The sequence below is a fragment of the Sus scrofa genome, chromosome 3, assembly GCF_000003025.6.
Source record: "Sus scrofa isolate TJ Tabasco breed Duroc chromosome 3, Sscrofa11.1, whole genome shotgun sequence".
In the NCBI taxonomy this organism is placed as follows: domain Eukaryota; kingdom Metazoa; phylum Chordata; class Mammalia; order Artiodactyla; family Suidae; genus Sus; species Sus scrofa.
This window is the reverse complement of record NC_010445.4, coordinates 72,553,701-72,697,879: the sequence shown is the minus strand read 5'-3', so window position 1 is coordinate 72,697,879 and position 144,179 is coordinate 72,553,701. Positions and strand designations below refer to the sequence as shown.

General features: G+C 41.1%; 3 protein-coding genes across 4 annotated transcripts; all 3 read left to right on the top strand.

The window, feature by feature from the left end:
* On the top strand, positions 43,289-74,569 carry ANXA4 (annexin A4; the record flags this gene model as incomplete). Its single annotated transcript, NM_001167639.1, is given in 12 exon segments — positions 43,289-43,377; positions 48,845-48,939; positions 52,403-52,516; positions 53,695-53,785; positions 55,709-55,788; positions 57,789-57,845; positions 64,287-64,380; positions 68,714-68,809; positions 69,599-69,657; positions 70,782-70,867; positions 70,870-70,903; positions 74,510-74,569. Coding segments are annotated over 12 exon segments (955 nt in total), but the record flags the coding sequence as incomplete, so codon positions are not given.
* GMCL1 (germ cell-less, spermatogenesis associated 1) lies at positions 78,184-127,454 on the top strand. Its single transcript, XM_021088403.1, has 15 exons — positions 78,184-78,702; positions 85,602-85,725; positions 87,152-87,248; positions 88,771-88,868; positions 91,410-91,522; positions 92,459-92,524; positions 95,663-95,747; positions 98,415-98,505; positions 103,049-103,058; positions 104,970-105,097; positions 107,949-108,018; positions 113,118-113,193; positions 117,275-117,420; positions 119,485-119,572; positions 125,308-127,454. Exons 1-15 carry the CDS (start codon positions 78,443-78,445, stop codon positions 125,434-125,436), a joined length of 1,581 nt encoding a protein of 526 aa, XP_020944062.1. The 5' UTR covers positions 78,184-78,442; the 3' UTR covers positions 125,437-127,454.
* Positions 131,857-141,753, top strand: SNRNP27 (small nuclear ribonucleoprotein U4/U6.U5 subunit 27). Of its 2 annotated transcripts, XR_302386.3 has the most exons (7): positions 131,857-131,979; positions 132,922-133,042; positions 134,763-134,875; positions 135,959-136,038; positions 140,142-140,206; positions 141,345-141,513; positions 141,596-141,752. XR_302386.3 is itself a non-coding variant. In XM_003481192.4 (6 exons), exons 1-6 carry the CDS (start codon positions 131,946-131,948, stop codon positions 141,397-141,399), a joined length of 468 nt encoding a protein of 155 aa, XP_003481240.1. In that variant the 5' UTR covers positions 131,857-131,945; the 3' UTR covers positions 141,400-141,753. The 2 variants fall into 2 exon arrangements, 1 of the variants encoding a protein (XP_003481240.1); XM_003481192.4 differs by having other exon boundaries at positions 141,345-141,753.

Sequence of the window (144,179 nt, the reverse complement as noted above, 5' to 3'; positions counted from 1 at the left end):
AGATATTCCATATTATTGACTATATTCCCCACACTGTACATTTCATTCTTGTGACTCATCTATTTATAACTGCAAGTTTGTACCTGGTAATCTCCCTCATCTATTTCTCTCCTTCCCCACCCACCTCCCCTCAGGCAACCACCTATATCTTTGTAAATACATTTTCTGTATATATGGCCCTGTTTCTTTTGCTTATGTTTGTTCATTTGTTTTTTCTTTAAGATTCCAATTATAAGTGAAATCATATAGCATTTGTCTTTCTCTGATTTATTTCACTTAACATGGTATCTCTAGGTCCATCTGTGTTATCACAAATGACGAGGTTTCATTATTTTCTGTGGTTGAGCAATATACATATATATATATATATATATATATATCTTATTTTTCCTCTCATCTGCTGAAGGGTTTTTGGGTGGTTTGGGTTGCTCCATATCTTAGCCACTGTAAATAATGCTGTAATGAATATGGTAGGGGTGCATATATCTTTTCTTATTAATGTTTTTGTTTTCTTTGGATAAATATATCCAGAAGTGGAATCACTGAATTATATGATAGATCTATTTTTTAATGATTTGAGGAATCTCCCTACTGCTTTCCATATTAGCTGCACCACTTTACATACCCGCCAACAGTGCAGTACATGAGGGTTCCCTCTTCTCCACATCCTCACCAATGCTCGTTATTTGTTGTCTTTTTGAAAATAGCCCTTCTGACCTGTGTGAGGCCAAGTAACTTCTGTTGCCGCCAAAACAATAAAAGGAACAGAAGAATTGCCCAGCTAAGCCCTTTCCAAATTCAGACCTATAAAATCATGAGATAAAATAAAATGGTCATTTTTATAAGTTACCAAGTTCTGGGGTAGCTTGTCAGGCAACCTTAGATAAGTTCCTGGGCCAGGTATCAAACCCATGCCACAGTAGCAACCCAAGCCACTGCAGTGACAGCACCAGGTCCTTGACCTGCTTCACCGCAAGAGAATTCCCAGAACATCCTGACTACACCAGCTAGGCCCCATTCCAGAGATCTTCTTCTTTTTTTTTCCCTCCAGAGAGTGTATTTCTGATTTTCCACCCAACTGGCAGGGGGCAGTGGCAGCTGTGCAGTGCTGGGAAGGAGATGGAGGAGACTGGCTGCTTCCTGTATAGACCAACAAAAAATCCACCTGTTTCTAGTTTTAATTATATATTCACTTTCAGAAACACCTAGTGCAGCAATACCTGTGTATCCTGGACAATTCTGCGATATCACCTTGCTTCTTGACTTTCCCTACTCCTGGCTTAGGAGTCAGTTTTCTCAGGTCTGCCAAGTCACTCATCACCTATCTGCTTTCCACTTTCCAAATGTGGTTATTTTTCCTCTCTTATTCCCTTGTTCTTGTGCGATTAAAAAATATATATATATATGTATATACACACACTATTGCTTTTGTCGGATATAAGAGGGAGCTGAGGTGAAGGCATGTGTTCATTCTGCTTTCTTAAAAGGCTCCTTTGAGTCTTTAATTTCAACAATTGTATTAATTTTTAAAATACTCATAGATCAGGTTCCCTAGAAGCAAAGCCTGAGATGGGGATTCTTGTGCAAGTGCCTTAGGGAGGGGTTTTCTCAGGAGAACCCAAGTGAGTGAAGCAGGATAGCGCAGAGGAAGTAGCAAAGTACAGACATGGTTTCTGGTGAATTTTATTTATTTATTTGTTTGTTTGTTTATTGTCTTTTTAGGGCCGCAGTCGCAGCATATGGAGGTTCCCAGGCTAGGGGTTGAATTGGAGCTGTAGCCGTCGGCTAACACCACAGCCACAGCAATGTCAGATCTGAGCCGTGTCTGCGACCAACACCACAGCTCACAGCAATGCCAGGTCCTTAAGGCCGGGGATCGAAACTGTCCTCATGGATCCTAGTCAGTCTCATTTCCGCTAAGCCATGATGGGAACTCCATTTCTGCTGAATTTTAACCTCAGCCTAAACCCATGGGAGCTCTGGAATATGAAGAGTATCATAGATTTATTCTTGGTCTTTTGTACCCCTGTAAAGTTAGGGTTGACTGTGGCTTACCAACCTAGTGTGAGGGCAGTTATGGGAAGAAAGGGAGCTGGGTGCACCCATCTAGTAACGGCAGGGTGCATCTGCTCCATTTCCAGTGTTGTTTTTATTTTATTTTATTACACATATATATTTTGGCATGCTGGAAGTTCCTGGGCCAGGGATCAAACCCATGCCACAGTTGTAACCAGAGCCACAGCAGTGACAATGCCAGATCCTTCATCAGCTGAGCTACAAGGGAACTCCTATTTTATTTATTTTTTAAAGACTACCATAGTCTTTCTAATTCCTCTGAGGAAACGAATTATTCTTACTGCATTCTTTTCGCACTGTCTTCTTTTGTTCCCTCCATGTTAGATCATAAACTAAGCTCAGAAACTTAAAATTATCAAGCAGAGAAAAGGCAGAACCAGGTGTAGAATCCAAATCAGCCCGATCCTCAAACCCATGCTCTTAACCACATTAAACCACCTGCTTTAGCTGCAATTTTTTTTTTTTTTTTTTTTTGGTCGTTTTAGGGCCTTACCCACGGCATATGGAGGTTCCCAGGCTAGGGGTCCAATCAGAGCTGCAGCTGCTGGCCTACGCCAGAGCCACAGCCACACCAGATCTGAGAGAAGTCTGCAACCTACACCATAGCTTACAGCAACCCCGGATTGGATCCTTAACCTACTGAGCAAGGCCTGGGATGGAACCTGCGTCCTCACGGATGCTAGTCAGATTCCTTTCTGCTGAGCCACGACGGGGAACTCCCACCTTTAGCTGCATCTTAATAAAATTATTTAATATTACCTCTCCAGCTCTAAGGGTACTCGCACTTGCATTTGGATATAAAACGCATTCCCCAAAGCTGTTAGATGAAATCAGAATTCGCCTGTAGACTCAATGGGATTATTACGCAAGCATTCACTGAGTACTTGCCATGTGGCAGAACAGTCGTGGATGTCGGTCCGAAGACCACCTAGACCCTGTCAGTGCCTTCAAGAGCTTTAAGGGGCTTGGATGGGGGAAGCCGGTAGGAAGATATAAAGGCTGCCTTACAAGGGGAGAGCTAAGCTTCAAGGCCACACCCCAGAGCTACTGGCCAGTAGCGACCCCGGATAATTAATTTAGAGGTGAAGAGAGAGATGAAGGACCGCTCGAAACCCAAGATTTCCCTAGGGAGTGGGAATTCGGCTTTTCTTAAGGGAGACATGAAACTCCTGGGAACTTTGGAGGATTTAATGTTTCAAGGTCAAGAGTGAAACGAAATGCGCCCTTCTGATTTCATTTTCCACTTTTAAGGCCACAAGCACGGCGTGAAGAAGAACGGAGTCCGGGGAAGGAGGCTTTGACTCCCGCCGCGGCGTGAGCACGGCGAGTGCGCGGCCTTCCGAGGTGTGGTGGCGCCAGGGCACCGGACACCAGAGTTCGACCGCTCGGCCTCGCGGGGACCGGGGAGGGTCGGGCAGGCTGGGATCCAGGCGGAGGACTAGGTGGGGGCAGCCCCCTACCCCTGGCGTCCCCTGCAGCCGTCCCAGGCCCCGGCTCCAGGTGCGCTTCGCCCGCGGAGGGTTTTCCGGTCCTGGCAGAGGGACAACCAGGAACTCTGGCTCAGTCTCCACCCCGAAGCGGGGCGGGCCTGGCCCGCCTGGAATAAGACCCGCTGCCCGGCCCCGCCAGGGTGTGTTCTCCGTGGCCGCAGAGAACGAGCGCCGTCTCGGTTCGGCTTGAGGGGTAAGGGGGGTCCTGGGCCGGGGGTCCCGGGCTCGGGAAGGGGCGCGGCAGTCCCGGAGCGCCTGGCGGGGGTGGCCAGTCGGGCGCCAAGCCAGGGAGGGGGTGCCCGCCGCTGGCCTGCGGGCGGGGCTCGGGCGGCCCTGGGTGGAGCGGGCTGGGGCTCGCTCCAGGTGAGCAAGAGGAAGGCAAACACCGTCCTTATCCACGGGCACCTTCCAGAAGGACCTCCAGAGCAGTTTAGGCAGCTCAAGATATACACCGGTCAGAGACCATCGCAGTTTATTGAGTTTATGTGCCAAGCATTGTGCTGGGTTTAGGCATTGCAAAGAAAGGATTAAGTAATACTCCTTGGAGCTGTTTCAGTCCAACACCCGCTTCTATTTTTTGCTCATTTTAAGAAACTTACGGAGTCCCCGTTGTGGCTCAGCGGAAACGAACCCAACGAGTATCCATGAGGACACGGGTTCGATCCAAGGCTTCGCTCAGTGGGTTTGGAATCTGGCGTTGTCTCGAGCTGTGGTACATGTAGGTCGCAGTCGCTCCTCGGATCTGGTGTGGCTGTGGCTGTGGCTGTGGCTTAGGCCAGCAGCTGTAGCTCCAATTAGACCCCCTAACCTGGAAACTCACATATGCTGCAAGTGTGGCCCTTAAAAAAAGAGAAAGAAAAGAAATTTACTCCTTTTCCTAGTTTCTTACCCTTTTCTCCTCGTGTATCTAATGGCCCTCAGCACAGTGCCTGACACATGGGAATCTGTTTTATTATGAGATCTGTGACACAGCCTCACTCTTTTAATTATGGCTTTGACCAGCCGGAGACCTTGGGACCAAAGAGGTTATTGCTTTTCAGCAATGTACCCAACGTTAAGTGCTTCCCAAGTTGATGCAAGTCTTGGAGCTGTTAGGCTCTGGAGTAACCCACAGCTTGCCTAAAAAGTGGGCATCTGCTCTCTTCGGCTGACAGTGAAATGACTGGGGTCCCCCTCTAAATGATCCATCTCATTGCCCATCAGTTCTAGGAACCCCCCCCCCCCAATCCTCCTTGCATAGCCAAGCCCTAGCTCTTTAGTTGCCAGGGAATTCTCAGGTGACAGAGGTGGACACAAGCAAGAAGCAGAGGACAAGGACAGAATAAGGAAATGGGTAACCATGGCCACCCCGGGCCTGCCCAGGACCCGCCCAGGACCAGCTGACTTCCCAGAGCCCTTTCCGGTCAAGGCCAGATCCTTCAGGTTCAGCTTACCTCAGATTTCTATTGCTTTGGGGCCACACACATACACACACACGCGCGCGCGTGCGTGCTTGCATATACACACAATTATTGAATCAAGGTGCCTATGAATTTCCCTCCTTGATATTCTCATCTTTGGTTAGGGATAATTTTTCTTTGAAAGTAATTTAGAGAGTAACATTCACAGTCAAGTCAGAGCACACCCGTCCTCAGCATCTGAAAGATGAACAGCCTCCATGTCATCCCCACAGTCCTGGTTGCAGCCCATTTCTTTGCTTATGTCTAGATGCTCAGTTGTTTGTCCAGTCTTGCTCATCTGCTTGTAGACTTAAGGTTGCTCTTCTCCAAGGGAGATGGAGGTGAGTGGCAGGCACTGGGATAGCAGATGGTGTGCCGGAGAAGCTTCAGAATAAACAAGAGGGGGGATTTTCTTTGAGTTTTATCCAGGTATTTGAGGATAGGCATTCCCACTCTGGTGCAAGTGGATCAGAAGCATCTCTACAGCACCAGGACGCAGGTTTGATCCCCAACATGACACAGTGGGTTAAAGGATCCGGCATTGCCACAACTTCAGCTTGGATCTGATCTCTGGCCTGGAAACTCCATATGGCATGGGGTGCCCAAAAAAGGGGAAAAAAGCCAGAACCAACAAAAACATATTTGAGGATAGAAACTCTTTATATATATATATATTCTGTAGTAAATATATATGTGTATATATATATATTTGTGTGTGTGTGTGTGTGTAGTAAAATTCAAAATTTAAGAGTTCCCGTTGTGCCTCAGCGGTAATGAATCCAGTTAGTATCCATGGGGATGTGGGTTCAATCCCTAGCTCAGTGGTTAATGAATCAGACTAGGAACCACGAGGTTTCGTGTTTGATCCCTGTCCTCCCTTGGTGGGTTGAGGATCTGGTATCACCCTGAGCTGTGGTGTAGGTCACAGATGAGGCTCAGATCTTGCATTGCTGTGGCTGTGGCGTAGGCCGGCAGCTGCAGCTCTTATTTGACCTGTAGCCTGGGAACTTCTGTATGCCTTGGGTGTGGCCCTAAAAATACACCCAAAAAAAATTTTAGAGACCCTTTTCTTTTCTTTCTTTCTTTCTTTCTTTCTTTTTTTTTTTTTTAGGGCTGCACCCGAGGCACATGGAAGTTCCCAGGCTAGGGGTCAAATTGGAGCAGCAGCTGCTGGCCTACGCCACAGCCACAGCAATGCAAGATCTGAGCCTCATCTGTGACCTACACCACAGCTCAGGGTGACACCAGATCCTTAACCCACTGAGGGAGGCCAGGGATCAAACCTGCATCCTCATGGATACTAGTTGGGTTAGTTACCGCTGAGCCACAATGGGAACTCCTAGATAGTCTTTTCATGTAAAACAGTAAACTTCCAAAATTTTTGCTTGCACTTTGGGCTGTAGTTTGACTCAAACCTAACCCTTGAGAGTTTGCTTTCACTGCAATTAGGGCTACTTATGGGGGCAGTTTTATGGATACTGAACTCTCATCCCTGAGGGGATAATGAATAACAGTCATCCTAGTTTTCTCATTTAATCTTTATTTCAACTTGAGGTGGGGTTATTAACCTTGTTTTACAGATGAGGAGCTTGAGGCTCCAAGTGGTGATCCTTGGTCATGGTCAGACCCCTTGAAAAGAGATTTAAATTCAGCTGCCTGATACTAAAGCCTGTTCCACAGTCCTTCCTGCCCGGCTGTGGCTCTGTCAGTGTTGGTTCATAGTGATGTGGGATTTGCATTTGTGGCTTCCTGGCTTATTAAGTAAATCTTGACCAATCTTTTTCCTTTTCCTTTTCCCTTTTCAGTTTTTTTTCTGGTCACACCAACATGTGAACTGTGGCCGGAAGTACTGGGTCTGTTTCTACTAGACAGGGTAGATTGCAGTTGTGTGGGGATACAGGTTAATGGCCCTCCATTCTGGAGGGGCTTGGTGAGTGGACAAGGGAACCACCTCATCCTCTGTGGCCCTGGGCATAGCTGGGCAGGAGCTTTTTGGGTATCAGGTTCTGGTTGAATTTAAGGAAGTGGCTTCTGAAACCCATAGGCTAGGTGGCTTTGGAGTTGGCGAGAACTCTGTCCAGAGACATCTGTGCAGAGATTCCACAGCCCCTTCTGATGGAGCTGGGAAGGGAAGAAGGTTAAACTGAAATGATTTCTAAGCCCATAGTTTCCAAACCTTCAGTACATCCTTCCAGAAGCTTGCGCAGCACAGAGTCTTGCCCCCCTCCCCAAAATTCTGATCCAGTATGACAGGGTGGGATCTAGCCACCTGCCTATTGTTGGTTTTCTTGGGAGTAGCTCATTAGCATTCAGTTATGTTTGAACTGGACTGAGAGCTTTGCTATGGGAACCTGAACCACCACCTTTGAAGAATTTGTTTTAAAAGTTCAAGATGTTTGAGGTCAGTAAATTGCCATTCTGTTTATTGGTCCGGACTGCTAGAGGTAGAACCTGTATTGAACATTTTATCCACAATCAGCAGCAGGAATAAATTGCAGGGAAAGGCCGGACTGTAAGTTTCTCTGAAGAAGACCTTAACCCCCACCCCCACCCCCTGTCAACATCCTTAATCCTTTAAGGCCTGGGTATAGCACAGCATGAGCAGCCTGACTTGAGACAGAGCAGGAGGTCCCAAGAGTGGACTTTTGTCAAGTTATCAGAAAGATCTCCCTGCCCATCACGGTGGATGCAGTCCTCTGGGTTAAGACACTCACACCCCATCCCCCCAGTGGCAAATGGGAACAAATTCTCCTGATTGATGTGTAGCGGGTACTGGCTGCCCTGGAGGAGGAGGTCCCTTATAGATGCAAGCCCCCAGCACCTGCCCTCTCTCTCCTCCAGGGGGCTCCGGAAGGCACTTGCTGGATCCTGCTTAGCTTCAGCTTCTGTTGTTGCTGCTTTGTGATGCTGTACAAGGATCTGCTGACTCTCTGGTTCTCATCCTCTTTAGAGTCCCAGACCCTTTTGGGAGTCTGACTAAAACCACGGATCTCTCTCCAGAAGAATAAACACATTTGACATTTTTCCATACAGTTTCTAATCCCAACCATGGAAACCTGGCAAGTACACAGACATTGTGTTAAGAATTACCCCGAAATTTCGCAACGTGTCTCAACATTTAAAAATCCATTTACCTTTGTTCCGTCCATTTGAATTTTAGGAATTTTATCCTAAAGTTGTACTTGGACATGTGTGTGTGGAGACCTGTGTACAAGGATGTATACACTGCAGCATTGTTTATAGCACCAAAAGATTAGAGACGACCTAAGTATCTATCGGTAACATACTGGCTAAGTTATGGGACATTTATTCAGTGCAACACAATGCAGCTGTTAAAAAGTGGTACAGGGAGTTCCCTTCATGGCTCAGTGGTTAACAAACCTGACTAGGAACCATGAGGTTGTGGGTTCGATCCCTGGCCTTGCTCAGTGGGTTGGGGATCCGGCATTGCCATGAGCTGTGGTGTAGGTTGCAGACGCGGCTCGGATCCCGCATTGCTGTGGCTCTGGTGAAGGCTGGCGTCTACAGCTCCGATTCCACCCCTAGCCTGGGAACCTCCATATGCTGTGGCAGCGGCCCAAGAAATAGCAAAAAGACCAAAAAAAAAAAAAAAAAAGTGGTTCAGGTTAATAGGAACAGATGTAGAATGATGTTGAAGATATAGATATATTTTTTAAAAAGCAAAATACAACTTAATGTAAACATAGACATGTTAGATATGCCAACATTTCTGTATATAAGAATGGTGGAGGTTATTTATATTTTTATATACTTGTTAATGAATAAATACTTCTGAGAGGCAACACAGGGAAAATGTTAAGAGTGGTTGCCACTGTAATAGGGAGAGGTGGAATTCTTACAGACTTATCACCGTATGCTTTTTGGTACTACCTGAATTTTTTTTTTAATCATATTCATGTATCATCAGTTTTTTTAAATAGAGAGTTACAGATAGCACCTGCCCATTTCAATTGTTTGTGAAGAGGGAGAATTAAACAGACTTGAAGAATGTGTACTTATCAAATTTTCTAGCCTTAAGATTAATAGATGGTCATATACTTTCTTATTTGTATACAAAGAGCTAAGATGCAGTTGTGCTTTGATTTCTAATGAGTCGAAGTTGCAGTCACTCATTCTTATCATGTAGTTCATTTGGTTATACATTAGCTTGTTGCAAAAATAGTGGAAGTTGTCCAGGGAAAAGTACTATATTTAAATGGTCTGATGGTTCCAACGTGTCTTTAGCTGCAAAAGCAGAGAGAAGAGATAGAGGGGATAAGTCATGGCCTGTAGACTAGATAGACTTGCTGGGGCGGGGCCCTTTGTCAGAGAAAGTCCTGGCAGTGATATCACTGGGGGGCCTGGCCTTGACTTTGGAGCCCAGACCTCGTTCTTTAGCCAGACGGTGGTTCAGTCTGTGAGGTCTCTGCCTCTCTGTATGCTGGAATCTCTGTGCCACCAGTATTCATGTATAATGTTCCCCACGTATTTCCTAGGAGCCTGACCCTGTGCCAAACATCTGGCATGTTATTTATTTATTTATTTTCTTTTTCCTGCCTCTCCCACAGCATATGGAAGTTCATGGGCCAGGGATTGAAGCTGAGCCAAAGCTGCGACCTATGCCACAGCTGCAGCAATGCTGGATCTGTAACCCACTGCACTGGGCCAGAGATCAAACTAGTGCCTCCTCAGAGACGAGCTGGATCAATCCAGTGTGCCACAGTGGGAACTCCTGGCATGTTATTTTTTATTATTTATTTATTTATTTTATGTTTTAAAAATGTTTGTTACCCACATTAGGCAGGTACAACAAACATCGTCTCCATTATACAGATGTGGAAACTGAGGCACAAAGGGATTGAGTAATTTCCTTGATGTCACATACTAGCAAGTGATATAGCCAGGATTTGAACTTGGCAGTCTGATTCTGTATCCTGTGCTCTAGTACTTTGTTATACTGTATAATGGGTTAAAAATGGGGAATCAGCCTGAAAAGGCAGGGCTGGGAGATGAAACTGATGGTGGGGGTTGGACTTTTTCAGAGGTGAAGAGGTAGAGTCTATGTGTAAACCACTTGTTGAAGATGGACTTGTTGTTGACCTGGGTCATCCTAAGTACGCAGGGGATCCCAGCTGTTAGGTGGAGAAAGGAGAGCAGATGTTGAACCAGGATGATGAGCTGTGTCAAGATGCTGGTGGTGCATCCCCATGGGAGCAAGACTTGGGGCAGCATCTAAGGACAGGAGAGGCAGCTCAGCACCTCGGGAAAGGGTCTTCGGGTGGTAGGCAGGATGTCAGTGGCCTCTGCCAAATGGAAAAAGAGTCCTTCATTTATTATACAATATGACCGATGCTAGAGTCAAGGATAAAATACTCAGACCCCATCCTTAGGGAGAAATACAGGCAAATGAACAATTTAGAAATCATTGGACTGCATGATTAATGTTTTGATATGCTGCCCAGATTGCCATAGAACTTTGGAGGTGTACCTGGGTCCATCATAGGTGGTCAAAGAAGGCTTCCTGGTGTGGGGGTGGGGGGCAGCCATCCTGGAGCTGGGATACAAGAGGCTTATGCACAGGCATGGGGATGAGAAAGCAAGACCAGGCGCACTGGAGGAGTGGCATGTCGGGCCAAAGCAGGACTAGTCCCAGAGGGCAGAGTCGGAGGGCCCTCAGAAATTAAGGTCTGAGGCCTGTGGGAGACAGGACCAATTACTGGGGGTCAGATCCTAGAGAGTCTAGGAACCCCTTAGTTTGAACTGCTGGCCTAGGTTATACCGTTTTCTTTTGCATCTGCTCTAATGCTTAGCACAGTAATACAATAAATGTTTTGTGTGTGCGTGTGTATGAAATTTTATTTTTATTTTTTACAAAATAAAATACATATATTTAAATACAATTACATTTACACATTTACAATTAAATTTACATATATTTAAATATAATTACATTTACATTATATCATGGATCTTAAGAGATTAAGTGACTCCCTCTGGAGAAGTAGAATGGAAAATATGCTGAGACAAATAGGAAATTTATGCTATACTTTATCCCATTTTGTATGGCTTTCATCTTTACTATTTAGTATTATCTATTACATTTCAATTTTTCTTTAAAAATTAGCATTATATTAAAATTGTGTATATTATGCAACTAAAATTTATAAAGAAGGAAGCCTTATATACCATTAAATATTTTACATAGCATAATAAAAAGAATAACTTAGCTGGTAAGAATAACAAAAATAATATACCCTCTGAAGATAAGTAAAATATAAAATGCATAAATTGGTTAAAAAACAGTGTAACTATATAAATATGTCCTCACAATTTGTTACATCTTATTGATTCTTCAATATAGGCATTACACCATTCTAGGTGATATATGATAAACAAGACATTAAAACCTTACATTGTACCATGGAGAGAAATGGTTATTAATAATACAGTTGTAGAACTGTATTATTTAATTGTACAGTTGCATTATTTAATTATAATTATCATAAATTCTTTGATAGAGGGGAAATCAGAATCAGTTCTAAGAAGACTTCAGCATTCCAAGAATGATGTCAAATGACCCCCTTCATGGTGGATTATGCACTTATTTACTATGAGATATATTTCTTCTCCAGAGATTCCTTGTTTGTGTATCAATTGTAGATTTTTGGTTTGTAGCTATTCTGAAGTTTTGATATACGAGTCTATATGTATATGAGATTGCTTTAAGTTGTTGTTCTCTTAATTGCAAGTTCATCTCCAGTATCCTGCATTTGTACCCACCTCTTCTCATGATTTCTGATTTTGGTGGTATAATTGTGCGGGGATGATTTCCTATCTTTACTGTATGTATACCTTTACTGGTGGGCCTTGTCATTTGTGGGATTTTTGTTTCCTGTTGCTGTCTTTTCTTTTCTGCCTAGAGAAGTTCGTTTAGTATTTGTTGTAAGGCTGGTTTAGTGTTGCTGAATTCTCTTAGCTTTTGCTTATCTGTGAAGGTTTCAATTTCTCCTTCAGATCTGAATGAGAGCCTTGCTGGGTAGATGAATCTTGGTTGGAGGTTTTTTCCCTTTCATCACATTAAGTATATCATGCCACTCCCTTCTGGCCTGCAGAGTTTCTGCTGAAAAATTTGCTGATAACCTTATTGGGGTTCCTTTGTATGTTACTTGTTTCTTTTCCCTAGCTGCTTTCAAGATTTTCCTCTTTATCTTTAATTTTGGTCAGTTTGATTAATATGTGTCTCAGTGTATTCCTCCTTGGATTTATTTTACATGGTACTTGTTGTGCTTCCTGGATTTGAGTGAGTGGATCCTTTCCCATGTAAGGGAAGTTTTTGGCTATTATCTCTTGGAATATTTTTTCTGTCCCCTTCTCTCTCTCTTCTCCTTCTGGTACCCCTATAATACGGATGTTGGTGCGTTTTATGTTGTCCCAGAGTTCTCTGAGACTCTCTTCATTTCTTTTCAATCTTCTTTCTTTTCTGTTCTGCATCCGTAATTTCCACTAATCTGCCCTCCACCTCGCTTATTCGTTCTTCTGCCTCCTGTATTCTGCTGTTAGCTGCTTCTAGTGATTTTTTTATTTCAGTTATTGTATTTTGCATCTCTTCTTGTTTAAGTTTTATGTCTTGTATCTCTTTGGTCAGTGTTTCCTATAAGTTATCCATCTTTGCCTCCAGTTTATTTCCAATGTCTTGCATCATCTTCAGCATCAACAATCTAAAGTCTTTTTCCTGGAGGCTAAGAATCTCCTCATCACTTAGCTTATTTGCTGGGATTTTTCCTTTCTCCCTCATCTGAGTTATAGTTCTCTGTCTTTTCATTTTTATAGGTTTTTGGTGTGGTGACCTTTTTACAGATAATAGGGTTGTAGCCTCTCTTACTTCTGGTGCCTGCCCCCCTTGTGGCTGAGGTCACTATGGGGGCTTGCTGTTGGCTTCCTGATGGGAGGGACTGATGCCTGCCCACTGGTAGGTGGAGCTGATTCTAATCCCTCTGGTGGGTGGGGCTTAGTCTCTAGATGGGGTTAGAGGCAGCTGTGTGCCTGAGGGGTCTTTAGGTAGCCTGTTTACTGAGGGGCGGGGCTGTGATCCCACCTGGATTGTTGTTTGCCCTGGGGCTTCTCAGCACTGACTGATGGGTGGGGCCAGATTTTCCCAAAATGGCCCCCTCCAGAGAAAGGCAGCTGCTGAATATTCCTGAGAGCTTTGCCTCCAATGTCCTTCCCTCACAACAAGCCACATTTCCCTGTTTTCCCAGGATGTCCTCCAAGAACTGCAGTTAGGTTTGACCCAGATTCCTATGGAGACCTTGCTCTGGCCTGGGATCCAGTGCATATGAAAGTCCGTGCGTGCCTTTTAAGAATGGGGTGTCCGTTTCCCCCAGTCCCGTGGAGCTCCTGCGCACAAGCCCCACTGGCCTTCAATGCCAGATGCTCCAGGAGCTCTCTCTCCCAGTGCCAGGTCCCCGCACGTGAGGGTTTGATGTGGGGCTCAGAACTCTCACTCCTGTAGGTGAGTCTCTGTGAACCAGTTAGTTTTCAGTCTGTGGAGCTTTCTACCCGGGAGGTATGGGGTTGTTTATATCATGAAATCACCTCTCCTACCTCTTGATGTGGCCTCCTATTTTTCTTCTGGAGTAGGGTATCTTTTTTAAGGTTTCTGGTCCATTTGGGTGGAGATTGCTCAGCTTTTAGTTGTGAATTTTGTTGTTTTTAGGAGAGAAGTTGAGCTCCAGTCCTTCTATTCCGCCATCTTAATCCTCTCTCCCTACAATAAATGTTTTTAAATGAAAAGGAAGATCTGGGTACCAGGAAGGAAATCAAGGCAGAAATGCAGCCTTGGAGAAACAAGATGCTCTGCTGCCCTGCTTCCCTGTCTAGTATCCCCCAAATCTGTATTTCTAAATACTGGCCATGTGACTTTTGTGCACATTAAAGTTTGAAAACTTGGAATTCCCATCGTGGCTCAGTGGGTTAAGAACCTGACTAGTATCCATGAGGGTGAGGGTTCAATCTGTGGCCTCACTCGGTGGGTTAAGGATCCGGCGTTGCCGCAAGCTGCAGCATAGGTTACCGATGTGGCTTGGATCTGGTGTTGCTGTGGCTGTGGCATAGGCCAGCAGCTACAGCTCCTATTTGACCCCTAGCCCAGGGAACTTCCATATGCCGTAGTTGCAGCCCTAAAGAGATAAAAAAAAAAAAAAAATTACATTTGAGAACTTGTCCCAGATAGTATGCTAGGGGCTTTACCCTCTGTACTAATTAGGATCCCTTTGAAGCCTGTAGCTCCAGACAGTGAGTCTGACATCATCCAAGGCCCGAGGAGAGGAGGAAGTGGGTAGTCTGCCTCTGTCTTTTTAGCCTGGAGGGCACTCTTTCTCCAAGCCTCTTGGCAGCTCACCTTTATTTCTCACTGGCCAGAAGTGAATCACCTAGCCACTCTTAGACCATCGTGGCAGTCGGAATGGGTTTTCCTTGGACTGGTCATTATTTCTTCCTGGAGGCGTCCCACCTTCCTGGTTTACCAGACTCAATCCCTCTGAACATTCTCTGAATGAGGAAGGAGGGTATATCGAGGATTAGCCTTATTGCTAGTCCTGGCAGAAATCCTGCACAACAGTCACTACTATCTCAGTTCTATGTCAGAGGAAACTGGCTCTTATAGGTGGGGTTAAATCTTGGAGCAGGGACTGGAATGCTGCCCTGGTTCTGGATTCCAGCCTCCTCCCTCCAGCCCTGAATGCCTTTCTTTACAGCCTCCACCAACCCTGACGTGTGGGAAGAGACATGAATTTGGAGTTTCACAGATCTTGTAAATGAACAGATCAGGCCTACCAGGAGGAGTGCGTGTGGATGGTTCTGAGAACTCTGCTGTTTAAATACTTTTTGGCAAACATATTTCCTGCTTCACATTGATGCATAGTTATAGATGTTAATGTTATCATATAATTTCTCCCATTTTTCCCCTCTTTTTTTTTTTTCCTTTTTTGCCACCCTGAAGCTTATGGAGTTCCCAGGCCAGGTATCAGATCTGAGCCGTAGTTGCAGCAATGCCAGATCCTTAACCTACTGTGCTGGGCCAGGAATCAAACCTGCATCCCAGCGGTACTCCAGAGACACCACCAGGAACTCCCATTACTTTATTCTTTTTTTTTGCATTTTAGGGCTGCATCTGTGGCATATGGAGGTTCCCAGGCTAGAGGTCTAATTGGAGCTGTAGCTGCTGGCCTATACCACAGCCACAGCAACGCATGATCCAAGCTGCAGCTGTGACCTGCACCACAGCTTCTGGCAGTGCCAGTTCCTGAACCCACTGAGCGAGGCCAGGGATCAGACCCACAACCTCATGTTTCCTAGTCGGATTCGTTTCTGCTGCACCATGACAGGAACTCCCAGGTTCCTGGTTGATGGTGACATTCTTAGCCAGGGAACCAGCCTTTCACAACCACTGGGTGAACTTCTTTTAGGTTGAAATACTGGTCTGATTTTTGGAAAGATAATCATAGTGGGATTTTCATCATGCACACGACACCTTCTACTTTTTTCAGGTTCTTTTTGCTCCCTATTAGACTGCCTTATGAGCTCCCAACCAAGACGGTGCTTTGGGTGGATTCCCTGGGTTTTCTGTACTTGGGTGAACCTGGGAACGGCTTGTTCCTTGGAAGTAAGATGATGGTGTGACATCCACGTACCCTCCCTCTAGGCCAAGCGTGGTTGTTGGGGCACTAAAGATGGCCTTAAATATTAGTCTTAAAATTCTGCTTTCACCTTAAGGAGTGAGTTTCTAATATATGCTCAAACATAGAGGAACTTTGAAAGCATTATGCCAAGTGAAACAATCCAGACACAAAAGGATTAATGATAGAGACAGGAAGTAGCATGATGGTTGGCAGGGGCTGGGATGAGGGGGAAACAATTGAGTTATTATTTAATGGCTGCAGGGTTTCTGCTGGGATGATGGAAAAGTTCTGGGAATGGATAGTGGTGATGGTTTCATGACATTGTGAATGTAGTTAATGCCACTGACTTGTACACTTGAAAACAGTTTAAATGGTAGGTGGTGTTGTGTCTATTTTACCACAATTAAAAAAATAAAATCCTGGAGTTCCCTTCATGGCTCACCAGTTAATGAACCTGACTAGGATCCTTGAGGATGCGGGTTCTATCCCTGTCCTCACTCAGTGGGTTAAGGATCTGGCGTTGCCGTGAGCTGTGGAGTAGGTCACAGACATGACTTGGATCCCTCATGGCTGTGGCTGTGGCATAGGCTGGCAGCTATAGCTCTTGATTCAACCCCTAGCCTGAGAACCTCCATATGCCGCAGGTGCAGCCCTAAAAAGCAAAAAAGAAAAAGAAAATTAAATGAATGTGAAAATAAATATATTAAAGTAGAATTATTTATAAATGTTATATTTAATGGATGGAACTAGAGACTCTCATACTAGGTGAAGTCAGAAAGAGAAAGACAAATACCATATGATTTCACTTATATCTGGAGTCTAATATATGGCACAAAGGAACATTTCCACAGAAAAACTCATGGACTTGGAGAACAGACTTGTGGTTGCCAAGGGGGAGGGGGAGGGAGTGGGATGGGCTGGGAGTCTGGGGTTAATAGATGCAAACTGTTGCACGGGAATGGATAAGCAGTGAGTTCCTGCTGTATAGCACTGGGAACTGTATCTAGTCACTTGTGAAGGAGCATGAAGGAGGATAATGTGAGAAAAGAATGTATATGTGTATGTGGGACTGGATCACCTTGCTGTACAGTAGAAAATTGATAGAACATTGTAAACCAACTATAATGGAAAAAATAAAAATCATAAAAAATCCAAGATACTGGAAAAAAATAAGTTATATCTAAAACAACCCATCACTTTCTAATTATTTTGCTAGTTTTTACTATTATATACGCTTTTGAAGTTTTTTTGTCTCTTATGTCTGTGGTGGAAATATTGTGTAATGGTGTACTCCTGGCTACTTATTCTGAACTCTAAGTTCAGTGACACCACATAAGTAACTTGAATTGGTCATATTGGAAATATTTACACCAAAGAAATGGCTACAGATCAGAGTTTCTTCTCCTTGGAGAGCCGGCTGTTAAGTTCATGAACACACCTCTCTGGTCTTATCATGTCTTTTTGGGCAAGGTTGGGATAAGTTAGTAGGAATAAAGCACCAGCCACTGGGAATCTTCTGGCCAAACATCCTTGAACTGAATTCTAGTGCTTCCCAAATAGCCATGTCATTGGGTGTTTTCCCTGCACCTAAAAAAGCGGTTGTGGCTTAGTGGGTGGGAAAGAGTCATATAGTAAGCAAGTTCCTTAAATCTCCTGGGCAAGAGTTTCTCTCTACTGGAACATGAAAGCAGTGGGAGAAAAGCTGGGAGAAATAAAATATAGTGATTATTCTAGCAATGGGAAAGAGAGACTTAAAAAAAAAGTATTATGGGCATTTTCCAACATATCCCCTAAGTGGGAGAAAAGTAAGATGAACCCCATGTACCTATTGATCACCCAGCTCAACAGTTACCAGCATTTCACCAAAAAAAGAGACTTTTCTAACTAAAGTAGTAAGAGGAAGGGGTACAAAGATAAAGATGGATAAGTATCATTTAAAATTTTTCTCCCAAAAACATTCTTCTGAAACGTCACAGTCAATAACTGAAAAGCCATACCCTCCCAGAAAATTTTAGATCAATAAAGGCCACCACCATCCTCACGTCCAGCTTCTTTGGCGTCTGGATGTGCTTGGGGAGTATAGCCTGGGTAAGGAATGGCACTGACTCTGTGATAGCCAGTCCAGGATTTTTGACACCCCAGTGCATTTTCCTAGGTTGTCTACAGCATCCCCACCTGTGAGGTCCCCAAGTCGGGGTCAGGAACCTCATGCACCTTTGACTTCTCTCTCCACCAGATTTGTTTTCATAAACACAGTCCTTGGTCATCACCCTCTAGCTCAAAAGACCCTCATGGCTCATCTCTGCCTAGAAGATAAAGTCAACACCTATATGGTTCTAAGGCTAAATAAATAAGTAAATAAAATAACATTTTTCTCCCAAGTTTTGACTACACTAAACAGAGACTATGAAATTGGAAAAATACATAATAATACATTCTAGATATAAAATTTTATAAATATATGCATAATTTCTAGAAATAATGTTAGTAAAGCACCAAGATCCCAAAGATGGGCAAAAAATGCAGACAGTTCACAAAGAAGGATACAAGTAGCCAAAGAAAATTTCAGTGTTTCCACTACTTATCAAGAAACCAAGTTAACCAATAATGAGTTTCAATATTACACCTAATGTTAAATTATAAATAAGTACCTAACGAATAAAGCAAGCAAACAAGCTTATGGTTTGCTGGGACTTGGATCTCCTTGTAAATCTGGAGGACAACTGGAAATACTCATGATTATCAGATATCACAAAGAATAGGTCAAAAAAGAACAAAGTACGTACAAAGCTCATTATAAAGATTACAGTCATGTTAGAAAAGCCTGAACAAGCAATAGTAGGGACATTGAAAAAATTATATCAATATGATGGAAGAATATGAATTAAGTAAAAGTAAATATGATGATTATGTGGAATATGGAGAATCAAGAGGAAAGAATAAAACACAAAATGATATACATACTGTGATCACACCTGTGCTAAAGGATTGGAACGAACAGAAAGTGAAAGTAGATGTTAAGTTTATAGTGCTTTAAAATGGCCTTTTCGGTGCTTAAAGTTGATTTAATAATTTATAAAACAAAATGGAAGGGAGAAATAGAGGTGATTGCTAAAGTCCTTGTAGTCTCTAAAAGTCTGTGAAAGTTGATCTTTTACATTTGTAGGAAAGATCCGTAATTTTCAGCAATGCAATGGAAAGTTCAACTTCTACCCACATTCTTACTGGGTTTGGGAAACAAATGTATCAAATCATGCAGGCAACTTAAATAACAGCTGGAGGGAAAGAGATGCTAATAATGACAAAATCAGTGCTAATTTTCCAGGGTCCATGCTTCATTATTACAACTACAAAATCCTGAGATTGCTGAAACAGAAATACAACCAAATAATCAATTTTCTGCCATGTACATTCATTATCTTTAATATAATAAATAGAGGTTATTTTTAAAAAGCTAATCAGGGAGTTCTTGCTGTGGTACAGCAAGTTAAGGATCCAGTGTTGTTGCTGAGGCAGCATGGGTTCGACCCTTGGCTCAGTGAAGTGGGTTAAGGATCTGGTGGTGTTGAAGCTGTGGCATAGGTCATAGCTGCAGCTCTCATTTAAATCCCTGGCCTGGAACTTCCATATGCCTCAGATGCAGCTGAAAAAAAAAAAAAAAAAAAAAAAGCTAACCACCAGTATTTATTTATTTTCTGTTTTATCGTTCATGTGATCTCTTGAGGTGTTCTTTGTTTTTTTGTTTTTTTGTTTTTGTCTTTTTAGGGCCACACCCTCAGCATATGGAAGTTTCCAGGCTAGGGGTCTAATCGGAGCTATAGCTGCCGGCCTACACCACAGCCAGAGCAACACCAGATCCGAGCTGTGTCTGTGACGTCCACCACAGCTCACGGCAACACTGGGTCCTTAACCCACTGAGCGAGGCCAGGGATCAAACCCACAACCTCATGGTTCCTAGTTGGATTCTTTTCCGCTGCGCCATGATGGGAACTCCCTCTTGAGGTGTTAATATTAAATTTTTTATGATCTCTGTCTTTTAGAAGGATTCCTGCTGGAGAATTCTATTTTTATGGGGAAAAAGTTAGTTGAAACCAAACAGTAGTGAAACAAATATTATTTAGATATGTTTTGGTAAGCCATCTTAAATATACATGAATGTTTTAAAAAATCAAATCTCTTGCCATTTGGGAGGGAGGAAAGGGTGATCATAGAAAATTAATCTTGGTCTTGATGTTCTGAATACAGAACACTTAAGCCAAAATCTTTAGTCTCAAAGGATTTCTTGATATTATTATGCTAATCATTTTATCCTCCAATTTAGAATGCTGTATGTCTGCCAAATATTGATGATGCCTGATGGTTCCCTGAAAGTTTCTTCTGAATAATTAAGTGGATTATTTTCAAGGATAAGCTTTGCCTTTCAACATTCTGAAGGTTTTGTTCTTTTGTCGTAGGCTAATAATGTGTTTTTCTTTCTTTTTTTAACAAACGGGGAAATCAAGGCACCAAGAAGATAAATTATTTTTTGGTGAGGTTTAAAAAAGATGTTCTGAGAAAGTCATTCACATAAAGTGTTTAGGACAGTGTTTGACACACAATAAAATAAGTGCTCAACAATAGCTGTAATAATTATTATTAATCAAGGTATTATTAATCTAGTAGCCACATTTTTAAGAGTAAAAAAGAGACAGGTGAAATTAGCTTTAAAAGTTAATTAATAGCGATTATCTTACCCAATAGATCCAAACTATTATCATTTCAACATGTAGTCTATATAAGAAATGATCAAAGAGACATTTTACTGTATTCCGTTCATATAAAGTCTTAACAAACTGGTGTGTATTTTACACTAATAAAATGTCAGAATTCAGATGCTGAAGTTTCATCAGAAATATTTGATCTGTAATTAGATTGAATAAAATGTAGTTTTCATGTAGATTCACATACCCCAATTATTTCAAAGACACTTAAAAGTTTTCCAGTATCTGAATTGAGGACCAAAAAGCCGTTTTCCTTTAACGTTTGCATCCACAATGAAAAAACTGGTTCATCTTTTTTAGAAAGATTGATATGACTTTAAAATGAAAAGCATGTCACTTTTGAAACTGCTTCTGTCCAAGTTAATTCACTAACTCATGCCAGTTGATTCTCTTTCCTTACTATGCCAGTCATAATGCTTCTGCCTCTCCCCCCATTTTCATATCAGTAAGCTGCCTTCATTTAAAAATGTTAAATTCAAAAAATTCTAAACATTTAAATTAAAAAAATTTAAAGCTATTTTTCCACACTAAAAAATGTTATACTTAAAATATTTACATTTCATTACAAATTATAATTTATATAGATATCACTAATTCATGCTGTCTGTAAGACATATTCAGATAAACACACTAAAAATGTTGCATCGATGCATAGATAATATCAAAGTGAATAATCTGTTGCCACCAACTGGATTGACGTGGTGATTAGGTGTGAAAACTAGAAGAGATGGCAATGTGCCTGACACGCACACTGCACGGTGCAGTGGTTAAAGGGAAACGTGGCCCCACCAAAACATTGCAGTTGTGTGTTATGGAAAAATACTTGATACTGCTTCAATTTTAAATGTAATGAAAATTAAGACAATTTACAGTTGTTTTCTCTATCACACTAGCTCCATTTCAGTTGCTCAGTAACCACATGGGGCTTGTAGCTACTGCACTGCACAACTCAGGTATAGGTGGTCTATCAAAAGACAGGGTGTACAGAACCCCTTAGTCCCATCCTGGGCACCTTTTTGTGTTGGCATCAGCTTTAAGCAGGAGAGCAAGTTGTTTGTACAGTGCTTGGTCCAATCCCAGTTTCTAGCTGGTTTTCTGTTTCTCTCTGCCTCTCTGGGTTGGCATCTTTTCCTCCTTGGCTCTCTGCATGCATTTCTGCCAGGGTTCTTCCCATTGGTCACCTTTCCCTGCATCTACTCTGCATCTACTCTACTCTGCCACCACCACGGTGTCCACCTCAGCAACTTTTGGCTGGTTTGCCGGTGAGTAGGCTCAGTAATGGGTCCACCTTGCAGCTCACCGACTCGGATGGGTGGACTGGAGTAGGGTTTTCCAAATGGATCCCTACATCAGAGAGAGCTGATGGAGACACAGAACCCATTTTCACACAGTCTTTCTCTGTCTCTGTCTCTCTCACTCTCTCTCTCCCCCCTTCTCCCCGCCTCCTTCTCCCCATCTGCCTTAAGTTTCAGTTCCTCTCAGCTTCTCTTGTGTCAGTCCTAGTCCTTTGGGTTTTGTCACAAGTTTCCTCCATCGCCTGCCCGTGCCTTCATGAGGTTTTTAATGAAAAAATTGGGAGAGGCTGCATCAGAAACGGCAAGTTCCCAATGTGAATCAGACACCCACTATGGAAGAATTTTAACAGTTCTATTTTTGTATTCTTTGGCCAGAGTGGGCTTGAACTCTGGAAAGATTTGGAAATAGAACCCTGCCCTTGCCCACAAAGGGAGTGGCTGATCCGGGGTGGGCGGGGGGAGGAATTGCCCAGAGAGCTAGAACTTGCATATTTGCAGGGCACGGGCCACACCAGAAGAAAAATGTGACTTTTAAGCAAGCAGTGCTTATTCTCTGCTCACTTCCAAATCTCCACATTCTAAGCAGTGTAAATCTATGAAGGAACCTCGGCTGCTTTTCCCTGTTCATCTGGGAGGAGAGTTTTCTCCCCTCATGGCAAACAGAAGCGGTGGTGGTGTTAAGGAAAGGACTGGGCTGCATAGTATCTGTTTTCCTTCCTGCAGGTAAATGAAACCCAGCAGGACAAGAGGAGGCCTGGCCACAATGGGATTTCCCTCTGCTTCTCCCTCCCCTCCTGTACTTTAATTTCTCATTCAGGTCCCATCTGTTTCTTCCCTTCCTCTTCTCAAGGGTTTTGTAAGGAAAGATGGAGTGGATTTCAGTTTCTCTGGGAAAGATTCTAAGACCAAAACCAGATGTTAGATTCAGAGTTATTTTTTCTGATGAGGTACTTCCTTTGTTTACCCCTAAGTCTTCTGATAGCAGAGACAAGAAAGGAGATTGAGAGTACTGGTCAATGGAGTTCCCATCTTGGCTCAGCAGTTAATGAATCTAACTAGTATCCATGAAGACTGCAGGTTCGATCCCTGGCCTTGCTCAGTGGGTTAAGGATCTGGCATTGCTGTGAGCTGTGGTGTAGGCTGCAGACACAGCTCGGATCCCGTGTTGCTGTGGCTGTGGTGTAGACCACCAGCTACAGCTCCGATTGGACTACTAGCCCAAACCTCCATATGCCACAGGTGTGCTCCTTAAAAAAAAAAAGAGAGAGAGAATATTGGTCAACCTTGGAATTTGGGTCTCAAGACATGGCAGCCTGTAGTTTGTGATTCATAAGGAGCAGGTGGGGTGATCCCAGTGCAGATGGACATACAGAAGCTCTGGTGGTAGAAGAGACAAGAACTGGAGATCAACACCAGTAGCTTGTGGTCAGCTGGTTGGGGTTCCTGTATTAGAGTCTTCCTTATGTGGCATAGTTTACTTATGGTGTTTCTGAAGGACGGGCATGGAAATCAGTGAACTTTCATGTTTCCCTGAGGGCCTTTGATTCTAAAGTAACTCTGAAAAATGGAGTTCTGGTTGTGGCTCAGTGGGTAATGAACCCGACTAGTTTGGTATCCATGAGGACGTGGTTTTGATCCCTGAACTCGGTTAAGGATCCAGCATTGCCATGAGCTGTAGTGTAGGTCACAGACCTGTCTCGGATCTGGCATTGCTGTGGCTGTGGCATAGGCCAGCAGCTTCAGCTCCCATTCAACCCCTAGCCTGGGAATCTCTATATGCCGTGGGTGCCATCCTAAAAAAACTAAATAAATAAAGTGAGTAACTATGAAAACAGACCAGGAAAAACAGTGTCAACAAAGCTTAACTACGCTGGACAGACTTTCTTTTTGAATAGTTGTTATAACTGGAGGAGACATGATTTTACCCACAATGCTGTGCAAAAGCTACCTAGATTTTTAAATTCCATTGAGTTGGATTTTGCCTTTGAGTGGGCTTTGCTAAATCAAGGGTAACAGCACCAGGCTTCTCCTGAGAGGCCACCATCGGCCCACAAAGCTGTGTATGTGTATTATCTTAAGCATGTACTTTTGGCTATAGATACATTTATTATCTTATTGAGGTATAATCTATATACAGTAAAACACACAGATCTTAAGTGGTTAGTTTGATTAGGTTTTTTTTTTTAAAGGAGTTTACTTTTAAAAAATTATTTTATAAATTGTGGTAAAATACATGTAAGATAAAATGTATCATCTTAACTATCTTCAAGGGTTCAGTTCAGTAGCATTAAGTACATTTGCCGTGTTTTGCAGCCCTCCCCACTGTCCATCCACAGAAGCCTTTTCATCTTGCCAAGCTAAAACTTGGTACACTACGCTCTGACTCCTTATTCTCCCCTCCCCCCACCCCCTGGCACTGCCCTTCTACCCTCTGCTTTATGAGTTTGTCTACTCTAAGTACCTAATATAAGTGGAATTTTTCTGTCTTGATCTTTTTGTGTCTGGCTTATCTCACTTAGCGTAATGTCCTTAAGGTCCATCCGTGCTGTGGCATGTGTCGAATTTCCTTTCTTTTTAAGGCTCATATTCTGTCGCATCTTTGTACCACATTTGGTTCATCCATTCATCTGTCAGTTGACACAGGTTGTTTCCATGAGCACTTGTGACTAATGCTGCTGTGAACTTGACTATGCAAATATCTCTTTTGAGTCCCTGCTTTCAAACTTTTTTTTTTTTTGGTCTTTTTAGGGCCGCACCTGCAGTTTATGGAATTTGCCAGGCCAGGGGTCCAATCGGAGCTGCAGCCACCAGCCTATACCAGGGCCACAGCAACACAGGATCTGAGCCACGTCTGCAACCTACACCACAGCCAACGGCAACACCAGATCCCTAACCCACTTAGCAAGGCCAGGGATGGAACCCGAAACCTCATGTTTCCCAGTCGGATTCATTTCTGCTGTGCCACTGTGGGAACTCCTCCATCATTTTGAAACAATTTGTGCACACATACTCTGAGAAGTATGTATACCTAGAATATATACCCAGAGGTGGAATTGCTGAATCATGTAGTAATTATTCTATTTTTAACTTTTTGAGGACCCACCATGCTGTTTTCCATAGTGGCTGTACTTTCTTACACTCCTACCAGCAGTACATAAGCCTGCCAGTTTCTCCACATCTTCACCAACACTAACTTTCTGTTTGGTTTTGTCTTAATAGTAGCAAGATTAATTCAATGAGTTTTGACAAATGTATGTAGCTAGGAACCACTGCCCTAGTCAAGATAAGGAATATTTCTATCACCCCCTAAATTTCCTTCCCTCGTGCTCCCTCATAGGGCTATTCCCTCCACTGCCCCCTCCCCACCCCCCATCCCTGGCCCTAGGTGATCACTTTTGTGCTTTCTAGCACTCTACATTAGCTACCCCCCCAGGTTTTCATAAAAATTTCTTTCTTTTTTTTTTTTTTTTTTTTTGGTCTTTTTGCCATTTCTTGGGCCGCTCTCGCGGCATATGCAGGTTCCCAGGCTAGGGGTCTAATTGGAGCTGTAGCTGCCGGCCTACACCAGGGCCACAGCCACTTGGGATCCGAGCCGCGTCTGCAGCCTACACCACAGCTCACAGTAACGCCGGATCCTTAACCCACTGAGCAAAGCCAGGGGTCGAACCCGTAATCTCATGGTTCCTAGTTGGATTCGTTAACCACTGAACCATGACAGGATCTCCTAAATTTCAAATAAATAATTTGTTTGGCTTCTTTCATTCAGAGTAATATTTTTGAGATTGGTCTATGTTACCACTGTATCCATAGTTGGCTGAATAGTATTCCATTGCATGAATATTCTACAATTTGTTTATTCATTTATCTGTTGATGGATATTTCAACAGTTGTTTTCAGTTTGGAGCAGTTGTGAATAAGGCTCATGTAAACATTCCTGCCCAAGTTTTTTTGTGGATATGGATTTTCACTTATCTTGGATAAATAAGAGATGGCATTGCTGAGTCAAAGAGTAGATTCATGTTTAACCTTATTAGAAACTGCCAAATGGTTTGCTAAAGTCCATAATTTTTGCGTTGCTCTACATCTTCTCTAACATTTTATGGTGTCTTTTTTTTTTTTTTTTAATCCATTTTGGGAGCTGTAAAATACTATCTAATTGTGGCTTTAATTTTAATCTTCCCCATGGGAAGAGGGCCCTTCCTGTAGACCAGGCCTGCTGGAAGCCCAAGGAGCCAGGGCCGTTAACATAGTCCTCTGGCACAGGAGCAGCCGGTTCGGTTAAAGTCAGTAGGCATTTCTTATAGACCTACTAGGTACAAGGCCCTGCTAAGAATTAACAGCAGGAAAGTGGGGGCTCAGGATGGAAGTCTGGTGAGCAGATTCCAGGAAAGGTGCTGTCTTAGAATTCAGACAGGGAGTTCCCATCGTGGCTCAGTGGTAACGAAACTGACTAGTATCCATGATGATGCGGGTTTGATCCCTGGCCTTGCTCAGTGAGTTAAAGGATCCGGCGTTACTGTGAGCTGTGTTGTAGGTCGCAGATGAGGCTTGGATCCTGCATTGCTGGGGCTGTGGTGTAGGCCGGCAGCTATAGCTTTGTTTTGACCCCTAGCTTGGGAACTTCTGTATGCTGCAGGTGTGGCCCTACAGAGAAGAGAAAAAAAAAAAAAAAGAATTCTGATAACTCTGAGACCATGATGATGTCAGAGAACATATACATAGACACCACTGACGCGGTGGCCAGAAGACCCTTAAGGGAAAGCTGGTTTGACATGTTGGTAAATGTGAAAGCCTGAACCCAGTACACCACAGATGTTTTTTCTTTTTTCTTTTTAGGGAGATCAAAAGAAGAGCTGTGTTTTCAGTCCGGAGGGGCACTGCCTCTAATCGTGTAAGTAAACTGCCATCTGGGGCTTGAGAAAACATGTCATAGCTGCGCCAAACCCATGTTAGACTTTGAATGAAAGCCCATGCTGTTCGCAGTTCATAACATAAGCTGGAAGAGCTATTTCTAGCATTCCTTCTTTCCCTTCCTACTGCTGTACACTGGGTCGTCTGTATATCGCTGGCATTAGGATACGCATAACCAAATGGGGTCTTTATTTCCAGCCTTTGACACTGGATTCAGTCTACCCCGAGGCATGATGTTCGGGGCACTTTTATTGTGGTTGGAATCCCTGCACTGAGTACAGGATGCAGGGCCCTGTCGTGGGGGAAGGAGCATAGAATGTTCCTAGATGGAATCCTTATGTTCTCTCAGCTGGAGATGGCATGACTCTGGCCATGTGGCAGTTCCAAGAGACACTGCCACAGAGCCGTGTTGCTTTGTACTCCCACTGGAAAGGCGGCATGGCGTGAGGAAGTTAGAAATGTGCTGTCTGGAGTTCCTGTTGTGGCTCATCGGTAATGAACCTGACTAGTATCCATGAGGACGTGGGTTTGATCCCTGGCCTCACTCAGTGGGTTAAGGATCAGGCATTGTCATGAGCTGTGATGTAGGTTGCAGACTTGGATCAGATCTGGCATTGCTGTGGCTGTGGCGTAGGCCGGCAGTTGTAGCTCCAATTCGACCCCTAGCCTGGGAACTTCCATATGCCTTGGGTGGGGCCCTAAAAAGACAAAAAAGAAAAAAAAAAAGAAAAGAAAGAAATGTGCCTTCTTCAGATAGCCAAGAGCCTGTTTTCAACACTTTGGATTGGGGGCCGTCTGCCGGTCAAATTGTGGTCCAGTTTCTACCAGATGAGTCTGGAAGAGGACTTAGCTGGTAACAAAAATGCTATTTTTGTCATTTTGTTTAGCATCCAGCTTGTGAAAGACATGAAAAACAAAAAACATTTAGCTCAGCAAAAGATGGGACAGTTTAAAGTTTTGATCCCATGATTTCTGTAAAAGCTTCTAACATTGACACTTGCCTTCTTGCATAATTATACACGAGTGTACACATGCGTGCACTTAGCATGGTGTGTGTAAAGTTCTCTAGAGTCACGGCTGTGGCTGAAAACATATTCCTACCACCTACTGTGTAAGTGACTTTGGGCATCATGCCTAACTTCTCTAAAATCACACCCATTCCCTGGAGAATGAGAAGGCGGAATGATACAGTGTTGATAAAGCACCTAGGCTGTCAATACAACTAAAGTGTCAATACATATTTATTTCAAAACAAAGTCCCTTTAGCTCTGGCACACATAACGAGGAGTACAAGGCCAGCTTTTCTGATGCTGAGCCTTGAGCAGAGCCTGTTCTATGGAGGTGCAGCCCTTTGACCAGAGGGAAGAGACTAAAGGCTGGAGAGGAGCCTTCAGAAAGGTTGTAGAGGAGTTTCTGCTGTGGTGCAGTGGGCTAATGATCCGGTTTGTCTCTGTGGCATTGCCAGTTGCTCGAAGTGGGTTAAGGATCCAGCCTGGCTGCAGCTGTGGCTAGGTCACAGATGTGGTTTAGATTTGATCCCAGGCTTGGAAACTTCCATATGCCACGGATGTGGCAGAAAAAGGAAAAAATAAAAAACTAAAAGAATGTTATCTTAATAAAAAATAGGAAACATGGAGTTCCCATCATGGCTTAGCAGGTAACGAATCTGACTAGTATCCATGAGGATGCAGGTTCCATCCCTGGCCTTGCTCAGAGGGTTAAGGATCCGGCATTGTCGTGAGCTTTGCTGTAGTTCACAGATGCAGCTTGGATCCTGCATTGCTTTGGCTGTGGCGTAGGCCAGTGGCTACAGCTCCGATGTGACCCCTAGCCTGGGAACCTCCGTATGCCGCAGGTGCGGCTTTAAAAAGCAAAAACGAAAAGAAAAAAAAGAAACAAAGAAAGAAAAGTTGTAGAGTCTTGCAATGAGAAGGAAGTTCAGCGCAGTTATTGCCAACCACTTCCAGGATCTTCTTTTGATAGGCTACTCCTGAACAGAGGGGACACTGTGGGTGATATTTCTCCAAGAAGGGAATTGGGGTGGAAATGAAGGTGTGCCTTTTAGCACCTAGAATGGTACCTGGCCTGGGGCAGGCATTCGGATAATATTTGTTGAATGAATGGGCATGAAATGTCAGCAAAAGGATCCTATCAGTCCCATGATGGAGAGCAATATCAGCATTACCTAATGCCTCAATGTCTTGTTCTTCGGTCACTAGCCCAGGAGGAGAGCAATCCAAACAGTTGGTCTGCAATTAAAAGGCAGAAGGGCGTTCTCATCGTGGCTCAGCAGTAACAAACCATGAGGTTGGGGGTTCTGTCTCGGGCCTCGCTTAGTGGGTTAAGGATCTGGCTTTGCCGTGAGCTGTGGTGTAGGTCACAGACTCGGCTCGGATCTGATGTTGCTCTGCTCTGGCTTCCATATGCCTTGGGTGTGGCCCTAAAAAGCAAAACAAACCAAAACCAAACAAAACAAAAAAAGAAGAATTTAAAAACACCACCAACCAAAAACCAGCCAACTGGAATTCCAGAGGTCTCCAGTCCACAGTTGGCACTCAGAGCCACTCAGACAACAAAAGAAAATCACTTAGGAAAGTCTGCAGCATTATACTACACAGGCTGCATACAGCACCCAGAGAAACATTGATAAAATTTGTTAGAATATGCTTTGATTTGTGCCCCAGTAGGAGCTTGTGCCTTGGTAAGCTGAGGTGTTATGTGTAGTAGAGAGACATCTGGCAAAGCATTAAACTAAGAGTGCAGGGTCCAGCCAGCTCTCCCAACAATTGAGAAGGCCACCTAATTGCTCTTTTTATTTTTCTAATCTTATCTCATAAGGCAATATAGAACTCACCTTAGCCAGCTTTCATCATTATCTCATCAAGTTGGTTTGTAAAGTGAAGATAACATCATGACTCCAAAGTTTATTGGGCAGCTTAAGATTGTGTAGAGGGGTATTTAATCAGTGTTCCTTGCCTCCTCCTTCCTGCCTTTTGGACCAAGGTGTGGTTCAAGTAGAGGGAAAATTTTCATTGACTTTGGCATGACATGGGAGTGGTAGAGGAGGAGAGGGGATGTTTTAAATTATACGTAAAATGTGTTTTTAACAATTTGTGGATTGATTGATGTTTGTATTACTGTTCCCAGTGCTCTGAATAAGTGGCTAAGATTTGGAGAAAAGACTGTTACTTGCCAGGTGATGGGTTGGAATAGATTCTTCCCTAAGATTGCCTGGCAAATGGGTTTCCAACTTTGCATTCATTTAGCCTACACACTTTGCATTTGGGGCGGGGCACACCCAATGGCCTGTGGAAGTTCCCAGGCCAGGGATCAAACCCATGCCACAGCAGAGATGGCACTGGATCCTTAACCTGCTGAGCCACCAGGGAACTCCAACACACTCCAACACACTAAATGTTTGAGAATGTTGATTTCTCCTAACTCAAGCCCCATCCCAGCAACAAAATTTCCTTTACCTTTAGAAGATCTCAGTTCTAAGGAAAAAGAGTTGCATTCATGTTCTTATTTCATAGAGTCTTGACAGATTTTAGTGCTTGGGTGGGGCCAAGTCACACTCTCCACAAATCCACAGGCTAAAAGTTTAAATTTGTCATCTTGTGGGATGTAAACTGAAACCAGTTACCAAAGAAAAATGGCAAATGACTCACTCACATGATCTTCCAGAGAAGAGAGGGATTCGGTAAGAGTGTGTCACAAGGACAGCAGATCCCTTCACAGTGAAGCTTGGGGTTGCCTGTCCTGGGCTGTGGGTCGGGGTTATGAATCTGAACGGAGGCCACCAAGTTATATTAGGGTCTCAAGGAGAGCATCTGGTCCTGGGGTGAATTCGTCATGGTGCCACACCCAGCAGGAGCAGAGAAATTGTATTTATTAACACACCAAGGACAAGTTCAGCTCTCAGGATGCATTGATACTTATATGCCCATCACACATATGTACTCATGTGCATGCTCACACTGTTAATTTATTTATTGACATTGAAAAATAGAACTGTTACTTAGATAAAAATTCTCTTACTCCAGTAATGTGTAGACGGATCCACATGGGAAGCCAAACTCCAGTCCAGAGGTTGCTTGGCAACCATGGAATCAGAAACAAAGGGTTTTAGGTGGATGAAACCCATCTTCACAGTGGGGAAGTATCTGACGCCTAGACCATTGATCCTGGGGCCAAGCCACTCTTTCTTGAGGCCAGGGTTTTCATAAACATTTCAAAGTAAGCCTCTCTCGTGGTTTGGGATTGAGCTTGAATTGCTGATGGACGCAATTTTTCTTTTAATAGGCTAATACCTTTCAGCAAACTGGCTTCATCTCTAGGGGAGCCATTCTTTTTCCATGAGATGAGTTTGCATATCTTTGTTTTGATGATTATTTGCTGATTTGACTAGTCAATCTAATTTGCCTGCTTTCTAAATTCCAGGTCAGTGGGGAGGAGGGCACCGCGTGCTGCCTGTGTGGCTTACCGAAATATTACCTGGACAGGTCATGGCCTTGTTCACATACCTACAGTCTGGCAGAAGGACATAAGAAACTTTAGGCTTGAATTGGCACCTAGCTCGCCAGTTCCTGGCAGTGATGTAATAGGGCATTTGTGGGATAGTGTAATAATTATCCTTCTGAACATCCTACAGGAAAACAATAGGAATGTGTTCCGACATATCTAATTTTTCTTTAGGAATTCATTGTAAATTATTCCTGAAAATGTATGTAATCTACCTAAAATAGGTTGAACTTATTTGCAACTTATTATTCTCTTATGTAACTGCCCTTGGGATAAGTCTCTTATGATTATTAGTTCCCAGCTTTCTTTCAGTTGCCGTAAAACTATGTCCTAAAATGTTCAGGAATCCTAACCTGAGCCCTAGTTGAGGAGCCCCGCTGTCATGAAGAACGGGCCGTTTCCCACTCACATACGGCATCACCTGTAGGGTTTTTAAAGTCATCCCCAACGTATGGTCCCATCAGTCTTCATCTTTCCATCTTGAGGAGTCCTGATGCTTTTAAGGTCATCTGAGCCACGTTCCCCAAACTGAGTGTGTCTGCATTTTACAGATGGAAAAACGGAGGCACGATTACTAATTATTTGTCCCCCCTGTGAGCAGCAAAGGAGCTTGTAAAACCCCAACACAAAGTCTGAGTCACTGGGAGCTTGGTCATATGGTTCAGTTTATTGGCTTGTAGGCCAGCCTTCAGAGAGAAAGGACAAATGAGTCCCCGGGGGCTGAGGCAGAAAAGGTTCCTGTGAAGAATCCTTGGCTCTGCAGGCTGATGGACATGGGGGCGGGCTTTTCCAGATGGAGTTTCGGGAATAGCACCTTTCATCCTTTGGTGGCTGATCATTCTGTGCAGTTGAGAAGAGGCCTGTAGCCGTTCTGTACTGGGGAAGGGGAGGGTTCAATTCCTTCTTCCCTTCTTGCCAAGTGTTATTGAGGAGCTAGCAAGCATTTGTGTGGGTTCACTTTATACATATTATCTGATACCTAATGGAGGAATCAAAGGATGCCATTTTCTGCATTCATTTCTGAAGTCCATTTACAAACTCCATTGCCACTAGTAAATAATAAATATACAACAGCTGTCTCTATATAAATGGACTTACTCTGTGTGCTGTCCAAGTTTTAAAATAAATTGGCCAAAAACACCCTGTGTTCAAGTGTAATACAGTTTTTTCTTTAGTAAAATGTTTCTAGGTCAGTGACTCTTGGTATTTCCAGAAGGCTTTGCTCAAGCCATCTCTGAACTCTGAATTCGATAAAATGTTCATGTGTCATGAAATATTATTCTTTTGATTTTTCGATCAACTGTTGAGAATGTAAAAAGCCATTCTTAGCTCGTAGGCCATAGAAAAATAGAATTGGGCTCGTAAGCTGAAAGTACAAGCCCCTGTCCTGTGTACCATTCTCCTGTTATATTTTTATCTGACTGGTATCTGAATTATCTTATGTCTTCATTTGTTTGTTCGGCGTCTGTCTTTGCTGGTACACTGTGAGATTCTTGCCGGCAGGTACTTTGATTCTCTGCATTATTTCTAGTAACTAAGACAGTGCCTGGAATATAGAGGTGCTATATGAGTATTGAGTGGCTGAATGAATAAATCCATATTGTCGAGAAGCCATTAAATCCAATGAAGTCTTCCTTACAGATCTCTTGTATATGTGTATCCTATTCCAGGGGCCATCTCTGCTTCGAGCTTTGCTTTTATTTTAGTACAGATCTTTGTTTCCATACTAGAACTTCAAGCCTTTCTGACCCCTTGATTAGCGTCCGGTGTACCTCTAGTAGACTCTAGTCGGCTAGACTCTGGTCAACTAGACGCTGCTCTACCCTATAGTATCATAACTTGCTAAAGTATATCTTGTCTATTACATCATTTATCTGCAAAACCCCACTTTTCATATTTTCCCATCACCTACAGTAGGAAGTCACACTCCTCAGGTGGACATACATGGCCCTCCGTAACCAGTTCCCCACTGCTTTTCCAACCTTATCTCTGAGCCTTCCCTGGAAGGAGCCCTCTGCTCCAGCAGCCTCATCACCTCATTGTCCCTGAAGCCACTGCTCATTTCCACCTCTGTACCCTTGCTCGCATCGTGCCCCAGAGCCAGTTGACAGTCCCCTTAGGAAGGGTTTGGCCCCGCAGTTATATAGAGCGAAATCTGCAGTGAGTGCGGGGAGCAAGGAACAGTGGAGCTGAGCCTCAGAGAGTGGGAACCAAAGAATGAATGTGGCCAAACATGACTTGGTGATTAAAGTGGGGCAAGAAGAATGAAGTTATTCCAGGGGAATGGAGTAAAAGGGTTGCTTTGTAGGATTCTCTAGGCCAGTGCTTTTCAAACCACTGTGCAGACCGCTATTTGGGGAATCTTGTTGAAATGAAGATTCCGGGAATGGGTCTGGGGTGGGGGCCTGCGATTCTGCGTTTTAAGAAGCTCCCCAGTGATGCCCATGCTTCTGGTTCCAGGATGCTTTTTTGAGTATCAAGGATCTAACAAAACACCTAGGAAAGGAGCCTTTTCCGTAGGACCTGGGTAGGGAAACAGGAAGCCAGTGAGTGGGTCTGCCCCTCAGAGGCCTGCTTGCATTCGAAACGGTTGAATACATGTGTGATGACTCAGGTCTTCTTGAACAAGGAGGGGACGCTGTAGAGAACTAAGAGCAAAGCTGAGCATGTAAGGCTGCAGCTTGAAGGGAAAAAGCACATTTTTAAGCCCTGAGATGGTGGCAGTGAAAGTGGCCTTTGGGAAATGAAAAGTCTAATCTTGTTTGCATCATATACAGATGCACACGCGTGTGCACACATACACACTCAGAGCAAGGCTGGAGTGCAATACTTTTCCCTGATGCAGTTGGATTATCTTTTACAAGAGGCACCTCGTATGATCTGCTCGAGCTTCCAGTTCAGAGTCTGGGTTTGGCTTGAGTACAAGCAATGCACCTCACCCTAGTTAGGTGAGAGGAGTCATTTCTGTAATGTGTTATCTCCAAGCAGAAGAGCAAGTAGGATAGTGTTTTGCTGGTGTAGTAAATGTGCCTGTTCAAACAGTTTCTCTTTAATGATTAGCCTGGCCTTTGTCTCTTTGGCTAATCAATAGCAGACCTTTTGATGAAATGGGTGTTATTTTCCCGTGGCTTAACTTTGTGGAAACTGTAAGTTATCCTGATTAATGATTTTAATGACACTGCTCTCATCACAGTAATTTCCGCTCTGCTTTTGTCACAGAGGAACTTCTCCTTGGTTCACTGAACTCTGATCCCGACCTAGAGCCATAGCCATGGTAAGTTGGGAAGTGCCTCGCCCTCACTGGTGCCAGTCACAGATAGGTACCAGATGTGTACTCAGGGGGTGTTGGCTTAGGGGGGAGGAGGAAATGGAGAGGCAGTTTCAATCTTTTTTTTTTTTAATGGCCACACCTGTGGCATATGGCAGTTCCTAGGCTAGGGCTCTAATTGGAGCTGCAGTTGTGGCCTATGCTGCAGCTTGTGGCAGTGCTGGATCCTTAACCTACTGAGGGAGGCCAGGAATCAAACCTGCATCCTCAGAGAGACTGTGTCAGGTTTTTAACTCACTGAGCAACAACGGAAACTCAGCTCCATTTTTCTTTTCTTTCTTTCTTTCTTTTTTTTTTTTTTTTTTTTTTTTTTTTTGCTTTTTAGAGCCACACCTGCAGCATATGGAGGTTCCCAGGCTAGGGGTCGAATCGGAGCTGTAGCTGCCGGCCTACGCCAGAGCCTCAGCAACACAGGATCCGAGCCACGTCTGTGACCTACACCACAGCTCATGGCAACACCAGATCGTTAACCCACTGAGCAAGGCCAGGGGTAGAACCTGCATCCTTGTGGATACTAGTTGGGCTACAACAGGAACTTCCCAGATTCTTTTTTGTAATACACTGTTTTAACTTCTTTCAGGGATGGTAAGTAACCTGACCCTGAAAATGAATTCAAAGAGAGACTTCTTTGAATCCTTCTAACATCCTATGATACAGAAACAAGTTAGTTTTCTCTCTGCAAAAGCACTATATATTCATTGTACAAACTGTAGGCAAATAAAAAAGGAAAGACTCAAAATCCTGCAGCCTCTCCCACCAGGAGATGATCGCTGTTCACATTTTAGTGTAACCCCATCATTGCAGGCTTATCAAGGAGAGTGTTTCTAAGCTTATCATCTGCCTCCTGCTTTTGGCTGAGACTGGGCTCCGCAGAGCTTGGATATCTGATCTTGGGGACAGGCAGAGAATTAGGTCCCTTTGGGAGTTCCATAAAGTTCCTGCTGATGTGGAAGCTGAGCCTTTTAGCTGCAAGCATGGCTCTACCTGAGGCTGGCCACCTGCTCTCTTCCTACCCCAGTAAGGTTTCTCAATAGGCAGGTAATGCTGATCCCTGGTCTTCTTGGAAGGAATAATGACAGTAGAATCTTATACCTGGAGAGGAACTAGACATTCCGCCAACTGCAGATGCCTTCCTCTAGGAAGATGGATGTGTGAACTATCCTGAATAAATTGTAATATACTCTTAACATTTTTTTTTTTTTGTCTTTTTGTTTTTTGAGGGCTGCATCCATGGCATATGGAGGTTCCCAGGCTAGGGGTCTAATCAGAGCTGTAGCTGCCAACCTACGCCAGAGCCACAGCAACGCGGGATCCAAACTGCATCTGCAACCTACACCACAGCTCATGGCAATGCTGGATCCTTAACTCACTGAGCGAGGCCAGAGATCGACCCGCAACCTCATGGCTCCTAGTCGGATTCGGAACTCCTTAACATTTTTTCTGTCATTAAACATTCTAGAATTTTCTTCATCATCCCTGAGAGTCAAAGGTTTATTCAGGTCTGCCCCAAATATTTTATGCTTTCATTAAAAATCCATGTGTTCTCAGCATTCCTTGGCAGCCTAGCGGGTTAAAGATCCAGCATTGTCCTTGCTGGGGCTTGGGTCACTGCTGAGGTATAGGTTCAATCCCTGGCCTAGGAACTTCCTCAAGCCTCGAGTGTGGCCCCCCCAAAAAAATCCATTTATTCTTGATTGATTCTCCTTCAACACGTAGAACATTTATTCATAAATGTGTACAGCACCAGACATCTGGGGCCTCAGAATTAATGGGACGCTCTTGCTGTCCTTAACAAGCTCACAGCTTTTCTACACGTAAAGACTGCATCCAAGTGACCCTTCAGTGAGCTTTCCACTGAGGAAAATTGCCTCAGTTGCTCTCATCTTTCCTCTTAGAACCTGTTTTTCCACTATGCTTGTCATTTATAGGACAGATAAAGGACATTTTTAAAGGAAACAATATAATCACAATATTGTTCCTGATTATTTCCATCACTTTATTTTAGACTCCTTGAATGATAGTGGTTTTGAAATGGTAGTAATAAGAACATAAGGAAGAGTTAATGTATTCTCTCTGATTTCTGTTACCCTAACACATGTTTATGTTACATCTGTTATTGTACACACTGTATTTTGTGCCATCCATCCATGTTGCTGTGTCACTTTGTTCTTCCGCTCCTTTGTATTACTAAATGTTTCATTGTATTGTATTCCAATCTTTGGATATTTGTCATCTTCATTATTATTTTAATCACTGAAAAGCATTTTATTGATTGTGATTTAACACCGACTTCAAGCTGGTTTTTAAAATTGTTCTTTCCTGCATCCTCTCTGTTCTCTTTGCCTGCTGCCACAAGGAGCCTTCCTGGGGTGGGATCCCCTGCCTTTCCCGAAACAGATAATGATACATTATGCCCTGGAATTTAATCAATATGGATACTTCAGAGCTAACAGGAACAAATTTCCCATGCTTATCTTGTTCCTGGAGAAATGAGTCACTAGGAAAGAATGCTAATAGATAAGCTGATCTATCTTTGCAAATTCCTATCAGTTCATCTTGTTAGATATTAATTTTAGTCCTCTAAGAGTGTCCCTCAGCAATGAAAGTTTACTTTAGGAGTACCCATCGTGACTCAGTGGTTAATGAATCCTCCTGGGAACCATGAGGTTGTGGATTGGATCCCTGGCCTCGCTCAGTGGGTTAAGGATCCGGCCTTGCCATGAGCTATGGTGTAGGTTGCAGACAAGGCTTGGATCCTGAGTTGCTGTGACTGTGGCATAGGCCGACGGCTACAGCTCTGATTAGACCCCTAGCCTGGGAAACTCCATATGCTGCAGGTGCGGCCCTGGAAAAAGACAAAAAAAAAAAAAGAAAAAAAAAAAGAAAAGAAAAAATTTGCTTTAAGTCAAATGCAGTGGAGTTCCCGTCGTGGCTCAGTCGTTAACGAATATGACTAGGAACCATGAGGTTGTGGGTCTGATCCCTGGCCTCGCTCAGTGGGTTAAGGATTTGGCATTGCCTTGGGCTGTGGTGTAGGTTGCAGACAAGGCTCGGATCCTGAGTTGCTGTGGCTGTGGCATAGGCTGGTGGCTACAGCTCCAATTAGACTCCTAGCCTGGGAACCTCCATATGCCGTGGGAGCAGCCCTAGAAAAGACAAAAAATAAATAAATAAATTAGTTAATTAATTAAAAAGTCAAATGCAGTGTTTGAGTACCATCCAAAATTTTGTCAATACTGGAGTTCCAAAGAACTTCGTGAAATATTTGTCTCAGAAAGGTGACTCAGGGTGGACCTGAGGGCTGAGCTAGGCCATTTGGAACTTTGACAGCAAGTCACCAACTTGCTTATTCCTACTGATGTAGAAGAAAAGAAGTAAAGTGCCTGCATTAATTTCCTAGGGCCAACAAGGTACCACAAACTGAGAGCCTTAACAGAAGAGAAATTTGTTGTCTTACATTTCTGGAGGCTAGAAATCCAAAATCAAGGTGTTGGCTGGGCCACGATCCCTCTGAAATTCGTAGGGGAACTCTCTTTGCCTCTTTCTAGCTTCTGGTGGTTTGCTCAATATCTTAGGCACTGTTTGGCAGAGACTGGAGTTGAGCAACACATCATCACATCATCATGTGGTGGTCTTCCTAGAAGGACACCAGTCATGGTTTTTTGGGTTTTTTTGTCTTTTTTGTCTTTTTTTTGCCATTTCTTGGGCCACTCCTGAGGCATATGGAGGTTCCCAGGCTAGGGGTCAAATTGGAGTTGTAGCACCAGCCTAACACCACAGCCACAGCAACACCAGATCCAGCTGTGTCTGCCACCTACACCACAGCTCACAGCAACGCTGGATCCTGAACCCACTGAGCGAGGCCAGGGATCGAATCCACAACCTCATGGTTCCTAGTCGGATTCGTTAACCACTAAGCCACGATGGGAACACCACCAGTCATGTTGAATTAGCGGCTTTCCCTACTCCAGTATGACCTCATCTTGATTTAATTAATTAATTAATTGCAGTGACCCTATTACCAAGTAAAGGCACATTCTCAAGTACTGGGGGTGGGACTTTGCCATCTCTTTTCTTGGGGGATGCAAGTCAGTGTCCAAGAAAGTTAATGTCAGAGGTTTACTCTTTGCTGTGTTTGTGCTACATGCTTTGCTATAGCACCCTGTTTCATTTTTACAACAATTCCGTGGATTGAGATCATTATTCTTAATATACAGATGAGAAAAATGAGACTTTCCCTAGACCAACAGCTCAAAAGGGTTGAAGCCAGGATTCCAGCCTGGGTCTGTCCCACTCCAGTGCCTGTGCTCCTTTCCACGAAGCTTTCCCACCCCTCATTCTAGGCCACATGGGTCCTTCATGGAAATTTGCCCCAATATTACGATTCCCTTTATAGTTTCATGACCCACCAAGTGATGCAGAGGAAACACAGAGCTGACTGTCTCCATGAAGACTAGATCTTCCTGGAGTCATGGGCACAAGGCTATGGGGGTTCAACCAAGGCTTATATAAGATGTAAACCCTCTCCCTTTGCAGGAATTCATAGTCATCTCCCTATTCTGTTCTGTCCCATCACCATCACATCCTACCACTGGTAATTGGTAAATTCTACCATTTACCAAAAGGGGCATATCAGAGAGTCAGGAGAAACAGACCCCTGTGTGACCTCAGCCCTAAGTTTAGCCTTGACTAGCTCTTCCTACCCTCAGCGTGTGAGCTCTCAGCATCATAATAGCTCACAGCGCCCACTCTGAACAGAGGAAGGTTTCCAGGTGGGTCTGAACTCCACTGACATCTGGGTACCAAGGATATCACTCAGATCCTAAGGCACGTGCAGCCCCGCCAATCCAGGCATAGACCTGACAGATTAACTAAGGGAAAGGAGAAGGAGGCAGACAGGTTTAGAAAGTGCCGCTTATGAGGAATTAGGCCGGTTTTAAAGACAAGAAAATGGAATTCAGAATATCAAAGCACAGGTTGCTAATGGGTTAAAATGATGCTGGTGTCGGCGAATAGAGGGGAAGATATATTAAAAACCATGGCTGGTTTGATTCTACCGTCTGCTGTTAAATCAGGAAGCCCAGGAGAGCCCAGCTAATTCAGATTGCTTCTCTCTATCAGTGCAAAGAAAAGCGAGGTTTTTCTTGAGCAACTGATCTCTTTTTCCTCTCGTGGACACTGCAAGTCTCATTATTGATGACAGTGCCCTCTTGCTTTGGCTTCTAGGCAGAGAAATCCACGGCTCACATCAAATAACTGCCCAGCCCCTTAGGGTCTCCATGTTGCTTTCCTCCCCATCCCCTCCTTTCCCAGAATTTTCTGTGCTTCATGTCCTGTCATTGAGTTTCTTTATCTATTTGTTTAATTTTTATATTGAATTTATATATTTATATTTACAATTCTTTTTTTTTTTCCATATTTTCTAGGGCCTCTTCTGCGCCATATGGAGGTTCCCAGGCTAGGGGTCGAATCAGAGCTGTAGCTGCCAGCCTACACCACAGCCACAGCAACACGGGATCCGAGTTGCATCTGCAACTTACACCACAGCTCAAGGCAACGCCAGATCCTGAACCCACTGAGCGAGGCCAGGGATCAAACCCGCATCCTCATGGATCCTAGTTGGATTCATTTCTACTGAGCCATGATGGGAACTCTTGTATTTATGTATTTCTCTATGCTGCCTCAGTTACATTAATAAATTAGTAAATACATGATAAATACTCAAGGCACCTTGATCTTAATCATTAAATTATCTCTAAGTCATAATCCAACTGAAATGGTTCAGACTGGTCACTAACCCATGTTTTGCATGTTGATGTTTTTAATTTTCAGAGGGTTGGATTTGCTAACTTTTGGTCCCTTTTACACATCAGAGTATGAATCACTTTAGGGATGCTGCTCGTTACCAGTGATGCTAGTTCGCTTCCTCCTGACTTCCCACTCTCACCTCTGCCACTAGGTCAGGCTCCTGTCTCCTCTCTTCCACTGCAGACGCTCTCGTGAGGGTCACCAGGACCTTCCCCGCGGCCGAGTCTGACCATCCCTTCTGTGACCTCCACGCATACCTACCTTAGCAGGCCCTGACTTCTCCCAGCTTCCTCAGCCTCTGGACAACACACCATCCTAGTTTTCCTTTTACCTCAAGGACCAGTCCTTCTTGGTCATCTATTCTGAGTCCTTCTTGCTGGAAACCTGTACTGCCGGAGAGACCCAGGCTTGTTCTTCACTTCCCCCCAGGATACCATCCAAACGCTAATGTGTCCTAAATTTATTCTTCTGGACTTGACCTCTAGATTTTCTTTGTATGTCCAGCCATCCTTTTGACACATTAGCGTTTGTGTCCACTTGAATGTTTGATGGACCTCCCAAACTTAACCTTTTGAAAATAGAACTTCTAAATCCCACTCCCACTGCCATCCCAAATCGGAGAGTCCTCCAGTTTTCCCCGTCTGGGTAAATGATACACTCCCCATTTGGCTGCTCAGGGAAAATCGTCTAGAGATACACGTGATTCTTCTCTTTCCTCACCTTCCGCATCAGTCCACCGGCAAGTTCTGCCTCCTTTGTTCCCAAACATGTGCTGAGTTTTTGTCTCTTTCCGTGGTTACTGTTTCACCCTCGTCTACTTTCATATCCCTGGATCTGGGTTCAGATTCTCAACTGGTCTCTGTATCTCCCTACAGCAGCCCAAGTGATCTTCTTCATGTCCCCTTTTTTGGCCGAACCCATGGCACATGAAAGTTCCCCAGCTCAGGGGTGGACTCTGAGCCACATCTGCGACCTATGCTGCAGCTGTGGCAATGTTAGATCCTTAACGCACTGTCTGGGCCAGGGATTGAGCCAGCGTTTCCACAGAGAAGCCCAAGCTGGATCATTAACCCACTGTGCCATAGGGGGAACTTCCCAAGTGATATTGTTAACATAGAGATCAAATCTTCTCCCCCATTCCTTTGTTAAAAACCTCCCAATGGCTCCTACTACACTTAGAATAAAATAAAAACTCCCTACCAGCTTGCGAAGGCCCTTGTGCTGCCCCATGCCACCTCTCTGATGTTTTTCTTAAAAAAGTTTGTATTATAGAAAAGTGTAAACATATAAAAATAGATCAAATATTAAAGAGGTACCCATGTGTACCTATAATTATTATTAACTCATGGTCAATCATTATTATATTTTATAATAATAACTCAATAATTATTAACTCATGGTCAACCTTGAATTTATCTTCACTTATTTCCTCCAACCTGTATTACTGTGAAGCAAATTTTAGACTTCTTATCCTTTCATCTATAAAATATTTCAACGTGTATAAGATTCAAACTCTTGGATTTCCCGTTGTGGCTCAGTGGTTAACGAACCTGACTGGCATCCATGAGGACGCAGGTTTGATCCTTGGCCTCACTCAGTGGGTTAAGAATCCAGTGTTCCCTTGAGCTGTGGTGTAGGTCACAGACACGGCTCGGATCCCGTGTTGCTGTGGCTGTGGTGTAGGCTGGCAGCTACAGCTCTGATTCGACCCCTAGCCTGGGAACCTCCATATGCCACAGATGCAGCCCAAAAAAGACAAAAGACAGAAATCAAACCAAAACAATGATTCAGACTCTTAAAAAATAAAAATATAACCCCAATACCATAATCATACCTAAAAATGTTAACACTGATGGCTTAATGTCATCAAATATCAAGTCAGTGTTCAATGTCCAGTTGTCTTATAAATGCCTTTTTGTTTGTTTGTTTTTGTTTTTGAGGACTGCACCCAAGACACATGGAGGGAGGTCCCCAGGCTAGGGGTCGAATCAGAGTTACAGCTGCCGGCCTATACCACAGCCACAACAACGCCAGATCCGGCCATGTCTGTGATCTACACCACAGCTCAGGGCAATGCCTTAACCCACTGAGTGAGGCCAGGGATGGAACCCGCAACCTCGAAACCTCGTGGTTCCTAGTCAGATTTGTTTCTGCTGCACCATGACGGGAACACCTAAGTGTCATTTTTTTTTAACTGTGTGATTTAGGACCATATGAGGTTCACCCATTATGATTATTGATATGCCTCTTTCATCTCTTTTAAGCAATATTTCCCCTCCATTTCTCTTTTCTAATCATCCTCCTGATTTCTTTGTTGAAGAATCTAGATCATCACGTAGTGTTTGAGAGTCTGGATTGTACTGATTACTGCCCTGTGGTGTGATTAACATTTTCTTTTCTCTCCTCTTTGCCATAAAATGGTATTTGGCCCTAGAGGCTTGATTGGATTCAGGTTTGATTTTCCCCTTTTGTGGGGAGACAAGATTATTTCACAGGTAGTGATATAACTTAGCTTACACTCACTCCCCAACTTGTCCATCGATCAGCCACACTGGCCTCGGTCCCACTCCTCCCACAGAAGCTAATCCCAGCCTGAGGACCTTTGCGCTGTTTCCTCTGCTTGTAAGACAGACAGACAGACAGACAGACAGACAGACAGACAGACACACACACACACACACACACACACACACACCACCTCAGCCTGACCTAGGAGCAGAGCAGCCCCTCCAGGACCTCTCCCTCTGCCCTGAAGCTCCTCTTACCAGCCCATCCTCTGTTGGAATGTTTGTTTATTGGCTTGTTTACTGTCTGCCTGCTGCAGACCTCTGAGCATCAGCTCCAGGGGAGCAAGAGCCTCATTTCTCACGGTCACTGCTGTGTCCCAGCACCTGCAAGAGTGTCGGCCACGGTGGGTGCTTAGCAGATGCCGCCACGATGGTAGCAGGGGCCTATGAGTCACCTCTTTCTCTGTGTGCCCAGGCAGCCAAGGGAGGCACCGTCAAAGCTGCTTCTGGCTTCAACGCCGCCGAAGATGCCCAGACCCTGAGGAAGGCCATGAAAGGGCTCGGTAAGTGTCCTCCTGGAGGTAAACACCCCCGTCATGTGTGGTGCATCACACAGTCACACAGAGGGTGTTGTGTCCACAGGCAGTTGTGCGGAAATCTCACTCTGAGAAAACACAAGGGGAACAAGTTAGCTTTTCAAGATAAACTAGGTAGGAGGGCATGCAGTACGCATTTTTCCTAAAGAATTTAAATTTGATACACTCATTCTGGATTTCCTCAATTATTTAAATCTGTTTTGCATTCCAGCACTATGAATCTATATATGAAACTTGAGAAATGTATTTGTTTTCCAGTTAACTGTTACGTACCTGTCATGCTGGAAGGTTTTACAAAGCACTTTCGCAAATATTGTCTGTCTTTAATTTCTTATTTTATTGAAGTAGAGTTGTCTTACAGTGTTGTGCTAATTTCTGCTGTACAGCAGAGTGATTCAGTTATACATATGTATGCATTATTTTTTAATGTATTTTCCATTAGGGTTATTACAGGATATTGAATATAGATCCCTATGCTATATAACTTTTTTGTTTATCCCTTCTACATAAATAGTGTGCAGGTGCTAACCCCAAACTCCCACTCCCTTTGGTAACCACAAATCTGTTCTGTATGTCTGTGAGTCTTTTGTCTGTAGATAAGTTCATTTGTGTCATATTTTATTTTTTTGGTTGCTCCAAGGCACTTGGAAGTTCCCAGGCTAGGGATGGAAGCAGTGCTGCACCTGCGACTTGCACTATAGCCATGGCAACACCAGACCCTTAACCCACTGCACCACCAGGGAATTTCCTATTTCATATTTTAGATTCCACATATGTGATATCATATGGTACTTGTTTTTCCCTTTCTGGCTTACCTCACTTGGCATAACCTTGAGGTCCATCTGTATGGCTGCAAATGGCAGTGTTTCATTCTTTTTTATGGCTGAATAATAGTCCATTATATATTATGGTGTGTATACATCTATATATATATATACACACACATATATATACGCATACACTATGTCTTTTTTATCTATTCATCTATCTGTGGACATTTAGGTTGCTTTCATGTCTTGGCCATTGTGAATAGTGCTGCTATGAACATAGGGGTGTGTGTATCTTTTTCAATTATCATTTTGTCCAGATATATGCCCATAGGGAGATTTCTGGACCATGTGGCAACTCTAGTTTTAGTTTTTTGAGGAACTTCCATACTGTTTCCACAGTGGCTGCACAACTTACATTCCCACCAGCCGTGTAGGAAGGTTCCCTTTTCTCCACACCCTTGCCAGCATTTCACAAGTATCGTCTGAATAGATAGACATGATAACCCTGGGATGCAGTCAGAGCAGCTGGTCTTGTTATTCACCCCATTGTGCAGATGTGAAACTGAGAAGCAGAGAAGTAACGAAGTTAGGCACAGAGTAGGTGGAACTGAGCCTCGAGTCACGCTCTGCGGAGCCTGACAGCTCTGAGTCCAGCGTCTTTCCCTTGAGTCTCTGCCTGTTGCTACTGTGACAGCCACAGCTGGGATAGCACCCTTGTGCATCGTGTAGGACTTGAGGTGAGCAGGCTGTGCGCACATGACCAGAGAGGTTTGTCTTCTGCAGCACCACCCTCTGGTAACTCCTGAGGGCAGAGGCCTCCCCCTAGGTGGGCGGAGGCACGCACTGGGGGGGGAGGGTACCGCAGGCTACACTGGGCTAGACCCTGCCTCCAGCCTTGCCCGAGGGGACACTCGGCCAGAGAAGTGCTCTCTGGTTCATCACTGCTATTTAACATCGCCTCAAGATTTGGATAAAAACACTTCATCATGAACTGTTTTATCCCAGTTTTTCTATCCAAAAAGGGTTCATCTTACTCAGCCTCAGCGCTGCTAACAGCAACCATAACAACAAGAGTGAACATTTATTAAGCTCTTCTTGTGTCAGGCATGGTGTGTTCCATATAGCTTCTGGGTTTTTTTGTTTTCGTTTTGCTTTTTAGAGCCTCATCTGCGACATATGGAGGTTTCCAGGCCAGGGGTCTAATCGGAGCTACAGCTGCTGGCCTACTCCACAGCCACAGCAACACAGGATCTAAGCCATGTCTGAAACCTACACCACAGCTCATGGCAACGCCAGATCTGCAACCCCTGAGCGAGGCCAGGGATTGAACCTGCAACCTCATGGTTCCTAGTCGGATTGGTTTCCGCTGCACCACAGTGGGAACTCCAGTAGCTTCTGTTTTAATTCTGACAGCAGCTTGTTTTATGATGAGAAAGTTGAGGTCTAGGGAGATGAACTAACTTGCCTGAGGTCTCTGATGTAGTAAGTGTTAGAGTCAGGACTCTTGGCAGTTCTTGGAAGTCCAGCTCTGGTGCTGCCAGAGCTTGAGCCCCCTGTGCTATCCTGCTGCCCACCTCTGAACAGAACATTGCTCTGAATCTATCTTTTCCTCATTTTCCCTTTTTCATAAAAAAGATGGGGGACGTTCCTGGCCCACCCTTTTTTCAGGTTTTTCCTAATTCTTCTGTATACAGCAAGAATACCATAATTCAGAACATGGACCGTGTGGCATTTGGAATTCTCACAGTCAGAGTCAGAAGGCATTTGACACAACGAACCCTTTGTGGTGCCTGCTGTGTGGGCCAGTGCAAGGCGGATGGTTAGAGGAGACAAGGACTGTAGTAAACCTGGCCCTGTGGTCCAGTAGTCCACGGATGCTGCCAGCCGAGGCATACACAGAAATAGGATCAGTTCATAGTATGATAGTGACAGGAGGGGCACAAGTAAGAGCCCATGAGCGGTCTGAGAGATCACCTTTCCTTTGGGAGTATCAGGCAGAACTTCTTAGAGGATGTCGAAATGAGTTGAGTTTATTCAGTAAGTAAATAGATAAGAGAGGGTTTCGGTGAATGGAATAGCACGAGCAAAGCCATGGGGTGAGTATGAGCATTGCCCTCTTCTGCATTTTAGCTGAGGCTTCAGGGAGTCATAGTAAATACATAGATTGCAAGCAGGAAATACTTACAAAGCAGGAGCTGGCTGGTTCGGATCCTTGTGGGAAGGCAGGTAGCACAGGGAGGTCCTGAGGGTGTTACTGATGTTGGGGGGATGGCCCAAAGGCACTGTCTGGGAAACGACAAATGCCAGAATCAGGATGCTAGCTGGATGGAGGTGGTTAGGGAGACATAAACCCACAGACAGGTAATAAAGGAGGTCAGGAGAAGGGAGTGCAGTATAGCTGGGTCACATACAGTAATTCAAGAGCTAAGTCTCTGGATTTGGCTGCCTCTATCCTTTTGTATGAATATTTACCATAGTGAATAGGGTATGGTGGAGAGTCCCCAAAGGCAGGCTGCAGTGCTGGTAGTAAATCCAGCAGACCATGGGGAGCCCTGGTGTAGCCTGAGCAGGGGAGGGACACTGTGAGAATTTGTCTCTGTAGGAAAATGAACTGGGCAAGACTTTGGAAAGACCAGTTAGGAGGTGAGAATACTACTTAGCAGACTTCACAGTTGTCTAAGAAGCAACCCTGAACTGGAATGGAATTAAAAAGGTGCAAAACCTTGTTCACAGATGCAAAAAAAGGTTTTAGAGCTAGGTTTTTACATGGCTTGACAGGCAATTTGAATGTGAAGGAAGAGAGATGGTTAAAAAAAAAAAAAAAATCAAAGCCGTTTTGAGCGTTCAAGCCTGACAGACCAGAAGAGGGGTGGCACCTTTCACAGAAATGGTGTAAATAAGCAAAAAGTGACAAACCTTCTCCACCCAGCTGAGAGTTCTGCAGGAAAAAGGATGGTTGTGTTTATTACCCCCACTTTTTTTTTAACAGAACAGAGTAGGTCCCTAGGGTATCTAAACTTAAAATTCTGTAGCTTCCTCTCTATACCTCAAACTTTTCTGGATCTCTGACTTTGCAAAGAACAACTCTTGTAAACCTATATTTTTTTCATTTCTCCCTGAAATATTTCAAGACCCTCCTCTGTAACTTGCCACAACTTCCCATATAGGTATAAACAGCTAATTCGCCCCACGTACATGAACATCCAGCAGTGACATGGACGAGGGACCAGTTCAAAGGGCCGGAATAAAGTCCCCCTGTAAAAGCCGCTGCAAGAAACAGGCAAACCAAATTTAGGACCTTCTTACTTTGTAATTTGTAGTGAAAGATTTTGGAAGGATATTGCATCGTGGGAATCCATGGGCAGTTATAAAAAGTTCTCTGATCAGAGATCAGGAAAGAGAGCTTAGAAATGAAAAAACACAATTACAAACCGTGAAACGCAGTGGATGCAGCAAGCAGCCAATTTAAACCTTGTAAAGTGCCCAATCTGTGAATTAAAAGCCGAGTTTGAACTGTTCCAAAACTTACAGGAGATGATAAAGAGTGAAAAACGAGGAGAGAAAAGGAAGGAACGTGGAAGATGAATCTAGGCGATCCAAAGACTCTGATAAGAATCCCAGAGGAGGGGAAAAGCATGATCCCAGTCAACATTTACTGGATGTTTAGAAAGCACCAGGCATTGTGCTCAGCAACTCATTGAATCGTTTTATTGAGCACTTGCAGCAGCCCTGCCAGGAAAAGTATTGTGACCACTCACATTTATAGATAAGGAAACTGTTGGAGAATGGCTCCGATCTTCAGTGTTGGAAAATGAGTCACATGAACATGAGGAGATCTCGACAAGGCTCTTTACTTCAGCAGAAGCAAGTGCAGGGAAGAAAAAGCCCTCCCTTTTTATCCCTAAGGCAGGTGATGTTCCTGTCTCCTTCCCATTGGTCAGGTCAGGGTGCACATTCTTCCCGGTTGGCTAATTGTAACAAACTGTTGCTGGGAGAAAAGGTAAAGAGAGAGGCGGGGTGTCACAGGGAGTGTTTCAGCTGAAACCTGAGCAAAATGGAGTAACCAAGATTTCCTTTGATAGAAAAGACATTATGTTACTTCGCACAAAACTAACTCTCAGAGAAGTTAACTACTTTGTTGAGTGGTAAATAGCTAATGAAAGGAGAAATAGCTAATGAGACTCAAATCTATTGTCTGTTTCCTGCCTCCTGTCCTGCACCCCCCCCCCCACCAAAGACAGACCCTCTGAACAAGAACTGCTCGGAAAGCTCTAGGAGTTCCCATCATAGCTCAGTGGTTAACAAACCCGACTAGCATCCATGATGATGTGGGTTTGATCCCTGGCCACGCTCAGTGGGTTAAGGATCCATGTTGCCATGAGCTGTGGTATAGATCAGAGATGCAGCTCGCATCTGGTGTTGCTGTGGCTGTGGTGTAGGCCGGTGGCTACAGCTCCATTTGACCCCTAGCCTGGAACCTCCGTATGCACTGGGTGCGGCCCTAAAAAGACCAAAAAAAAAAAAAAAAAAAAAAAAAAGAGAGAGAGAACTTCTTGGAAAGCTCTCTACGAGTATTTAGAGTATTTAGGTTAACCAGTGTCCACAGAGGAACTCACTTTCACATCCTTCTCTCAAATCCCGTTCACCATCTCCCTCCTCTCCAGGCACAGATGAAGATGCCATCATCAGCGTCCTCGCCTACCGCAGCACCGCCCAGCGCCAGGAAATCAGGACAGCCTACAAGAGCACCATCGGCAGGGTAGGCACCATCTCCTGGGCTCTGCGTGATTGACAAGGAACCTGTCAGGCAACAGGGAAGCGGGGCCCTTCCCTTCTTGGTGTTTTTTGGGGTTTTTTTTTTTTTTGTCTTTTTTTAGGGCCACTCCCACGACACATGGAAGTTCCCAGGTTAGAGGTTGAATTGGAGCTGCAGCCACAGCCTACACCACAGCCACAGCAACACCGGATCCAAGTACATCTGCGACCTAAGCTGTAGCTTGCAGCAATGCTGGATCCTTAACCCACTGAGCGAGGCCAGGGATCAAACCCACATCCTCATGGATACTAGTTGGGTTTGTTACCACTGAGCCACGATGGGAACTCTGGCCCTTTGTTTTTAAAAGATGGATTCTTTGCCTTGTTGTTGTTGTTTTCTTTTAATAAAGAGTTTATTCTCTTCATGTGTATTATAATTATTGATCTATTTAAACTTAGTTCCTCCACCTTATTTCGTGTTTTTTACTGTTTTTTTAATTTTTATATTATATTGGAGTATAGTTGATTTACCAGGATATGTTAGTTTCAGGTGCCCAGCAAAGTGATGCAGTCAAACACATACCTATTCTTTTTTCAGATTCCTTTCCCATATAGATTAATACAGAATATTGAGTAGAGTTCCCTGTGATACCTGATAGGTGCTTGTTGATTATCTATTTTATATATAACAGTGTGTATATGTTAATCTCAAAACTCCTAACTTACCCTCCCCCCCCACTTTTCCCCTTTGGTAACCATAAGATGTTTTCAAAGTCTGTGAGTCTGTTTCTGTTTTATAAATGAGTTCATCTGTATCATTTTTTTTTTTTTTTTTAGATTTCACATATAAGTGATCTCATATGGTATTTGTCTTTCTCTGTCTGACTTTGCTTAGTATGACTGTCTCTAGGCCTACTCATGTTACTGCAAATGGCATTATTTCACTCTTTTTTAAGGCTCAGTAGTATTCCATTGTATATCTATACCACATCTTCTCTATCCATTTGTCCGTTGATGGACATCTAGGTTGTTTCTATGTCTTGGCTATTGTGAATAGTGCTGCAGTGAATATACAGGTGCATGTATCTTTTTCAATAAAAGTTTTGTCTGGATATATGCACAAGAGTGGGATTTAGGTCATATGGTAGTTCTGTATTTAGTTTTATGAGGTACCTTCATACTGTTTTCCACAGTGGTTGTACCAATTTACATTCTCACCAACAGTGTAGGAGGGTTCCCTTTTCTCCACACCCTCTTAGAGGGGGAAGGGGATGAATATCAATTAACCTACACTGCAGCTCACAGCAATGCTGGGTCCTTAACCCACTGAGTGAAGCCAGGGATCGAAACTGTGTCATGAATCCTAGTTGGGTTCATTACCACTGAGCCATGGCAGGAACTCCTATTCAGGGTATGTTGTTAAGTGAGCAGGCGCATTCATCTAGGGACTCCTTTATACTCAAAGTATTGAGGACACTTTTGTTTTTGTAAATTGATATTCATCCCTTTCCAGCATTTGTTATTTGTTGACTTGTTAATGATGTCCATTCCGACAGATATGAGGTGGTACCTCATAGTAGTTTTGATTTGCATTTCTCTAATAATCAGTAATGTAGAGCATTTTTTCATGTGCCTGTTGGCCATCTGTATATCTTCTTTGGAGAAATGTCTATTCAGGCCTTTTGCATATTTTTCATTTGGGTTGTTGGGTTTTTTTGCTGTTGGGTTGTATAAGTTGTTTGCATATTTTAGAGATTAAGCCCTTGTCAGTTTCATTGTTTGAAACTATTTTCTCTCATTCCATAGGTTGTCTTTTTTTTTTTTTTTTTTTTTCATGGTATCCTTTGCTGTGCACAAACTTGTCAGTTTGAATAGTTCCCATTGGTTTGTTTTTGCTTTTATTTCTGTTGCCTTGAGCACATCTTCTTTATCCAATCTGGTCAATGGACATATAGGTTGTCTCCATGAATAATGCTGTGATGCATATTAGGGTGCATGTGTCTTTTCTAATTATGGTTTTCTCCAGATACAGGCCCAGATGTGGGATCGCTGAATCATATGGTAGTACTATATTTGGGTTTTTTGGTTTTTTGGTGGGTTTTGTTTTTTGTTTTTTTTTGTTTTTGATCTTTTTAGGGCTGCACCTGCAGCATATGGAGGTTCCCAAGCTGGGGGTGGAATCAGAGCTGCTGGCCTGCACCACAGCTCACGGCAGCACGGAATCCTTAACCCATTGAACAAGGCCAGGGATCAAACCTGCATCCTCATGGATGCTAGTCAGATTCGTTTCTGCTGAGCCACGATGAGAACTCCCTTTATTTGGTTTTTTTGAGAAATCTCCACATTGTTCTCCATAGTGGTTGCACCAGCTTACATGCATACCAACAGTGTAGGAGGGTTTCCTTTTTCTACACCCTCTCTAGCATTTATTGTTTGTAGATTTTTTTTTCTTTTTTTTTACAGCCACACCTGGAGCATATGGGTGTTCCCAGGCTAGGGGTTGAATCAGAACTATAGCTGCAGCTCTGTGCCACAGCCACCAACCAGATCCAAAGCACATCTGTGACCTAGGCAGCAGCTTGCAGCAATGCCATATCCTTAACCCACTGAGCAAGACCAGGAATGGAACCTGCATCCTCATGGACACTATGTTGGGTTCTTAACCCACGGAGCCACAATGGGAACTCCCTGTTTGTAGATTGTTTTTTGTTGATGGCCATTCTGACTGATGTGAGGTGGTATCTCGTTGTAGTTTTGACTTGCATCTGTCTAATAATTAGTGATGCTGTGCATATTTTCATGTGCTTTTTGTCCATCTATCTGTATTCTTTAGAGAAATGTCTGTTTAGATCCTCTAATCATTTGGGTTGTTTGTTTTTTTGATAAAAGGCTGTATGAGATATTTATATATTTTGGAGATTGATTAAAGGGAAGAGTATTTTTATAGCCTTTCACATAATTGTAGGTTTGCAGATGTGTCAAGTAGCCTTTGGAAAACTGCACTGTACTGTTGAGAGGCTGACAGTGTAAAGTCAGATCCCAACATCTTACTGTCATTATCAAGATGGATTCGACGGAGTTCCTGTTGTGGCTCAGTGGTTAACGAATCTGACTAGGAACCATGAGGTTGCAGGTTCTATCCCTGGCCTTGCTCAGTGGGTTAATGATTCGGCGTTGCCTTGAGCTGTGGTGTAGGTCGCAGACACGGCTCAGATCCTGTGTTGCTGTGGCTCTGGTGTAGGCCAGTGGCTATAACTCCGATTGGACCCCTAGCCTGGGAACCTCCATAGGCCTCGAGTGCGGCCCTAGAAAAGGCAAAAAGACAAAAAAAAAAAAAAAAAGAAAGATGGATTCGAGCACACAGGCCCCCTGAAAGGGCCTCAGAGACCCCAGATGTCCCTGGACCACTGAGGACAGCTTGTTTCAGTTATTGTAACAATTCAGCAGAGCGTTTTCTTGCATCCCAGGACCTGCTGGATGACCTGAAGTCGGAACTGAGTGGCAACTTTGAACAGGTGATCTTGGGGATGATGACACCCACCGTGCTGTACGACGTGCAGGAGCTGCGAAGAGCCATGAAGGTTCGTGCTCCTCCCCTCCACTCTCCATGGCGTTAGTGAAAATGCTGACCTCAGACACACTTTCTCAAGAAACTGTGACAGAGGCCTTCTGAGATGAGGAGGAGGAGGCATAGGGGAAAGATTCCCCTTCATTTATGACAACTTGAAAACATGACATTGCATTATAGCAGGTGTGCTTTTTTTGGCCACACTCATTGCTTGCAGAAATTCCCAGGCCAGGGATCGAACCCTAGCCACAGCAGTGACCTAGGCCACAACAGTGACAATGTCAGATCCTTAACCCTCTGAGCCACCAGGGAACTCCTACAGCAATTGTAATTTAAAAGTTGTTGCCCCCGTTGGAGTTCCTGCTGTGGCGCAACAGGATGACCAGTATCTTAGTAGCACTGGAATTCGGGTTCAGTGCCCTGCCTGGCACAGTATATTGAGGATCTGCATTGCTGCGGCTGCAGCTTGGGTGTGACTGTGGCTCAGATCTGATCCCTGGCCTGGGAACTCCATATGCCTCGGGGTGGCCAAAAAAAAAGTTGTAGCCCCCCAAATTAAGGAATAATTTGCTCTTTCCCGTGGCTTGCTGGGGAATGATTATGCTTGTGCTTTTGGTGCAACTCCAGAAACTTTCTTATAGTATTAGCTACTTCGAGGTATGACTGACACCTCTGGGTCTGCTGTAAGCTTAGAACTGGCAGAAAAAAAGGGTTTTCATCCTCCCTAGATGCTGGATCCACTATGCCCTATGCCAGGATCTCCTGTTTTTTAATGACAAGTATGAAATTCCAATACAATTACCCTCCTCCTCCATGTCAATAAATCCTCAGCCTTGGGGAAGGTTCTGGGCTAGGCTCTGGGAAAACAAAGAGGGAACACCTTTGCCAGAAGATTCAGCCCTTCAAAGGAGAAGTACAGGGAGGTCAAGGAAAGGCTAAACCCCCAGAGAGCAGAGACCGTCCCTAACCTGGCATAATAACCAACTCCTAGAAACAGCCCATAAATATTAGTGCTAATAACGATAATATGTTGGAATGTGGATAGGACAACTAAAAAGGAGCAAATCCTGTTGGTGGAACTTGGTGAGTTGTCTTTATTCTCTGTGGATTCTTGGTTGTATTCCTCCTGTTTCTGGAACTCAGTTTGGTAGACTGATTTATAATACCCTCTACTCTGGGATTTGTGTTTAGGGAGCTGGCACGGATGAGGGCTGTCTGATTGAGATCCTGGCTTCCCGGACGCCCGAGGAGATTCGGCGCATAAACCAGACCTATCAGCTGCGTATGTAGCATCCTCAGTGGCCCTGGCCAAGGCCTCCCTGAGAACTAGACTAGCAGCAGGTGGTTACCAGAATAGACTCTCCTCATAGAAACACTGACCCTGAGGGACCTCAGGACCAGGCTCTGCCCTCAGCAGATCCCCATCAAGATACATGTCTGTTGGAGGGAGTTCCTGTCATGGTGCAGCGGAAACGAATCCAACTAGGAATCATGAAGTTGAAAGTTCGATCCCTGGCCTTGCTCAGTGGGTTAGGGATCTGGTGTTGCCGTGAGCTGTGGTGTAGGTTGCAGACTCGGCTTGGACCTGGCGTGGTTGTGGCTGTGGTGTAGGCCGGCAGCTGTAGCTCCAATTCAACCCCTAGCCTGGGAACCTCCATATGCTACAAGTATAGCCCTAAAAAGCAAAAAAAAAAAAAAAAAAAAAAAAGTCTGTTGGCTTTTCAAGACTTCTCAGGTGCACCTGCCACTCACCTTAGGCTACCCAGCAAAATTTTTTATTACCCTGAAAGCTGGAAAGCTTTCCTTAGGATCAAGCAGAGAATCAAAGGTGTTTGTTCAGAACTGGTAGCACCATTGCATCTTAGCCCTCCAGGAATGGCCTGCAGGAGCAGTCTTGCCCAGCATCTTAGCTATCTCACAGTGATAGCCATTTACTCCCCTCTTAAAAATCTCCAGCAGGTAATACATATGAGGAGTCTTTAAAAGATACATGCCTTTGGCCTAAGAATATAATAAAAAAATGCAAAAAGATTTAGATCCCACAGTGTTTATTCATTACTATTTCTATTAGCTTAGAATGTCCAATAGTAGTAGATTAGCTGAACAAAATCTGGTACACGCCCGCAATGGGCTATTACGTGGTGATCAAAACTTACACTAAGGAGTTCCTGTTGTGGCTCAGCGGTAACGAACTCGACTAGTATCCATGAAGGACATGGGTTCAATCCCTCGCTTCACTCAGTGGGTTAAGGATCTAACGTTGCTATGAGCTGTGGTGTAGGTGGCAGATGCAGCTTGGATCCTGCATTGCTGTGGCTGTGGCATAGGCTGGCGGCTGTAGCTCCACTTTGACCCATAGCCCGGGAACTTCCATATGCCTTGCGTGAGCCCCTAAAAAGACAAATACATATAAGAGAACAAAGTACACTGAAGGATATTAAATTACATTAAATGGTTATGGTGTAGGGATGGGTGAAAATGACAAATCAGAGAATGGTATGCTGTGGTCCCAGTTTTAAAGAAGAGAAAAATAATAGGTGTGAACGAGGAAGGATATTTACCAAAATGTTAATGATTATTATTTCTGTGGGATTAGATTATGGTGAGGCTTTTTTTTTGTTTGGTTGGTTGGTTTGGTTTGGTTTTCTCCCTTCATTTTACTTATTTCTTTTTTCCTAAGTTTTCTGTAATAAGCATGTGCACTTTGGTAGAAAGAAAACAAAATATTACGAGTTTTTGGCAAGTGTCCAGAGCAGGAGATTCTCAACCTTGGGAGTCTAGTTCTAGTGCTGGGTCCCCACATCTGCCCAATACGAGTCTTCCTCCCCTGGACAGCCGCCTCCGTCCCCAAACGCAGCTTCAGAAACTGCTCTGTCTGCCTTTCCACATGCTGCTCAACTGGTTCTCCACATTACTGCAAACCACAGTCAGGACAGAAGGAAGCACTGAGTGGGGATCACAGCCCCACTTTATTGATCCCCCAATTTAAGGAGCAGGAACATCTCACTTCCCCTCTAAGGACAAGCTAAACCTACCTTGACTATTTTACCAAAGTTGACTGGAAAACTGTATGTGGGCTCAAAAACCTCATGACAAGCCACTTTAAGAAACAAGCTGGTTTGGGGAGGATGGAAAGCTCTGGGGTGTGGCCCAGGGTCGGGCAGGATCCTTTATTCTGATGTGGCTGATTGTGTTCTCTTGCCAGAATATGGGCGGAGCCTTGAAGATGACATTCGCTCTGACACGTCGTTCATGTTCCAGCGGGTGCTGGTGTCTCTGTCCGCTGTGAGTTGCTCCCTCCATTGGCTGCTTTTGGCGGGATCGGGTTTCATTAAGATGCTTACTCTCTATCCTCTTTTCCAGCCTGTTTTATCCTTTCAGTCTCCTGACTGTGACTTTTCCCCTGTGGGTTTTTTGGGGGGGCCTTCCTGTCATTTTATCTTCTCTCCTTTAAAGACTCATGTCTGCCCATTTGTTCTCAGTTGTATGTACAAATACCCAGTACCTGCCAGGTCCTCTTAATCATTCCTCAGTGCACTGAAAGTTAGGAACATGATGAAGAGGCAGTCCTGGGCTTTAAGAGTTTATATTGCCTAAAGGGGGATAGCAAGTCCAGAGGTTGCTGTAACAAAGGCATGAAAGGAAGTGTCAAAAAAGAGGCACGGAGTAAAAGGAAGGTTCAAGGAGAGATCTTGGTTGTGGGATCACTGAAAAGGCTTCATGGCAGAGGTGCTGAGTGAGAGAGGACTCTGAGGGTTGCTAGGATTTCACGAGGCAGGGGTGTGGGTAGGTACCTTCCAGGCGGGAAGAACATCAATCAAGGAGGCAGGAAACACTGGGTGTGTTCAGGGATCCATTGGGCTGGGCGGTCAGGCTGGTAATTCTAGGAGCAGGGCGGAAAGAGGAACCAGGATCCTATGTTGGGAAGATTTTACACTTTATTTGGAGAGCAATGGGGAGCCTCTGAAGGTTTGGCTTTGAGTGGAGGCGGGGAGCCCAGGCGGGAGGTGCCTCAGTATTCCTGATGAGAAAAAAGCGGGACTGGGCTAGTGTGGGAGCAGGGGTGTCAGAAAAGAGAAGGATTTGCAAGGTGTCTCACACAACTCCACAATTTCATCCTTATCCCTGACCTCCTTCCTGAGTAAGAGACTCATTTCTCACTGCTTTTTAGATGTTTCCTTCTGTATATTCTGCCATTACCTCAAATCAATCCTCCAACTAAAACCTGAGCACATTTTCCCTCCAAACTAGCTCTTCTTCCTGGCTTGTCTTTTCCTATTAATATCGTTGCTATTCTTCCAACAACCAAAGCAGAAGCCCACCTCTGACTCCCATTTCCCTCTGTCTCTGCTATTTACTTAATAATGCTGGTCTGCTTTTCTTTATTTTTTATTTTTGTCTTTTTAGGCCCACACTCATGACATATGGAGGTTCCCAGGCTAGGAGTCGAATCTGAGCTGTAGCTGCTGGCCTAAACCACAGCCACAGCAACACCAGATCCAAGCTGTGTCTGTGACTTATACCACAGCTCATGGCAACGCCGGATCCTTAACCCACATGCAAGGCCAGGGACTGAACCTGCATCGTTGTTGTGGATACTAGTCAGATTCCTTTCCACTGAGCCATGATAGGAACTCCTGGCCTGCGTTTCTTATTTCCTACCCACTTTTTCTTTTCCTTCCAATTTTACCACTGCTGAAACATGCCTAGACCACAGCGTATTGGCAGCATAACAATAATAGAGTCTTACAGGCTGGCAGAATGTAGCCCCTTTTGCCGCTCTTTGGCATCCTTCCCTGGCTTGAACCCTGCCCTCCCAGTACTGGTACTGGTAAGGAACGGGGCACTTTCAGGTGCTCTGCAAGCCCCACCATTGGTCCCAGGGTCTCTTGATTCTCCTCCCTTCCCCTCCCTCATTTGGCAGAATTGATCAGGGTAGACTTGCTGGGTAGGAAGGCATAAGTCAGCTGGGGAGACATGGGTGTAGGCGGAGGTGAGGAAGAGGAAGGGATAGTCAGGGAGGGAGAAGCTACCTCCTGCCCCTTCAACTGGCAGAGACACCAGGCAACATCAGGGAGCCACACCGGGCTTGCCCTCTGGCTGGGTCCGATCAGAGCCATGGGCATAACCTAAGCACATTCGAGGACATCTGTCCTCTCTTCCTAGGCTGGAGTCATGACCCCTTTGTCTAATTCCCTTGTCCTTGGGTTCTGTCTTATCATAGCCCCCAAATCTTTTAGGATCCTCTCTCAGTCTCTTTGTTTTTTTCCCCCCCTCATCCTCAGGGTGGCAGAGATGAAGGAAATTATCTGGATGATGCTCTCGTGAGACAGGATGCCCAGGTTAGTAGAACTGCAGCTTCTTTCTTCTCTTTTGCCATTAAGGCAGACCTGAACTGGTGGACACCTTCTTATAGTTCAGTGTATGCGGACCAGGCTGGGATGTGTTATGAGAAAAGATTCCCACAGATGACCTTTAATAGCAGAAGTTTCATGCAGAGATACCTGGGGCTTGGGGGTAGCATGGGGCACCATTATATAACCATGCCTGCATTCCAGATTTCCTGCCATTGGGACTGTGGTGGCTGTCCCACTGGGCCATGGAGTATCTTCTGAATCACTTGGAAGTAAAGGGACCTGCCTTTACTTTGTTCACCTCACATTTTTACTTCCCCAAAGAGAACATTTACCTCAACCTATGTGAGGGTCACCTATGGCCCAGCAAGTACCCTGTTGGGTAAAACTAATACCAACCCCCAAGAGGCAGTTGTTTTCCTGGCACCCAGCCCACTGATGGCTGACCTGGCACCAACCTCTGGTCTATTTACTGTGGCCAGATAGCACTCATAATAATAGCTACTGAAAAATTGGTCCTTAGCAGGCACCAAACACTATCCTAAGCTCTTTACATGAATTCTGTCATTGAATCCTTGCAATAACCGTATGAAGTAAGTATTGCTGTCCCCACATTATGGACAAGGAAATTGAGGTTCAGAGAAGTCAAGTACCTTGCTCAAGTTCACACAGATAATTCATGGCAGAACTGGGGTTTGAACCTAGGCATTTTGGATCTAAACTCTGTACTCTTAGCCAATATTTAAGTTTAGAGAGAAATTGGTCCCTTTCAGTATGTGAGTTATGAACCACTAGAGATCCTGTGGAGAAAAAACCTTTTGCTTTTACCAGAAGGGAGAGGAGTATATGGGTCCTAAGAATTCTGAGGGCTCAGGGAAGTCCATCCCCTATAGGAGATATAGGAAGCTGCCTTTAATCCAGAAGGTTTGAGGAAGGAGAAAGTTTTAAAAACACTGTAAATCTCCAGTTTTTAAATGAATTTCAGCTACCTCAAGGACATCATTTTGGGGCATATTAGTAGGAACCTCCATAGCCCAGGTGAATCCTGAATTTAAAGGAAGAGTTATTCCTGAAATAATGTATCTACTGTCACTTTTTTGGTGGGTTTACAAGGTGGCATTATTTCAGGAATAACTCTAGGCTTTGTGCTTTTTTTTTTTTTTGTCTTTTTCCAGGGCTGCACCCGAGGCATATGGAGATTCCCGGGCTAGGGGTCTAATTGGAGCTGTGGCCACTGGCCTACACCAGAGCCACAGCAACTCGGGATCCGAGCCGCATCTGCAACCTACACCACAGCTCACGGCAACGCCGGATCCTTAACCCACTGAGCAAGGCCAGGGATCGAACCCGCAACCTCATGGTTCCTAGTCGGATTCGTTAACCACTGTGCCACGACAGGAACTCCTTAGCAATGATTTTTTAAATCTAACACTAAAAGCAAAATCAACAAAAGCAAAAATAAATAAATTGGACAAACTAAAAAGCTTCTCCACAGCAAAAGAAACCATCAACAAAATGAAAAGGCAGCCTACTGAATGGGAGAAAATATTTACAAATAACATAACCGATAAAGGGTTAAAATCTGATATTTTATCAGATATTTGGTATTTTATAAAGAACTCACACAACTCAACAGCAAAAAAAAAAATCTGATTTTTAAATGGGCAGAAGATATGAATACACATTTTTCTGAAGACATACAGATGGCGATCAAGCACATGAAAAGATGCTCAACATCACTAATTGTCAGGGAAGTGCAAATCAAAATCACAATGAGATATGATCTCGTACCTGACAGTATGGTTGTCATCAAAAACACAACAAATAACAAGTGTTGTGAGGATGTGACAAAAAAAGAGCCCTTATGCACTGTTGGTAGAAATGTAAATAGGTACAGCTACTGTGGAAAACAGTAGGGAGTTTCCTAAGTAAAATAAAAAATACTATTTTTTAAATAAATTTTTACTTCTGGTATTCCCTCCCCACACACAAAATATGAAAACACTAACTCGAATTACCTCGTAATCCAGCAATTTTACTTCTGGTATCCCCCTCCCACACAAAATAGGAAAACACAAACTCGAGAAGATACATGCACCCCCTTATCATGGTAGTATTTACAATAGCCAAGATATGGAAGCAGCCTAAGTGCCCATCAATAGATGAATGGATAAAGAAATTATAATATATATATACAGTAGAATAATACTATCCAGCCGTAAAAAAGAATAAAATCTTAACATTTACAACTATATGGATGAACCTTAAGGGCATTATGCTAAGTAAGATAAGTCAGAAAGAGAAAGACAAATACCTGTATAATCTCCCTTAGATGTGAAATCTAAACAAACAACAACCAAAAAAAACCCAAGCTCATAGATATAGAGAACAGACTGGTGGTTGCCAGAAGCAGGGATGGGGTGGGCAAAATGGATAAAGGGGGGTCAAAAGGTACAGACTTTGTTATAAAATAAGTCATAAGGATGTGATTCATAGCATGGGGACTACAGTTAATAATACTGCATTGCATATTTGAAAGTTCCAAAGGGAATAAATTTTTTTTTTTAATGGCTGCACCCATGGCATATGGAAGTTCTTGGGCCAGCGATTAAATCTGAGCCACAGTTACACCCCATGCCATAGCTGCTGCAACACTGGATCATTTAACCCACTACACTGGGTGGGGATTGAACCTGTACTTCCACCTCAGTTCGATTCTTAACCCACTGTGCCACAGTGGGAACTCCCCAAAGAGAATAGATCTTAAAAGTCCTAGGAGTTCCCATTGTGGCTCAGTGGAATGAACCTTACTAGTATCCATGAGGATGCAAGTTCGATCCCTGGCCTCACTCAGTGGGTTAAGGACCCAGCATTGCTGTGAGCTGTGGCATAGGTCACAGATGTGGCTCCAATCTGGTGTTGACCCCTAGCCTGGAACCTTCCATATGCGAAGGAGGGGCCCTCCAAAAAGGTTTTAAAAAAAAACCACTCCTCATCATAGGATGGCTCACAACTGCAGCAGGTTGCAGCTGTGGCTCAAATCTGATCCCTGGCCCAGGAATCCATATGCCATGGGGCAGCCAAAAAAGAAAAAAAATTTTGCAACTATGTATGGTGATAGATGGTAAGTAGACTCATGGTGATCATTCACAATATATACAAATATCAAATCATGTTTTACACCTGAAACTAGCCTAATATTATATGTCACTTATACTTAAATTTAAAAAACAAAACAGAAACCGTGCAATTCAACAAATAAGTATTTAGGGGTTTTTCAAGCAGCACAGTTCTCCTTGAAAGTGACCAGGTGAAAAGGTGCTTCCAAACAAATTTGGGCAGTGGGGGTATGTGGGGGTGGGCAGGAGTAGAATTCAGGAGCGGCTTTTTCTGGATCCTCCAAGGCTCACAAAGAGGCAAAGGATTTGAGAACAACTTCCAGCTCTGGTTTCAGCTCTTCCAAGATAAGACAATAGAAAAATCTGTTCAACCTTTGCTCTTTAACTTGTGTCAGTGTTGAGGGACATTTATAGATTTTGGGTATGGAGGCTGGATTTTGATATAGGAAACTAAATGAGTTTGAGATGAGAAGAATTATCAGGACAAGTGGAATTAGGTAGTAATTTATTACAAAATGTAGAACATTTGAAATACAGAGAAGCTATTATCTACAAGTCCAATTTTATCTTTTCTTGGGGTGAAGATTGCATTCAAGGAAATAATAGGTTAGTGTTCAGAATTCCTGCTTTAAAAAGAAATTCATAATATATTAAAACAACATTAAAGATGCCCTTCGAAGCTTTTGTTCTAAGATGGCACATATTTGATTCCCTTCTGAAAAACAAACAAAACAGGAAATAGAGCAAAGAGAAAATCTACATCGACACTGGAAACTATGGAGGAGGGCCATTAAAACACCAGATGGGCAGCAAAGCTGGGCCAAGGATGTGGGATGGCCATTCCTGCCACAGAAAGGAAGCGCATGCGCACACACAAACACACACACACACACACACACACACACACGCACATACCCCCACTGGAAGCAGGCACAGTGGCTTCCTGCAAATGGGAAAACTCCAGAGAAAAGACAAGAGCTCTGGCTCAGCTGCTCCCACTGGACTAGCAGCAAGTCCTCTTGCTTGAAATCCATTCAAAGGAAAAGTGAGGCGCTCTAAGAAGAATCCACTTTCCCTTGTTCTGGGGGCAAAACTAGGACTAGATAGCTATTCATCATTTCAGGATGAAAGAGCATGAAGATCAGCCCACCCCAACTCACTCTCTGGCCTGTTAACAAACTGAGGCACAGAGGGAGGCAAAGCTGGGCACACTGTAAGGAGGAAACAAGGTTCAGATTGCTGTGGATCCTGAAACAGATGAGGGAATGATGGATTTTAATTCAACAAGAGCCACACACAAGAAGAGATGCAATTAGAAAATAATGGGGAAAAAAAGAAAAAGAAAATAATGGAGCTGCAAATGGAGCTGGATGAAGGGCAAGCAGAGATAAACAGAGGGCTAGAGGAGTTCCTGCTGTGGCCCAGTGGGTTAAGAATCTGACTAGTATCCATTAAGATGTGGGTTTGATCCCTGGCCTGACTCAGTGGGATAAGAATCTGGTGTCTCTTCGAGTTGGGGCACAGGTTGAGGATGCAACTTGGATCTGGTATTGCTGTGGCTGTGGTGTAGGCAGGCGGCTGCAGCTCCTATTCAACCTCTAGCCTGGGAACTTCCATATGCTGCAGGTGCAGCTCAAAAAAGAAAAAAGTCTAAGAGCAAAACTAAGAATATATAGGAAGAGAATATACAGGGAGCATTTCAGGTTAGTGAAGAAGACAGATTACTTGGTGGAGTTGGGGCAGTTGACTAACCATCTGGAAAGCAGTAAAGTTAGATCCTGCATTCACCTGACCTCATAATAAATTCCAAATAGATTTAATTTTTTTTTTTTTTTTTTTAGGCCCACACTCACGGCATATGGAGGTTCCCAGGCTAGGGGTCAAATAGGAGCCACGAAGACGTCACCCATACTATTTCCTATAGTAGCTGTATCATTTTATGTTGTCACCAGCATAGCACAAGGGTTCCAATTTCTCTATATTCTCATCAAGACTTGTTATTTTCTGCTTATTTGGTTTTTATAATTTTTAAAAAATTTTTGATCATGCCCACAGCATGTAGAGGTTCCCAGGCCAGGGAACAAAACCAGCACTATAGCAGTGACCCAAGCCACTGCAGTGACAATGCTGATCCTTAACCTGCTGCGCCACAAAAGAACTCCTGTTTGGTTTGGTTTGGTTTTGTCTTTTCTAGGGCCGCACCCTCTGCATATGGAGGTTCCCAGGCTAGGGGTCTAATCGGAGCTGTTGCTGCCGGCCTATGCCAGAGCCACGGCAACTCGGGATCCGAGCTGCGTCTGCGACCTACACCACAGCTCAGACGCCATCGCCATCCTGTTGCCATGAGCAGTGTCTGGTATGAGTAGCTACTAGCCACATGTGGCCACTGAGCACTTGGAATATGGCTAATGTGACTGAGGAGTTGAATTTTAAATTTTATTTAATTTTAATTAATTGAGAATTTAGGAGTTCCTGTCGATGTGCAGCAGAAATGAAGCCAACTAGGAACCATGAGGTAGTGGGTTTGATCCCTGGCCTCACTCAGTGGGTTAAGGATCCGGCGTTGCCATGAGCTGTGGTCTAGGTCAAAGATACGGGTTGGATCTCGTGTAGCTGTGGCTGTGGTATAGGCCGGCAGCTGTAGCTCCAATTGGACCCCTAGCCTGGGAACCTCCAAATGCCTCAGGTACGGCCCTAAAAAGCAATAATAATAATAAAAAATTTAAAAATTAAAAAAAATTTTTTTAGGACCACACCCGAGGTATATGGAAGTCCCCAGGCTAGGAGTTGAATCAGAGCTGTAGCTGCCAGCCTATGCTACAGCCATAGCAATGTCTGATCTGAGCCACGTCTGTGACGCATACCGCAGCTCATGGCAATGCTGGATTCCTAACCCACTGAGCGGGGCCAGGAATCGAACTCACATCTTCATGGCTACTAGTGGGGTTCATTACCACTGAGCCACAACAAGAACTCCTAATTAATTAAAATGTAAATAGTTGCATGTGGTTAGTGGCCACTTTGTGGGACAGCCCAAGTCATTCCTTTTGGCTCTTAAGACATAACTATGTAGTCTGCATAGCAGGAGCCACTATTGTTTGCCCTGACTCTCAAGGAGATATCATAGAGACCCATTAGTCTTATGCCTAAGGAAAAGTCCTGAGTCATTTCCACTCACTGCCAAGTCTCCCACCCCATCACCAACAAAATAAAACTAAGCCAACTCTACTCTTTGAAGTTCTGGAAATATTTGCATATGTCCTGGCACCTTCTCTGTTGTGTTTTAAGCTTGTGCTTTGTTTGGCTTCAGGACCTGTATGAGGCTGGAGAGAAGAAATGGGGGACAGATGAGGTGAAATTTCTAACTGTGCTCTGTTCCCGGAATCGAAATCATTTGTTGCATGGTAAGGCACTTGCCTCATTTTCCAAAGAAACTATTTGAAAGATAGTGAAAATTATATTACCCATAATTGATAGCGTTTTTTCCTTTACTTGTACAAAGACCTAATTGTACTGAACTGTCTTAGCTGTCTTACCTCAGAAATTTATGAGTGCAACAATGTGCATGAGGGCCACGTTCTGAAAGATTAATCATGACTAAATAGCAAATGTGTAGTGTGTTCATCGAAGTTTGACATTCCTGTTTGTAGTCAGTTCATAGTCCATTTTCTAAAGCAGCTCCATTTAAATTTAGTTACATACAAAAAAAAATCTTCAGGGAGTTCCTGTGGTGGCTCAGTGGTTAACGAATCCAACTAGGAACCATGAGGTTTCGGGTTCGATCCCTGGCCTTGCTCAGTGGGTTAAGGATCTGGCGTTGCCGTGAGCTGTGGTGTAGGTCGCGGATGTGGCTGGGATCCTGCATTGCTCTGGCTCTAGTGTAGGCCAGTGGCTACAGCTCCGATTCGACCCCTAGCCTGGGAACCTCCATATGCCACGGGAGCAGCCCCAGAAATGGCAAAAAGACCAAAAAAAAAAAGGCAAAAAGAAAATCTTCAGTACATCAGCAAGCAGTAAAAGAGAAATGTTGGTTGACATTTATTCCTATTTAACATCCAAGTTGTAAAGCTAATAAAAGTGATTTCTTTAGGGGGCATGTTGCAGAAGATGAATAGTAGATAAGTTCAGAGTTTACTTCCTATGTGTAAAGTTTCTAATTTGCTTCTGATAATGCTAGTCTTTGTAATGTGCTTTTAACTTCTTTGGGGAAAAGATAGTATACAATCGTAGACTATTTGTTTTCAGGTTTATTTTCTTCTTGTAAGTAGCAATAAGAGTTTAATAAGATATTTCATCTTTTATGTAAGCTTTTTAGGTCCTTCTGCTATAATCCTAATTTTATAAACTCACCATGCCTATATAATCACTCACAATTTACAAAACTTATGGGAAATTTGAGAAAAATGAGTTTGCTAAATTGAAAACATAAAAAAGTAATTTAAAATTACAGCACATTTGGAAGTTGCATTCATTTCACATATTCCACAGTGACAGTAGGCGCTTACTCTAGTTAATAAATGTCGCAGGCTATCATCAGATGCTCCAGCTTCTGACTCAGCTCCTTATTTTTATTTATTTATTTTTTTGCCTCCCTTTGCCTGATTACTAAAAGGCCCAGCTCTTCCTAGTGGTATTTTCTAAGAACTGCAGGTCCTGAGAAGCCAGATTTATGCAATATATTTATACCAATTTTTTTTTTTTTTTTTTTTTTTTTTTTTTTTTTTTTTTTTTTTTTTTTTTTTGTTTTGTTGTTTTTTGGCCTCCGCATATGGATTCCAGGCTAGGTCGAATCGAGCTGTACACCCTACGCAGAACACAGCAACGCAGGATCGAGCCGTCTGCACTACACCACAGCTCACGCAACGCCGATCGTTAACCACTGAGCAAGGCAGGACCGACCGCAACTCATGTTCTAGTCGATTCGTTAACCACTGCGCACGACGGAATCATTTATACCAATTTTTGCTTCCAGGCACAAGTCAATAGTTGGGCAGTTATAAAACATCTGTGTATAAACCAATGGAAGAAATCTTTTAAGCATTATCTGAATTAGGAAAATGTTATAATCTTCTTACCCACCAACAGTAATAATGAGGATTCATAATAACTAAGAGTTTGTTAATTTGCTATCTTCTAGGTGCAGAGATAAGCATCTTATAAGCATTGTTTCTTATAACATCCCAATGAAGCAGCCATTTTATAGTGGAGAAGACTGAGGCTCAGAAAATGTGTCAATTATCTTTTTTAATTCCAAGCAATACACAACTGAATAATTACTTAGGAAAAGAGGAAATAATGTAGAATGGGACAAGAAGGAAAATGCAAAATACTAGCAGCCCGTTGAATTGAAGGGACAGCTGAACAGCTTGACAAAGAATAATAATCAGGAGTTCCGGAGTTTCCGTCGTGGCGCAGTGGTTAACGAATCCGACTAGGAACCATGAGGTTGCGGGTTCAGTCCCTGCCCTTGCTCAGTGGGTTAACGATCCGACGTTGCTGTGAGCTGTGGTGTAGGTCGCAGACGCGACTCGGATCCCTCGTTGCTGTGGCTCTGGCTTAGGCCGGTGGTTACAGCTCCGATTCAACCCCTAGCCTGGGAACCTCCATATGCCGAGGGAGCGGCAAAAAGACAAAAAAAAAAAAAAAGAGTAATAATCAAGGCAGTTCTTGGGACCTCAGTAGAAAGAAGTCATGGATTTATTTCTAAGGCAGAGTTTTTTAAAATATGGTCTCCATTTAAAATGCTGTTTCTTGGAGTTCCCGTTGTGGCTCAGTGGTTAACAAATCTGACTAGCATCCATGAGGATGCAGGTTTGATCGTTGGCCTCAATCAGTAGGTTAGGGATCCAGTGTTGCTGTGAGCTGTGGTGTAGATCACAGACATGGTTTGGATCCCCTGCTGCTGTGGCTTAAACCAGCAGCTGCAGTTTTGCTTTGACCTGGGAACTTTCATGCCACAGGTGCGGCCTTAAAAAGCCAATAATAATAATGATAAAATGCTGATTTTTGAACCCCTACTTCAGACTGGCTGACTTAGAATTTCTGAGCATGACCTCCAAGGAGGTGAACAGGTTTCCCAGGTGATTCTTAGGTTCTCTGAGGTTAATGATGACTCAGTGCTTTGGGCCTGCCTCATGATCTGCTCGATTTAAAAATTCCCAGGGAGATAAGATTGGTGGGTCCTGGTTGGATGAACTGCTCACTCATTTGTTAGAGCTGTGGTATGTTTTAGTGGGCAAGGGTGTCCCTGGATTGACAGCTCTGTGAGAATCACTCCAATAGGGAGATGGGGTAGCATCCCAAAGAAGGCCAATGTTCAGAAGATAAACAACAGAAAGCCATTCTAAGGCTCCAGAAGGAGGTGGCAGGAGAAGAAAATGTGTTCATAACGTTCAAAAATACTTGGTAAAAAGGAGGGCATTTTCTAACTATGTTAAAGTCTGTTAAATGATGCAACCTGCTGTTATCAAACATGACTCCGTTTTGAAGAGGTTGACTTGCTCAAGGTTTTTGTTGTAATTGAAGTATAGTTACTTACAATGGTGTGTTAGTTTCTGGTGTACAGCAGAGTGATTGATTATATATATATGGAGAGAATGAACAGGTTTTAACTAGACCACTCTGAGTATTCTTTGGCATACTTCAAAAGGAAACTAATTAGCAACCAGGAGGTATATATAAATATGTATATATATATTCGTCTCCAGATTCCTTTCCGTTTTAGGTTATTACAAGATATTAAGTATAGAGTAGGACATTGTTATTTATCTTTTTCTTTTTTTGTTTAAATGGCTGTACCTGCAGCATATAGACGGTCCCAGGCCAGGGACTGAATCCGAGCTGTGACGCTCACTGCAACGTGGCAGTGCTGGATTCTTTAACTGACTGTGCCAAGCCAGGGGTCAAACCCACACCTCAAAAGCAACTTAAGCCACTGCAGTCAGATTGCACTAAACGGGGAACTCCTATTTTATACATAGCATTTTGTATTTGCTAATGCCAAACTCCTAATTTTTCCTTCCCCCACCTTTTCCTTTGGTAACCATAAGTTTGTTTTTTATGTCTGTGAGATTATTTCTGTTATGTAAATAAGTTCATTTGTATCATTTTTTAGATTCCACTTATAAGTGATATCATAATATTTGTGCTTCTCTGACTTACTTCATTTGTAATCTCTAGGTTCATCTATGTTGCTGCAAATGGCATTATTTCATTCTTTCTATGGCAGAGTAATATTCCATTGTATAAATATACCACATCTTCTTTATCAATTCATCTTTATCAGGGGACAGTTAGGTTTCTTCCATGTCTTGGCTGTAGTAAATAGGAATTGCTCTAGTTTTGATGAACGAAAAGGAAGATGAACATGCAGGTGATTGCCAAGGCCAAAATTACAAAAGCGACACATTCTGCTTATTAAGGAAATGATGAGAACAATGAGAAAAGAAAGCAAGTCTCTCCAGATGTTATCTCCATTTTATGTGTGAGAAAACAGGGTCTCACATAAGGGAAAGGACTTTCCTGATGTCCTCTAAGATTCATGGTATTCCTACTTCTCCAGCCCATTCCACTCACCCTGTGCCTCCTGGTTCTCACCCACATTGCTAATTAGTTTCCTCTTGAAATATGAATAAACAATGCGGCCTACTTAAAAGAGGCTCATTCAGTTCTCCATAAATTTTAGTTTCCTCTTGCTCTTTTTTAGTATTTATCATTTCATTTTGTTCTTGTTTGTAGTGTTTGATGAATACAAAAGGATATCACAGAAGGATATTGAACAGAGTATTAAATCTGAAACATCTGGTAGCTTTGAAGATGCTCTGTTGGCCATAGGTAAGCTGGGAGGGCGTGGGGAGAGGAAAAACCAATGTTGATAGACTTTCCTCTGTATTACCAGCTTGTTGTCATGAGGGTCCCAGATAGTTTTCTTTAGGAATAAAAAAAATTGTTTAAATCATTCATGATGTGTGATCCAGAATTTTAAGCAAGAAATATTATATACAACCTGATTATTATTGTACCACATGGCTTTATATATTTTATAACCTCTGTGCCTTTATATCTCTATACATGGAAAGGATAATCCTTTTTTGTATATGATTTTTTTTTTCCATTATAACTGGTTTACAGTGTTCTGTCAATTTTCTACTGTACAGCATGGTGACCCAGTCACACATACATGTATACATTCTTTTTTCTCACATTATCATGCTCCATGATAAGTGACTAGACATAGTTCCCAGTGCTACGCGCAGCAGGAGGAAAGGATAAATACTACACTAGCTGCATCTTGCAAGTCTGTATATGTTTAGAATTACTATTTCATATGGTACAGATAGTAACAATAATTTTGAAATTATATGCTGCATTTTGCTTTAATGACCCTTATTAATTATTTCTGCAGGAACTTGACAATAAATTTAGAGTACTTTCCATCTGTGAAAATGCTTTTAGCATAACCTATGCTCATACAACTTTGGCTACATTTTCCAACAAAGCAATCAAGAGATACTATTTCATACCTTTGTAGAGACTGGGGGAACAACTGTCATGTTTTTCTCATAGATTTTATCGGTAATCTTTTCATTTCTTTATTTTTTCTTTTTTTAAATCTCTTGACAGTAAAGTGCATGAGGAACAAATCTGCATATTTTGCTGAAAGGCTTTATAAATCCATGAAGGTAAATGGCCTCATTGTTTGCATCTGAATGGCTCTGACAAGCCTGATATCTACCTTCCTAAGCTTACTTATGTCTCCCCCACAATTTAGCCATAATCAGCTGAGCTGTTCAGTTCAATTCTTGAAATAATTCACTGAGTGCTTGCTAATAATATTGCTAGGTTATATTTGTTGAGTACTTACAATGTGTGATCACTGTCCCTAATGCTTTATACATATAGATTGATTTTATCCCCACCACAGCTCTATGGGGCAGGTACCATTATCTTCCATTTTACAGGTTGAGGAAACTGAGGCATAGAGCAGAAGAGTCTATTTTCCCAAGGTCCTAAGTGAGGAAAGTCATGGAACAGGCTTCAGAACCCTAGCTCTACCCATACATTGTACTCTGTGTAAGCTTGAGTGCCCTTGCTAAGAACTATGGGAGGGGCAAGAAAGATCAAAATGCAGTCCTTGCTGGAGTTCCCGTTGTGGCTCAGCAGGTTAAGAACCCGATTACTACACATGAGGATGAGGGTTCAATCCCTGGCCTCGTTCAGTGGGTCAAGGATCCGGTGTTGACACAAGCTGTGACATAGGTCTCAGATGTGGCTTGGATCCAGCATTGCTGTGGCTGTGGTGTAGGCTCCAGCTACAGCTCTGATTCCACCCCTAGCCTGAGAACTTCCATATGTCATGGATATGGCCCTAGAAAGCAAAGGAAAAAAAAAGTGTCAGGGGTGAGGATCAGAAAAGAATATATATAAAGAAGTTGGTATATGTGAGCAGGACCTTAGAGGAAGTTTTACAAGGGAGGATTTCACATGGTAGGAAGGAAGGTAAAGGTGGGAAGAGAAGGATGATATGGTGGGGGATCATTGGAGGTATTGCAGGCAGACCAGAGAACATGGTATGTCCTTGGAAGGGCAGAGAGCAGTCTTCTCTGCTCAGAACACAGAGTGTTGGAAAGGTAAGTTGAGAGAAGACTTAAACTCCGTGGTGAAGAGGGATAGTCCACAGGCCTCTAAGGTTGTGGTGCAAGAGTCACCAGCAGAGCCGTGTGTGGTCTTCCCTTGATAGACTAACAGGGAGCACTGTCTGAAAAGCAGCTCGGCTTTGTGTGCAGGGATCTTGTGTCTTCCTTAGGGCTTGGGCACTGATGACAACACCCTCATCAGAGTGATGGTTTCTCGAGCGGAGATTGACATGATGGACATCCGGGCAAACTTCAAGAACTCTATGGCAAGTCTCTCTACTCCTTCATCAAGGTAGGTCACGGGGGTTGGGGGAGGAAGCGGGATGGATGGGGAGTTTGGGGTTGGTAGATGCAAATTATTATGTTTAGAATGCATGGTCATGGTCCTACTGGACCAACTTTGTCCAGTCTCTGGGGTAGAACATGATAGAAGGTAACAGGAGAAAAGAATGCATATATATGTATGACTGGGTCACTGTGCTGTACAGCAGAAATTGACATAGCACTACAACTTAATTATACTCTTAAAAAAAAGGTAGGTCACAGGAGCTTTGCTTCGGCCGGGGGAAAGCTCTGATGAAAGGAAGGAGTTCTGACCTAGGGATTTAGATGCTTCTTATCCTTCTTGGTAGATATCATTCCCTTTAAAGCTGGTACTCTCATTCAGATATTTCCAGTCTCTCTCTTTTCACACAGATGTTTAAATTTCTGCCAGGTTAGAAGCTGGAGAGGTTTGCCCTCTAAATATAGTAATTATTTCATGTTGACCCCAGACAGAGATTATATGTTAATGAATGGTGCGATTTCCATTTCTGTCTGCTTACAATAAAAGATAAGCACCTGAATCCATCATCTAGAACCCCATCCAAGGCCCGCGGAGTTCTGCTGGAAATATGGGAAAGCATGGTAGAGTATCCTGGATTGCTGTTCTTTACCTGCACCAGACTGCTAGGAGTCCTAACATGGCATGGGAATGACGAGAAATGGCTCACATCCCTCAAAATCCCTCATCACTGGGATTTGGCCTCTTTTTTTTTTTTTTTTTTTCTTCTTTTTAGGGCCACACACACGGCATATGGAAATTCCCAAGCTAGGGGCTGAATCAGAGCTACAGCTCCTGGCCCACACCACAGCTCACAGCAACACCACATCCCCACTGAGTGAGGGTGGGGATTAAACCCTCATGGATACTAGTCGGATTCATTTTCACTGCACCACAATGGGAACTCCTAGGATTTTCCTTCTTTTTTTTTTTTTTTTTTTTTTGTCTTTTGTCTTTTGTTGTTGTTGTTGCTATTTCTTGGGCCGCTCCCGTGGCATATGGAGGTTCCCAGGCCAGGGGTTGAATCGGAGCTGTAGCCACCGGCCTAGGCCAGAGCCACAGCAACGCGGGATCCGAGCCGCGTCTGCGACCTACACCACAGCTCACGGCAACGCCGGATCATTAACCCATTGAGCAAGGGCAGGGACCGAACCCGCAACCTCATGGTTCCTAGTCGGATTCGTTAACCACTGCGCCACGATGGGAACTCCTGGATTTTCCTTCTTGAGGAAGCCAGAAGTACCTCAGGAATGGAGCCAAGACCGATTTCCCTAGAAGCTGGTGTTGCCTGCACAGTAAACGTCAAATCAGGATTTGACCTGTGAATTAAATATTCTGAATCCTACTTATAGCTGGGAGAGGTATAACTATTAGGTGCTTTGAACTACAGAGTTCATGATTATGTCTACAAGGCATTTAGGAACTTGTTTCTATTTCTGTACAGACAGTGAGGTCACTTTATTTTGCAGAGCTGAAATATAGACTAACTGTAAGTAACACAATTTTAAGATTCAAGGATGACCATAAATGAAGCTATGGGAAAATATGTTGGTAACCTATACGGTTAATACCCCTATATGAAAGCTTCTGCAAATCACTAAGAAAAAGGAGAAAAATCCAAAAAGAAAACATGAGCTTTATGAAGGATGAAACACAAATGGGCAATAAATATGTATGTACAGTGTTCAATCTTAATAATATACAGTGGATCATAAATAAAAACAAATCATCATTTTTTACTTAATATCTTAGTAAAGTTTAAAGAGATCATACTAGCATTGAAAAAGGGTTGGGAAAAACTCTCTATCGCTTATGAAACATTGTACACTAGTCTAACTTTTCCAGGAGGCGACTTGGCAATAAATGTTTAAAAAATAAACTATATCTCTTATTAGCTATTACATGTTTTCAAATTTCCTTAGGGATGGAGTTCCCCTCGTGGCTCAGTGGTTGATGAACCCAACTAGTATCCATAAGGACACGGGTTCCATCCCTGGCCTCACTCAGTGGGCTGAGGATCTGGTGTTGCCATGAGCTGTGGTGTAGGTTGCAGATGCAGCTCAGATCCCATGTTGCTGTGGCTGTGGTGTAGACCAGCGGTTACAGCTCCAATTAGACCCCTAGCCTGGGAACCTCCATATGCCTTGTGTGCAACCCTAAAAAGACAAAAAGGCAAAAAAAAAAAAAAATACATTACCCATTCAATAATAAATGTCAGAAGGAGCAGGAGAGAAATAGAAAATAGTAAATAATAGAAAAAAAAAACAAGTAAAATTTAAAATGTAAGTTATAATAATAAACTCTCCAATTAGGTAAAAATATAAAATCCTACTCTATGCCATTTATTAGGAACAGCTGAAATACAGTAATACATTAGAAGCTTTTTTTTAAAAAAAAAAGGCCAAGGAAAAGAACATTTGACAAATAAAAAAGAAAGGTAGGATTATACTATAAGTGATAAAGAATTTAAGAGGAATAGGCATTAACTAGGAAAAAGTGGATCATTTTATATTGATGAGGGCAACAAGTCACAACAGAGATTAAATTATCACAAAACTACATGTCAAATATATAAGTAAGAAACCTGAGGCCTCAAAAAGTATTTGGTGGAAATATTATGCTAGATAGACTTTCACATATCCTTATCCTTTGGCAGATGAATGAGATTAAGATTGATTTTAATAGATATACATTAAACTTTGAATCCTATAGACAGGCATTCCATCTTTTCTAGTGTCCATGAAGCACTACCAAAAATTGATCTATTAATAATTAGACCATGAAAAATTCTATGTAGAAATTACAGTACCTTTCTGGAAGGCTATTTTGCAACCCATATTAAAATAAAATGCATGTTCATTAATCTGGCAATTCCCATTTTATGAAAATTTATCCCAAATAAATCATTAAGAAAATGCAAACAAAAAAAAAAGATTTCCTGGTGCAGCGGGTTAAGGATCCAATGTTGTCATTGCAGCGGCTGGCTTCAAGGCTGTGGTGTGGGTCTGGGAACATCCAGATGCCTTGGGCAAGGCCAAAAAAAGAAAAAAAGCACAAAAAATTATAATATGCTTATTGCAACAGTGTTTATAATAGTGAAAAATTACAAACAGCATAAGTTTCCAAAACGGGGGATCAAATAAGTTATTATACCTATGTATAATGAAAGACTCTGTAACTATTAAGGAATGATGAAGAATATTTAACAAATTAAAATAGGGAAATAGGCTATATTAAGTCAAAAAGCAGAACATGGGAGAATACTACAATCCCATCACATAGGAATCTATATGTATAGAAAAAAACTCTGGAAGGATATGCAAAAACCAAAATGTTAGGAATAGTTATCTCTAGATGTTGGAGTTAGGGATGATTTTTATATTCTTTTTATCTCTTTATTTCCTACATTGAATAGGTATTCTTTTTGTAATAAAAAGTAACAAATGTCATTTTAAAAAATATCTCTCCAAGAAAAGTCCAGGCAGGATTGAAAAAGTTAACCTAGATGACCTTGAGCTGTGTACTCTATTTCAAAACTCACTCACCTGACTGTAACTTTGCTTTCCTTGCCCCCAGGGTGACACATCGGGAGACTACAGGAAGGTACTACTTATTCTCTGCGGAGGAGATGATTGAAAAATAAAATCCAGAAAGGACAGGAGGATTCCCTACACCTTGGATTTCTTTTAACTTCATTTTTCTGCACTGCTATTACTTCCAATTAAAACACCTACAGACGCCTCCTAGGACACAGACTGTATTATTATTCATCTGCAATTACTCATTATGATGCTTTAAAGCTGTACTTGCCTTTCAAAGCTTATAAAACCTAAAAGGAGATTTAAAATTAGAAATAAAAAGGTGCTCCTTGTTTTTAACAGATCTCTTCTTTGTGTTTCATAGGAATTGGAAAATATTAAATTATTTCATGTTTTCTTTTGGGGAAAACTGTTGAAGTGGAAGGTTGGAAAGCTGTTCTTAAATCATTTTTCTTTCCCAATCCTGTTTTTAGGGAGTTTGTATTTCTTGATTTGAAATGGTGAGTATCTAGTTGGTAGGATTATCTATGTCATTTGCTACTTTACAGAATCATAGTTTGAAAGCATCTGCAAATCTCCTTTGTTTAGTTTTATCTAAAGTGCTTTTATCTTTATTAAGTTTGTCTCAGGAGACTTCTTTTAGCATATCTAATGTTAAGATCATTTAGTCTCTCCGGGTTGAAGAATACCAAACTCACCAACTCATCTGAACAAATTAAATTCTAAGTGTGGTTATACAGATCATATATGTCTACTTACCAAACATAAATGCTGAACAGTCCACAATATTGTGATTAATAATAACAAAATAAAATAATAATAATGGTCTTAATCCAGCTTGAAGAGGAATACAAAAAAATTTACTTAGAGAAAAATTTTTGTGCTAAAAATAATTTTTAAAATCATTTTCAATTTTGTTGATTTGTAGTAATTTACACTTGCACTGTGCCTTTCAACGCTAGAATTATTGTAAAGGTGTATTTGGACTTAATTAAAAATTTCAGTTTGTATACAACATGGAAAAATAATTTTAATAAAACATGGTATCTTTCAAATGAGGTATGTTCTTTCTCTGACTTTTCCTCTTTAGATTTTTTTCATCCCGAACTCTGAAAGAAGATAGTTCTAAAGAATTTGTGATACTCAGTTTCTATTAGAAAGTACAACATTGAGAAAAAAATAACATTGAGTATGCACCCCTACTGCTGTAAAACTAATGTCCATATATACCAAACACTACTTAATGATATTAAATGATATATTTCATTTCTCTCTGGAAATGAGTGATGCTCTCTGTTATACTAAGTAGAACATTCATTTCAAATAAGAATATTAGTCTTCCTTGTTCATTCTATAATATTTATTATATTTTGATGGGTGAAATATAAGGATTTGTTTTCTAATTTCTTTCTACTTGCCTATTATATGTGCTTGACTACCCTGAAAGCTATTTACATGAATACTTAGTCATTCCAGTTAATTATAGAAAATAGTACTGTTGCTTTAGTACCTACCCAGAAGAGTATGGAATCTCCAATTTTATTTGGCTTTGGAAGCATTACAAATTTTTGGTAGTTTTATCTTTATATTATACACACTTAGCCAGAATTTTAAAACACACTGCGTACGTTGATGGGAAGCCTTCTAGAGAGTAGGATAAAGCCAACTTGTAGGAATGATTGTCTGTTATATTGAACAAGCATGACTTTGGAATGTAATTACGGAGCGACTTTGTTTTTTTTCTCCCACTGTCCTTTTTACCTATTAGTGCTTTGGTATAGATGATCAATGCTATGAGACATTGTCAATGCAATGTGACAGCTGATTCTTGTGGGCATTCTTCTGAGTTCCTTTACAACTCCATCACCAGTAAAGTACTCATCCTGGGTTCCTTTGGCAAAGCAAATGCAATTCTCCTTTTTCAGCCCATAGGAATTTGATGATGTTGTCAGGCTGTCTGTACTGAAGTCTGCTTGTCCTTCTACCCAAGCCCTTAGACAGGATCTAAGATGATCCCATACTGGCTGTCTTATGGTGGCCCACATTTGTCCCATGCACATCCTTTGTGCTGACAAATTCTGGGCATGCAGGCTATGTGCTTGTGGCCATCATTTTCTGCTCTTCCCTTCACCCTTTCTGGCACCAAGCAGACTCAGCCAACCAGCCTCTTTAAGTTCAGATTTCTCAGAGTGAGTCCAGTGGGACTCCCAAACTAGGTATACCACTGATTGGAGTATAAATTGATGCAGTCATTTCAGAGAGCAATTTGGCAACAGAAAAAGTTCCCAGCAAATTCATTTCTGGGGTTCTATTTGGTGAATCTCTTGCACATGTTCATTGTTGCTCCATAAGAGCATTAAAGTAGATACAACCTAACTCCCTCAATGGGGGAAAGGATAAATTTTGAGTTAGTCACACAACAAGCAATGAAAATTTAGAGATTTGTCCATTGATCAAGTCACAGAAGTATAATTTTGAGAGAGAAGGTGTAGAATGACAGGTATGACTGATTCCATTTAATTACATGTCTAAACGCGCTAAAGAAAATATATTGCTATGGATACAGTTATAAGAACATGTGTGGGAATAATGATACACACCATTAGGAGAATAGTGCTCATTACAGGGGAGGGAGAGAGACTGAGATGGAGAGAGAGCTGCTGCCTGTCTGCATGGTTCTAGTTAAAAGAATGAACAAAGCAAGTATAATACATTAAAGTTATTAAAATGTAAGTTACCATACTTGTGGTGGGTCCACAGGGATTTAACATACTACCCTATTTGAGTAATTCATTATATTTTATTTAGGGAGTTCCAGTGGTGGCTCAGTGGTTAACGAATCCTACTAGAAACCACAAAGTTTCAGTGTCGATCCCTGGCCTCGCTTAGTGGGTTAAGGATCCCGTGTTGCTGTGAGCTGTGGTGTAGGTCGCAGAGTTGTCTCAGGTCCCACGTTGCTTAGGCCGGCGCTACAGCTCCGAGGAGACTCCTAGCCTGGGAACCTCCATATGCGGTGGGTGCAGCCCTAGAAAAGACAAAAACAAATATTTAAAATGTGGCAGAAGAGAATCAGGTATTGAAGCTGACTGTCCAGGGTCCCAGCGATAGCTGCGTACTCGAGGCATATACCTGTAATTTTTGCTCAGACACTTGTAAAATTTTGCTTGGGCCTCCAGAAGGCACTTTAAGCCCTGATAGCCCCGGTACAGATTCTATTTAGACATCCCACTGCCACTAGCAGGGAAGGAAAAGAGTGCAGGCATTGGCTACCATAATCAGTCAAGGAAAGCGGAGAGGTGCTGCTTAAAAAACCCAACCGTCTGGCAAAGCTCCACATTCCAGGTCCCTCTCACTACGAAAGCGTGCGCAGGGCGTGGCCCTATTACGTTGTAAATTCCTCCAAAGACCCCCAAACAGCAACGTCTTTTTTGCCGCTTGTTCAGTAGACTTCTGGAGCTTAAGGAACCTTTGCAGAAAGAACAAATGAGCTGGAGTCGCGGGTCGCACTAAAACAAAAGGATCTACGAAGTAACGCTAAAGGCTAGGTCTCCCCCGACTCAGTGTGCACAGGACCCCAGAACACTTCAGGGTAGAAGGGGCCAACCCACGTACACAAGCCCCATCGCCCACCCTCATCCCGTTCTGCGCATGCTCCACCCGCGACGCACACGAGCTTCCCCACCCCTTCCGGAGGCTCGCCGTGCGCGTGCGCTGTCGGGTCCGCGCTTTGTTGCGAAAGCTGGGGGCGAGGTCCTGCGGTCCGTGCGCACTGCGCGGCCAGACGCTGCGGGCGGGGCGGAGGATGGAGGCGGTAGTGTCCGCTGCAACGGTCGGGGCTGCGCGTGAGAAGGTGGCGGTGTAGGCGTCTAGGCTACGTGGAGGCCCGCAGCAGCGGCCAGGCCATGGCGGGAGTCTGTCTCGGTTGGGCTCCCTGAGGTGCGCTCCCTGAAGTCCTGGGGAGCTGTGACTCATGGGCTCGCTGAGCAGCCGAGTGCTGCGCCACCCGGGGCGAGCCGGACCCCAGCAGGAGCCGGGTTCTGGGACGGGGGCCTCGGCCCGGAGGCCGGAGACTGGGGGCGACGCGGCCGGCCACGGCTTCTGTTACTGTCCGGGCAGCCGCAAGCGCAAGAGGAGCAGCGGGGCTTTTTGCTACTGTCACCCCGACTCCGAGACAGACGAGGATGAGGAGGAGGGGGACGAGCAGCAGCGGCTCCTCAACACCCCTCGAAGGTACGTGGGGGACGCCCCCACACCTGTTGGGCGGCTTCCGTGGCGGAGTGTGGGGATGAGCCCGGCACCGGGGAGATTTCGGGGAGTGCGGCGCCCCCTAGCCCGTGAAGAGCGGACGTGCTCTTGATAGGGTAAAGGTGGGACCGGTTGGGGTCTGGGAGGATGGGGAACACCTGGGGAGACGCCGGGTATTGTGAATTGTAAACCTCGGACGTTGCCAGGGTAGTATTACAGCCCTAGCTTGAGGCTAAGAAACGCCAAACCTGAGCTTGCGCCTTATTAAACCTCAGATAGGGCTGGCCTTTGGTCGTACACCTCGCTTCTCTCAGAGTGGATGGCAGATGAATAAATTGTTTTGCATCCAGCTGCCTTAAATAGTACAAAACACGTAAATTTAAGTCTCTGAAACGGGCACCCATGTTGTCCACACAATGGAGGGGAAATGACACTCAGAAGCTCTCCTCAACGGTAAAGAGGAAATTTATCAAGAGTGGGTACGTTTGTTCTTCACTAGGAACAAAGTCTTTCACCGTCTTTAGTACTCAGAAGTCATTGACCGTGGGTATGTGTAAGGCACCTTGCTTAACCTTTTTTAGAAGAATTGAAAAACGGAATAGTTACTTGTGAACTAAAATGTAGTTTGTAAGTCGAATATATTTTCACAATCTGGTTGCTCTGTGTTTGTTTCTGGTTTTAGGTCATCAGTGGGACACATAGGTGTAATTTTTTAATGAAACTTTAAAAGATTCAAAAATTTTATGCTACACACATTACATATTTATTGTAAAATAAGAGAATCATAGGTACTTTCTGTTTATAGTTTGATTTATAAATCCTTTCATACAGCTTTATGAATACTTATATTTATTTCCAAAAATGGATCCCCACTGTCAAGTTGTTCACTTACCTTTTTGGAGAAGTAGTGTGGTATAGTTTTAAGAGCTCAGATTCTGTGTTCTAGTCTGCATTTTGCACTTAATAACCTTATTTCCGGAGTTCCCGTCGTGGCGCAGTGGTTAACGAATCCGACTAGGAACCATGAGGTGGCAGGTTCGGTCCCTGCCCTTGCTCAGTGGGTTAACGATCCGGCGTTGCCGTGAGCTGTGGTGTAGGTTGCAGACACGGCTGGGATCCCGAGTTGCTGTGACTCTGGCTTAGGCCTGTGGCTACAGCTCCGATTCAACCCCTAGCCTGGGAACCTCCATATGCCGCGGGAGCGGCCCAAGAAATAGCAACAACAACAAAAGACAAAAGACAAAAAAAAACCAAAAAAACCTTATTTCCTTAGACGTAAAATGAGATACTAATACTTGCCCTGTAGGGCCTGACGAATATTAGAATGCATACTATATACAGGTCTAGTATGGAAGTACTCAGTAAATACTATGTCTCCTCAAATTGGTTCCTCTTATCTTTACAAAATATAAAAACATTTACATCCTTTGTAGTATAGCCACTGCCACTTTCTTTTGATAAGTATTTAAATGGTATATCTTTTTTTTTTTTTTTGTCTTTTTTGGGGCCACACCTGCGGCATATGGAGGTTCCCAGGCTAGGGGTCTAATCAGCTGTAGCTGCTGGCCTACACCACAGCAACGCCAGATCCTTAACCCATTGAGCGAGGCCAGGGATGGAACCTGCAACCTCATGGTTCCTAGTCAGAGTCCTGTGCCACATCTTAAATGGTATATCTTTTAGCATCCTTTCCCATTTAACCTGCTTTTAAAGGAGGTATCTTGTAGACAACATTTAGTTGGTCTAAATCCAATGGAATAATCTCTGCCTTTTAATTAGTATTTAGAATGCTTATATTTAATGTCACTGTAGAAATATATATGTTAGGGTCCATTTGAAAGAGAAAAAGCACATAGTAATTTGAACAGGGAAAATTTAATTATTATTAACAAGCAACCAGCATTTAACTACTAAAGGTAAATTCTAAAATAATATACTAAGAGATCTCTAAAAAATAGAAGACCTCTACTTTTACTGCTAAAGAGATCTCTGAAAATAGAGTAGAGGACATAGGGAGTAATCACTACTTCTGGGGCTGAACAGAATACACAAAAGAAGGAACACATTTGAAATAGGGGCACCTTTTCCAAGTTGAGATTTATATGTTGGAAGAGTTGTGGCCCACTAGGTGGTAGGGAAGTTTGCTAAGATGTGGTAGGCTGAGGCTGGTAAGCAAGAAACTGCCCACTAGCATGCCAGCAAAACTTGCTTGGGGACTTCGGGCCCACAAAGCTGAATATACTGTCTAGACCTTTTTAAGAAAATTTTGCCAACCCCTTAACTACATCTGTGGAATGGAATGGATTGTTTCCAGAGCAAATCTTTATTAGAAAATGCATATCAAAATCTAGTATGTATTATATCACTGGAAGATGCCTTGTTTATTGAGCTTAGCATGGAAGAAGGGTGTAAGAAATTTTAAGATTAAGAATTTTGTGTATTGGCACTAATATGCTTCCTCAGGATGTCTGGTGTGCACTTCCACCTCAGCTACTGCGTGAAAAGCTTTGGTTTCCAGGCCCACCTTCTACCTAATACCTTTTGTCAAATGCATGTTTTACTTTTACATTAACATGATTTAAAACTCAACTATTATGCAACCAGATCTTTAATGTTTCATCCATAGATTGTCTCTACAAATTGAAATCTAGTAAACAGTTACTTGTCGTTATAGCTATGTAAATATTATTCACTGCAGAGTCAATTAGTATGCTAGGATTGTAAATCATATTTCGTGGGTCCAATGTCACAACTGCTTGTTTCTCTTGGGAGAAATTTTCTGACCTCATAATTAAATGGAATCTTTTTCTTACATTCCATCATGTGCATAAAGTCAGGCCCTGCTTTTCTTTGTATCTTATTGGAGCAGTGTCTTTTTTGTATTGCTTTTTTATTTTCCTAGAGTTTCTGTCTGCCTTCCCTCCCATACCTGCCATTGACAAAAGAATAATACTCAGTACTTCACGATATCTTAAGATTTTTCTCAGAGTATCTTTCGTGATGCAGCGGAAAGGAATCCGACTAGTATCCATGAGGATGCAGGTTTGATCCCTGGCCTTGCTCAGTGGGTTAAGGATCCGGCGTTGTTGTGAGCGGTGGTGTAGGTTGCAGACGTGGCTCGGATCCTGCGTTGCTGTGGCTCTGGCGTAGGCCAGCGGCTACAGCTCCAATTAAACCCCTAGACTGGGAACCTCCATATGCCGTGGCTGTGGCCCTCAAAAAAAAAGGCAAAAAGACAAAAATAAATAAATAAATAAAATGCCTTTTGTTATCTTTGATGGTGTTAATTCATTGTCATTTAGCCTACCATATTGTTGAGAAATATGCTGATCTAATTCTCTTTGCTTTTTAAGTGACTTTTTTCTCTTTGGAATTCTTTTGATATCTTGAAATTTAACTAGAAATGCTTTAAGTGTAGATCTCTTAATGGTCTTGGTACTTGGTGGGTCCTACAACCTGGAGACTACTTTAGTTTGGTGAAGCATTCTTCAGTAATTTCCTTTCTCCTGTTATCTTTGCTTTTTCTTTTCCTTGGAACCCTCTTAACTGGGTTTTGGATTTCTTGGATTATCCCTCTTTCTCTTTTTTTTCCTTTCTAGCTCTTTTTTGCTTTATGTTCTGGGAAGTTTCCTTAATTTTCTCATCCTTTATATATATATATATATATATAATTTCAGCAACTGTTTTTGGTCCCTAAGAGTTTTATTCCCCCCATACCTTGTTCTGAATAATCCTTTATCATAACATCCTATTATTTTATAAATATAATAATCTCAACTCTCTAGATGTACTAGTTATAATTAGTGTTTGGTTTTTGGTTTTTTTTTAATTTTTCTTTTCCCTAAATTATATGCTTCCTCTGATGCTGATGTCTCTCTTTTTCAAAATAGTCTTCAGTGCTCCTAATTTTCCTCATGTTGGGAGATCCTTGGTTTCACACTTCAGATTGAGTAATTAGGGTGTGTGTATTTTAATAGACTAAATAGATGTGTTTCTACTAGGCCTCCCCTTTTATGAGGAAGACTGCCTACCAAGTCGGATTGGGTAGGGCATGCTTTGTTTTAGAGCAGAGATTCACAAGCTTTATTGGTTCACAGTACCCTAAGTGTATCAGCAGTTTTTTTCATATCTTTGGTCCTAAAGAAATATCTCATAGTTAGGTCCAAACAACTTCATTATGTAGATTGTATAGTATCTGAAAGATGTTGCCATGTTTCCTTTAAACTTAGAATATTTCTCTTTTTATTTTTATTTTTATTTTTGCTTTTTAGGGCTGTGCCCATGGCATATGGAGGTTCCCAGGCTAGAGGTCGAAAAGGAGCTACAGCTACCAGCCTACACCACAGCCACAGCAACATCAGATCCAAGCCAAGTCTGTGACACCGGAACCTTAACCCACTGATCGAGGCCAGGGATCAAACCCGCAACCTAACGGTTCCTAGTTGGATTCATTTCCGCTGCGCCACAATGGGAACTCCTAAAGTTAGAATATTTCACATACGTCCCTGAGTGCGCTTTGACACACAGTTTGGGAACCATGATTTAGGGTAAGTAAGTTGGGAGCTAACAGGCTGCAGATTCCTCAGATGCCAGAATGAGGATTGCTTTGTCTTGGGCATCTACAACTACACCAAAATCCTTGATCTTCCTGATAGATTTGTTCTCTTTCTGGATTTATTCTGTTTCTTTCTAGAAAAACTATGGACTCTGTTTGCCTATCTCTACTCTGGTTATCTGTGCTATCTATTCATACAGAGTGGAGGAGGCCATTAGGGGAATAAGTTGCCCCATTTTCTGCCTCACTTCTGCTTTCTGTTTCCTTGAGACTCAGCCTCCCATCCCCACCTCTAGGAGTCTGAAGGGCAGATGAGCTTCGGTCTCCATTCTAGACTGTGGTAAATTTGAGCTCTGGAATTCACTGCTCTTCTCCATTCCAGTTTGTTTTCTAACTTCCAGATCCGTGGAATTCTCTCGTCATGTGATAAGCCTACCCTCACCTTTTCTTGTGAGTTTCTCTACTTTTAATCTTTTCACGTAATTTGGGGAGATGCATTCAGGAACTGGAAACTACATTGTCTCATTTATTTCTTACAGTAACCTGATGAAGAAAATATTAATTAACATCCTCTTTTCACATCTAAGGTAACTGAGCTGTGGTAGAGCTGGAACTCAAACCCAAGTCTGTCCACCACCAAAGCATGTGTGATTTTATTATCTGTTGGGAAGAGGTGTTAAATCCACTGATTCAAGACATCATCTGAAACAATTCATTTTTTTTTAAGATTTATAAAGTGTAACTACTAGGAAAGCTACTAGGATTGGCTAGGAATATAAAAGATATTGGTCAGCCTCTGCCTATGGCTTCTTACTGGACCATCTTGAGCAATGATTGTCAAACTTAAAAAATTACATCTCTTCCTTTGAATTAAATCTTATGCACAAATCCAAGATGTTTACAGATATGATATATGATGCTGCTCTGGCTGAAGTTAGTTGCGATGCCCAGAGTTAACTCCTTGGCTCTCCTTGGCGGCCCCTAAAGACACTTCTCCTTTGAGCATAGTTGTTATTGTTTTTGCTTTATTTATGGCTGTACCCATGGCATATGGAAGTTCCCTTGGCCAGGGATTGATTCCGAGCAACAGGATTATAGCTCGGATATGGAAGTTCCCTCCAGATCAGGGATCAAACTGGCACCTCTGCAGCAACACAAGCCACTGCAGTTTTAGTCTTAACCCACTGTGCAGCAGTGAGAACTCCTCTATTGAGCATAGTTTTGAAAACTTTGGTCTAAGGCTGCAAACCATTGTCCATTGTGGGGAGGAAAACATTTTAAGTAATTTAAGAATAGTTTGGTATGCTAAAATAAATGTAACTTATTTTTTGAATTACTTGGGTAAGTGAAATTTTCTTCATTTTGTAGTTGTATAGTAGTGTCATGCAACTGTATTGACACCTTCCATAGTGCTGATTTCTAAATAAAGAAATAAGCAAAAATCACCACGCTGACTTTTCTTTATTGAATAGGTAATTCACTTTGTTCAAAAAGCAGAAATTGCAAAAAAAGGAGTTCCCGTTGTAGCTGAGCGGTAAAGAACCCTGTTAGTATCCATGAGGATGTGGGTTCAATCCCTGGCCTCACTCAGTTAAGGATCTGGTGTTGCTGTGAGCTGTGATGTAGGTCGCAGCTCACAGCATTGCTGTGGCTCTGGTGTCAGCCAGCAGCTACAGCTCCCATTTGACCCCTAGCCTGGGAACGTCCATGTACCACTGATGTGGCCTTAAAAAGCCCCCCCCCCAAAAAAAAGAGAGAGAGAAAGAAATTGTGAAAAGGTGTGCAGTGAAAGGTCTCCCTCCCGTGCTGCCCCCGTCTTTCCACTGTTACCACTCTTGGGAACAGAGTACCCCAGAGATAACCATCATTACTAGTTTCTTATATACTCTTCTATACATGAGCACATTTGAATATATAACATCCTCTATCTCTTTACGCAGTGGATAAATTGGCTCTATTTAATAGAAATTGAGCACAAGGAGTATTTTGAGGTTTGTTTGTTTGTTTGTTTTTTGGTCTTTTTAGAGCCGCAGCAGCGGCATATGGAAGTTCCCAGGCTAGGGGTCTAATCGGAGCTACAGTTGCCAGCCGACACCACAGCCACAGCAAGGCCAGATACAAGCCTCGTCTGCAACCTACACCACAGCCCACGGCAACACCGGAGCTTAACCCACTGAGTAAGGCCAGGGATCAAACCTACAACCTCCTGGTTCCTAGTTGGATTGGTTTCCACTGTGTTACATCGGGAACTCCAGTATTTTGAGTTATACACAAAATTAGTGAAACATTCAGTTTTACACATATGTAACATTTGCATTTCTTTCAACAGGAAAAAATTGAAGAGTACATCCAAATATATTTATCAAACATTATTTTTAAACGGTGAAAACAGTGACATTAAGATTTGTGCTCTAGGGGAAGAGTGGAGCTTACACAAAATATATTTATGTCAAGTAAGTATTTTGTTTTTCTGTTTGAGTAAGCAAGGTAGTCACTTAAACTCTTATAGGCCTTGTTTTTTATCACTGCATTTCCCAGTAATCTTTTGCATTAATAGTAGTTGTTTAAGACCTATCTGATGAGAACTTCTGTTTTGTAAAAAAATGTGATGAACATAGTTAATGAAAACTTAGTTTGGTCTAGAAAACAGATTTTGAGTTTTCATTGTTACACCAGCCTAGGAATACTTTTTTATCATTATTCCAATTAAGGTACTTAATTTTGGTACCTTCTATTGACAAAAGGGGAAAAGGGAAAAATCATTTAACATTAAAGTTAGGATTGCTGAAATTGTTTATTTTGTATACTATTATTTCAGTTGGTAAATTCAGCTGAATTGCACTTTTTAAAGGGCTGCACCCACGGCATGCGGAGGTTCCCAGGCTAGGGGTCGAATCAGAGCTTAGCTGCCAGCCTGCACCACAGCAACACCAGATCGCAGCCTCGGCTGTGACCTACACTACACCATAGCTCACGGCAGCGCCAGATCCTTAACCCACTGAGCAAGGCCAGGGATCGAACCTGCAACCTCATGGATCCTAGTCGGGTTGGTTAACCACTGAGCCACGAAGGGAACTCCCTGAAATGTTGCTTTGTAGTTAAGGTCGAATGTGTATGTAAAGTCTTGGCACTTACTCTCCTCTCTCTCCTGGAAAATGCAGTTAAAGACAAAACCAAAAAAGTATATGGACTAAGTCCTTTAGCTGATATACCTATTTGATTTCTATAAAAATATTACTATCTGCCACCCCATTTTAAAGATTCAGAACTTTCAAAATGAAGTGTTCTAATGACTCAGATATTTTAATCATTTATTCTATCAGATCTGTCTGTTCTCAAGTCACCATTCGAGGCAGTAGAAATAGAATAGTGAACAATTCAGTTTTTATCTTGAGCTTATATTTTCCCTCTTTTTACCATATGACAATAATTATTGTTAAGACTGTGTAGTATAAGATTGTTCAATAGATTTGAAAGGAATTTTTTTCTCTTACACTTTAATCATCAACTTGAGGACATAGTCCTTATGTTTTTTTTTTCTCTGAAAGTAGTTTTGTTAATTTAAGGATGAAAATGTCTCTGTTAAGGCTTTCAACTAAGCTAATAAGGTTCAAACAGTAACATAGGAATTCAGTTCAGATAGTAATATGAGAGTTTGGTTTAGTTTTCATTAAGTTATTAAATTTCATTAAAGTATTTTGATAAACTTTATAATGTCCTTATCTTAATTTCTTTTGTCCTATAGACATATTCGACAGTTCTTTTTCTCTTGAAATAGTATGATGGATTAGTTTTGATAGAGTAGTTGCTTGGAGTCAGAAATGGGAAAATAATTTGGAAGACACAAAGTATGGATAATTGTTGTTGTTTTTTTTTAAGTCTGGCTACTTTTCTAGTATGTTCAGCGGTTCTTGGAAAGAATCCAGCATGAATACTATTGAATTGGAGATTCCTGACCAGAATATTGACATAGAAGGTAACCACCATCATAATTACTACTCTGCAAAAATCATAAAAACATAACCTTTTTACTCTTTTGGTAGAAAATATTTTCTTCTAACCTTGTTGATTAGAAAAAAAGCTCCAGGGAGTTCTCTGATTGGCCTAGTGGGCTGAGGCTCCTGCGTTCTCACCGCTGTGGCTCTGGTTGCTGCTGTGCGGCGTAGGTTCAATCTCTTGCCCAGGAATTCCCACATACTGCCTGTGTGGCAAAAAAGAAAAAAAAAATACCAAAAAAAACAAAACAAGGGAGAACCTGAAATAAACATTGCAACTCTCATTCAAAAAAAAAAAAAAGAAAGAAAGAAAGAAAAAAAGCTCCATTTACCACCTCAGAATGATGTCTTTATATTGATTTACTCCATAGTTTATCAGCTCTGTTTCACCTATCTCTAATCTCTTTAGTTATGTGGGCCTTATCAGTCTCTTTACTTCAGTTTTGTAAATATGTTTGCCTGGGATATGGAGGATGTAGAATGAAGGAAAGAAAAGTATGGCCTATAAACAGCAAGCCAATAAATAGTAATTCATTGATTATTCTCTATATATGAAGACCTTTTCTGGGAACAAGTATGTAAATCATGTAGCCAGTATTTTTTAGAGCTATAAGGGTCCTTAGATGAGGAAGCTGAGGCCCAGATGGTTTAAAAGATTTGTTTTAGGCCTCAGAGTAATTTAGTGAGGCTAGATCAGACTCTAGGTCACCTGACTCCTGTTCCACTGCTCTTGCTTCTGTCTTGGATGGCTCAAGTGTAAGTACATAGTATCACCTCATTGGCAAAGAGAGAAGGATATTTGTAAAGCACATCATGTAGGACATGCATGAGAGTGGCAGTAGGGAAAAGGCTGGACAGGCTTAAATAGCTGTGGTGGCTGGGTGAGAGTGTGGCATGCATAGGACCAGGAGCAATTCCACACTCCCCAGCAGTGAAGCACCAACAAGAAAGCACTAGGGTTGAGATTATCATTGGGTCTGTGTACTTGTCCTTAATGATTGGTCTCCTCAGGAGTATCTTTATAAAACTTTTTCCAAGGATGTCTTAATTGTGACCACTAACTATTTTTTTTTTTTTGCCTTTTTTTGTCTTTTGTTGTTGTTGTTGTTGATGTTGTTGTTGCACCACTAACTATTTTTAAGATTAGATGTAGATGTGCTTGGGTTTTGGGATGGAAATCCTGTGAAATTGAATTGTTATGATCATTATACAGCTACAGATGTGATAAATTCATTTGATAAAAAATTTAAAAAAAGAGAAAGATTAGCTATAGAAGAATCCAGTGCAGTTTGGAAGAATAAGTGGAAATATATGTCATTGTTATTAAAATTAGCACCATCAGTCCATAACCATTACTAGAATTTTATTTAGTGATGCTAATCTTATCCTTTCATGTACATACTAGATTTAGACATATGTCTTAGTGTATGGAGACAGTTATTGTTATTTTTGTAATACTCTTAAAATTGTAGTTTCATTCTAGCTGTATACTTTTGCTTTCAGCACTGCAAGTGGCATTTGGGTCACTGTATCGTGATGATGTCTTAATAAAGCCCAGTCGAGTCATTGCCATTTTGGCAGCAGCTTGTATGCTACAGTTGGTAAGTATGCGTGTTATTTGAATAAAGGATCACAGTTGTATCTTTATTTCAAGGTATCTGTTCCAAAAACAATAATACAACTCAGCTTTTTATAGTTTTTCAAATGAAATGTATAAATATTCCTTTAGTGATAAATCATTTTAAATGTTTAACCAAAAGCACTTTATTACAAATGAGAGAGTCACAATGCCTGTGTAAAAAGAATGCAAGCTATTTCTGTGTGGATATCTTAGATTGGCTATAATGTGGAAAGGATGTAGTTGTCTTAAGTCTATTTACAGATTTCTATTCATTAATATTGACTGTTACTAAGCATGTGGCTTATGATTATTTATTTAGTTCATAGGTTCAGAAAACATTGTTTTCTTAATTATGAAATGATTGTTTATAAGCCACCTAAGTGTATAATCTATTGTTAGGATGACAGATCTCTTCATTCAACAGAAGTGTATTGAGCAATGTGTCAGGCTAGGCATAGAGATCCAAAGGTTAATTAAGATACAATCCCCATCTTCAAGAAGCTCAAAATTTAATGAGTTTGTACAGTGGAGGAGGGAGGGTTGATATACAGACCCAAAGGTGAAGTAGGAGCTGTCTAATATTGTAAGTGTGATAATAAACTTTCTGTACCATTCAGTGGATGCACAAAGTGGTCGGTTTAACCTGGTGACTTCAAGGAATATGTGTTTGAGGCTGAGCCTTAAAAACTTAAAATGTATTTATTTGGTGAAGAAAAGAGGGGAAGGTAGAACATTTCAGACAGAAAATTAAGACCTAGAAGTCTGAAACAATGGGGGATTAGAGAATCTGAGTGGAATATAGATCTAGCATAGAATATAAGAAGGGTTATAGAGAGGGAGACAGAGGCCAGATCGTGAAAGTCCCTCTATAGCTTTTCAGAAGCTAAGACTTTAATACTTCTAAGTACATTTGGAAATTTCAAATCACGGGAAAGGCAATTACATTTCAGAAAGAATGCTTCAAGAACAGTGTGAAGGATGAACTGAAAGAAAGATAAGTATAAAACCTATTTTAGTAATCCAAGGGAGGGGACAGTAGCAAAAAGCATAGAGAAGGAAAGCTGGATACTGGAGAGGTTAAGCAGGGATAATCCGCTGGACTGTGGTGACAGGTGAGATGTCAAAAGGAAGACTTTCAGATGTTTAAAATCCCCATGCTGTCAACATTTTATTTTGACCATTTAAAAAAGTTAATTTTCTTTTTATGTGTCATTTTTATACTGGTTTATTTGAAATATTAGTTAATAGCTTGCTAAATATACTTGGCTGGAGAAATTTGATTTTTAAAATATTTTGATCCTTTCAGTCCTTTTTCCAATAATTATATTTTATTTATTTATTTTTGTCTTTTCTAAGGCTGCACCCTCGGCATATGGAGGTCCCCAGGCTAGGGGTCGAATCAGAGCTGTAGCCACCTGCCTACGCCAGAGCCACAGCAACGCCAGATCCGAGCCTCGTCTGACCTACACCACAGCTCACAGCAATGCCGAATCCTTAACCCACTGAGCAAGGCCAGGGGTCAAACCTGCAACCTCATGGTTCCTAGTCGGATTCGTTAACGCTGTGCCACGATGGGAACTTCTATTTTATTTTTTAACTTTTAATCCTTTTTTGGTTTTGTTCTAAGTTCACTTTCTGCATTACCTTTATGACTTAACTATTTAACAATAATACACTCGCATGATGAATATTTCTTAGAATTCGTGTGAAAAAAATGATAGTATTCTATCCATATATTAAAGTTAGCTATTTGAAATCTATAAAAACATTTTAGATTAAAATTTAAATGTTGAGTTTAAAAATAGTAATATATTTGTGCATTTCTTAGATATCAATAAAGTTTTAAACTTAATAAAAACTTTTGGAGTTTCTGTTATGGCTCAGCAGTAATGAACCTCGCTAGTATCCATGAGGACTTGGATTCGATCCCTGGCCTTTCTCAGTGGGTTAGGGATCTGGCTGTGAACTGTGGTGTAGGTTGCAGACTGGGTGGGATCTGGCATTGCTGTGGCTGTAGCATAGGCCGGCAGCTGCAGCTCTGATTTGACCCCTAGCCTGGGAACCTCCATATGCCGCACTTGTGGCCCCAAAAAGCAAAACAAACAAACCAAAAAATTTTCTGATGAATCATATTGTTTACTTGGCTAGCTCATCACATGGTCATCTGACTATGCAAAAAGGTCTTAGTTTAAAAAGAACAGGCAAAACAGACAGAATGCTACTTAAATTTTCAAAGGTCCCCGAGGTGGGAAGAACAGAAAAGAAAGAGAATAGCAATGATCATCTCTGTCTTATTGCTTTTACCCCGACCTTCCATTTTTCAGTTCCAAGTATTTAGTTGAATACTTGCTGGATTTTTAAGTTATTTTTACAGGATTTATTTTTAAGAAAACTTAATTTTGCTACACTCAAAGTTTTCTTTCTTCCTTTGTTTTCTACTTTTTAATATGTAAAAGCACATGTTCAGAGCTAACTTTTCCCATGTGAAATGGGCCTTTCTAGTGCTTATTTATATTTACAGGATGGTTTAATACAGCAGTGTGGTGAGACAATGAAGGAAACAATTAATGTGAAAACTGTATGTGGCTATTACACATCAGCAGGGACCTATGGATTAGATTCTGTAAAGAAAAAGTGAGTTACGTTTCTTGTTTTTCCTCTCATCCCACTTTGGGGAATTTGGCTGCTTTAGTTTCTTAAGAGAATGTATAGCTCTAAAAATGAAAAGGAGAATAGATGTCTTACAAAGGTTCTTTTTTACATTTGGACTAATTGGTAAATTCCTCAGAAGTGTGGTTTTTGTAAGTGACTGGGTGGGTTATACCTGCTTATGAAAACTGTGGTTACTCTTTACTGTACATTTCTATTACATTTTTTTAAGCAATAGGCATAATAGCCATTTACAGTCCTCCCTCACTATCCGCAGGGGATTGGTTCCAGGACCTGGGTGGATACCAAAATCTGCTGATGCTCAAGTTCCTTATATAAAATGGTGTAGTATTTGCAAACAACCATCTTCCTGTATACTTAAAATCATCTCTGGCTTACTTATAATACCTAATACAATGTGAATGCTCTGTAAATAGTTGTAAATACAGTGTAAATGCTATGTAAATAGTTGCTGGCTTGTGGCAAATTTAAGGTTTGCTTTTTGGAACATTCTGGAATTATTTTTTTTCTCCAATATTTTCAATTCTCGGTTGGTTGAATCCACGGCTACAGAACCCGCGGATACCGAGGGCTGACTGTATATCAGTGCAACTACTGGCAAAGGTTTTAACTTGAGACTTGCAGTTCCCATTTTCAAATTATAAAGAAGGTAATAGAAGTATGTAAATCCCTTCATAAACCATTTAACACGAACTTGAAAATGGTTTTCTTAATTAGAAATGCTCTTATATTAATATAAAGGGAATATTCCCATACTAACTGCTGACAAAAACAATACTAAATTTCCAGTCGTTAAATTTAAAAATTTGAGCATGATTAATATTCTATTTTTAACTGTTAAGTCCTGCTTAAATCATAAATACATGATATGTAGTGTAAAGATTCATGTTTTAATTTCAGGTGCCTTGAATGGCTTCTAAACAATTTGATGACTCACCAGAATGTTGAACTTTTTAAAGAACTCAGGTATTTTAATTTTAAATGGCTTTATAATTAATCATTTAAAATACTGTATTTCTTTCTTTTTTTTTTTTTTGGCTCTTTCCCCTATTTTTTAATTAAGGTATAGTTGATTTACAGTGTTGCATTATAAAATACAGTTTTTCATTTGTTAAAGTTTGCAAGACTTTTTTTTTTTTTTGGCTTTTAGGGCTGCGCTGGCAGCATTTGGAGCTTCCCATGCTAGGGGTCGAATTGGAGCTTAGCCACCAGCCTATGCCACAGCCACAGCAACACGGGATCTGAGCCGAGTCTGCAACCTACACCACAGCTCACGGCAACGCCAGATCCTTAACCCACTGGGCGAGGCCAGGGATTGAACCTGCATCCCTCATGGATACTAGTCAGATTTGCTCTCACTGAGCCATGACAGGAACTCCCTAAAAGTTGACTTTAAAAACTACCTTTTGGAGGAGCCATCGTGGCTCGTGGTTAACAAATCTGACTAGCATCCATGAGGATGTAGGTTTGATCCCTGGCCTTTCTCAGTGGGTTAAGGATCCTGTTAGGCCAGCAGCTGCAGTTCCGATTTGACCCCTGGCCTGGGAACCTCCATATGCCGCAGGTGCGGCCCTAAAAAACAAAACAAATAAATAAATACATAAAAATAAATATAAAAACTACCTTTTACCATTGAGAAATTAAGTTTGAGGAAATTATTTTATACTTTTTGCTAAGCCTAATGAAATTAAATTCACAGTTAAATTGGCCTTTTGAATTAAGTTTGCTTATTATTCCTTCCTTTAAATAATAATTCCTAAATGTTTGCTGTGAAAAAGGCAGAGATGATTATGTTATGTTCTCTGCCCATCACGAACTTATTTCTAACAGTGGAGCTGTCATATCTGCAATGGGTCTGAGAAATTCAGTTCAATTCTGAAATGAGCTTTTAAAGCCACTGGACTGTACAGGCACTTTCTAAGCTTGCATTTCCTTTCCAGTGGTGATTCGGAGACAAGTACAAAAGTCCCTAGGAGTATATAGCATTCTGATGGAAATGTACAAAACCAAAGGCTTAACTTTAATAGCTTACTTGGATATCAGTTTTACTGATGGGGGGTAGAGTTGTGGGCAGGGGTAGGAGAGAGGTAAACATTTTTACGTTTAAATACCTTGTGGAATAAAATTCAAGTTTCTTCGGACTTACAAGATGAAATGCAAAAATTAATATATTTTTTTTTTCTTTTAGGCACGCGCCCATGGCATATGGAGATTCCCAGGCTAGGGGTCGAATCGGAGCTACAGCTGCCGGCCTACACCACAGCCATAGCAACTCAGGATCCAAGCCTTGTCTGTGACCTACACCACAGCTCACGGCAACGCCGGATCCTTAACTCCCTGAGCAAGGCCAGGGATTGAACCCGCAACCACATGGTTCCCACTGTGCCATGATGGGAACTCCAGAAATACTATTTTTAATACTCCCTGATTCCTTGGTCCTTTCCTTTCCTCTGCCCTTAGGAGATCTTAACTTCACTAGAAAAGTTTGAGACTCATTATTCTACCAAAAAGTCACCTAATGATGTGAAGACGTAAACAAAGCACTGCAGTATTTTTAGTTTGAAAGTCATTAGAACACACTTTTTCTCTTTTATAATTTCTAATTGAGCTCTTTCAAAAGGAAGATAAATCATAGTGGCCAGCTTAAAAACCCCAATGCTCTTCTGACGTTTTGTGGCTTAAAGGAGGGAAAGAAAAAGGAAAAAAGAAAACAGCTGTTCCATTCCAATGGGAGTGACATCATTTCCATTCTAAAAAACACATATTTCTTGATTTTATTTTCCTCAATAGTAATAAAAACATGTTTATGACTAATTTTCTTAAGCCTAGGGGTGAAATATCACTTTGAAGGTATATCTCTTTCAGTGAATTTTTGACAAGTGCCTTTTTTTTTTTTTTTATGCTGAGTGAGGGAGAAAGATAAAAGCAGAAGGCTGCCATTCTAACAGAGCATACTAAGTTATCTTATTGGGACCTTGCTCTTTTTTTTTTTTTTTTTTTTGACTGCGATATAGTATCTTTCATTTTTTAAAGTTTTATTGAAGTACAGGTGATATGCAGAGTTGTGCTAATTTCTGCTCTACAGCAAAGTGATTCGGTTATACATGTATACACATTCATTTGCTTTCAGATTCTTTTTTTTCTGCTTTTTGGAGCCATACCCATGGCATGTTCTCAGGCTAGGAGTCGAATCAGAGCTACAGCTGCCGGCCTACGCCACAGCTCACGGCAACGCCGGATCATCAACGCACTGAGCAAGGCCAGGGATCGAACCCACAACATTATGGTTTCTAGTCAGATTGTTTCCACTATGCCACGATGGGAACCCCCCCCTTTCAGATTCCTTTCCCACATAGATTATCACAGAATATTGGATAGAGTTCTTTGTGCCCCATTGGCCAGTCTTTCCATATACCTTAGTGTATATATGCCAGTCTCAAAGCCCTAGTGCATCCCCCACAACCCTGTCCCCTTTGTTAACCATAAGTTTTTCAAAGTCTGTGAATCTGTTTCTGTTCTGCAAATAAGTTCATTTGTATCCTTTTTTTGGATTCCATATATAGGTGATATCATATGATGTTTGTTTTTCACTAACTTCATTTAGTATGATAATCTCTAGGTTCAATCCATGTAGCTGCAAATGGCATTTCATTCTTTTTTATGGCTGAGTAAGATTCTTTTGTTTATATGTACCACATTTATTTATCCATTCCTCTGTCAATGGACATTTTGGCTGCTTCCATGTCCTGGCTGTTGTAAATAGTGTTGCAGTGAACATTGGGGTGCGTGTATCTTTTTGAATTATTGTTTTCTCTGGAGACCTTGCTTTAACTTGATTAATTAGCAGAACAAAGCTCTTTTTTCCCCCAATCAGTGCAAGAAAAGACCTTTCACAGCATACTATCTGAATTAAAAGTATCTTTGTGTTCAGATAGATTGTTTTTTTCTAAGATTGTCTCAGGCAAAAAAAACCTGAAAAAGACTGATGTAATTTTTAATTTCACATTTTCTTTTGATAAAAAATACTTAAAGTTTTCAGTTCCACCAAGGTCTTTTAGCTTGTGCTTAAAGAGAGGCTCACTACTTCTGTTTTATCTTTCCTAGTATAAATGTCATGAAACAACTCATTGGTTCATCTAACTTATTTGTGATGCAAGTGGAGATGGATGTTTATACAGCCCTTAAAAAGGTATTGACATAATATTCTGTGTGTAAGGCCATCCCCTCAGCATTGCTTATAATAGTGAAAAACTGGGAACTGCTGGAGTCCAGTGGTAAGGGAATGGTTATAATATAAATGTGAGCAAAGTAAAAGGATATATACTAAAGTGTTAGGAAAAAAAGGTCTTTATGTTTAGGGAGTCAGTATCATGAGTGATTTTAATTATTTCCTTTTTTTTTTTTTTTTTTTTTTTTTGCTTTTTGCTTTTTTAGAGCCACACTTGCAGCATATGGAAGTTCCCAGGCTAGGGGTTGAATTGGACCTGCAGCTCCTGGCCTATACTATAGCCACAGCAATGCCAAATCTAAACCGAGTCTGCAACCTACACTATAGCTCAGGGCAACACTGGATCCTTAACCCACTGAGCAGGGCCAGGTATCAAACCTGTGTCCTCATAGATAGTAGTTTGGTTCTTTACCACTAAGCCACAATGGGAACTCCTTAATTGTATATTTTATACTTTCCTCTTCTGGGAATACATTTCTGTTTGTTCTCAGAGTCTCTCTCTCTTTTCTGTTTTTGTTTTAAGTAGGTAAGAAGAGATTTACTGAATGGACTACTAAGGGAGGCAGTGGGCAGGATTGCTTATCTGCCATGGGGTAGTGGTTTGGGCTCTTTTTAAGGGAACTCAGATCTTCTCTTAGTTCCCGCCATGCAAATAAGGGATTGAAACATGGCAGTTCCCAGACTTTTTTCCAACAGCTAACATGTTGTTATATTATTTGCATAATCTGAAATGTTAAATGTCTTCATTTATTCATTTATTAGTTTTTTAGGGCTGCACTAGTGGCATGTGGAGGTTCCCAGGCTAGGGGCCCAGTCAGAGCTACAGCTGCCGGCCACAGCCACAGCAACCCAGGATCTGAGCCACGTCTGTGACTTACACCACAACTCACAGCAATGCTGGATCTATAACCCACTGAGCGAGGCCAAGGTTTGAACCCACAACTTCATGGTTCCTAGTCAGATTTGTTTCTGTTGCTCCACGACGGGAACTCCTGAAATGTTAAATGTTGTTCATGGTCTTCAGAAATTTCTCAGAATTGAGCTTTAGTTGAATTAATAACTTTATGGTGAATTTTTCACACATTTTCTAGAAAATGTTGAAATTCTTTTAAGTTCTTTAGTACTTTAGGCATGTGTTTCACTTCATCCTTTTGAAAGATTTCAACATTTTTAGTATAACTTTGTTTTCCAACTCTCTAAAGAGCCAAATCAGCTATTACTCTTGTTTTGTAGATGAGACTTAGAATTCTTGAAGTTACCAAATAGCAGACTTGAGGCAGAACCCAGGTCTGTGAATTCTAGTCCATTGCTTTTCCCACTGCATAATTTTACCTTTAGCTTTTTTGTCTTTAGCACTGAGTCAACATTAACATGGTCATGAATTTTAGGAGTAAGACACCTCCCAGATTATATCATTGGTATTGTTTGTTTTTATGATAGAGATGAGATTCTATTACTATTTTTCCTCAAGGAAGCTTAGTAACTGGGTTTATGATTATTAAAGGAGGGGTAGAAAGCCACTCTTCTATCACTGAGGCCTCTGATTTAATATCCTCTTAGGTACACATATTATCATGCTCATCTTACAAATGAAGAATTTACAAATGAAAAATTAGGTTATTTCTGGAGTTCCTGCCATGGCACAGTGGGTTTAAGAATGCATCTGCAGCAGCTTGGGTTGCTGTGAAGGTGCAGGTTCAATCCCCAGCCCAGAGCAGTGGGTTAAAGGATGTAGTATTGCTACAGCTGTGATGTAGGTCACAGCTGTGGCTCAAATTCAGTCCCTGGCCTGGGAACTTCCATATGCCACAGGTGGCGCCATAACATTTTTTAAAAAAAAATCTTTCCCTAGCTATTTTTTTTTTTTTTTTTTTTTTGGTCTTTTTGCCATTTCTTGGGCCGCTCCCGTGGCATATGGAGGTTCCAAGGCTAGGGGTCTAATCAGAGCTGCAGCCACCGGCCCATGCCAGAGCCATAGCAATGCAGGATCCAAGCCGCATCTGCAACCTACACCACAGCTCACGGCAATGCCGGATCGTCAACCCACTGAGCAAGGGCAGGGACTGAACCCGAAACCTCATGGTTCCTAGTCGGATTCGTTAACCACTGCGCCTCGACAGGAACTCCTTCCCTAGCTATTAAATGGCAAGGCCAGGGTTGTAAAATGTGTGCTCTTTACTACTCTACATACTGTCTCAAGAATAGTAAGACAATAGGACAATAAGAAACTCCTTTTTCCCATATTTAATTTTTCTTTTATAATCTCACACAGTATGTAGTGAAACTGAATTGTTAATTGGTAGGTGGAATAAATTAGGAAATAATTACTAATGTTTTACAGATATAAATGTTCATATGGATACATATACTTATGTATAGATATATATACACATAAAACATTTACCTTTTTAATACTGTAAACTACATTGTGTTTGAGACTGAAAGTACTTTTCAGGGATTAGCTTATTCCTTATACACTCATAGTTTTAAATCATGTAGTAGTTCTACTTCCAATTGCTTATAAAATGGAAATTAAGTTTTTTAGATATTTTCAGGAAGCAGTTTGAAAATGTAAAATCATAAAATAAGTGTTGTAATTTTTTTTTCTAATTTGTTTTTTTAACCTAGTGGATGTTCCTTCAACTTGTGCCTTCTTGGAATGGGTCTTTAAAACAGCTTCTGACTGAAACAGATGTCTGGTTTTCTAAGAGGAAAAAAGGTATGCCTAACGTTTTTATTGAGAACTTGTCTTTTTTTTTAATTGAAGTTTAATAAAAATTAGGCCCTAACTTATTTATAAACCCAGAGAATTTTAGAGCTGGAGGACTTGAGCAGTGATCTAAATAAACCCCTCATTCACACTGAGAAAACTGAAGCTAAATAAAACAGATTTTTTTTTTGTCTTTTTGCCTTTTCTAGGGCCGCTCCCACGGCATATGGAGGTTCCGAGGCTAGGGGTCTAATCGGAACTGTAGCTGCTGGCCTATGCCAGGGCCACAGCAACGCTGGATCCGAGCCGCCTCTGTGACTTACACCACAGCTCACGGCAATGCTGGATCCTTAACCCACTGAGCGAGGCCAGGGACCGAACCCAAAACCTCATGGTTCCTAGTCGGATTCGTTAACCGCTGAGCCACGACCGGAACTCCATAAAACAGATATTTTAAAAAGAATTTTTTATGACCCTCATTTGCAAAGAAGTAATAAAAAATGTGAATCCTTCAATAAACAACAAGGTCCTGCTAAATAGCACAGGGAACTATATCCAGTCTCCTAGGGCAGACCATGGTGGAAAGTAATATAAAAAAAGGATGTGTAGGAGTTCTCACTGTGGTACATCTGGTTAAGATTCAGTGTTGTCTCTGTGAAGGTGCAGGTTTGATCCCCAGCCTGGCACAGTGGGTTAGGGATCTGGTATAGGTTGTGGCTCAGATTCAGTTCGTGACCCAGGAACTGCTGTATGCCATGGGTGCAGCCAAAAAAAAAATCCATTATGTACGACTGAGTCATTTTGCTGTGCAGCAGAAATTGGCACAACATTGTAAATCAACTATACTTTAACTTTAAAAAAATCATAATCTTAGTTCATGATTTTCTTAGTTCACTGTCATTTTTGGTGTGTGCATGACCACCTTTTTCATTTATTTTTAATAATGTATTGAACTTCAGTGAACTAACTTTCAAGTACTAGAACATTAATAATTTGTCTACTCATGTTCTTTCCTCTTGTGTCACTCTGATTTCTCCCAACCACTGTCTTCAATTTTGTGTTTATTATTCCCTTGCTTTTAAAAAATAATGTTGGGGCGTTCCCATCATGGCTCAGCAGTTAATGAATCTGACTGGTGTTACTGTGAGCTGTGGTGTAGGTTGCAGATGCAAATCCGATCCTGCGTTGTTGTGGCAGTGGAATAGGCAGCTGCAGCTCCAGTTCGACCCTGAACCTGTGAACCTTCATATGCCGCAAGTGTGGTCCTAAAAAGCAAAAGAATTAAAAAATTTTTTAAAAATGTTGCATTTTGCATGTATATCTGTACATTATAACATAGTGATACGCTGGTAAACTGGCTCTCTGAAAAAAATAATCATTTATTTGTAGCATTTTTAAATTTTCATGATACAAATTCTCCCAGTATGCATGATTGCATGCTGCCAAAGTGACACCACTGAATGAAACCTTGGAAAGATATCCACACCATCAGCTTCTGTGAGCCAGTACAATCAGACCCAGCACACCACTGGATAGCACATCATCCTGTTTTTGTTGTTATTGAACTGTTTCATATTGTGGTATTGATTTTCATGTCCTTGAAAACCAAAGAGATTGAATAGCTCTCTATGTTTGTCAGCCATGTTTTTTCTGTGAAATATCTGTTCAGGTCTCTTTCCTATTTTATTTTATTTTATTTTTTATTTTTAGGGCCACACCCACAGCATATGGAGTTTCCCAGGCTAGGGATCTAATCAGAGCTACAGCTGCTGGCCTACACCACAGCTCATGGCAACGCCTGATCCTTAACCCACAGAGTGAGGCCAGGGATTGAATCTGCATCCTCATGAATACTAGTCAGATTCATTTCCAGTAAGCCACGATGGGAACTCCTCCTTCCTATTTTAATATCATATTTGTCTTTTCTTAATGAGTTCTGGACATTCTTTATATATTCTTGGTAATCAATTCTTTGTCATAAATATGTGTTGCATTTATTTTCCTGTTTGTAGATTTTTTTCCACTTTCTTAAAGGTTTCTTTTTTTTTGTCTTTTCTAGGGCCGAACTTGCAGCATATGGAGGTTCCCAGGCTAGGGGTCTAATCGGAGCTGTAGCCGCCGGCCTACACCACAGCCACAGCAACTCCAACTCAGGATCCAAGCGGCATCTGCAATCTATACCACAGCTCATGGCAACACCAGATCCTTAACCCACTGAGCGAGGCCAGGGATCGTACCTGCAAACTCATGGTTCCTAGTCGAATTCATTAACCACTGAGCCATGATGGGAATTCCTTTAAAAGTTTCTTGATGAGACACAACTTAGAATAGATTTACAAGGAGATCCTGCTGAATAGCATTGAGAACTTTGTCTAGATACTCATGTTGCAACAGAAGAAAGGCTGGGGGAAAAATGTAATTGTAATGTATACATGTAAGGATAACCTGACCCCCTTGCTGTACAGTGGGAAAATAAAAAAATAAAATAAATAAAATAATGTTGAAATATAAAAAAAAAAAAAAAGTTTCTTGATGAGGGAGTTCCCGTCGTGGCACAGTGGTTAACAAATCTGACTGGGAACCATGAGGTTGCGGGTTCGGTCCCTGCCCTTGCTCAGTGGGTTAACGATCCGGCGTTGCCGTGAGCTGTGGTGTAGGTTGCAGACGCGGCTGGATCCCGCGTTGCTGTGACTCTGGCTTAGGCCTGTGGCTACAGCTCCAATTCGACCCCTAGCCTGGGAACTTCCATATGCCGCCAGAGCGGCCCAAGAAATAGCAAAAAAAAAAAAAAAAAAAAAAAAAAAAAAGTTTCTTGATGAATAGAAGTTCTTAATTTTAAAATTGAGTGCTCTTTTTGGAGTTCCTGTTGTGGCTCAGCAGGTTAAGAACCTGACATAGTGTCCATGAGGATACAGGTTCAATCCCCGGCCTTGCTCAGTGGGCTAAGGATCCAGTGTTGCTGTGGCTGCGGCATAGGTCTCAGCTGCAGCTCCTATTTGATCTCCAGCCTGGGAACTTCCATATATGCTGCAGGTGCAGCCATAAAAAGAGAAAAAAATTTACTGCTCTTTTTGTCTCATTTAAATAGATTTTGTAGAATTAGTTTATGTATCGAGGTTTCCTAGCTGATTATTTTTCCTTCAAGCTCATGAACCAAAAGTGTGTAAATGATCATATCAATATGATTTAACTTGATTTGCTTGAAGAACATAATGTTAAATTTCTATCTTAAATTACAGGGCTACATTATGGCAACTAAAGAGGGATTTGAGAAATTAGAAAAAGGTAGAGGAGAAAATTTAAGTTGAAAAAAAAAGTGAGTCGCTGTTGTGGCTCAGCAGTTATGAACCCAACTAGGATACATGAGGACGTTGGTTTGATCCCTGGCCTCGCTCAGTGGGTTAAGGATCCGGCGTTGTTGTGAGCTGTGGTATAGGTCACAGACGGCTTAGATTTGACTTTGCAGTGGCTGTATGGTAGGCTGAGCAGCTGCAGCTCCAATTCATCCCCTTGCCTGGGAAGTTCCATATGCCACAGGGGCAGCCCTTAGGAAGAAAAAAAAAAGGGAAGAGATAAAAGCTGAAAAGATAAGGAAGGTGGAGAAGCTAGAAGGACAAAGAGACTTAATGGAATAGTAGATGTTAGGTAAATGTTGACATAAATTTATGCTCATTTGAGCTCCAGTTGGATAAACACAACAGTCCATCAAGAGAGAAATTATTCTGTAGACTAAGTGGCAGAAACTCAATTATTCTGTGGCCTAAGGGCATAAGCTCATATTCTGGTTTTCCCACTGTAGGCTCTCCATCCCAGCCTCAGTAGTGTGAAAGTACACGGTTTAAGATAACTTTTCAGGAAAACATTTATTGCACAAGGCAAAATATGTATCTGATGCCCATGTTTTTCAGTGAGGACTTTATGAGTAAATAGTTTGGGTTTTTTTTTTTTGGGGGGGGGGGTTGTTTATGGCTGCACTTGTGACACGTGGAAGGTCCCAGGCTATGGGTCAAATGGGATCTGCAGCTGCTAGCCTGTGCCACAGCTATAGCAATGCCAGATCCGTGTTGCACCTGCAACCTACGCTGCAGCTCATGGCAACGCTGGATTCTTAACCCACTGAGCCACAATGGGAACTCCAGTTCGAACAGTTTTTAAGTTATAAAGGTGAGGGAGTTCCCATCGTGGTGAAGCGGAAGTGAATCCGACTAGGAACCATGAGGTTTCAGGTTCAGTCCCTGGCCTCGCTCAGTGGATTAAGGATCTGGCATTGCCGTGAGCTCTGGTGTAGGTCGCAGATATGGCTTGGATCTGGTGTCCTGTGGTGTAGGCCAGCAGCTGTATCTCCGATTAGACCCCTAGCCTGGGAACATCCATATGCCACGTGTGCGGCCCTAAAAAAGACAACAAAATAAAAATTTATTTAAAAATTTAAAAAATGAATTATAAAAGTGATGAATACTCAAGAAATAAGACCAAAAAATCACTTGTGCTCCCCGTACCCACTATATTTTATATATTTCTCTTAGGTTTTCTTAATTATTTGACTTTTCAGATATGTATGGGTCAGGACTATGAGAACAATAGAAATTTAGAAATTTTCCTGCACAATTAATCATAGGGCTTGCTGTTGAATTTGGCTCGTGCAATTGACATGGCCACATTTGGCCAGCTAGAATCTTAAAATATTTTTTTAATTCCATGAATTCTCACAGAAGTGAGCCAATATCTTCTATGCCCTTGAAGAAGAGGCTTCCTATAATAATTTCCAGATTTCTATGAGACAGTCTGGAAGCAGATTTTTATAACTTTGCTCATGTGATAGCGTACTGTAAGAACATGATGGCATTCTCAGTTCAGCCCATGAAATTTAAACATTTAATTCCACATATGAACTAGAGCTAATTTTTTTTAAGGTAAGATATAAAATCCACAGTTACATGCCTGTTATGTAAATAAGCAAAGTTAACTGTTAATTTTTAAAATGATTTTTAACTGCTTTTTCATTTGTTTAGTTTGACTCAAGACAGGTGTCAAAGGAATACAAAAGAGTATAGGATAAAAATATGAATATTGTGAAAATTCATTTCATTCCTTGATTGTCTTTTTGCAGTTTTCAGGAGAAAATTATTTTAGTGGACAACGCCTCCTTTGTAGTTTTCACAGTAAACCTGTTTTGTATGTGGAGCACTGTTTGAGGCATAGAGTCTAGAATGGCAACTCTCAGCTTTTATTTTCTATCCTTAATAGCAGCAGGGCCGAGTTCACTCCCATGGATGTACTATGTATTAGAAAACAGACTAGAGGAGTTCCCTGGTGGCTCAGCGGGTTAGGGTCCAGTGTTGTCACTGCTGAGGCTTTAGTTGATGCTGTGGTATGGGTTCTGTCCCTGGCCCAGGAACTTCTGCATGCTGCAGACTCAGCCAAAAAAAAAAAAAAGAAAGAAAAGAGGCTAGGGCTTATGTACAATTCCCTGCTTGATAGGAGTAATTCCAGACCTTTCCTTCCCACTCATGAAAGCACTTGGAAATACATTTGAGAGTAACTATTTTTAGAAATAACCAGGAGTTCCCGACGTGCGCAGAGGTTAACGAATCCGACTAGGAACCATGAGGTTGCGGGTTCAGTCCCTGCCCTTGCTCAGTGGGTTAACGATCCGGCGTTGCCGTGAGCTGTGGTGTAGGTTGCAGACGCGGCTCGGATCCCGCGTTGCTGTGGCTCTGGCCTAGGCCGGTGGCTACAGCTCCGATTCAACCCCTAGCCTGGGAACCTCCATATGCGCGGGAGCGGCCCAAGAAATAGCAACAACAACAACAACAACAAAAAGACAAAAGACAAAAAAAAAAAAAAAAAAGAAATAACTGTAAATTCTCCCTGAAAGAAAAAAATTTGTGTTCTTTGTACACCTGAATTATTTTAAAAGTAAATACTACCCTCGCGTTGCAAATCCTTGCTACAATGTCTTTGTATTTTGTATTTTAATAGAGAATGTATTAACTAGTGTTCATCATATGTAACTAAAGCATAAATTATTAGAAGAATCCGGAGAGATGTTCCACGTCCTGTGTATCTTGTGAAGACCCATGGGCTCAGAGTTCCACTGGAGTAGTGTTCAATCCCTGGGAAAGGGATTCTGGAAAGATACCCTAACCCTAACCATCCTTCTCAAATCTTCCTTTCCAACCTTGCTGCACTGTAAGCTCCAAACCCTAGAAAGGTGTCAATTGACTTTTCAGCTCAAGGGTCTAATTAGGATCAAAGGTAATTTCTTGGGGCTTTTTCTGAATCTCCCCAAGTTTTTTATCCACATACCTGAAGTTTATAAAAATCCTTGAAAACTTTGAAACTAGCTGATTTGTACTATGTGTGTGTCTGTCCCTACCCATAAAAATATTTAGAAATAAATACTTTAATGGATTTGAAAAGAATGGCTACTTATTTAATGTGGGGGTTATTTTGTTTTACAGATTTTGAAGGTATACCTTCCTTGAAACTGAGCAAGGAAAACCATTTGTGTCAGTATTCAGACATTTAAGGTTACAGTATATTATCAGTGATTTGGCCTCTGCAAGAATTATTGAACAAGATTCTCTGGTACCTTCAGGTAAGAACATGATGAAATTATGATTTCAAGTACTGTCTTTCTGATTATAATGCTAATATATATCATATAAAAGAATAATGAAGAAAACAGGAAAACTATCCTTAATTCCAGCATGGTATATGTTTTTATACCAAAGCAGAATCATACCACATAAATAATTTTCTATGTCCACATTATATACTATATTTTCCCATATTGTTACTTTTCAGAACATTTAAATGGCTATATTGTATTCAGTAATGTGGTTGTTCTTTAATTTGCATAACCAGTACACTATTTTGGACTAGTTTTTTTTTTTTGCTGCACCTGAAGCATGTAGAAGTTCCGAGGCTAGGGTTCAAATCCACACCACAGCAGTGACAACACCACATCCTTAACCTTAACTGCTGAGCCACCAGGGAACTCCTGGACTAGACTTTTTAAAAAGACTTTTGAAGTATAATTTAGAGGTTATAACAGCTTTTTTCTGTTAATACTCCTTAACTTTGCTGTCTTCTTTTTTTTGCTTATTCTAGTCTTAAATTTTATGTCAAAGCAAATGTAATGTCTTTGCTAATTCAAAACTTTTGAAACAATTACTGATTTAATTCTCTGTCTTATACTTGTGTAGGATTAAGTTTAGTACTATATTTGCATATAAGAAATAGAAAATAGAGTTTTTGAAGATTTACATGTAAATTTGTATAGATGTTTGAAAAGTTGTAATTTTTGACACCTCAGTTTTGTTTGTTTTTGTTTTGTTTTATTTTTTTTAATAGTTATTTCTCCAGTACAATTTTTTTTTCCTACTGTACAGCATGGTGATCCAGTTACAACATACATCTACACATTATATTTTTGCACATTATCATGCTCCATCATAAGTGATTTCAGTTTTTAACATAGCTGTGTGTTTATAGATTTAACCTATTTTTGAAATCTATACACTTATTTACAAAGGTATTGAATGGAAAGTAAACCTAGAGTTGAAATTTCTGGTAATTTTAAGTAATGCATTTTTTATAAAAGCACTCTGGGCAGATTTATAGACAGTGCTTTTTTGGTGTTTTTGGGTTTTTGTTTTGGTTTGTCTTTGTCTTTTGAGGGCTGCACCTGCAGCATATGGAGGTTCCCAGGCTAGGGGTCTAATCGGAGCCACCAGCCTATGCCAGAGCCACAATGCCAGATCTGAGCCGCGTCTGCAACCTATACCACAGCTCACAGCAACTCAGGATCCTTAACCCACTAAGCAAGGCCAGGGATTGAACCTGCAACCTCGTGGTTCCTAGTCAGATTCTTTTCCACTGAGCCACGATGGGAACTCCTTTTTTGGTATTTTTGTATGGATCATTTGTATTTTGTTTGTATAGTTGTGAGACTGGGGTTTGGGGATTTTTAAGGTTCTCTCGAAGATTATGTTCCCCCGTAATATAGCAGTTCTATAATAGTTTTAGTTTGTGTTATACACCAGGTCCTAGCAATGGTGTAGTATTAGATGCCAAGGCCTATTACATACTCCCACTCTAATTGTTCTTCCTGTTAAGGCTCTCTAGTAATGAATTTTGAAAGAGGTTAAAAAATAAAGTCTATTCTAAGTAGCGTAAAATAATTTAGCTGTGTCTGAGATGCAAGGGGATAAGTGTTACATTTTTGGAATGCAAGATGAATACAAGTATTTCTAGTTAAAATATTTTATTTAGTATAAAATTGAAAAGAATTTAGATCCTAAATTTGTGAGCAGATTTCATCCATTTTATTTCAAACTTAAAATGACAGTAGATAGTTTTTCCTGTGTATCTAAATAAAAGTTATCATTCCAAAAACACTATAACTTAAAATTATGTCCATGCTGTTTGTGAGAGGGCAAAAAGTGGCCATATAACTCACATTTTCAAGATACACTGGTATATGCTCTCAGTAGAAATGTATCCTAAATTTGAAGTAAATGAAAATGATTTTATAGCTAAAATTCATTAATCATTTTTCAGAAACAGTGCTAAAAATGTGTTAACTTTATTCAAAGTTATGCATTTAGTAGTCTAGGGAATTTTAGTATTTACATTTTGATCATCTTTAGGTCAGAATTAAATTCAAATAGAAACTAAGGAGTTCCCGTCGTGGCACAGCGGAAACGAATCCAACTAGGAATCATGAGGTTGTGGGTTCCATCCCTGGCCTCTTTCAGTGGGTTAAGGATCCCGAGTTGCTGTGAGCTGTGGTATAGGTTGCAGATGTGGCTCAGATCTGACATGGCTGTGGCTGTGGCGTAGGCTGACAGGTGCAGCTCTGATTCGACCCCTAGCCTGGGAACCTTCATGTGCTGTGAGTGCGGCCCTCAAAAGACAAAAGACCAAAAAAAAAAAGGTAGAAAAAAATTAAAATTTTAATAGAAAACAAATTATAATTAAAATAGAAATTAATTTCAGGTTAAATCAAGACTTTGCATAGAAGCATTTTATTTTAGGATTTAACTGTGTCAAGCATAGTTGAATTCCATTATTTCTTTTTTTCTTTTTTTTTTTTTTTTTTTTTTTTGTCATTTTACATTTTTCTTGAGCTGCTCCCATGGCATATGGAGGTTCCCAGGCTAGGGGTCTAATCAGAGCTGTAGCCACCAGCCTATGCCAGAGCCACAGCAACGCGGGATCCGAGCCACGTCTGCGACCCACACCACAGCTCACGGCAAAGCCGGATCCTTAACCACTGAGCGAGGCCAGGGATGGAACCCGCAACCTCATGATTCCTAGTCGGATTCGTTAACCACTGAGCCACGATGGGAACTCCTAAAATGATAAAAATTTATCAACGTCTTAAAATCTGTAAGTCCTTTATGTTTTCCATATTTCTTATTATATTTATTTTTACATTTTAGAATGGCTGTCTGCTGTGTATAAACAGCAGTGGCTTGCTATGCTCCGGGCAGAACAAGACAGTGAGGTGGGGTAAGTATGTTACATCATACCATTGTTCTTTTTTTTTAATAACTTTTTTTCTTACTGAAATATAGTTGATTTACAATATTGTGGTAGTTTTCAGGTATACAGCAGTGATTCAGTTATATATATATTTTTTCAGATTGTTTTCCATTATAGGTTATTACAAGATATTGAATATGGTTCCTGTAAATCCTTGTTGTTTATTTCATGTATAATAGTTTGTATTGTTTATGCCATACTCCTAATTTATTCCTCCCCCCTCCCTTTCCCCTTTGGTAACCATAATTTGTTTTCTATGTCTGTATTTCTGTTTTTTTTGTTTTTTTTTTTTGTTTTTTTTGTCTTTTGTCTTTTTTGTCTTTTTGCTGCTGTTGTTGTTGTTGTTGCTATTTCTTGGGCCGCTCCCGCGGCATATGGAGGTTCCCAGGCTAGGGGTTGAATCAGAGCTGTAGCCACCGGCCTACGCCAGGGCCACAGCAACGCGGGATCCGAGCCTCGTCTGCAACCTACACCACAGCTCACGGCAACGCCGGATCGTTAACCCACTGAGCAAGGGCAGGGACCGAACCCGCAACCTCATGTATTTCTGTTTTTTATATAGAGTTATTCATATTATTTTTTAGATTCCATACATAAGTGATATCATATAATTGTCTTTCTCTGACTTATTTCATTTAGTATGATATTCTCTAGGTCCATCCATGTTACTACAGATAGCAGTATATTTCTCTTTTATGGCTGAGTAATATTCCTGTGTGTGTGTATGCACAGGCGTATGTCACATCTTCTTAAACCAGTCATCTTGTTGATGGGTTGTTTCCATGTCTTGGCTGTTGTAAATAGTGCTACTGTGAACATTGGGATGCATGTATCTTTTCAAATTAAGAATTTTCGTCTTTTCAGGATATGTGCCACAGAGTTGGATTGCTAGATCATATAGTAGCTCTAATTTTAGTTTCTTAAAGAACCTCCATACTGTTTTTCATAGTGGCTGCACCAGTTTACATTCCCACCAGCAGTGTAGGAAGGTTTCCTTTTCCTCACACCCTTTCCAGATTTATTAATTGTAGACTTTTTGATGACAGTCATTCTGACCATTGTGAGGTGATACTTCACTGTGATTTTGATTTGCATTTCTCTAATATTAGTGATGTTGAGCATCTTTTCATGTGCCTGTTGGCCATCTATGTCTTCTTTGGAGAAGTATCTATTTCAATCTTCTGCTCATTTTTTGATTTTTTTGTTTGTTTTTTGGGTTTTTTTTTTTTTTAATTGTGTGAGCTGTTTATTTTGGAAGTTAACCCCTTTTAGGTCACATCATTTGGAAATATTTTCTCCTGTTCCATAGGTTGTCTTTTCACTTATGGTTTCCTTTGCTGTACAAAAACCTTTAAGTCTGATTAGGTCCACTTGTTCATTTTGCTTTTATTTATTCTGCCTTTGGGAAACTGATCTAAGAAAATATTGCTACAATTTATATCGGAGAATGTTTTTGCCTGTGTTCTCTACTAGATTATAGTGTCGTGTCTTATATTTAGATATTTAAACCATATTTGAGTTTTCGTATATATCGTGAGGGAATGTTGTTGATTTACACGTAGCCATCCAACTTCCCAATACTGCTTGTGAAAGAGTCTATCTTTTTTCCATTGTATTATTGCCTCCTTTGTGGCAGATTAGTTGACCACAGATGTGTGGATTTTGTTGTGAATTTTTAAATGCATTCATTATGTTGAAAAATTAGTAACAGTATTAAAATCAAGAAGCTGTTAGAGAAAAGATCATGTAATCAGCTTTTATTCTTGTATTTCTGTAACTTTCTATATTATAAATATTTATCTTTGTAGTCAGTTAGTATAATGGAATGTTTGCATTGTCACTTGATATGTTAGCAAAAATGAATAATTCATGTATTTTGTTTCACTTAGTGTTATGATTTTATTTCAACCTATTGAAATATTACCTGGAATAATGCTTTCATAAAGCATGATTTTCATATATATGTATAGGTAAAGCTAATATTCTATTTGTGGTAATATCATCAAATTCTCACTAATGGAATAGGTTTTTTGAAGGCTTGAGTCTAAGATGAACTAACACCATCTAACTAACAGGTGCCTTCATCAAAAGCGTATGACCACTTTACAAAATATTTATGTACTTTTTTTTTTTTTTCCCCTTCGCTTTTCAGGGCTGTGCCTGAGTTATATGGAAGTTCCCAGGCTAGGGTTTGAATCAGAGCTGTAGCTGCTGACCTACACCACAGCCATAGACATGTGAGATCTGAGCTGCACCACAGCTCATGGCAATGCTGGATCCTTAACCCACTGAGCGAAGCCAGGGATTGAACCCACATCCTTCTGAATACTAGTCGGGCTTGTTAACACTGAGCCACAGGGGAACTCCCATGAACTTTCTTCATTTTAAGAAAAAGTACATTGTCTGTTCTTTCAATGTGTAGTGCTTTGCAGTTCACAGAAGTACTTCTGCATTTACTATTTGATCTTTATACTAGCTTCTTGGTTTAGGCAGTGTGAAGAGATAATCCGCCTGTGAGAATATAGAAAGGTTTTACATTTAATTTTTTTTCTGCCTCAATTTCTTTTAATTTATTTTTATAGGCCAAAGAACTTACTAAAATAATAGCCTCATTGTGTTTATATCTAAATAGTGTATGAAAGAGTTGTGTAACATCATGATAATGATTATAAGATTATTATCCAGTGTTCTTAGTTTCTACTTTATTTGTAATTTATATCCCATCTTTCTCCAAATACATTCACAGCCTACTTATCTTGTACAAATATAGTAAGATTGTTGAAATAGATAGAATAAGCCCCTCCAAAAAAATTCATTATTTACTGGAATTCAGATTTGAAGCATTTTGTAATGTATGAAATTCTTATAAACCATCCTACCTACTTCTTTCATATACGCAGTTTTTAAATATTGGATGTTGTTTATTTTTCAAAATATGTCTCATCTATCCTTTTTGAGTTCTATATAAAGTCTCACCTAAGAGACTGAGATAGAATAAGTGGTTTTCTTGCCCTCAAAAGTGTATGACTCTGTTGCCCCTGATGAAGCCTTCTATTTCACAGATACTGAGCATCTGCTCACTACTGCAGGGCCCCTGAAGTGAGGAAGACAGTGAACTCCCTGGACTCCAGGTTATAGTGTAGTAAAGTCTCCCTCCTGGGTTCTTCTCTTCTAAGCTCTTTTCCACATTTCCAGGATTATCTTCCTAGGAAATATAATTTCACTTCCCTGCTTAAATATGTCCAGAGACATTTGATGATAGGGATTATTGTTTTATGGGTGATATTTATTGTTAGCTTTTCTTAAAAGTCCTTTAAGAAATACATACTAAACCATTTACAGATTAAAGGATATGATGTTTGGAGGGTCAGCCTCAAAATAATCAGTTGGAAAGAATGTGGGGAGAAGTGGGTTGGGACTAAAACTAAAACAAGATTATTAAACCTAGATGGTGAGAAAATTTGGCTCATTATGCTATTTACTTTTATATGTTTGAAATTTTTCTTAAGAAAAAACTTGAAAGTAACAGCAAATGCTTGGGAACTCTCATCTACAGGAAAAGTTGAAACTCTTATAAGCATAGCCTGTGGGGGGCCTTCAACAGTCTACGGCAAATGCCTTCGCCTCTTCTCCTCTTATGCTCCTTTTGATCTCTAGCTGAACTAAATTCTTCATACATTTGGATCCTTCCAAGCTCCAGTCCCTTTTTACCGACTGTTCCTTCTACCTGGAATGCCCTTCCACTGCGGAGAGTTCACCCCTGACCTCTACCCCCAACAAACTCCTTCTCAGGCACAAATAATACTTCCTCTGTGATGATCCCCAGTCTAACCCCAGGCAGTAAGTCAGTGTTTTCTTCATGCTGTTAACATCAGTTCTCTCCATCTTGTTATTACTTATATATAAGTATATGTAAGTTTCCTTCTAGACTGAGCTATTGGATGTGAAGGACATGTTTTATTAGTTTTATTTCCATTTATTTTTCATGTATTCATTTCAGTGTATTTATTAGTTGATGATGAGGGCCCCAGTATCTAGGTACTGTTAATAAATGCTGTATATGAATGAATATATTGTATTATTTTTAGAATTTGGAATTCTAAACTAATAAAGATGTCATTTTTTTATTATATCTTGAAATAACAGTGTTTCTTGTAGTTGATCAAGGTTTTTTGTTTTGTTTTGTTTTCTTTTAGGGCTGCAACTGTGGCATGTGGAGGTTCCCAGGCTAGGGGTCCAATCAGAGCTACAGCTTCCGGCCTACGTCACAGTCACAGCAATGCCAGATCTGAGCTGCATCTGCGACGTACACCACAAATCAAGGCAACACTGGATCCTTAACACACTGAGCGAGGCCAGGGATCAAACCCGCAACCTCATGGTTCCTAATTGGATTCGTTTCCATTCCCGCTGCGCCATGATGAGAACTCCTTTTTGTTTTTGTTTTTTGTTTGTTTGTTTTGGATTAAGGGTTTTAAAGTAAGGGGCCACGCCCCGGTGGCCTAGCAGTTAAGGATCTGGCATTGTCACTACCACAGCTCAGGTCACATCCCTGGCCTGGGGAACTTCCATATGCCATGGGCGTGGCCAAAAATAAAGGGGCCAAGTGAAGATTAATTGATAAAACTCTACAGCTGTTTTCTATTAAATACTGAGTTTTTGTGGTTTTGCTACTTAAAAAGCTGGCTTACATGTGAAACAGTAATATCAAATGGTGGATGATACCACATCACATCTTAAATAATAGATTTTAATTTATTTTACTTAGTAGTTAGACTTTTAAGTGTTTTATTTACTTTGTAAGCAGAAAGACCACCCCCTTCTCTGGTTTTACTGTGCCCTAATAAAAGTATTCTAGAAGTCAGGGCCACAAGTGAAACACCAAAGAGTTAAATTTTTTTTATTTAGCAAAGGTAATGGGCTAGATTTAATCACTGCATTTTGATTTTTATCTGTACCACAAAATTTTATTTTTAAGTCTAATAGCATGTTTTTCTCCTTAACTCAATTATTTTTCAATTATTGCTTACTTTCTATGAAAGTTCCTGTTTTATGTATATTTCTAGGCCTCAAGAAATCAATAAAGAAGAACTAGAGGGAAATAGCATGAGATGTGGTAGAAAGCTTGCCAAAGATGGTGAAGTAAGTATGAACTGTGACTCTCAATATTCTTATACAAATCACTGTACCATTAGTGTAAAATAAACTTCCAGTAACAATCCTGATATACATTATACCTTGAAAGAGCTCTTTTGGTAGTTTCTATGGCATGATCTCCTGGGCAAGGAGTTACATGCTCAGTGGTTATTGATTATTTAGCTTTGCATAAGACCGTTGAACTTTGGGGATCTAGATAAGAAATGTGAGAAGATCCTTCAACAATCCAGAAATTAAGATAAATAAGAAGGGTGGGGGAAAAACTGTAATTGTAATGTATACATGTAAGGATAACCTGACCCCTTGCTGTACAGTGGGAAAATTAAAAAAAATAAATAAAAAAAAATAAAAACTGGAATAGTGCTGGGAAAAAAAAAAAAAAGATAAATAAGAAGTTAAATGGGAGATATTACATAGTCTTAAAAGTGATTCTTTCTATTTTATTGTTACAACCCAGTATAAATGCACATAAAGGAAACAAAGGTATTCCTTTTTTTTTTTTTTTTTTTTTTTTTTGTCTTTTTGCCTTTTCTAGGGCCTCTCCTGCAGCATATGGAGGTTCCCAGGCTAGGGGTGGAATCGGAGCTATAGCCACCAGCCTACACCAGAGCCACAGCAACACGGAATCCGAGTCGCTTTTGCAACCTACACCACAGCTCACGGCAATGCCAGATCCTTAACCCACTGAGCAAGGCCAGGGATCGAACCTGCAACCTCATAGTTCCTAGTCGGATTTGTTAACCACTGAGCCACGATGGGAACTCCGAAAGTGTTCCTTTTCCTTTTTCACTCTGTCAGATTTACCTGACTAAACCCTAGTTCTTGTTAAATCCCACCCTATGGTGTACCCCATGCCTGCTCCCATACAAATGAATGTGACTGAAGAAAAGTGCCATACATGCCCAGCAGGTTTCACTTGAACGTTTGTAACCATAACTTTCAGGTTGGTCTTTAGTGCTGCATGGTAATCATCCTACACTGAATTCACTCTCCCGCTCTTAGAGTAATGCTCCATACCTTCTCAAAAGGGTGGTCGCACTACTGCCCTTGTTCTTATTTGATGGCCTTGCCTCTTTCATTTGGAAAATAAAAGCAGTAGCAAGAGAATCTGTGCATCCTCCTACCAACAGTGCTCCCAGGCTACCTACATCTGCAGCAGTATGCTGTGCTTCTTCCTCTTATTAGAATGGGTGAACTGCCTGCTTCTATCCTAGTCTATTCCCTGCTCTTATGCTGGACTCAGTCCATTGCCACCTATTCAGAAGGTTTGCTCCTGTAGTCATCACCTCCTTCTCTGCATCCTCAGTTTTTCTCTTTTGTATCATTCTCATTTAGCTTGTAATATGGTATAGCATCACCCATCTTAAACCATACCCTGATTCTCTAGCTTCCACTCCATTTTGCTGCACCCATTTTAGGCAAAATGCATTGAATAAAGTTGCCTGTATCCACTCCAATTCATTTATTCCAGTAAATTCAAATGAAACTGCTATGCTGTTGTTACCAGTGATTCCTACATTACCAAATCAAGTAGTTTTTAGTCTTCTGAAAGCTCTTGGCAGCATGACCCATCTGTTCACTCATTCCTTGGAGATTTTTTTTGTTTTTGTTTTTTTTCTGCTGGCCTACACCACAGCCACAGCAATGCCAGATCTGAGGTGCATCTGTGACCTACACCACAGCTATGGCAATGCCAGATCTTTAACCCACTGAGTGAGGCCAGGGATTGAACCTGCAACCTCATGGTTCCTAGTCGGATTTGTTTCCACTGCGCCACGATGGGAACTCATTCCTTAGAGATTTTCTTCATTTGACTTCTAGATAGCATTCTGGGCTAGTTTTCTTCCTACTTCTTTGGCTGCTCCTTCTAAGTCTGCTAGGTCATTCTCTTTCTCAGCAACTGTTGGTATAACTGGAGGCTCATTACTTGGACATCTTCCCTATCTGTGCTCCCTGTGCTGACCTCTAAGTGATCTCATCTAATCCCATGACTCTACGCTGATTCCCAACTGCTGTATCCAGCTACACACCTGACATCTTTCTTAGAATCCTAATAGCATCTCAAATATAACGGTCCCAGCTGAGCTCTTTGATTTTCATTACCAAACTCCCTCCTCCTCAGGTGTTCTGTAATCCTAAATAGCCCCTTGTTCATCTATTGCATTCGTTCCAAACTTTGGATTTTTCTTTCCTTCATTCCACACCTGCTGTCCATAAGAAATTCCTTTGCATGTATAGCTTCGAAATATATTCTTTAGCACGTCTCCCACTGTAACCCAAGTCCAGGCCACCATTATCTCTTGGCTGGACTGCTGCTGAAACTTCGTAACTGCTCTACCTATTTTTACTCTTGTTATTATACATTTTCTTTTCCACAGAGTGGCCAAAGTCATCTTGCAAATTAGATCATGTAACTTTCTTCCCTAAAATTTTCCATTAGCCTCTTACCACACTTAGAAGAAATCCAGACTCTTCCTTACTGTGTACCGTTAGGGCCTCTGACTGCCTCTCTGAACTCAGCTCCAGCTTCCATCCCCTCAGTTATTGCTGCCGCCACATAGCCCTTTTTGCTGTTCCTGAAATACACCAAGTATGTTGTTAACCTCCAGAACTTTGTTCTTGCTGTTCTCTTTGTCTGAGTCACTCTTTCCCCCAGATAGCTACCTGATCAGTTCCTTAGTTGACTCAGGGCTCTACTCACATAGCACCTCCTTGGAGAGATGTTCCCCTGACCATCTGTCTGAATCAGCAGGCCACCCAGCTGCCAGCCTCCTTCCTCTAAACTGTCACTCTCTCCTGGCATTCTCTTCTGTCCTCTTCTCTTCCATTCTATTCTATGTGTGTTGTTCATCTCTTCCACACAAACATATGCACTTATTAAAATAGGCATTTACGGAGTTCCCGGTCGTGGCTCAGTGGTTAACAAATCCGACTAGGAACCATGAGGTTGCGGGTTCCATCCCTGGCCTCGCTCAGTGGGTTAAGGATCCGGTGTTGCCGTGAGCTGTGGTGTAGATTGCAGATGTGGCTCGGATCCCAAGTTGCTGTGGCTGTGGTGTAGCAGCTGTAGCTCCAATTCGACCCCTAGCCTGGGAACCTCCATATGCCATGGAAGCGGCCCCAGAAAAGGCAAAAAGACAAAAAACAAAAAAAGCAAAAATAATATGTGCATTTACTAGGGCAGAAACTTATTTACTGCTATTTCTTCAATGCCTAGAGCAATACCTGGCACAAAATATGTGCTCAATAAATATCAGTGGAGTGTTGAATTAATGTTGTAATTCAGACTGTCAGCCAAACACTCGAAGCCCTCACTGTATCTCATTATACCATGCTACTTTACTTAGTAGTCTCTCATTAGCTATGAGGTGATAGAATAAATAAATTGGTGAACTTCATGATGGTATTTAAAATCATATGGTTGTGTATCTGTTGTTTAGTTACGTAACCAACTTATTTTAGGATATTTGAAAAATTTATTTAAACTAAGAAAAAAAAAGTCTGCCCATTTCTCCTAATCCCTACCCCTTACCTCTGGGAACCATCAAACTGTTCTCTGTATCTATGAGCTTAGGGTTTTGGTTATTTTATTTATACATTTTTTTTAGCTTTTTCATAGACAAGAGATCACACAAGGTAATCACTTAAAGTATTTCAGAGTATTTTTAAAGCAGGATAAAATTTAATGGATTCTTATTACCTCTATCTAGACTCCTTAAGCCATTCCTACTCAGAGTTGCAGAGAAAAGCCATTTACTTACGATAAAATTATAGTGTGGAGAGTTAATGAAACAGATCATGAAGGGATAATATTAGGAAAGTACCATAAGTAATAATGATCATAAAAGCTGTTTTTTCTGTCTTTGATATATGCCATGTCTATGTGGCAAACATCCTGTGTGATAAGCCTTAAAGCACTGACAAAAAATAGGGACCCATGGGAGAGAAATATTTGAAATGAATTAGAAAAAGAAAAGACATTTTGAAGTTTTTATTTTTTGCTCACCAGTATGATAAACTGGCTAGTATGATAAACTGAAGTAACTCTTTCTCCGTTGTATTTTAGTACTGCTGGCGGTGGACAGGTTTTAACTTCGGCTTTGACCTGCTGGTAACTTACACCAATCGATACATCATTTTTAAACGCAACACACTGAATCAGCCATGTAGTGGATCTGTCAGTTTACAACCTCGAAGGAGCATAGCATTTAGGTAGGATGAGATTTTCCCACCTACTCTTCCTTACTCCAGAAGAATTACAAGAAATGATATAAAACCATCATTTATACCAACACTAGCAGAACTTTGGGAAGAGACAGGGTATATGAAACTGCAAGGATATAAGGCTCCATTCCTACAAAATGTATTAATAATCAAAATTGTAATACCGAGATCTAGTATGTCAGGAAGAAAGAATAGGCTGAAATATGAATGACAGGATTGATACTGAGTTTGAAGCTGTTACTTTGCTACTTTTCCTAGCAAATAAAATGTCCAAACTGGAACTACAACAAGGTATTTTTAGAGGAAAACATGTCTGGTATTATCCTTAACTTTTTATAGGATTTCATATATCCAGCTTTGCCTAATAGTTGAACTGGAAATTTACTTTACACCATATACAAAAATTAGTCCCACATGGTTCAGAAAGCTAAACATCAGAGCTAAAACCATAAAATAACTTTTGTAAGAAAACAAGAAAAGCTCCATGACATTGAATTTGAGAATAATTTCTTCAATATGATACCAGTGCACAGGCAACAACAACAAAAATATAAATTGAAGGGTTCCCATCATGGCTCAGTGGTTAACGAATCCAACTAGGAACCCACGAGGTTGTGGGTTCAATCCCTGGCCTTACTCAGTGGGTTAAGGATCTGGTGTTGCCGAGAGCTGTGGTGTAGGTTGCAGACATGACTCGGATCTGGCATTGCTGTGGCTCCGGCCTAGGCCAGCAGCTACAGCTCCGATTAGACCCCAGCCTGGGAACCTCCATATGCCTCGGGTGTGGCCCCAGAAAAAGACAAAAATTTTATATATATATATATAAATTGAAGTTCATCAAAATGAAACTGTGTGTCAAAAGACACACAATAGAATGGAAAGGCACCCCATGGAATGGAAAAAAATATTTGCAGATTGTACATCTGATAAGTTAATATCCAGAAGTTACTGCTGTGGCGCAGTGGGTGAAGAATCTGACTGCAGTGGCTTGGTCACTGTGGAGACATGAGTTTAATCCCTGGCCCGGTGCAGTGGATTAAAGGATCCAGTGTTGCTGCAACTGCTGCATAGGTTGCAGCTATGGCTCGGATTCAGTCCCTGGTCTGGGAACTTTCATATGTCGCAGGTGCAGCCATTTAAAAAAGAAAAAATGTTAATATCTAGAATATATAGAGAACTCCAAAAACTCTATAAGAACAGCAAAAAGAACCTGATTCAAAAATGGGCAAAGAACTTAACCATTTCTCCAAAGAAAATCTTCTAATGGCAAACAAGCACAGGAAAGGATGTTCAGCATCACTAATCATTAGGAAAATGCAAATCAAAACCACAGTGAGGAGGTTTCCGTCGTGGCGCAGTGGTTAACGAACCCGACTAGGAACCATGAGGTTGCGGGTTCGGCCTCTGCCCTTGCTCAGTGGGTTAAGGATCCGGCGTTGCCCTGAGCTGTGGTGTAGGTTGCAGACTGAGCTTGGATCTGGCGTTGCTGTGGCTGGCATAGGCCGGCAGCTATAGCTCTGATTTGACCCCTAGCCTGGGTACCTCCATAAGCTGTGCGTGTGGCCCTAAAAAGAAAAAAAAAAAAAAAGAAAGAAACCAGTTACAGATTCTATTTATATGAGGTACCTGGAGTAAACACATGTGTAGAAGAGGGTAGGACAGTGATTGTCAGGGGCTGAGGTCGGGGGAAATGGGGAATTCGTATTTAATGGGTATGGAGTTGCAGGTGGGGAAGAAGAAAAGGAAGATAGTGGTGATGACTGCAAGATACTGTGAAATGTGTTTAATGCCAAGAACTATACACTTAGAAATGGTTAAATGGTAAATTTTATAAAAAGGCCTATCCATTATTTTTGTATCTCAAAATGTGTAAGAGTACAAGCTTATGAATTTAAATGGAATTAGTTTGGAAAGACTTTTTAAAGTCCCATCAGATAAAAGATTTACAAAGAATATGGGGGCAGTAAATATTAAAGTAAGGTAAGGCTTATTTAAACTAATCTGAAGTTTTAAAAATCATTTTTTTTATTTGTGTGCTTTTTAAAATTCTAGATTACGTTTGGCCTCTTTTGATAGCAGTGGAAAACTAATATGTAGTAGAACAACTGGCTATCAAATACTTACACTTGAAAAGGATCAGGTATGTTTATTTCTCTGTTAATTTTTTCATTATAGTTGCCTTTTGAATCCTCTTTTGAAAATGCTTAAGTAAATTTAACATTTGATTTAAAGATGGGTTTGAATGGTAACCTATATGGGAATAGAATCTGAAAAGGAACAGATATGTGTGTATGTGCGGCCGATTAACTTTGCTCTACACCTGAAACTAACACAACTTTCTAGGTCAACTAAATTTATTTTAAAAAAAGTAAAAAAAGACCAGTTTGAAATTTTTTTGAGGGTAAAGATGAAAATACTATGTTCACTTTGCATAATCTGACCCACTCTACCAGAAGTATAACTAAAAAGAAAAAAAGAAAATGATTTGAGGGATAGGGAAAAGCTGACAATAGGTAAATAATTACTCATCCTGAACACGATCTTCAAAAAGTTATGAATTTTAATTATTTTCTTATTGTGTTCATTAGTGCATTTATTTATACATTAATAACAGATACCTCAAAAACAGTCCAGTGTGCCTCCATAGCTCCTGGGTATTAAGAGAACATTATATCCTCTAGCACAGTAAATTTCTAAAATGACAAATCTATTATGTTCCCAAGATTATCTCTAAAGCCATTTGTTTCCTCCTATATAACATGCATGTAGAAATTTCAAAATGTCATGATGAGAAGGTAACCATTTTCAAAAAGTAAAATGAGAGCTGTTAAAGTATGAAGGAAATTTATTTTTATTAAAGCTAGTCCCACCATTCCAAAGGACATACTGTTTTTTTGTAGGGTTTGTTTTGTTTTGTTTTTAGGGCCGCACCCGCAGCACATGGAAGTTCCTGGGCTAGGAGTTGAATTGGAGCTGTAGCTGTGGCCTACACCACAGCCACAGCAATGCAGAATCGGTGCCGTGCCTGTGACCTATACCACAGCCCACAGTAATGCCAGAAACTTAACCCACTGAGTGAGGCCAGGGAATGAACCTGCAACTTCATGGTTCTTAGTTGGATTCGTTTCCTCTGCACCACAACGGGAACTCCAGAACATACTGTTTTAAGAAAGGGTTCAGAGCCTATAGTGGACATAAATTATTAGAGGGTAGCAGTTTTCCTCAGACTGAAGAGACTGCCTTAGAAAATCAAAATTTAGTACTGCAAGGAGGCTTGGAAGTAATAGTTCTACCCTCACCTCCCCTGTTCATGAGAATCCTTTAACAGCATTCTTACGGAGGGTTCCTCCACCATTGTTGGAGCTCGTGACAGAGCTGGTCCTCTCACATGGTAGGTAGTTAGTAAGAAAGTGGATATATAAGAAAGTTAAAAATCTTCCACCAGTGGAATTCTATTTTGGTCCCTCTCACACTCTCTGGAGCTATATGGACAATGTCTGTCTTTACCTTAACTTCATTAAAAAATAATGTCATCGCTCTGGGTAGCCAGACACTTAATTAAAAAGCCCCACACCAAATAATTGTATCCCAGGTATTCCTTGATTTGTTCATTCAGCAAACATTTATGTCCCTGCTGCATACTAGGTTCTATGCTAGGAGTGGAGGAAATAAAGAGGAGTTATGCTGTATAGCTAAGTAGTAGGAGAGAGATGAGCTCAGAGAGAGTGTAGTATATTGAGGAAGACGTCTCCAACCTTTACTATAAGGTTGGGGCAGGGGCGGTTATTGGGGGAAGAGGAGAAGGGAAGACAGCCCAGGGAAAATCTCTCCTGGACAAGGTGAAAACAGTGGATACCAAGCCTCAAATGATGACTAAAATAGAGGCAAGGGAGCATGTGGTTCATGCAAGGTCCTGAGGTTTGCAAGAGGAGTAGAGCCAGGGCATGATGGGCTGCAGATGGAGTCTGGACTTTTTCCTGAGATCTGTAGAGAGCTACGGAAGGATTTTAGTAGGGAGTTTGTATAGTCTGCTTTACCTAGCTTATAGATGTTTGTTATAAAAAAAAAAAATAGAAAGTATAAATAATCAGGGGAAAAATACCATACATGGTCCACTGAGAGATGACACTGCTGACATTTTTTTCTTCACCTATATCGTTTTTCCAAAATTGCATATCTTACTGTTAACTATTTTGTAACCTACTTTTCTTCTACCTTATTATATAGCTTTTCTTGTCAATAAATATACATACACATCATTTTTATTACTGTTTATATTTACTTTACATATACCATAATTTAGATAATTCTTTTGTGGAAGAAAATATTGATGTTTGTTGTTTTTTTCCTTTTTTTCACTGTCATAGAAAATGTAAATAGGAGTTCCTGTTGTGGCTCAGCGGTTAACGAATCCAACTATGAACCATGAGGTTGCGGGTTCGATCCCTTGCCTTGCTCAGTGGGTTAAGGATCTGGCGTTGCCGTGAGCTGTGATGTAGGTTGCAGATGCGGCTGTGATGTAGGTTGCAGATGCGGCGTTGCCGTGAGCTGTGATGTAGGTTGCAGAGCTGTGGCTCTGGCGTAGGCCAGTAGTTGCAGCTCCAATTTGACCCCTAGCCTGGGAACCTCCATATGCCATGGAAGCGGCCCAAGAAATGGCAAAAAGACAAAAAAAAAAAAAAAAGAAAAGAAAATGTAAATATATCTTTGAGTTCTTTTGTGGCACAGCAGGATACTTAACCTGCTGTTGTTACTGCAGCAGCTTGGGTTCGATTCCTGGCCTAGGAACTTGTACATGCCATGCCAAAAAAAAAAAAAAAAGTACATATATCTTTGTATATTTTTCTGATTTTTTTTTCTTTTTTTTTTGGTCTTTTTATGGCCACATACACGGCATATGGAAGTTCTCAGGCTAGGAATCAAATCAGAGCTACAGCCACCAGCCTATGCCACAGCAACACCAGACCTGAGCCATGTCTGCGACCTACACCACAGCTCACTGCAATTTGCCGGATCCTTAGCCCACTGAGTGAGGCCAGGGATCAAAGCCCCCTCCTCATGGATACTGGTTGGGTTCTTAACCCACTGGGCCATAACAGGAACTCCCTGATTTATTTTTTAAAGATGAATTCCAAGAAGTGGTGTATACATTTTCTAATGGCCAAATTGCCCTCCAGAAATACCATCTAACTTAAACTCCCTCCAGTAGTATGGGAGAGTATATGCAACACTGTGTATTACTATCCTTTCTTTCTCCCAGTACAATAAGTAGAAACAAATCATGTTTTAATTTTCCTTTTTTTTTTTTTTTTTTTGTCTTTTTGCTTTATCTAAGGCCACTTCCCACGGCATATGGAGGTTCCGAGGCTAGGGGTCTAATCAGAGCTGTAGTCACTGGCCTACACCACAGCCACAGCAACGTGGGATCCAAGCCGCGTCTGTGACCTACACCAGAGATCACGCCAACGCCGGATCCTTAACCCACTGAGCAAGGCCAGGGATCGAACCCGCAACCTCATGGTTCCTAGTTGGATTCGTTAACCACTGCGCCACAATGGGAACTCCTTAATTTTCATCTTTTGGTTTCTGATATGGTCGGGTTTTTTATTATACTTATTAAATATATATAAATTGATAATTCTGCTTTTTAATTAACAAGGGTATTTTTCTTATTAATTTTATGTATTAAGAATAATAACATTTGGGAATTCTCTTGTGGCTCAGCAGGTTAAGGATCCAGCATTGTCACTGCTGTGGCTCTGGTTATAACTGGCAGAAATTCTATCCCTGGCCCGGGAACTTCTGTATGCTGTGTGTACAGCCAAAAACAAAAAGAAACCAAAAACAAAACAAAGAAAAGAATAATAATAATAACATTTGTGATATGCTGTACTTTTCCCATTTTGGTCATTTGTCTTTCAACCTTCATGAAACAATCTGTCTCTCCTTTTAATGAATTCTTCTTTTGATGTGGTAGATGTGATATTTAGGCCTTCTAACTGGGATTACATAAACAGCCATTTGGGCTTTTTTCTACTTTTTATTTAATTTTTTCATTGGAGTATTTTGCTGATACAAATGAAATGTATCAGATATATCAATGTATTAGAAATGCCATTTTTATCATATACTAAGTCCTTGTATACTTGGTTTTATTTCTGTTAAGTTTACTAATTTTATTGTGGAGACAATCAGTAATACTTTGTTTTAATTAGACTTTATTTATTTATTTGGCTGCACCCACAGCATGCAAAAGTTCCCGGGGACATGAACCTGAACTACAGTGCTGACAATGCTGGATGGATCCCACTGAGCCACCAGGGAACTTTTAGACTCACTTTGTTTTTATTTTTATTTTTTGGCTTTTTAAGGCCTTACCCGTGGCATATGGAAGTTCCCAGGTTGGGGGTCAAATCAGAGCTGCAGCCACTGGCCTAGCCATAGCCACAGCAACACTGGATCCGAGCCACATCTGAGACTCACACCAATGCTGGATCCTTAACCCACTGAGCAAGGCCAGGGATCAAACTCAAGTCCTCATGAATACTAGTCAAATTTGTTTACTGCTGAGCCATGATGGAAACTCTTAGACTCACTTTAAAAAAAGAATTTTAATACCAGTAATGGAAACTCATCTTCATCAAGCTCATCTTCTCAAAAAAAAATCCCTGGGTTCTTTGTGCATGATTATTCTTCTGTATGAGGTAAAGAATCATTTTCTCAAGTTTCCTTTCAAAAAATCCTATGAGGGTTTTGCTATATATTGGGAGGGTTTTTTTTGTTGCTGTTGTTTTCTTTCATTTTGTCTTTTTAGGGCCACACCTGTGGCGTATGGAAGCTCCCAGGCTAGGGGTTGAATCAGAGCCGTAGCTGCCAGCCTACGCCACAGCCACAGCAATTGAGATTCTCAACCCACTGAGCAAGGCCAGGGATCAAACAAACCCACATCTTCATAGAGACATCAGGTCCTTAACCTGCTGAGCCACAACAGGAACCCCTGTATACTGTTAAATACAGAGTAATTTGTGGGAAATTGATATCTTCCCTTCTACAGTATGATATTTTCTACATTTAGTCAGGTCTCTTAAGTCTCTAAAATTTAGTGTTCCCCCATATTATTCCTGTGTTTCCTGGAAGTATAATGCTAAGTATTTTATATTTTAATTGTTCATATGAAATGAATCTTTTCGTAATAGTTTTTGATGACATATTAAGAAGGCTAGTGATTTTTATATATTTATTTTAAAACTCATCTTACAGGACTCTACCAACTAGATTTGCATTATAAAAGGATCTCCAGAAATGTGTAAGAAGGATTAGACACATGCTAATGGCGAGAAGAGTTTAGAAGCTATTGCTATAATCCAAATCAGAAATGATGAGAACCTTAACTTAAGGAAGGTAGCAGTAGAGATGCAGAAATGTTGATGGGTTCTAGAAATAAAGGGGTGCAATTGAAAGAATATGGTGCACAAGTATGAGTGGGGGTGAGGAAGATAGTCAGCAATAGTACCTGATTTTCTAACTTGGGCACCTTGATTTACAGTAGCAATTTTTCCTGCTATTTGAATTATAGGAACAACTATGAATGAGCCCTCTTTGTGCTCTATTGTCTCATTTAATCCTCAGTGTAATCCTGTGAGGTGGGTACTCTTAATGTCTCCTTTTACAGTGAAGAAGCTGCAGTTAATAAGTTCAGTAACTTGCCAAAAACCACACAGTTAGTGGGTGGGAGTTTGGAGGTTTGAGCAGTGACTCTGAGACTCCAGATGCAAGCTTTGAACCACCATACTAACCTTCATTTCAACAGCTTAGGTCTTTGTTTTATTTTTATAATATTACTATTACCATTAAAGCTATAAATTTGTTTTATAGGAACAAGTAGTGATGAACTTGGACAGCAGGCTTCTGATCTTCCCTTTATATATCTGTTGTAACTTCCTGTATATATCGCCTGAAAAAAGAACTGAAAATAATCGTCATCCAGAAAATCCAGAAAACTGAGGATCCCATCAGTTGGAAGCAGTAGCACTTTGAAAACTTGTTTGGCCAGCTTTAATTTAATGGCCCTACTGATATTCACATCTAAGGTGACTAATAATGACAAAGGCCTTATGAACTGTGCAGATAATACAGAAGACTATTCTGATCATCATTACATTTCTATGCATATGTGAAAAAACATTTTAAAGCCAAGAAAATGTCTGTCAAACCATTTCTGTTATAAAGATGTTGTTGATTCATGCTTTTTAATTTGACATCAGTAGAAAATTGCTGTAGGTAAATTTCACAATTCTCTGCAACCAAATATAGGTTTAATTTTTAGCTTGAACTTTGATCCTCCTACCTAATGTTAGTAAACTTCAGTTATCCATCTATAAGTTTTATTTTTATTTGGTTTAAAAAATGCTAAAGGAGTAATTTGGCCAATTATAAATACTGTTTCAATTAGTGCATTTAAAGCTGTCCTTTAATTTTTTTCAACTGCTCTTTATGATTCCTCCTCCTAGTCCAATATTCTTCTAATCTATATATGTTTTTAATCATTAAATTTTTTTTCACAGTTTTGAAGACTAAGCTGAGGAACTTTTTATTTAACTTAAGCATTTCCATACTATTGTATTTTGCTTTTTATTTAGCTTTCTTAGGATTTTAACAACAAAAAAATCAGCTTCAGACTTTCAAATGCACTTGGGAGTGGTGGTGCCGGGAATCTGAGGATATTCTTTTGCCTTACATGGCCTTTTCTTTGACATTCTGTACAATTTTATTATAAGGTCATAGATTATTTATGGACCAGATATTATACTTTAAACATTTCCATATTCTATGATCTTTAGAATTATTTATGTTCAAATTTTAGTTGGGAATCCTATTTTCTACTTAAGCTCAGGACTCTATAACCTCTGAATTGAGTGCCTTTAAGTTATACATGCTATTAGAAATCTCATAGTAAATGTAAATAAGGTTGGAGGATATCATACAGAAGCTGATAATAAAGCATTAATGTACAAATAGAACTTATTTTTATCAAAATGAGGTGTACATTTGTCATGATTTATATATGTTGACTGCTTCTGTTTATTGCTATTTCAAAAATAGCCATGCTCATTATCTTTCAAGTCATAGTGCTTTTTGTGGTTAATGTCTATTTTTAGTATGTTTTAAGAATTGGAAATACCTTTATGTATCTGTACAAGTAAGAAATACCCATTTGGAAAAAGAATAAATAAGCTATTATATAAAATGAAGGAAAAAAAGCCTTGGTGGAAGCCAGAAATTTTTTTCAATTTAGATTTTTGTTCCAATTAGATTTAGCTTTTATAATTTATTGCTAGTTTTTCTTCCCTTGTGATACGTCCACAGATTCATAAGTCACTTTTGTCCTTTCAAAATTCATCCTCATGGGGAATTTAAAGGAAGCTTTTGAATGTCTCCCTTATCTCCACCCCCAGAACTGTAGTTTAGGTGTTTTAATACAATAATTTGGCTTATCAAGAGGCTGCATTTCTTGTTTTTGTATTTGGCTATAATTATATCTCTTTCAAGAGATGCTTTTGTTTTTTTACTGTCTTACTATAACATCAGAGATTCCTTACCTTTACGTATTTAAAGATATAAATACCAATCTTAAATTGAATTATTTGAATAATTGAAGTTTTACAAACCTTGGGAGTAAAGATAAAATTCGAGTATATTAGTAAAAAATTACTTCATTTCACTTATATGAGTCAATCAAATTGGAATTACATATGGTTCCTGTCCATTGATTCTTTCCTTGGCCACGTTGCTTATGTCATTCATAAAATAATTATTTCTTCAGTCACAAGTAAGCTGTGTTCTCATTGGAGAAATTGATAATTGTCAGCTAGTACTTCACATTGATAGTAAAGATCGGCTTTTGTTTTCTTACCAAACACTTTAATGTTTGCATACTTTTCATTCTTTTTACTTGGAATATTTTCAATAAAGTATTAAAATTGCCAGCTAAAGTATCATAAACCATTACATATGAAAACTTTTGTGTTTGTCACCTTTTGCCTTATAATGTTCGCCAAGCCTTTTTTTAAGCCTGCAGAGGCTAGAAAACAATATTTACCCTCTAGTAATTACTTGGCTATCAGTAAAGAAGAGGTCCTTAAGAGAAAATGTTCTAAATGCAAAATTATGAAAGATGGATGTAAGTGTACCTTTTTTTTTTTTTCTTAAATAGATCTAGCTTGAAATTTAGCAATGTAGGCAAAATTAAATGAACAATGGCAGTCATTAGCTTTTTTACCAAGTGTATAGCAGCCAGCACTATCACATTTCAGTCTTTCAGTAGGATTGATTACCATCATTAATTAATAGTTCACAACATCAAATGCAAAAATAGGGTTACCAAGAGTAACTGTGGTTATCTAAAGTTAGATAAAATTTCAAATTTACTTCCTTAATCGCATTAGACACACTGTAAGTGCTTAGTTAACCACAAGGTATCTAATGGCTATTGTACTAGGGCCAGTATAGAATATTTCCATCATTACAGAAAGTTCTTTCTGAATGCAGTTGATCTAGGATATTAGACTGCCTGTGTTGAAACTATGTTGGAAGTTTTATTCCCTTAAAGATGAACCTGTGTAAAAAATGGAAAGGATAATAGAGCCAGGGGTGCAAATGATAGTCACTTAGCTGAAACAGTATGTCGAATCATAAGGTCAAGCAATGTGTACCTAAATTACTTGACTACATTAAAAAACAAAAGTCATAGTACCACTTCCTCCCAACCACAGAGTTTGTGATTCTTCCCAAGGTCCATGGTACAGGGATGCAAAAGCAAAAAAATCCTAAAACATCATCAGTCAGTGTTAACTAGTGATAAGACTACATCTAATTAGGTGGAGAAATTATGGACTCAACAGCATGCATCCATTTGCAATGATAAAGTAGGATAGTTTTATAAAATCTGGTGATTTTATATGAAGTAGGACTAGCAACAGTAAAACATTTAACCAAGGCTGGAAATAGTACATTTGCAGGAATCACAGGTGGTTAATGTTAATTCTTATGTTAAACATATACATACTTTACAATTTGCCTTTATTGAAAAATTGCTGTCTGGTTGGAGAGGGAACTTGTAAGCAAGTGTGATCGCAAATGTTGATGGTACCCCAGCCCTACCCCAACTCAGAATCCACTAAAGTGGCCATTAAAATGAGGGAACATCAAACCTTGTATTGGAAACAGGATTTTTCTTCTAGATACAGGGCTAAAAGTATACAGTGCTGGATAATCTACATCCTAGTAAGAAAGCAACTTGATCACTAAATAAAGAAGCCCTCACAGAAGTTCCCACTGGCACAGCAGGTTAAGGATCCGGTGTCTTGTGGCTCAGGTCGCTGCTGAGGCATGGGTTCAGTCTCTGGCCAAGGAGTTTCCACTTGTAATGGGTGCAGCCAAAAAAAAAAAAAGGCGGGGGAAGCCCTGACAGAACACATCCCACATCTTTAAGGGGAGGAGCTACTTGGAGACAGCATTTCTTTTCCCAGCTATGGTTAATCTTAGGGCTGTCCCTTTAGGAGACTTACCCCTTTGTTTTTTCTTTCTCTTCTGTACTTTTTTCTCCCCCCCCAATACTGACCCATTCACACCAATAGTTACATGTGCTTAAGTTTCTCCCATCTTCAAAAAGCCTTACACATTTACCTCTACTACTGCTGTATTTTGCCCTGCATAAAGCCAAACTTCTCAAGATGGTTCTGCATATTCTGTTTTCACTGCAAAAGCCTTTCACAATTCAACTCCACTAAAACTTCCTGAGTCAAAAAGTTCGTTGCTAATGCCTTTATATTAGATGTTTTTTTTTGTTTGTTTCATTTAAAATTAACCACTTTGCTCTCCTTAAAAAGCAGCCTTCTCTTGAAGTTCCTGTCATGGCTCAGTGGAAACAAATTTGACTGACATTCATGAGGCCACAGGTTTGATCCCTGGCTTTGCTCAGTGAGTTAAGTATCCGATGTTGGTGTGAGGCCAGCAGCTGTAGGTCTGATTTGACTCCTAGACTGGGAACCTCCATGTGCCACAGGTGTGGCCCTAAAAAGACAAAAAAGCCTTCTCTTAAAACTTCTCTGATACCACACTTAATGGGTTTTCCTTCTGTTTCTCTGACTATTCCTTAGTCTCCTTTTAGGATTCTTCCTTTGTCTCCAGGCCCTTTTCTCTCCTTAGTCTCCCTTGGGTGGTTTCATGTACTCTTGTGGCTTCAAATGAACTTCTGTATTCTGATGATTTTTTTTTTTTTTCTCTGTAGTTACAACGTATGTTACCAGAAGGGGGACACTTTCCAGGGCTGGAGAGTGAGCTCTTGTATAATACTTGATATGAATTGTCCTAGGAGTCACATGTTTTGACAAACCAAAAGACTTCATTGGAAAGGGGTAGTCAAATGGGAGCAGCAGGTGTAAGGGAACTCGGGATCTGCTCTGCCATATAGCTCACAGTCTCAGGTTTCATGGAAGTTGGGTTGGTTTCCAGGTTGCCTCTGGCCCATCAACCTGCTTGTGCCTATAATTTGATCCAACTCAAGGCCCTTCCTGGTGGCGTGTCAGTCAAGATGGATTCCAGCATGAAGGTTTCTAGGAGGTTGGCTGGACACATTATGGGCTGGCATCTCCTTCCTCCTTACGGCCCTTCCTGAATTCTCCTAGTTAGTTTTTGGCCACAGCACCTTGTTACTAATTGGGACCTCCTGTTGTAAGACACCTCATGCAAAAGATTATCATTCCTGGCCAAGGGCGGATGGTTTCAGTCAGTGGTTCCCTAATGCCTAGATCTTTCTTCCAGGCACATCTACTTGGCATCTCCTTTTTGGTATTCAAAGGGGCACGTCCAGATCTGAACATAGCTCCTTTCTCCAAATGTATATGCCTTATTTTAGTAAATGATGCTGCCATCTACCCAGTTTCACAAACCAGAAACCCGGACATTATGCTTGAATCCTAATTCCTTCATCCTCTGCATCAAAAAATGACCAAGTTTTCCCAGTTTTACCAATTATTTCTCAAATTCAGCCATTTTCCACCTTACCAATTGGTACCATTTTAGTACAGGCCACTGTAATTTCCAATATAGATTATTGTACCTTCTTCCCTATGTGTTTTCCCCTCTAGTGAAAACTCCACATTACACAAAGTATCCTCTGAATAAACTCAGTTGTGATTCCCTCTCATCCTCAAAACCCTTAAAAGGCTCTCAATTGCTTTTGCCTCAGGGTAATTCTTTACCGTAGCTCACGAGGCTTCTAGCCTCTACCTTTCCCTCCTTGCTCCCTAGGTAGCTGCCATACTTTAGTTCTTTACTTTCAGCCTGTCCTCTCCCTTGCCTCTTGCCCTGGCACCTGCAATCTCTGCCTGGATAATCTTACACCTGTCCCCACCACAGAAGTCACCCCATTTTACCTGACTAATTGGTATTTCAACCTTAAGGTCTTGTTTGAACATCATTTCCCCCTGGAAACTTTTCTTGACAACCCTCCCCCTCAAAGCAGGTACCCCTATTATGTACACATAATATCTTGATCAGCCCCATCAATGCATCTTGACACTATACTTGTTTGTATCCCTCACTTGACTGCACCCTAGTCAAGAGCTGACTTGTGTCTTTTGCACTGATTAATACTCTGGTACATAGGTGTGTAATATTTGTATGAATAATTTTATTAATCATACCTTTTTAATTTTTTTCTGGTGTTTTGTCATCTAGGGCATTGCTGAGACTGCCCTTCCTGGGGCCAGCTAATTCCCAGAGACAGCAAAAGATTTCCTTCTGACCGTGCCTTTCATATGCAGACTAGCCAGTGGAAAGCCTGTACTCAGCAACCCACCTTCCCTGCCAAACTCGGGAGTATAGGCATCGGACAGCCCCTACATCCCAAGGCCCGCTGAAATTATTCAAATTAGTAATCGTAAACCTGTTTAGCTAACATGCCTGCCTCTGCTATTCCTTCCCACAAAACTCAATAAAAGCTCTCACCCATGTTTTCTTTCCCTTTGCTTCTCTGCCACCTGATCCACCCTAGTGTTTCCCCGTGTGGACTTAAACTGTTTGTACGTGCAATATTTAGAATTGGTCTGATATGAAATATGCATGTGGACAAGACAGTTGCAAAGGAAAATGAGGGAAAATGAGGTCTGTGTTAGTGTGGTTTATATACAGCCCTTCCCAGACATTTCTGTAACAGCATCAGGTAGCATAGTTTAAGGCCCACAGAGAAGATGGGGAAGCCACCGCGAAAAGGGGGGTTGGAGGGAGAGAGATGCCAACTCTGTTCTCAACTGAATCCCTACACTGTGAGAGGGAGCGTCGCGGCGTAGCCGCTAGAGTCACAACAAGCTCACTACCGCCTCCAGGCTTTAGAAACCGGAACCCTGGCGAGTCGTTTGTCGTTTTCCAGTCGGCGGTGAAAGGTCAGTTCCGGGCCCCCCGGAAGTTGCAAAGTCGTTTCCGGGGCGGTGTGAGGTGGAAGAGGACTCCGAATGGGTCGCAGCCGCAGCCGCTCTCCGCGGAGGGGTAAGTCCAGAAGCACTTTTTAGGATCTGGGGCTCCGCTGGAGACCTGTTCCCCCTTTCCCCCCAGTTTAGGGGCAGCAGAGGAGGCGACCCTTTCTTCCTGAGGAGAAGAGCGGAGGTAGATGGGGGAACGAAGACCCGGGCCCTACACGCTTCAACCCTCCGGTTTGAAGGCAGTTTTATTCCAAAGTTAGGGTTTGGCCGAGACTTTGTCAGCCTCGTACAGTAACCTTTATTGTCGTGTGGCTGGGGCATTTAGAATCAGACCATGTTTCCCTTGATTTGTAAGTGGCCGAATGCAAACCGTCCAATCTTCCTGTGTCCGAATTCCAGTAATAATTAGACATGGGGGTGGGGTGGGTGGGTAACACTATTTTTAAAAACTGCCGTGAAAATTGATGACACACTCCGTAACACTCAGCGTATGGTAACCGCCAGGTTCTTCGATGCTCAGTGTTTCCTTTCCAGTTTATAGGGAAATCGTTGTTTGGGAGTTTTTGTGCAGGGAGCTCACTTCGTAATGTCTTCTGGCCCCCGTCCCCACAAAGGGGTAGAGAAGCCGAGACTTCGATCGGGAGATCTCACTTAGGCCCTTGGCTCTGTCCCCTTGTTCAACTAATCAGATTTGATCTTAAAAGTTAACATGATCTCAATCTGAATTGAGAACTCCTGTTTTTAAGTGTAGAATACACACCAGATTTCCTTGATTTAGTGCAGGGAAAAAATATAAAATATCTAATATTTCTTTGTAACAGTACATGTAAATGATAATAGTTTGACTATATTGTGTTAAATATATACTGTTAAAATTAATTTTGTCAGTGTCTTTTTTACTTTTTTAATGTGACAACTAAAAGTGGCTCACATGATAGTTCCGTTGGATGACGCAGCTATAGGTGTTTGAAGTAATTTTTGACTCTGCAATTTTGTGTGTTTGTGTTAGAGCGTAGGAGATCCCGGTCCACATCCCGGGAGAGAGAACGCAGGCGCCGAGAAAGGTCCCGGTCCCGCGAGCGAGATCGGAGAAGGAGCCGCTCTCGTTCCCCCCACAGAAGACGTTCCAGGTAAGTGCAGAAAATTATCAGAAGTTTTACCGCAAGTCTCACGCAACTGCGTAAGTATTCACTGCCCTTAACTTTGTTTGTATCACTTATAAAGGGACTTAATTTCCTGAAATGAAGGGAACTTCATCCTATGAGGTTTATTCTAAACCTCACAATCCCATTTGTAAAATGGGGGGGGGGATAACATTCCACATAGTAGAGTTGCCTTGAGGAGTAAATGAGAAAAAATAGACTAAAAGCACATAGCAAGCACTTAGCTTGGCAAGAGTAAGAGATGTGTTTGTCCTTTAATCTTATTTTTTATTAACTTTTCGTGATAATGGTTTATTCAATTATGTAATCAAGAATTGTGAGAGGAGTTCCGTCGTGGCGCAGTGGTTAACGAATCCGACTAGGAACCATGAGGTTGCGGGTTCGGTCCCTGCCCTTACTCAGTGGGTTGACGATCCGGCATTGCAGTGAGCTGTGGTGTAGGTTGCAGGCACGGCTCGGATCCCAAGTTGCTGTGGCTCTGGCGTAGGCCGGTGGCTATAGCTCCGATTCGACCCCTAGCCTGGGAACCTCCATATGCCGCGGAGCAGCCCAAGAAATAGCAACAACAACAACAAAAAAAAAAGAAAAAAAAAAAAAGAATTGTGAGAGCTGAAGTTCCTCTTGTGATGCAGTGGAAATGAAAGGAATCCAACTAGGAACCACGAGGTTTCGGGTTTGATCCCTGGCCTTGCTCAGTGGGTTAAGGATCTGGCGTTGCCAATGAGCTGTGGTGTAGTTTGCAGTTGTGGCTCGTATCGGATGTTGTGGTGTAGGCGGGCAGCCATAGCTCTGATTGGATCCCTAGCCTGGGAACCTCCACATGCCACAGGGTGCAGCCCTAAAAAGCCAAAAAAAAAAAAAGAATGTGAGAGCTTGGATGAAACTTAGAAATGGATTCTGATTTTTTTTTTTTTTTTTGTCTTTTCTAGGGCCACTTCCCAAAGCATATGGAGGTTCCCAGGCAAGGGGTCAAATTGGAGCTGTAGCCACTGGCCTACACCAGAGCCACAGCAACTCGGGATCCGAGAGCCGCGTCTGCGACCACAGCTCACGGCAACGCTGGATCCTTAACCCACTGAGCAAGGCCAGGGATCAAACCCGCAACCTCATGGTTCCTAGTCGGATTCGTTAACCACTGAGCCAGGACAGGAACTCTAGGAATCTGATTCTTAAGATCAGGAAAAAAATACTTTTTGTGTGTTTGTGTGCAATTGTTAGAAACAGTTAATTTTTTCTGCCTCGCAAAAAATTTTTTTAGCCTAGCTATACTGAGTGTAATTGATGTTAACCAGTAAATAATTTTGTTAACAGTCAAGCTCTAGGCAGAACCTTCTTCCTCATCCTGCTTTGGGGAGCAAATTTCCTGCTCTGGAGAGCCTTTACTTTTCAGGTATTCATGTATTCTGTGCTCATCAGCACAAGCCACATCTGCACCTTACACCACAGCTCATGGCAATGCTGGATCCTTAACCCACTGAGCGAGGCCAGGGATCAAACTTGCGTCCTCATGGATATTAGTAAGATTCATTTCCACTGAGCCATGACAGGAACTCTAAGAAAATGTATAGAGACTCTTTTGTCTATTAATAAAAATATTAAATACAAAAGGGCAGAAATACTGCTTTACTTGAGAAACTTACTTACAAGTATGTCTCTGCTTCTGACATCTTTATCTGTTAAATATTAGGTCTCCAAGGCGACATAGATCCACATCTCCCTCCCCTTCTCGACTGAAAGAAAGAAGAGACGAAGAAAAGAAAGAAACAAAAGAAATAAAGAGCAAAGAACGTCAGATTACTGGTAACAATTTTAGATAAATTACTGTAGGAAAGGTATAGCCTTTTATAGATAACTTCAGTTGTGATAAAATTATAAAAGTATAATTTTGGAACACTATTTTTTATGTTTCATTGCATGTGGTTTTGAGTTTTTTTTAAGAGAGAATTGTTAAAAGTTAAACAGTGTCCTTTTTTTTTTGTAATTTTTTTTTTTTTCTTTTTAGGGCTATACCTGCAGCATATGGAAGTTCCCAGGCTAGGGGCCAGATTGGAGTTGCAGCGGCTGGCTTACGCCACAGCCACAGCAACTCCAGATCCAAGCCACATCTGCGACCTACGCCAAAGCTCACAGCAATGCTGATCCTTAACCCACTGAGCAAGGCCAGGGATTGAACCTGAGTCTTCATGGATGCTAGTCAGATTCTTAACATGCTGAGCCATAATGGGAACTCCAAGATTTTGTTTCAGTTGTACTTTAGTTGTTGGTTATCTGATGTTCCTGACACAGGAAGGACAGTTAAAAACATGAGCATATTCTGTTTTGAAAGTACCTTGAAGATTAGTGTCCTGTCTGATATTAAAGGTAGTCCTGGAGTTCCCATTGTGGCTCAGCGGTTAATAAACCCAACTAGTATCCATGAGGATGTGAGTTCTATCCCTGGCCTCTCTCAGTGGGTTAAGGATCTGGCATTGCCATGAGCTATGGGGTAGGTTGGAGACAAAGCTCGGATCCTGAGTTGCTGTGGCTGTGGCGTAGGCTGGTGGCTACAGCTCTGATTAGACCCCTAACCTGGGAACCTCCATATGCTGTGGGTGTTGCCCTAAAAATATAAATAAATAACATAAAGGTGGTCCTGCCTAAAGGCTCCAAGCATATCCTTTTAAGCAGTCTCTTACAATAGAGGATAGAGAGCATAATACTTTCTTGCACCTTAAATTATATTCTATCCAAATTGAAGAGTTTAATTAAAACTCAAGTCTTTAGATAATTGTCTAGTGTAGTCTCTGCTGGTAAGCTGGAACGACTGTTAATCTATTGTTGCCTCTGTTTTTATATATATATAATGATAGAGTTTAAAATTTTATCACTTTTTTTTTTTTGTAGAGGAAGACTTAGAGGGCAAAACAGAGGAAGAAATAGAAATGATGAAGTTAATGGGATTTGCCTCCTTTGACTCTACAAAAGTAAGTAAAACGTGTAGCCACTTAGGTAGTCTTACTTGAATTAATGTATTATGACTATCCCATTTTTCCTTGTTCTTTTACTGTCACTTGTAATTTCTTCCACTGCTACAAGTTTATTCCATTAGAAGATAGTAACAATTTGTGTGAAGAATACATGAAAGCAAAGAGAAGGAAATGGTAAACTGCCATTGGAATTCAGGGAGTATTTGCCTGGGATGTTTGCACTAGATTTTTAAGGGCCAGTAGAGGTGATCAGGAGAAAGATCATTTGAAGTAGAGGGAAAACCTTCTAAAGATGTCATGTAGGCATGAAGGAGCAATAGCATGGCGTATTGTGGGGATTTCAAATTCATGGACTTGTAAAAGGTTGTTGATGGGCTGTGACTATGACTGTGAATAAGGCTGGAAATAAAGGCGGAAACAACTGACCAAAGGCTTTTGATACCCTTAGACGTGCTTAGGAATTTAGAGTTGATTATATATTTGATTTATTTATTTTATTTATTTGCTTTAGTGGTACACGTAGAAGTTTACAGGCCAGGGATTGAACCCTTGCCATGGCAGTGACAATGCCAGATCCTTAACCACTTGGCCACCAGGGAACTCCTAGAATTGATTCTTAAGATGATAAGAGAAAGTAATGGTTTTTAAGCAAGGGAGTAACAGATTAAATGTGTGTTTTAGAAAAATGACCTGGGGCATCATGGAGGACACATGGGAGGCTGGGAGAACTGCTCAGTCAGAACCATGCAGTGAAAGATATAATGAAGGCCTGAACTTCGAAGGGGGCTGCAATATTGAGAACCATTCAGGAGCCAGTTGGTGGTGGGAGTGAGGTTGAGTAGTCAGGTGATGACTCTGAGGTGTCAAGCCGATAGCGTTAACTGAGAAAGGATTATAGGAAGGGGCAGTGCTGTGAGACAGAAATGAAATGCAGCTGCCAAATAAAGATGTGTGGCCTAGCTGCATACTTCTCGCATTGCTGGAAGAGGGCCTGATTGGAGAGTGAGAGCTCTCTAGCCCAGGTCTTCATATTGAAGAGAATAAGGAAGTGGGGCAGGGAAGGGGGAGGAATCGTGGAGAAGGAGATGAAGAGAGGGCTGGGATGGGAGGGAGGAAGGCAGGTGGAAGAGAGAAATAGGGCAAAAGGGGAGATGAGGGGGAGAGGAAATTGAATGAAGGGAGAAGGGAGGATAGAGAGAGGAAGCTAATAAGGATAGACAGGGAGAGGGTGTGTGGAGAGGGAGAACATGTATTTCTAAAACTCTCTTACAGAATTTTAAGTCCTTTTCATTTTGCAAGTGGGAAATTGAAATTTTTTAGGGAAGTTGTCAAAAATAATCCACTTCCCCTGATCTTGTATTCCATTAAATGTAAATGGAGTGGGATAATCTCAGATGCTATTAGAGTTTCTTTCTAACTGATGTGATTATGTAGAGCTCCTATGGTTTTTTCTTAAAATGTCAGTGTATAACCTAAGAAGGAGTACTAGAGGGATTGGGGTTTTAAGGCGAGAACATTAAGAGTGAGCTCTTGTTCTCACAAATGGTTATGTGAACCCCATTTTAGAGCTTCATGCAGTTTATCAAGTTTTTTTCCTTGAATATACTGAATCTTTGTTATTACAAAGACTATTTTATAAGTGAACTGGTTTATTAATACATATATTGGATGAATGAAGATATTTCTGAATAAGACAACTAAATGTTACTATTTTTGGAAGACTAGGAAAGAATTCTTACTAGAATTAGAATTTTGGGGGGACAGCTACAAGGATGTTAATTTAATTCAAATGCATTTGGCTCCATGACTATCAGAAAGTCTCAGCCCATTTATATTTTACAGTAATGTGTATCTTGTGATATTTCATCATTAATCTGTATTGGAACCTCTTCATATGCCAGTGTAGTCACTTATTTTCTCTCCCATTTTAACATTCTAGCAAGTTTCAAAGCTTGGTTATATTTATTAATGGGTAATTTTCTTTTCCAACATGCAAATGAGAATAGAGCACTCTGCAAATTCAAAATCAGCAAGCCATCAGTAATTGAAAAAAGATTTATATCATTTACTTTTTTTCCAAGCCAGTCTTTCCAGAACATGCCTACCTCCTACTATTGGGAGGTCAAAATAATACACCTTAAGTAATTCACCTAGTATTTTCCCTGCCCTAAAAGATAGGAATAGAAAAGGAAGACCAGATATATATTTTTTTCATTCAGCTTCAAGTATGTACCTCATCTGTGTATGCCAGTGGATAAGAATCCTTTTCTCCCCCATCAAACAAATGTGCCACACAGATAGGGTACACGCCCGTGAGTAATGGGGCCGGTCACGTGTGTGCCTGCATATTGGCATTAACTGGTGATGTTCATACATTTAGTCATTTTCTAAGCACCTGTAAGTGCAGTGGCCTAGGATTTGAGAATGCAAAAGTTACTCGCATCCGTATCCCTCCACATGAGTTTGTAGTCTCAGGAAATAATATCATGTATATACATCATGATAATGCGGGGTAGGAAATGGAGGCTGTTTTGAGGACAGCACAGTTAACATTCTGTGAGAGTTAAAGAAGAAGGCACTTCCTGGCAGCGGATTATTTGAACTGGGCCTTGAAGGATGGATAAGAACCAGTTGGTTGAAGGTTGGATGGGGGTTGGGAAAGCAGTTCGGGCATGAGGAACAGAAAGTGGTGAGTTCCCCTTGTGGCTCCGCAGAAATGAACCTTGACAGGTATCCAAGAGGATTAGGTTCAATCCTTGGTCTTGCTCAGTGGGTTAAGGATCCAGCGTTACCTTGAGCTGTGGTATAGGTTGCAGATTCGTATCGGATCCAGCGTTGCTTGGCTGTGTGTGGCTGGCAGCTTCGGCTGTGATTTGACCCCTAGCCTGAGAATTTCCTTATGCTGCACCTGTGGCCCTAAAAGAGGAGAGAAAAAAAAAAATGAGTTGATTTGGATGAATCATAAGATCCATAGAGGGAGTTCCGCTGTGGCACAGTGGGTTAAAGGATCCATTGCTGCCGCAGCCATGGCATAAGGAAAAAAAAAAAAAAAAAAAAAAAAAAAAACCCATAAAGGAATTAATGAAAAAGTCCAAGATGCACGTAATACAACATTAACATCTGTTATTCTGTATTCTGACTCTTGATTTAAAAATCAAAATTGCAAGGCCTGGGCCAGAAATGGGATTTAGATGTAAATGGTGACTGATTTGAGAATGCATTGAGCTAAGGTCCCAAGTTAAATTTTTATGAATGTGAATTTTCTAGAAAAAATATCTATAACTTATATTTGGTTTTGAAGATCTCTTTGATCAGAAAAGGTGAGGATCTGCTACCCTATTTCCCTGCATGGCTGTACATAATATATGTACCATGAGTGTTTGTTGGTTTCAATATTGGTTTAATTGCTTGTATGTAACTATGAAAATGTGAACAGAGAGTTATAACACTTGGGAGTTCATTGGGGTCTGAAAATTCTTTCACTCATTGGGCTACCTCATTCTTTTTTTTGTCTTTTTAGGGCTGTACCCTCAACATATAGAAGTTCCCAGGCTAGGGGTCCAATCAGAGCTACAGCTGGAGGCCTACGTCCCAGCCACAGCAACGCAGGATCGTTACCCATTGAGCAAGGCCAGGGATCGAACCCACATCCTCATGGATATTAGTCCCGGATTCATTGCCACTGCGCCACGACAGGAAACTCCTCACTCATTGGGCTATCTCATTCTTAAATAAATGTTGCATTTTATTTTATTTTATTTTAGAGCCACACCTGAGGCCTACGGAAGTTCCCAGGCTAGGGGTCCATGCCACAGCCGAGGCAACACCAGATCGAGTTGGATCTGTGACCTACACCGCACCTCACAGCAACGCCTTGGCAATGCCAGATCCTTAACCCACTGAGTGGGATCAGGGATTGAATTTGCTCTTCATAGATTCTAGTCGGGTTCGTTACGGCTAAGCCACAACAGGAACTCCTGAATCTTACCATTTAAATGTATCTATAGGACCCAGCTTTTTGATCAGGACATTTACTATATCCTTTCTCTTGTTTGTTTGTTTTGTTTTTTTTTTGGTTTTTGTTTCTTATTTTTCTCTAGGGAAAAAAGGTGGATGGCTCTGTAAATGCCTATGCCATAAATGTGTCTCAGAAGAGGAAGTATAGGTATGCAAAGTTGCCATTATTATGTTTGAACTAACATAAATTATATACTTGGGAAAGAATTTGTGACGGGATAATCATATTTGTATGAAATGTAGCAGTTTTCCATACAGTCCCTTATTAATAGTTTCCATACTATTCCTTGTTGTTGCTTTCTTTCTTTGTGGCCACCCTGCAGCCTATGGAGTTCCTGGGCCAAGGGTCTGATTTGAGGTGCAGTTGTGACCTATGCCGAAGCTATGGCAACACCAGATTCTTTAATCCACTGTGCTGGGCCAGAGATTGAACCTTCGTCCTGTTGCTGCAGAGATGCTGCTGATCCTGTTGCACCGCAACTCCTGTCCTTGTTTTAATCTTGCTTATATTCTGATGTTTTTCAAATTTACATGTGAACTAATAACTATTGTAGGACAGGGTGGTTGGCTTAAATGTTTTAGGGCTGTAGGTACTTCTTTCTTTAAAATAGCATAACCTCAAGTCTTTAGGCTTTACTTTCATTATAATTACAGGTTTTAAAATGAATTCTTCCTGAATTACTTATCTAGATTGATTGTGTAAGGATTTTTTAAATGTAAATATCCTTCTGTTTAGGTATAGGTGTATTTTATTAATACCACAGAAGAAACCAATCCATACTTGAAATCTCACTGAATGAACCAAAAAGTCAAGACATCAACATTGCCTTTCTCTACTTTTATCACTGACAAAAGACTAATATTCCAATTAATTTGAACATCAGTAGTGTGATTTGAGACTGCTGTGAGTAAAGGTACCAGAATCATCAGCAGTCTGTTGTACATTTACCTTCAAATAAGGTCCTTAAGGGAAGAACTAATATATAGTGTGAAATCAAATTTGCTTGATGAATACCTATTTTGAAACTTTTCTCTTGCCTTAAACTAGCTAAAATAATACCATTTTCACTTGTATGTTTTTTTATCTATAGAATCTTCCCAAATAATTTTGAAAGTGTATTTCCATACTTCTGTTTGGATTTTAACTTTGAATATTTTTTGCCCTAGACTTTGCCATTTAAAAAATGGTTTATAGGTTTCTGAAGCATTGTCAATTATTGGCTTTTTTAATAAGAATGAAGAGGTTTTTTTTAAAATAAACAATAAATTTTCTTTTTTCATCATAGGCAGTACATGAATCGAAAAGGTGGATTTAACAGACCTTTGGATTTCATTGCATGAGAATTGGAATGTTGAAGAATGATGTTTTCCCCTCATCTTGATCAGAGCTGTGGATTTTGTATTTTGTATTTAATGTGCATCAAAAACAGGATCACAGTCCTTCCTCCTTGTAAAGTAAGAAAATTTTATTTATGATGTGTGTAGTTCACTTACCCTGCCTCAAAAAAAGGTTAAATATTACATTTTTTTCCTTTAGGAAATACCATTTGGGGCAGTCATCAACCCCATTTTTTTGTCCTTATTCCTATGGAAGCTGTATATGTTCTCTTCTTGGATGCTCCTTAGGACTTTTTAAAACACATGAAAGTAATTTGGAAGTAAGTTTCTCAAATAAAGCAATATTTCTACCCTTTTGTATTTAATATTTTTATTACTAGATAAAAGAGTCTCTTTACATTTTTTTGGAGTTCCCAGCATGGCTCAGTGGACATGAACCTAATATCCATGAGGACACAAGTTTGATCCCTGACCTCACTTAGTGGGGTAAGGATCCAGCATTGCCATGATCTGTGGTGTAGGTTGCAGACTGGCTCGGATCTGGCATGGCTGTGACGTAGGCCAGTGGCTACAGCTCCAATTCAGCCCCTAGCCTGGGATCCTCCATATGCCATGGGTGCGGCCCTAAAAGACAAAATTAAATAAATAAATATACATTTGATTTTTTCATACATAAGACTTAGATATCATGATTCTTCATAGTTTAAAAATTAGAAGAATGAAAAATTATAACTGGATTTTTGTGTCTTTGTTTTTTGCCCTCCACATACCATTTATTTTCTCAATGGAAAAGCAATACATGCTTGTTACCAAAAAAAAAAAAAAAATTGGGAAGAGTCAGAAATTAAAAAAAAAAAAAAAAAAAAATCGCTGTACTCTACCCGCAGAATGTTAACATTTTGGTATCTGTGTTTTCCAGGCTTCTGTGGCCAAAGAGATCAGAATGTTTATGCTGCTCTCTTTTTCTAATCCTTATTCTCCCATGTACTGTGAACATTTTTTAAATGCTCTTATAAATTCTTTGGAAACTCAGCTTTTATATAGCTGCTTGGTTATACCATAATTTATTAATTAATCATTCATTGGTGAATACTGACTTATCTCCCATGACTTGCTGTTATAATTAAAACTGAGTAGATTATTTCAGGGATAAAAAAAAAAAAGTGGAGTTCCCGTCATGGCACAGTGGTTAACGAATCCGACTAGGAACCATGAGGTTGCGGGTTCGGTCCCTGCCCTTGCTAAGTGGGTTTAAGGATCCAGCATTGCCGTGAGCTGTGGTGTAGATCACAGACACGGCTCGGATCCCACGTTGCTGTGGCTCTGGCATAGGCTGGTGGCTGCAGCTCCGATTCGACCCCTAGCCTGGGAACCTCCATATGCCGCGGGAGCGGCCCAAGAAATAGCAAAAACAAACAAACCAAAAAAAAAGTGAATAGTTTCCCTGTTACATATTTCTTTTTGTACTTGTTGCCTCATGTTAGTTCTTGGATGTGCATTGCTGGGTGAGGTAAAGTGTGCGAGTTTATTCTTCGTGTGCATGTTTTAAGGCTTTTAAGGTGTGTGTGTGTGGCTAGAGAGGTGACAGCCAAGTCTCACCAGTGAAGCATGAGCATTCCCATTTCATATACATGTTCCAGTCTTGAGTGTAATCTTTTTTTTTTTTTTAAGTTTCTGATGGGTAAAATGATAGTATTTGGTTTTGTTTAATTTATTTAAAAAAATTTTTTATTATAGCTGATTTACAATATTCTGTCAATTTATGCTTGCTTCTTATTTCTAAGGAAAGTGAACATTTTAAGAATGTGTTAGCCATGCGTATTTCTTTTGTGAGGAACTAATTCCATACCTTGGCTCCATTTGTCTTTTGGTAAGCTTTTCTTTTTCTTATTTGAAAGAAGCTCTTTTTATAGTGATCATAATGCCATTACCCATTCTGTTTTTCATATTTCATTAATAATTTGAGCCTTTGTGGTTAGATTTTAATTTTTTTTTTCAGTAATACAAACACGTGGAACAGTATAGACAGCACAAATGGGTAAATAGTGATGAGCTAATTGTGTATCTTTTCAGAGATGTTTCATATATACACAAGCATGTTATTGCTCAAATATGAGCAAACTCTATAGACTGTTTTGCACCTGTGTTTTTTACTTATTGCTACATTTTATGACTTTCTTATTAGTATAAGTAATAGTGCCTTTTTTTTTTTTAAGTCCCACACCTGTGGCATGTGGAAGTTCCCAGGCCAGGGATTGAATCCCAGCTGCAGCATCGGATCCTTAACCCACTGCACCCCAGTGGAATTCTGCTTTTTTTTTTAAGGCCAGCAATTATAGTTCATTATAGGATGGACTATATTTTAACTAATTCCGCATTGTTAGACATTCAAGTTCTTTCTAATGCTTTGCCATTAAAAAAATATGTATGTAATCAAAGCTACAGCTGCCAGCCAAGCCACAGCCATGGCAACACCAGATCCTAGACCCACTGAGCAAGGCCGGGGATCAAACCCACACCCTCATGGATACTAGTTGGATTCATTTCTGCTGCACCACAATGGGAACTTCTGTAATCGCTATTCTTATATGTACATAATTTCACAAGTGTCTTTAGCTGGATTTTTAAATCCTTACTGCATCTGGGAAATTTGACCACCTATTAGAATTTTTTAAAAGCTTTCCTGGCTAATTAGTCCCCTGTGAAGAAAATAATAGTAGTATGACTGCATTGCATAATACAGTGTATAGAGCACCTTGGTTCATTTAATCCTTATAATACTA

Coding starts and splice junctions, on each gene's coding strand:
- GMCL1 (XM_021088403.1), top strand. CDS start 78,443: ATGGGCTCGCTGAGCAGCCGAGTGCTGCGCCACCCGGGGCGAGCCGGA. Junction 78,703..85,601: donor CTCCTCAACACCCCTCGAAG/GTACGTGGGGGA, acceptor TTCTTTCAACAG/GAAAAAATTGAAGAGTACAT. Junction 87,249..88,770: donor CCAGAATATTGACATAGAAG/GTAACCACCATC, acceptor TTTTGCTTTCAG/CACTGCAAGTGGCATTTGGG.
- SNRNP27 (XM_003481192.4), top strand. CDS start 131,946: ATGGGTCGCAGCCGCAGCCGCTCTCCGCGGAGGG. Junction 131,980..132,921: donor CAGCCGCTCTCCGCGGAGGG/GTAAGTCCAGAA, acceptor TGTTTGTGTTAG/AGCGTAGGAGATCCCGGTCC. Junction 136,039..140,141: donor CCTCCTTTGACTCTACAAAA/GTAAGTAAAACG, acceptor ATTTTTCTCTAG/GGAAAAAAGGTGGATGGCTC.